The 121,896-nt window shown below is 48.4% G+C and overlaps 1 protein-coding gene across 1 annotated transcript; it reads right to left on the reverse strand.

Annotated features, from left to right (window-relative positions):
• Positions 1-54,780: 54,780 nt before the first annotated feature.
• On the reverse strand, positions 54,781-120,795 carry LOC127487200 (uncharacterized). Its single transcript, XM_051831843.2, has 3 exons — positions 120,253-120,795; positions 115,670-115,746; positions 54,781-57,257 (listed from the first exon to the last, which is right to left on the reverse strand). The coding sequence occupies exons 1-3, from the start codon at positions 120,793-120,795 to the stop codon at positions 57,002-57,004; spliced, it is 876 nt and encodes a 291-aa protein (XP_051687803.2). The 3' UTR covers positions 54,781-57,001.
• Positions 120,796-121,896: the final 1,101 nt, after the last annotated feature.

Raw genomic sequence — 121,896 nt, forward strand, 5'->3', positions numbered from 1 at the left:
ACAGACAAAAATGGTTATAAACTGAATTAATCAACTCACCGTACCAAGATGAACAAGCTGTTGAACAAGTCAATATGCAAGGTTATGACAACAACCCCAGGCCTTACTTTGAATCACTTTACGTATGGTTTAAATGTGATGGAGATGCAATCAACTTTTGGATGTTACATTTTCTCACAATTGTAGTAATGCCCACACACACACACACACACACACACTGTTCCCCTGCCCTTCCAAGCCCTACTCCTGCCTGTCCTACTTAGTATCTCCTCAGCAGGCCCAGGGTGCCTGGTACAGAGGGCCAGGGGCAGGGGCAGGCCACGGGCTGCGCTTCCTGTTCTGGGCTCGGAGTTTCTCGTTAGTGGCTGCTGCTCCCTTCCTGGCTTCCTCGTCTCAGCGGTGTCTGACAGCCTCGGTTCTCCTCCAGCAGTTCAATAATAAAGAGAAATTCAACCTTTGGCAACCACAGACCCTCATTTCCCCTCCCACCAATGTCACAGAAACAGCCTGAGATAATGGGGATGCATCTGGGCCCTGCAATAACTGTCACTAATATATCTACATAGAAAAAAAATCTATACAGTATGTTCACTCTTATTTTAAAAAGGAATAAAAATGATGACATCAAAAAATTCATTTTATCTTGTGTGGCTTGTCCAAGATAAAATGTGTCGATTCTTTTGGCATATCCAGGGTTGGGGAAGCCATGGTGAAGATTTGACACCCTGCTCTGGACTGATTTAGCTGCTCCAAGTTTGACCATCTACCAGGGTGGTTAATATACGTTCTCCCTCCAGGCTGACCAGGAAAGCCCAGAGATGTTCCATGGATGTTCCACCCACCATGATTCTCACGCCATGCCTTGATACAAGCCAGGGTAGGCAATGCATTCCCTCCACAGGTGACCTGGAAACCATAAATATAGAAAGCTCTAGAATTAAACAAAAAGAAAATGCTTTGGAGAGATGTCTATATATCTTTGCTCTAGGAACGTCCAAGTCCCATGCATCCAAAATGTGCACATAAAGTACGTGAGGACCATGTCAGACCAGAAATAGTAATGAGCAGGTCTGTGGTGGTTCTAGGCCAACTTCTGAGAAGCACCCATGAAGTGCTGAGTCTGTGATGCAAGACCCAAACATGGACTTCTAAGATCTTCCCAGGCTGTCCCTGGAAGTAACACTACCGGCCAGAATTTAAAATGAGCCATTATTCACCTTAAGTAAAGCTTTCACGCTATGATCTATTTTCTCATTGGTGGGATGGTGAGGGTGGAAACAAGAATCACAATAATGCACTGCCTTTGTGAATAAAATTAGAAATAAGTGGAACTTACATAAGAAAAGTTTGAGGGGCCAGCATTGCGGCATAACGGGCAAAGCTGCAACCTGCAATGCCGGCATCCAATAGAGGAGCCTGTTTGCGACTCGCTGCTCAACTTCCTATCCAGCTCCCTAATATATGTGTGGGAAAGAAGTGGAGGATGGCCCAAGTGTTTGAGTCCTTGCACCCATGTGGGAGCTCTGGAAGAAGCTACTGACTCCTGGTTTCTGCCTGGCCCAGCCCCAGCGGCTGCAGCCATTTGGGGAGGGTCCAGTGGATGGAAGTGTGTCCTCCCTCCTTCCCTCCCTCCCTCTTTTGTGTAACTTTGACTTTCAAATAAATAAATAAATCCTTTTTAAGACATTTCTCATTGTGCCAGTGGGTACTGAACCTGTCACTGAGACACTTCACAAGTGAACCGGGAAGAGGACTCGGTGTGTGCGTGCATGCTGGAGAGGAGCAGCAGGAACCCTGGCTCCGCACATGCACTGACAGCGCATGTTGTATTGCGAGAGCAGCAGAAGGAAGTGGAGAAGCTAATTTCTATTCAGTAGCAGCCTGTTTAGCTTTTGTGTTGTACTTGTGCAGTTGACAACTGTTTTTGCACTGGGCATATACATTAACCTCAGACAGATCAGACAGTTAGTCTTGTCTCTGTTTTGTAAATCCAGCTCTGTGCCCAGTCAAAAGAGATGGCAGTGGATAGAAATGCAAGGCACAGCCATGTCCACAGGGTGTGACCTGGGGTAGGGGAAATGTCAGACCACAGGCACAGCTGGAGTCTGCGAAGTCCCCTCCAAGTTCCTAGCAGGTGACCACAACCCTTCCAGTGCATCTGTAGAGTCAGCTCAAAGAAAACATGCATCGTGCATGCAGCAGCAAGTCTCCAACGTGATTTCTAGAAATGGGATCATCACAGAGCCATCTGCGTTGATCATCAGAAGAGCACACGCTCTTTAAGGGTCAGCTTGGAGTCAATGAAACAGGATCATTACATACTTGGCCCCTTGTCAGATCTCAGGAGGAAGCAAGAAAAATGAAATTCCTCAGGGTTTTTAAAAATCTAGTGACCCTTTCTAGGTAATTTCATTGCTTACCACAGCAAAATACTGGCACTCAGATGCAGACTGATCATGGCATATCTCTGCTGGCTGAGGATTTACAAACTTGTGAAGGAGACAGGACCCTGATCTATGAAAATGGTCACAGAGGACAAAAATGCATTCGATTAGTTTCAAAAGCTTTACCAAAGCTCTGTCTGTCATGGACATTTCACGAATGATCAATCACAGCAGGACTGATTGCCAAGGAGTCACAGGGTAAGAAGGCAGCTGCAGGTCCACCAGCCTGACCCATCACTCACCCACTCCCGTCTGGGTAACAGGCATGCACAGCAGTAGCCACCACATGACCTCCTAGGCAGTCTGTCTGGGAAGCAGTGAGATCAACACTCTAGTAGAGAATGTCAGGATCAGGGTTCTGCCTTGAAGAATACATAGAATTCAATAGCAAGATTATTCTGGTGAGGGGAGATCAAGAAAGAGATGTAGAAAGAACGAGGTTTGAGGGTGGACGCAGGAGTGAGAAGAGTGGGTTAAGACTGAACTCTCCGCTGAGGGATGAGTTCAGGCTCAGTGGAACTGTGGAGTTCACAGGGTCCAGAGAAGGCATGTGCGGCAGAGACGGTAGCTCTGAGAAGTCTGGACTGAACAGAGCACACAAAGGGCCAACAAAATGGTAACTGTCAAAGGTGAAAGAGAAGAGCCTGGGCTCTCCTGCACACCTGCGTGCCCTGTCCAGAGTCTCCCGGGAGGCCCCTACCCCACAACTCCTGTGGGAAAGCCAGCACCACCCGCTCCAGTCCTGAACTGACCCCAAGTCATGACCAGCAGACAGGATAATCCAGATGTGGTTTGCACATCACCTCTGAGACATCCCTATGGAGTTACTCAGTTGCCAACCAAGGCTTTGTGACCCCTGCTTCCCACCTGCCCTTCCTGCCCCGACTTGTGCATCCCCTGTTTGCTCCTTGTACCTGCTAGTAAACTGCTTTAGAATCAGAGTCCAAATTGCCCGATTATTCACTTAGGAGCATAGGCTCTAAGGGCACCCTTTCATCAAATGAAGAGAAACATTTTCATTTATATTTTTAGTACTTCACCAAGGACATTCTGTATATAATTTTTATTAACTGATTTATTCAAGAGATAGAAAAAGCTTCCATCTTCTATCTCCTGTTTTGCTCCTTAAATATCCAAATAATGGGCTGAGACAGGCCAAAATCAAGAACCAGGGACTGAATCTAGGTCCTGTGTGAGTGGCAGGGACCCAAACACTTGAGTTATGAGGATTGCCTCCCAGGGTACGCAGGAGCAGGAAGCTGGAGTGAGGAGTCCATGCCAGGCACGCAGCAGGTGCTATGATTTGGGCTGCAGGAATCTTACTTGGTACCTCAGTCTCTGGGCCAAACACCCCTCCCAACTGAAAACACAATTGATGACTGCACTCAGAACATAGTCACAGCATTTTACGAAGTTTTGAAGAGTATGAGGTCAAGGTATTGATCCACATATTCATGCAGCACCTATTAAGTACCTAATTTGTGCTAAAAACGCTGTTAAAGACCATAAATTATGATTCAACCCCGCCCCAAAAATCCTCCCTTCATGATGCTAATGTAGCAAGGGTCTATCTCATAGGATAAACAGATGTGAGCATCGCAAGAGAGACAAGTGCTGCTCTGTGGAGGTGCGTGGTCGGACACACAACAGCATGCCCAACATGGGAGCTTGGCTCTCAGAGGATGAGCAAGAACTAGAGGAAGAAATCAGAGCTGTGCTGAGATCTGAAAGGTCATCATAGCAAAGAGGAAAAGCCCATGCAGGACTCTGTGTGGCAAGGAGACCTGTGAGTTCTAGGACAGAAAGGATGTCAGGATGAGAACAGCTGTGTGCTTGATACGGCTAGAAAGATGGAATTTCAGGAGTGCGGGATGGGTGGCAGAGACAGCCACTCACAAAACCTGCATCTGTCACTTGTAGAGGCAAACGGTCCCCTAGGAACTGGAAGGAACAGACCCCAGACTCAGTCCACAGAGAGGCAGCCGTCAGACTAGTTCTACGAATCTGACAATTGGAACCAAAGTATACTTCTAGGGTGCTCTGTCCAGGAATTAACGTTGTTTCTTCACCTGTTCTTTGTGCATCATTCATGGGGGGAACCTGGGTCCTTGAATCAAAATCAGGCAGCATATCACATACGAGAAATATCTGGTGTGTACACAGTATGAATAAAAGGCCCATAACCTTGAGCTAGGCCTATGTTGAGCCTATAAAACTTCGAGTTGGCTTGTTACATTCTGCACTAAAGGAAATCCAGAGTCATTGAGTGGTTCTGCTATGGAGAGGACAACACAGTTGCTTTAGGAAAACCTTCCTCTGGTGCCACACTGAAGACAGAGTTTGAGACCAGACAGAGCGGGAGTGGGTTTGCTAACACTGCAGTAAGAGTCAACAACAGCTTAGGACTTGAGCAAGAGGATCCCGGTCAGCAATGCCTGTACCTAAGCTTTGTTTGCAATAGGAAAAAAGTAATCCATGCCTTGCTGCTTGTTCCTTCTGTTGCTCTGAAGTGTACAATGCAGCTAATGGGAATAGTGTTAATTAATGAAATCTGTAGGCAAGGATGGCTCATGAATCTGCCTCCCACAACTTGTAAGACATAAAACATGCATTCACTTATTTGTTCCACAAATAAGTAACCATAGAATTGCAAACTGTCAACTAAATCAGTGTTCCTGAAAACTATTAATTTAATGAAATGGCGTATGTGCTAGAACTGATAAAATGTGTCTATTAAGATAATTAAGCAAAGCAGCACATTCTTTAAGCCTAAAATACACTTTAATTAGTCACTGATGTAGCAGTTCATAAAAATGACATCAATATTATACAGAATTCCTGTGGACGATACTGAATTTGAGAACTGAAAGCAAACAGAAAGTTCCAAATAGTCACTGCTTTATTTAGCAGGTATTTCAAGGCCCTTTCCCACTCTCCTCTTTTATCTGTCTCTGCTCTGGGGGTTCCACAGGGATGAGGATAAGCATGATGCACCTGCATGGCCTGGCAGACTAATGCATCCGATGATGGTGTGCACTGGACAGCATCTGAGAAGAGCACCGTGGGTCCCAGGACCCAGTATCACTGCTGCTGCGATGGTGTGCACTGGGCTGTACACTCCATGCCGCCTCCCCACCCCTCACCAGAGGCCTTAGCTTCCTTCCAGCAAAGATAAATCTCAGGGTGCCCAGTCATGTGAATTGCCAGAACTCATCCAATGCTGTTTCTGTCTAATCGGATACATCTAGACGCTTACTGACAGAAGTGGTGATTGCATGGGGGCTTGTCAGTGCCACATTTTTAAACTGTCATCTCTAAAAGCATAAGACTAACCAACAGTTTGAGGGGGACCTTATTAAAAAAAGTCTTCAAAAAACCCATGAAAAATGTGCCTTCTATGAAAAAACCTCTAAGGGGATGGCAAAAAGTTTTTCCATCAAAATAAACATATTTAACTTAATTTTCCCACAGGAACCTGCACAACTCAATGCTATGTGTATGCATGTCATGGATGCCAAGCCATGCCTGGAGATCTGGAGTTGGTCGCTTTGCCTAATTCCTCTATGCACGTATGCATTTGTCCATAGGTGGGCAGTTATGTTTAATTAATGAATCCATGCTTTTGTTCCATGGACAGGAAGGATTACGTCTAGACTCTGTGTTTTGGTAGTTGTGTGATGTGTTTTTAAATATTATTTATTTTGTTTGAGTTACAGAGAGGAAAAGGAAAGGCAGAGAGAGAGAGAGAGAGAGAGAGAGAAAGAAAGAGAGAGAGAGAGAGAGAGAGAGAGAGAGAGAGAGAAATCTTCCATCCACTGCCCCAAATGGATGGACAACCAGAGCTGAGCCAGGTTGAAGCCAAGAGCCAGACTTCTGGGCCTCCCATGTGGGTACAGGGACCCAAGGACTTAGGCCATCCTCTGCTGCTTTCCTGGGCACTTCAGCAAGGAGCTGGGTGGGAAGTGAAGCAGCCAGGCCTTGAACCGGCGTCTCTATAGGATGCCAGCACTTCGTGGAGAGGCTTCGGCAGCTACGCCACAGCGCCGGCCCTGAATATGAGATCCTGATAGAGTACCTAACCTTTCTTCTGTTAGGATTCCCTCTGCCCACTCACAAGGCTTTTGCTAGGACCAGCCGAAGCTCTGTCAACTGATTTTTCAAAACACAAAGATTATCATCACACCTGTATCTTAAATCCTTCTGTAGAGCAATAGGACTTTCTGGAATGCTCTCTGATAGGCAGCCTAGCCATGCAAGGGAAAGCTCAGAGGGAGTCCACTGTGGACCTTGACAGGCTGACAATGCAGGAACAGCTGAAGATGCAAATGCCATTCAGTGTCTTCTCTGTCATCCTCACCAGGATAGCCCACGACCTGGGGCATTCCGAGTTCTGTGTTGGTAGTTACCAAGCATATCTTCCCCAAATCCCAGTGACACAGCAAGGGCTGAGCTGCTCTGGTCACACTGTCCTCTTGAACTCAACAATGCATTGGGATCCCTCACCATCTACTTGTCACACTGAGACACAGGATCCACAGAGCACCTACTTCAATCACATCATGCAGAAGAACAAAGGGTGTGATGGTGAGATGAACAGGATTTGACAATGTAAATTAGCTGCTGGGTGGACCCTGCTAGCGGGAGGCAGCCACAGCAACACTTTAACATGGTAAATGGAGTTGCTGCCTCTCCCTTCATCCTCATTTTGCCAGCTACAGAAAAAGATATCATTCCCCTAGTTAAACATAAATTGACTTCTTAGAAGGAGGGTCTCCTTGTAAATGCTGAGCATTCAAGGGTGTAATGAGATTGATCCCATGATCACATGACATTTGGATGCGGCTACTTCAAGGACACGCGATGATTAAAATGAGCATGAGTGCTGAAGAAGCAAGTTAAACGGGAGATCATTAAAAGAAATGCCAACATGTCAAACAAGGGAACACCGTTCAGCGATCTGGGGCTTAGCGTGTAGGTTTCACTTCCAATTTATGCTCTGCGGCTGGCAAGGCCAAGTTCAGGGTTAGCAAGAGGCCTCCAGTGACTGCCCTGAGGACACATGCCTCACTGTATGATGGTGTATTTAAAATAAAACCAGTGACAACATGGCTGGATTACATTTCTCACATATATCAGCAACTGAGTTCTCACAAGCTAGCAAGGGTGCTGTTTTGTCCATCTACAAATTTTGAAAACTTGAGCAGTCAAGATTTTTAATAATCCACATACACAATTAAAACAAACATTCCTCAAGTGTGCTTGATTTCCTTCATAGCTGCCATGAATGCTTGTATTTCTGCGTCTAGCCTACTTCATGTAGCACAATGTCCCCCAGATTACCCCACATCATCACAAACGGCAGGATCCTCTGCTTGTCTTAAGACTAAATCTTGGCTACTGTGAGCAGCACTGGAGTGAAATCTGGCATAGGCATCTCTGTGAGACCCGACTTCATCTCCTTTGAACACACCCCACAGGTGAGGGCACCGGACCGTAAGGCAGTTCATCATCTTTCTCAATGGCTATACCAAGTGACGTGTGCAAAGGCAGTGCACAGGGTTTTACTCTCAACATCACCAGCAAGAAATCACCTCTTGCTGACAACAGCCATGCTAACATGCATGAGATGATTTCTTACTGTGGTTTTAATTTATATCTCTCTGATGGTGATGTGGAGTATATTTCATATGCCTATTGGCCAGAGAAATATCTTTTTGGGTCCTCTGCCCATTTTTACTTATATTTCCATTTTTTTATTTGCTTAAGAGGACACACACACACACACACACAGAGAGAGAGAGAGAGAGAGGCATGCAGACACACAGAGAGATCTCCCATTGGTTAGTTCATTCTCCAAACACCCACCAGGGCCAGGATGGGCTGGGGCCAGAACTGGAAACCAGAAAGACAATCCAGGTGTCCCAGGTGGGTGACAGAGACCTAATGACTTGAGCCCTCACTGCTGCCTCCCGAGGTCTCCATCGACACGAAGGTGGAGCCACCAGACAAGGCTGGGCATCAAACCCAGCAATGCAGCATGAGAACTGGTGTCTTATCAACCAGGCTGAACACATGCCTTATCTGTCCAGCTTTATATCATGTTTTGTTTTTATGAACTGTTTTAAATCACTGTATATTTGGGTAGTAACCAATTAACAGATGGTGGTTTACAAATATTTCCTCCTGTTTTGTAGGTTGTCTCTTTACTCTGATGACTGTTCCCTTTGACGTGTAGGTTTTTAATTTAGGCGGTTCCTCTGGACTACTTTTGCACTACTGCCAATCCTTTGGGATGCATATAAAAATATCTTGCTCCAGAACCATGTCAGTCAGTTTTTCCCCTATGTTTTCTCACAACCCTGTCGTACTTTCAAGTCCTGTGTATAAGTATTTCATGCATTTGTCTTGCTTTTTATATGTGAAATGAAACAAGGTTTCATGTTCATTCTTCTGCAGGTAGATGTCCACTTTCCCCCCACATCACTTGATGAGGAGAATGCCATTCCCCAGTGTGTATATTGCCACCTTTGTCAAAATCGGGGCTGTCAAAACGTGGGCTGTTTCCAGTCTGGGCCTCTTGCTAATAAAACAGCCTAATGCAAATCAACAGATTCACTTCTGAGCTTCTGAGCTCTCCTTCTTGTGCATTGGTCCACAAGTCTGTGTGCCCTCACCATGCTGTTTTGATTACAAAAGCTTTGTAGTATATTTTAAGATCAAGGAGTGTGATGTCTTCAGCTTTGTTCTTTTTGCTCAAGATTGCTTTAGCTATTTGGGCTCTTTTGTGATTCCATAAGAATTTTACAGTTTTCTTTCTATCTCTGTGAAAAATATCATTGGAAGTTTGATATGGATTGTACTGAATTTGTAGATCATTCCGAGTGGTGTGGGCATTTTAACAATTGTAAGTCTTTCAATCCCTTAATACAGGATATGTTTTTATACACTTTTGCCTTTTAAATGTATTTCATCAATGTTCAATAGTTTTTAGTTTTACCTCTTAGGTTAAATCTATCCCTAAGAATTTTTATACTATTGTAAAAAGGACTGCTCACTTGATTTCTTTTTCAGATAGTTCGTTATTATTGTATAAAAATGCTACTGCATATTTCTGCATATTGATTTTTTTAAAGATTTATTTATTTGAAAGACAGAGTTACAAAGAGAGGTAGAGAGAGAGAGAGAGAGAGAGAGAGAGAGAGAGGTCTTCCATCCGCTGGTTCACTCTCCAGATGGTCGCAACGGCTGGAGCTGCACTGATCCAAAGCCAGGAGATTCTTTCAGGTCTCCCACGTGGGTGTAGGGACCCAAGGACTTGGCCATCTTCTACTGCTATCCCAGGCCATAGCAGAGAGCTGGATTGGAAGAGGAGCAACCGGGACTAGAACCGGTGCCCATATGGGGTGTCGGCACTTCAGGCCAGGGCGTTAACCCACTGCAGCACAGCGCCATCCCCTCTGCATGTTGATTTTTTAAGCTGCAATTGTACTTAATATATTTATAAGTTCTAACAGTGATTTGGTGCAGTCTTTAGGGTTTTCTATATACAAAACCATGTCAACTGCAAAAAGATATGCAAATAAAATTTAAATAATAAATTTATTTTTAGATAATTGTAAAAATGCGTGCAGTTATAAGAAATATCACATGGGCTAGCGCTGTAATACAGCAGGCTAAGCTGTTGCTTGTGATGCCAACATCCCATAGAGGATTGCCAGTTCCAGTCCTGGCTGCTGTGCTTCTGACTGGCTTCCTGATCCTGCACCTGCAAGACAGTGGAGGAGGCCCACATCCTTGGATCCCTGCCACCCATGTGGGAGACCAAGACAGAGTTCCTGGTTCCTGACTTCAGCCTGGCCAGGTCTGGCTGTACGGGCCATTTGGGGAGTTGATCTGTGGATGGAATGTCTGTCTGTCTGTCTCCCTCTCTCTGTGTCACTCTGCTATCACACAAATAATTCAATTTTTTAAAAAAATTCACTGGTAAGTCAAACAAGTTGTTCCATGCATCAAAAGTTTCTTGCTGTTGGTTATGAAGTGCTCCTCCATGGCAGGTGGATGAACCACAGTTGCTTTATCTGCATACCAACTGAAGATCATCTGGGCTGTTTCCAGCTTGGGGCTCTTACTAATAAAGCTGACATGAACATTTGTGTACACACTTTTATGTCAATACGCATTAGTCAATATCAACTTCTCTAGGATAAATGCCCATGAGTTCAACTGCCAGGATGTACTGTGCTGTACCCAGCTCTTTTCTAAAGCTGCTATCGGGTTTTACATTCCCAGAAGCCCTGCGCAATGATCTGACTCCCTTGCCTCCTTGTCTTCATCTGGTTATGTCATCATTTCTTCTTTTAGCCAGTTTGACGAATGTGCAGTAAGGTTTCACTGTGTGTTTGGTCTGCTTCTGTCTGCTGCCTAGTGATGTTGAGCATCTTCTCACACAGCTATTTTTCATCTGCACACTCTCATCAGGGAAATTCATCTTCATATCGTTTGCCCACTTTCTAATTGAACTGTTCATTTTGTTTGCTTTCGAATTTGAGAATTCTATATTCTCTAGAAGTCAGTCTCACTTAGGTGTGTGGTTTGTAAGTATTTTCCTCAGCGTGTACTTACTCTCTGCATTGTTTTTACAGCGTCTTTTACAGAGCTTCAGTTTTTAATTTTCAAAAGGTCCAGTGTATTAGTCATTCTTCTTAGGGTCCATGTTTTGATGTTAGCCTAAAAATGTTTTAGCTAGCTCTAGACCTAAAGATTTGGCCTAGTTTTTTTTTTTTAACTTTTATATTTTTGCCTTTTATCTTTAAGATTGTGGTCTGTTTTGAGTTACTTTTTGCATCAGATATGAGGTGAGGTTAAAGTCCACCCTTTGTGACCCATGTCTAAATGTTCTATCACAATTTGTTGAGAAAACTATTTTTTCCTCCACTAAATTACTTTGCTGCCTTTGTCAAAAAACAGTTGGAGTGGTGTCCTTCTGAGAATTACAGATTATTGGTCTATTGTATTATGGCTACTAATCTGAGCACTGCAGATTATTGCCTCTGTCAATGCCACAATATCTGGAGTATTTTACTTATTATGAAGCCTTGTAATCAGATAGAGTGATTCATCATACAGTTAGTTTTCAAGATTGGTATGCATGCTCCAAGTCCTATGTGTCCCTCATAAATTTTAGAGTAAGCTTGGCTGTGTTTACAACGAAACATGCTGGGATTTTGAAGAGAATTATAGCAAATCTTCCCGATATACACATAATTAACTGAAGACATAAAATATCCAAATAGTTAAATTAATTTGGAAAAATTGACTTCTTTGCCTGTTGGCTCATCCAGTCAGTGAACACATTATATAGTCCACAAAGATGGTGAATCTCTCCAATTACTTAGAGCTTCTTTGATTTCTTTCATTATCTTCTGAATTTCATCATATTTCTCTTGTAAATGTTTTGCTATGCTTACACCTCAATATTTCAGTTTTGATGAGTTATAAATGGTAAAGTGTATTCCATTTTAGTCTCTACATGCTCATTGCTACTATATAATAGATATATAACTCACTTTGTATGTATTGATCTGTCCTGCCACCATGCTGAACTCACATCATGGTTATAAGAGTTCATTTTATACAATTCTCCTATGGTCTACATCAATCATATCATCTAGAAATCAAGGTTGTTTTATAGGCCTTTTATTTATTTTATTTTTATAGTGAATAGAACTTCCATTACCATGTTGAGTAAAAATGTTTTCTTGTTCCCAGGATTTGGGTTGGAAGCAGGCAATCTTATATCATCACGTGTAACATTAGTTTTATATTTCTTATTGTTACTCTTCATTAAGTTGGGAAGTTCCCCTTTATTCTTAGTTTCCTAAAATTTTTTCTTATAAATTTATTAGATTTTGTCCAACTTTCAATGTGCTGATTGATAAAATCCTGATTTTTTTCTGTGTGTTGATTCAGCAAATTATATTTATTCATTTTTCAAATGTTACACAAGTCTTGCCTACCTGGAATAAGTCTTATATATTATTATTGTGTATAATTTTTGCATTACATATATATGTTGTAGTAGTTTTGCATTATATATATATATATATATATATATATATATAGCTGTATTTGATTTGCTACCAACATTTTTAACAGAGTTGTGTGTACCAACTACGCATTAATACCCAGTATGAGGGACTATCCTCATTCACTGCGTGTATTTCTACACTAATTTCTCATTGTCGCGGGCCGATTATAAAGATCTTAGACAAACAAGTATCACCCCATTTGTGGCAGACATTAATCTTAACGCCACGGTTGGACTCACTGAGCTTCTCTCTTACACCAGCGGATGTTGTCATGGGGATGCTGTCCCGTGTGCAGATGGGTCTGTTCACATATGTATGGAAAAGAGGGATTAACCATCCCTTTGTTGACCATAAGGAAAAATTTAGGTGGTCAACAGAGGTGCTCACAGATATCCCACTCACTGCAGGCTCGTTCCTGGTCAGCCTTCCGGAAGTTAGACCTGGCCTTGCCCTGCAATGCGAGTTTCAATTACGTGTACCATTTTCTAGCAGACAAGTGTGGGCGAGCATCGGTCAATCCCATCAGCAGGACTGTGGAAGGGAAAACATCTCCAACACTGAGTCATTGGGTGACCACGATGAAAATGGACTACTTACCAACTCTCATTGGACCATGAGCTATGGAAAAAAGAACTTTGGGGCTTCAAAAGGGAAATCTCGGATTATTGGTTTTTGCAACATTTTTCAGGATATTCAGCAGACTGATACATGATATTTTAATCAAGTTCCTTCTTTATCTTTAAACAATATTAAAAAGAAAATGTTTAAGCATTGAATTAAAGTCTATACAAGTACATTTAGAAGAAATTTGATAAACACCAGCTGGCAATCTTTGCACATACCAGCTGTAGTTTAAGATTATTTTTAAGCACTGAGAAAAATCGACCAAATCTGAGACAGCCAAATTTTCACTGAAATGGACAAAATAACACCTCATTGTAGTAAACCATCTAACTGATAGGTGTGGCAAAGGTTGCTTATGAAACATGAGAACACATACCAGGAATCTCACTCTACTCACTCATTTCCAGTCATTCAGAGGATCAGCCTCAACTGTATAAAAGTCTTAATTACTGAACTCAGATAGCAAAGGTACTTTTATTACATTTAAGAACAGAAAGCAACTGAAAGTGGTGGCCAGGGTGGTGAGCACAGGACAGTCATTTTTGTGAACTTATAAAAATGTTAGCCACAGAAAATATCAGAGTAGGCAGAATCATTATCTGCATCAATGGTAAGATATGATCTAGGAGTCCATATAAACTGCTTATTATTTTAACAGGACCAAACTTGCACTCAAAATTTGCAATAATTTCACTAAGTCATGTTTTGCTGTTAAAAACACCGTACTTGCAGTTCCTGATCAAATCTGCACATATTTAAAATTCGTGCACCAATTTAAACCAATGGAGCAAAGATGCAATTGCACACAAGTGTAATAAAAGAAAAAAAAAATGTAGTCAGAAGGCAAAAGCAGACAAGAGTACGTACTAACTTTAAAACAGTTAGTGTTTTGAGTAATATTGCTATTCATTCAACTGGAGATATTTTGGAACCTGGCTAATGAATTTTAATATTTTCTGGAAACAATAAAAATCCAATTAAATTCATAATGGCATTTATGTTTTTGTATTTACTATACATTTTACCAAATTGTCACTACTTATGTGACCTTGCACTAATTGAGTTACACTCCCATTAAATACTTTTTTCCATTAAGCCAAACTCTAAAGGTTTGAGAAATATTATGGGCAATTACAGCAGTGCCTAATTCTTTCTAGCTGTTTGTGATCTGACTTTTCATTGTTCCATTATTAATTCCCTACGTTACCAAATGACTCCAGAATCATGCCCAACAGCACTGCTTTACCATGGCTCCTTGAATGCCACAGCACAGCCAGCGTTTGGTGATGGGCACTGGGGACAGATCGGTACATGCAGAGAAAACAGAGCATTACCCAGCAGGCTGCAGGGAGCTACCGTATGCGTGCCCAGGATCCTAGGCCTCCAGCCGGGCAAGGCTAGAGCTCCTCCACCATCGGAACCCAGAATCCACCACCAAAGTGAAGTTCAGTAACTCACACAGCATCGCTCCTGAGGAGCAGGTCCAGTTTTTGCAGCAGTGCGACGTTTTATTTTACAACTGAAAGTACATCACTCAATAAGGAAGAGTTCCAAACCTTTCTTACGCATACCCATTTCCGCATTTATCCTTAAAAAGTCCCTGGAAATTTTCAAAACCAAAAGAGTAAATGGCAAAAAAAAGTAAATGGCAATCTTCTGACCACGAAGGGAAGGGAGAATGGCACAGATCAACGAAGACAGAGTCAGAAAGTTCTCAATTTCCACAGATCAAGAACGGGCTCAGATTCGAGCATGCTGGCTTCAGGCGTGTGACACTATCTATTTAAACTGCTAAATGTGTATTAGCAGCTTGGATCAATAGGAGTGAAAATTATGTATAACTGCTGCTTAGTGACAGTCATATAGAAGTCCTTTTTCTTAAAATCAGACAGGAGGTAAAGCAGCCTAGACCATTATTATCATTATATATTAAGCAAAAATTTTGTTTCAACAATATCTAACATTAACTTATCATTGAGTATGTGCAAGACACTGCAATTATATACACGTAGAACAAGTTAATAGAAAGTGTCAGCATTCCCTGGGCATAAAATGTCAGAGAACTGAGGCACAAAGAGGCTAAGTCACTCACCCTTGGTCACAGAGCTAAACACCAGCATATCTGCGAGTTCAGCCAGGTGGGGTGGCTCTCCCCCAAGGCGCTGATGAGCACACTCTGGGGGATTCAGAATGAGGAAAGATTGTCAAAGCACCCAGGACACTGCTCCCGCCCTCCGAAAAACCTCATCAAACTCTAAAAGGATAAGGGTACTTGAGATGCGCGTATGAAAGATGATGGAGGTTGGCGTCTGGGAGAGAGGATGGATGAAGAAACAGGAGGGGAGAGAAAAAGGAAGGCATGGCTGTGTGCAGGTGAGGGTGTTAGGGAGAGGTGAGCACCAGCTTGATGGCATCCTGAGGAGGATTTCACGTGTCAGAGCCAGGCACCACCCACTCCGCCTAGCACACCATGGAAGGCTGCAGATCTACCGTGAACGGGCAGCATCTCACCAGAAATAAGCTGGGGGCATTCATTTGCCTGCTTTGGGTAGAACTGGCAGATGGTGGTCAGGTTTCACCACCCTGAGTCTTGATTTCAAATATAGGATAAAAACTCTGTGCATCCCATACAGTGAAGGATAGGGACACAGCGTGATTAAAACTCGTTCTCTTTTCATGGAATGATCTGGAAAACAATTTTTAAACTTTATTACTGGTAACAGCTCGCATTTTATCAACTGTCATAAAAATAAAACACCCTAAAATATACTGGAGTTATCACTTTCTTTTACAAATCATGCTTTTGATGTGATCTAAGTAGACTTTCCCTAACCCAAAGTCATGAAGGTTTCCTCTGAAAGGCTCTCTCCCTTCGCTTTAATCTCAAATGGCTCCAACTCAGATTGACAGGGTCACTGTATAAAATATTCAAAATACAACTGCCAAATTAACTGCAGAAACATGGAGAGCCAACTCAACAGCAAACATGCATTGTGTCATCTATATATTAACAGCCACTCATTCTTCAAACAAAATAAGCCCAGCTGCAGAAGGCAGCTCTAAGTAAGCACTGAAATAATAACGTGCTGTAGAATCACTTAATAAAGAATAGCACAGTGTAGAGGTCAGTCCACAGTGCTGGGAACCGTGGTACATGCCAGCATTTTCATGTAGATCAACACTCAACACACATCAACGCAATGTGCCTCTAACAGTGGAATCTCCAAGCAAAGCAACCACTCCATTTTACAAAGCTGGCTACAGCGTCCTGTGCATATTTGATAGCTAGCAGGTATTTTCCCAGTGTGAATTACGTGTTCCCGTGTAAGCAGCAGCTTGTAGCAGCTGTTGGATGGTTCTCTGAATTAGAGTTCTTCAACTTTGTGATGTGTAGAATCTGATAAAATATAACCACAATAAAAAGTCTGAAAATAGCTGTGTCCTCAAAACCAGCTCTGAGTGCGCCAGTATCTGACAACTGTAATAGAAAGCTGATATTACATAAAGTCTTCCAGTGGTGTTTGTGCACATTCCTTTATAGAATAATCAGGGAGAAAATCATGTGGCTTCCAAATCACCACTGTTGCAAATGCCTGTGAGGGAGGAATTGGCTTAACTCGTTTATGATTCTGTCCATTTCAGAACATTCTGTGAATGAAGTGCAAGGCCACAGAGATGACAGTCTACAGCCTGAGTTTCGCCTGCTGCCACCGCGGGGAACAAGTCACTACACCTCTGGGTCTCTGCTTCCTTGTTTGCACAAAAGAGGATTAAATTAGTCTTTACATCAACCATCACAGCTCTAAACTCCTCTAATCCTGTGGATGAGGCCTTGTATTTTCTTACATGGGAGACGTTTCTGCTTTCTTTTACCACCTGGTGTAGGCCTGGCCAGAGATTCGAGGCTACACCTGTCAAAAGCAGGCACTGTGGAATTTCAGCTTTCTGTTACTTGGAATCTGTAAAAGACTTTCTTACTCAGGAGAAAACCAAAGCACGTGGCATCACCACATTTTTATAGTTGCTTCATCTGTGAGATGTTAGTTATTTTATTGTCCACCTGTTTCCCTGTCTGCTCAGCAAAAGCCTACAATTCTTTGTTACCATCTCCTACCAAATGTTCAACTCACAGTAACTTTCAGAAAAACAGAGGGTGACTGATATCCCATTAAACTTCAACCTGAAGGAGGAGAGAGCGGAGGCAGGAAGCTCAGCACGGCGCGCTCGCGCTCTCTGTTCAGAATGATGAACCGCTGTCATGTGTGCAAACGCTGTACCAAGGACAAAGCACGCCTGTGATTGTGCAGTCAGGAGCCCGAGACTTTCAAGAAGGCACCAAAATAAAGCAAAGCTCTAACAGTCACCTTGACTGTGCTGCACAAGGACACATTTCTGTCACTCACTTCCTCTGCTAAATATAGCAACGCAGATTCCCACCTGAGCTTGCTCTGCGAGTCAGGATGGCGTCCCGGTTTTATGCACCTACAGCTCTCTGACTGTTTCGGTTGTGAGAGGACGTTCTCAAAGCTCCAACACGATGCGTGAATACTAATGTTGTATAATTGAAGATCTTATTTACAATTTAAATGAACAAACAGGCAATGGTGGTTGTCTGAGGGAAACATGGAGCAAAGGCTGCTTTTTAAAAAGACATGGAAGACAAACACGTCCTTAGCTGGGGCTTTAAATTTGAACAAACCAGGTCACTTCCGTGAATCAACAAGCCATGTGCCACAGGAACAACTGAACCAGAGCAAGAACGGCGAGCAGGGACCCACACGTGACCACTCCTCCCCTTCTAAGCACACCGCCCTTTGCTAACTGACTGTGATATTCGCCCCACGGAGACCTGGATTTCCCTGCGCCACTCCAAGCAGATGGGAGACAGTGTAGCAGTCAGCATCCACTTGCTGCTTTTCTCGATGCTCTTCCAAGTTGCAACACCTCCCATCTGCACAGGTACCCTGGCTGGCTTTGTGCTGCACAGGACCATTTAGCCTGCACTGTTGGGTCTCCTGTTAGGTCTGTCCCCCTGTCCCAGCCAGCTTTCCCTCATCTGTCCCCTACACCTGGCTTCCTCAGGTCCCTGTGGGGCCTCCATACTTCTCTAGTGGTTGTAGAAATTTACATTCACATCAACAGCGTACAAGGCATCACTTTCTCCACATCCTCACCAACACTCACTACTGCACATTTTTTGGTAATGTCCACTCCAAGAGGTGAGAGTGGACAGGTGGCTGCAGTGCTGACATGCATTTCCCTGAGGGTCAGTGATGTCGAGACCTACCCATGTGCTGCTGGCCCTCTGCAGGTCTTCATCGTGATCCCAGATGGACAAAGAGGATCACATCCCATGTAGGACCTTGTGCACAGCAAGGGGGAGAACCAACAGACCAAACAGTCTTGCAAATGAAAGAAAATACCTGCAACCAAACAAAGATAAAAGGTTAATATCCATACTATGTAAGGAGTTGGAACAAGTCAATACCAATGAAAGAAACAACCCAATTAGCAAATACTTGTTTTCATATATTTTGAGCTTAACAAAAGCTTACGCAGCATCTAGCATGTGGCAGACCAAATTACAAGTACTATGCAGGCATGAGCTTTTCATCAAAATGCTGTGTGGCATGTTCTCTTAGTTAGACCATTTCACAGAAGAGGAGACTGAAGAAGAGTGGTTATGTAACTTCCTTGTGGCTGCAAACCTAGAACCCAATGACTTGAACCAGAGTCAGTGCTTACAAAACACGTTACATCATCAAGATGATGGATCCTTACATTAACATTATAAAACGCAAGTGTGTGTCTATGTGTTTGCATGTGTGTTTATATGTATCTGTGTTTATGTCCATGTGTGCACATCAACATGTGTTGTGTATGTATGTATGTATATATGTGCATATGTATGAGTGTGGTCATTAGTTTGCGTGCTGTGTGTTGTATATTGTGTATCTGTACACCTACAAGTACATGTGTACCTGTGTATGTGTTTCTATGTGAGAATATGTACTTGTGTGTATGTATATTTGTACCTGTATGTGTGTATGTTTTGCTTGTGTGTCATGTACTATATATGTGTTTGTGTGCGTTGTATATGCATACATGTTTAGAGGTGTGTTTTGTGTGGGGGTGTTTGTATCTATGTGTAACAACCAGAACTGAGGTCAGACACTGATGGCAGAATTTCCAGAGCTGGAGGGAAAAAAATTCTGGACAAGGTGAAGGATTTCCATTTGAAGCGAGTTGTTGTGGACACACAAACTTACATGCATGACATGTTTGTCAGCTTTCCAGTAAAATTCAGTTACTATCATATAAGTATGTGGGAAGACTGAATGGTATGTGGGGCACTTAGAATTCCGAACGTGACTCAGTATTCAATCCAAGCAAGATCTCATACCCTACATTTCCAATGAATAAAACTCAAAGTGGTCATCATTTTTGAAACCTTTATTTTTAACGTACAAATTACAAGGCACATAAAATGGTGATAAAATCCATCTTTTAAACGCTGGTAATAAAGAAATGCTGTGCTAGATGAAAAACCAAACATACCATTTTGTTACCTTTATTTACTCAACTGATTGGTGGGAATGAGCTTGGCAGATGTTTGCTTTATAATCTGCATTTAATTAGGCAGAAATCAACAAATAACACAGATCTCCATGAAATAATACAGTTTTCAATTGTTTATTCTAAGAAAAAATTTCCCTTCACTGCTATGCTTAGCAATTTACTATCCCAACTGTTTTTTCATTGCTAATAAATGGTAAACATTTTGGAATGTATTTTCAGTATATCTAGAAAATTCACCCTGATTACTGTAGCTATTTGTTACACATGGATCCAAATAATTAGAAAATTGTAAGAGAGCAAAATATTTTAGTTCTGCTTTATGTCAGTGAATATTTTCTGAGCTCAGTTGGTGTTGAAGGGTGTACCACGGGGAATGATATCCAGGCGTTCCTCTTTATGGCACACACATGAGTGCACACAACTTGCGATTGTGAATATGTGAGTGTAGACAGACACACTCGTGCCCACGTTCATTCACATTCTCATATTCCCTGTCACAACACTCTTGTAAACTCACACTTAATTCCACCTACTCGCCCAGACTCTCACTCACACACACTCTAGCTCACACTCATGGTCACGGTCACTGTAACACACACACACACACACACACACACTCACCACCCCCTTCTGTCAGTGAGGTGGCTGGCCCGGCCAGATGTACTGGACTTGTCTGGCACTTGTTCTTTGCCGCCGCTGTTTCTGACTGACACTTCAGGGACTCAGTGAGAGCTAACACCTGAGCCCACCGTGAAATCCGCGTGTCTTCTTACCAAATCCCCATCGTTTCTTGCAGGTCCTCGGTTGCTTCAGCGAGCCCAGGATTTCCTTATTGTTCTTAAACTTCCGCATCCAGATCTGCGTTTCCCTAAGGAGCTGGGTAGAAATGTTGATTTGCCAGTTCCTCACCCAACTCATCCCCAGATCTTAAGTGAGAAGAAACACTTGAGTATCTCCAAATCAGTATTTGCTGAGTTACTAGGCTTTTTAGAATTTTATGTTTTCCAGAAAGGTGTGAGAAATTCGATGTTCCTTCTTAAAGTTGAAGAGTAAAAATAATCACCACGTTCTCTCGGTGCCCGGCTGCAGCCCTCTCAGCATTCTGAAGGCTTTTGATGTTTTCCACTGAAGGTCATCACGCAGAAGTCTTCCTTGTCGATGCATTCACAGTCATTTGGCTCGTTTGGAGCTATCAGTAACCCCATACAATCTCATCTGCGCATGCACATGTCAAAACACCATCACCAAAACATTAACATAGGATTCTCTCCTTGATAAAGAGGAAACCAACAGGAAGGCAACGATGAATCCAAGGAGAAGGGTTGGGACGTGGGTTGCAGAGGCTCTGGGAAAATCAAGAGGGCACAGGATGGTTGGGTTAGACAGGAAACCAGCAATTCCACACAACAGTGCACAGACAAGAGTGATTTGTGGCCCTGTCTACCTACCACTTCACAGAAGCGAGGCCTTAACTTATCGTAAAAATCAAGTCACAAAATGCTGCATTCCCCAAGTGTAGGTGATGGAGCTATCCTTGTCAGCCTCTCGGAAATGCTGCATCGGATGCAGCTTTGGCAAGCACACCGCCCTGCCTCTGTCCGACTTGCACGGTTTTCTCAAGTAGGGCCTGACCATGCACCAGTACAAAGTGACACTCAGAAGGACAGTAAGAGGTGCTTGTTTATCAGCCAGGTCAGCCTTGAGGCCAGCACAGAAATCCCTACCTCAAGTTTAGGGGGAATTGATGGGAAGTTTAAGGGCAGCTCGAACAGGCAACACTGCAGACTGAGTCCAGGAACTGGACAGGACGAGGTGTCTCTGGAGATGAAGGCAGAGGTAGCACAGGCAGGTGCCGCTGGCTCCCCGAGCGGCTGCAGCTGCCACAGCAGGGGGCTCTGAATGGGAACTCTGCTTCCCACAGTCCCCGAGAGCCCTGCTCACCAGTCAGTCCACGTTCTCGGAGCCAGGCCCCAGCCCTCACACATCACGATGGCCTCTGCAGGGCGCCAGGGAATCAGAGCCGTGTACACCAAACATGGCAGCATCCAGGGCTCATAATCCTGAAAGGAAAGCCCAGATGGCCACACGTGGACCCCAAGGTCCAGAATATTCCTCAAACCCCAGGGGTCACGTGTGAGAGCCCATGGGAAGAGTCAGCATTGTCATTGCAAAATGATGACAGCGTCCCTGTCCTGTAACAAAGCATCAGCGTTGTCCCCTCTGCCCCAACCCACTCAGCTTCCCAGACATGACCTTATCTTCATTTGCCGACAGCCGACCCTGTAGAGGCCTGAGAAATCGTGGTAGAAGCGAGTCCTTTTCCCTAGTGTGTTCCATTGTGCCAGAAGGCACAGTCCTCTGCCGTGGAACTGCCCTGCCAGCACAGACGCTCAGAGGGGCCGGGGGCAGCCGGTGGTGCTCAGTGTTTGACTTCATCTTTGCCGACAGGCAAGGAAGTTCTAAATGGTGGCAGAAAGTGGCTTCAGTGTGCATGCACTTGCCAACACACAGCTGAACTGCACCATGCGGATCCCTTTAATCTGGTTTATTTCAGAAGGAAACAAAGACCTGCTGGGAGGGTGGCAGCAGTGCCATCAGCAGAAACGGGCGTCACCCTGCACGGGTGGTGAAGACGGGGGCGGTCTGACAAGAGCAGATGCTGTGCTTGGAACCGGCCGACAGGGAAGCCCACACACGTTTGTTCTGGCTGGAGTTACAACCCTGTGAAGCTAACAGTATTTTCCTTGGAATGGATTCGGGTTATTGAATTGCTTTATTTGCAACTCCTAATAAAGAGTAGAACTAATTTCCTGAATGGAAAGTACTCTCGGCTATACTACATTAAGCGCCTTCTTAATTAGCTCCTCACAGTGTAATTATAGACACATTTGAATGGAGGCGGGGTGAGGGCGCGAGGTGGCAACATTCGTAACAGGGCGGCATGTCTACAGTGAGTGACAGCCCTGAGGTCTATCATCCTTTCTAAGAGGTGAGTTAAGCAGAAGAAACATGACACCGACACCCGCAAAGGAGAACTTGCTCAATTTTTTCAAGACGTTGAGATATAGCGCCCCTGAATTCAGTCCCGGTAAGGTCTAAGGAGAGGGGAAGCTGGCTTCTAGGGCTGGCATCCCTGGTCTACAGCTCAGAGAAAGGCCAGCGTGCCTGCAGGGCTGCTCCATCGGAACGTAGACCAGGGTAGGTCAGAGGCCACAGAACCAGGGACACTGGTGGTGGAACTCAGCGCGGGTCTACAGCTGCTGGTGCAACCCCTGGGGTGCAAAGGCAAAGACCTTTGCTGGTGTGAGCCGCCGGGTCCAAACCCGAGGGTCTGAGGCTGTGATGTGCAAGCCAGAGGGAGCTTCCGCACTCGGCCTCCCAGGCCAGCCCACTGAGCAGTGCAGCCACACTGACAGGAATCCGTGGGGGCTTGGGCAGTAGGACCAGCGCTGGACCCCTCGGCACACGGCAGGCGCTGAGTGATTTCTGTTTGCTATTCCATTTAATCTGCAACTTGCTGCTCACAAAGGAGGAAGTCAAAGCTTAAGAAGGTGAACAGTCTGCATCCAGATTTCAAGTTTCAAAGGAGGGATTTCAATTCTTACCTCATTTTCCCCAAAGCCCAGATTTTTGACTACAGCAGGTGTTAAGGAGGATGTAGGGGAAGGTGCATGAGATGAATTTTGTTTCATTGCAAAAAAGAAAAAAAAAAAAGAATATTCAACCTGAGTCAGGCTACAGTTATGAGCTCTTATCTATGATACTAAAAGACATAAATGCCTCTCGTTGGGGTCCTGTTTAAGCCCATGATGCCCAACTCTCCAGCTCCCCACAACCCAGGGTGATTTTGTCAACTGCCTCCCTGGGCCCTGCCAGGATGGGAAGTGCTTCCTCTGCCCCCAGAAGTGGGGGAGGAAAGAAGGCCCCTGGTGGGGAGGGTTGGATGGACATCAGTGCCCAGGGCCCTGACCCTCACCCCTGTTATCTCGGGGACATGTGATAAGAGCAGGCTCACAAGGCTCCACCTGAGACACTCACAGAGGCACAAAGGACGTTTAGAGGCAGGCAGCCAAGTAAGCCTGGGGGAGAGGCAAACACGTGCTGACCGACAGGCTGAGCAATGAGCGCCTGAGACGTGCAGGAACAAGACCCCCGTGTTCTGCCCACTGTGGGCAGGAGTGAGACTTCATGTCCTGCCTGGTATGGGCAGGCATTCCATAAACTGTTGTTAGTTATTCGTATTTATTGGGAAGAAAACTATCCTGACTTAGAATAATGCAAAATACTTTAAGATGGTCTCAAGGAAGCAGAGGTAAGTGCCCTGTGATGACAGAACAAGGCACTGAGTGACAGGCTGACAGCTCTGGAACCCAATACTGACGGCTGTCACAGTAAGTTAGGAAGAGTCAAGAAAACGCCATCCCACACGTTTCAGTGGGAACATGGCCCTGCCCACACCTGACCTTGGACCCCAGCTACCAGAACTGTGAGACGAAGGATCTCTGTTGTTTTATGCCACCTGGTTTGTTTTCTGAGTACAGCAAGCCCAGGAGAGCGGGTGATGACGATCAGTAATGTTACAGCTGTACTCCTGGTGTACGACTGCATAACTGGTCTTCAACCCATGGAACACTTCTGCACTTCTCTGTGACTATGCATGTAACGCATCCTCACTAAAGATTGCCCAGTAAGACACAATGATAAAATAGAGGATTTAGAAATCCTAAAACCCAGAGCTGATGGTAACATCATGTAAAATATTCTTTTTAACTTTTTATCACGGAAAATTCCAAGCATAGGCGATTAGAGAAAATGTGACGTGAAACACCCTGTACTCCTCAGCTCAGCTCAGCCATCAACAGCCGGCCATGACCACCTCCACCTCCCACCACTGCACTCCTCACTCAGCTCAGCCATCAACAGCCGGTCGTCACTCAGCTCAGCCATCAATAGCCGGCCGTGACCACCTCCACCTCCCACCACTGCACTCCTCACTCAGCTCAACCATCAACAGCCGGCCGTGACCCTCCTCCACCACCCACCACATCCTCACTCCACCGAGACACTGTGTTATGTGTCCATCAGCAGTTTGTTTTTAACACAATGATTCTTTGAGCGAGCTCTAATTTGCTTATTGGTCCACTCCCCAACTGCCCATCAAGGGCACTGGGCAAGGGCCACAGACAGGAGCCAGGAATCCAGTCCAGGTCTCAGGAATCCAACTCCTTGATCGTCACTGCTGCCTCCCAGGGTCAGTGTCGGTGGCTGGAGTCAGGAGCTGCAGCTGCTCATCACGCCCAGGGCTCTGATGTGGGAGCCGACACCTGACCTGCCATTCTGAATATCCACCCTCCTGACACCGCTTTATAACCCAACAAGGACAATACAATCACACCCAACGCATGTAAAAGTCCCTATGGCACTAGACAGTCAAAGTTAAGTTTTCTCCAACTGTGTTTAAAAAGCATGTTTTTATTTTGTTTTGCTCATATTAAGATTTAAAAACATATTCAACATGTATAATTTGGCTGAGGCATCTTTTAAGCCTCCATCTGCCCATAACTGCCTCCCATCATGAATGACTTGAAGAAACCAGGCGTTTTTCTGAGTAGATTCATAGATTCCCAGATTCCCAGTCATGCTGCTTTATCACCGTTGTGTGGCTGTAATGCACTACTCTAACCTGTGCGTGTCCTGGAAACCAGGGGGCAGGTGTCAAGGTGGAGTCAGATTCAGGCTCAGTATTCTGCTGTGGATAATTCACGGTGTGGATGACAGTAATTCCTACTGTCTCACAGTTTTTCTGACCTCTGTTGTGTGTGTTTTCAAGAGCAAACAGTGTTGACAACCTGATGCATCCATACACCTTCCAAATAACTTTCCCAAATCTGGTTCTGATTATAGCAGCTATGAATTATATATTATATTACTGGGCACAATCGGGTAAGGGCTAATTCTATCAGATGTTCTTCATTATCTGAAATATTTTTAACTATTTATTTGAAAGGCAGAGAATGAGGAGAGAGAGAGAGAATTTTCCATCCACTGTTTCACTCCCCAAATTGCCACAATGGTTGGCGCTGAGCCAGGCCAAAGCCAGGAGCCTGGAGCTCTATCCAGGTCTCCCATGTGGTTACAGGGGCCCAAGCACTTGGACCATTCTACTCTGCTTTCACAGGCACATTAGCAGGGAGCTGGATCAGAAGTGGAGCAGCCGGGACTTGAACAGGTGCTGCAGGGGTGGCTTAACCCTCGGTGCCACTGCACCAGTCCCTGGCTGAAATGCTCTGTATTAAGAAATATTAGCCACTGTGTGGTAAGATTTACCTACAAAACATCTTGATTACCCCTAATAGTGTTTATCACTTTTGTATCATTACCTTGTGCTGCACTCCGGCGCACTGAGTTGTTCTCATGCTCACAATTCTGTCTTTCCTGGGATGGCTCCATGCTCTGAGAGGGCTGCGATGCCCCTCCGCTGCTTCTCCCAGGCAGTGTGCTCCCTGCTGCTGATGTCACAAAGACGTCCCTGGATCATCCCTCAGTCTCCAAGTCTGAGGAACACCACCGTTTCACAATTTCAGCCTGTAACACCAAGGCTGGAAGCCTGGGTCTTGTATCTCACAGATTTCCATCTCAGTGTTCTGGATGCAAAATACACCCCAGTGAGCTGCAGGTGCAAGGTGTAGGCTGTGGAGGAAGCACAGTTCCTGCAATGGAACCCACTGTGTGGTCCCAGAGGATGGGAGCATGGCTGTGCCTCCTAGGACCCCATGTGCTGTGGTGGCTCCAGCCCTGCGGGTCAGGGGCACTGGCAATCCCTCAGCTCCTCCCTCTCTCTCCCCCTCTCCCTCTTCCTCTCTCTGAATCTCACTGTGGCTCTGTCTTCCCCTCTCCTCCATCTGTGTCTGCATCTCTCTCAGCTTCTCTCTGATGGCCATCATTGCAACACCTCCTGTGTGGTCTCGGGGTACAACCTGCAGACCATCCAGCCTCTCCCTCCGCATCCCTCCCTCCTGCTGCCTTCTCAAAACCTTTGGCAGTGCTAATCCCAAATGTTCAACCCTTTTCTGAGGGAAGTATCTGGAATAACATCTTGCTCTGAAATCTGTAGTACAGTGGTTCTCCCCTTTGTGGCAGAGTTCTCCATTGTAAAGCAGGATTTCCCAGGGAGGAAACTGTGTGTCCTGAGAAACACCAGTGGGTTTTCTGTTTGTGCCAAGTGAGGGTCTGTCTGTGAAGTGTCTGTCTGGGAATGTCTACATGAGGATTCTGCCTTGTGGGAATCGCCCTGCGTGTTACTGGGGGGTCTGAGAGGCCCAGCAGTATGAGGAGAGAGAGAGAGAGAGAGAGAGCAAGAGAGACAGAGAGAGAGAGAAGCCACAAAGCGGCGTCTCCCCCACAAGGAGGATCAGAGGTTTCTTGGCCTCCTTGGAGCATCTTAGGACTGCACCATGGGGAAGGATGTGTGGTCCCGTTTCCTGAAACAGAAAATCCCCATAACAAAGTACGCTTACCCAGTGAAGAAAAATTGGCCACCTGGGCCCCTCCAGGACACACACACCACGAAAGGTAATTTATTTCTACTGTGAGAGCTCGCATGTGGCACCCAGAGACCATTCCTCTCAATGATCCCCTAAGCATTAAATAGCTGAAACAGAGCCTGTAGACTCTCCAGAAGTGTTTCATGAAGGTGGACTCAGTGCAGTGTGGCGACAGGTTCCCCTGGAATAAGATTGCTCCTGTGTTTGGAGCAGGATATTTGTCTGCTCAGCTGTCTGCTCCCAGTCTTGGAGCCTGGAAACCTCAGAACATACTGTGGAGGGGGCCTGGTGCCTGTGGGGGTCTCCTGGAGTGACGTGGCCACTAGCTTCACATGGTCTTTCCGCTGGCCAGGGGGACCGTGGACAGGGGCCCACCTTCTTCAAGGCCACCAGTCCTGCTGGCTTAGGCCCTACCTTCATGACCTCCTTAACCACAGTTAGCTCCTGAGGCCCTTTTTCCAACAGACTCACATTGGAGTTTGGAGCTCCAGCAGGGCCTCTGGGAAGCACACAGTGCAGTGCCCAGCAGCTGACAGCAGAGACCCACGGTCCACCAGTGCACACTGTGGCGAGCCAGTGTTTACTCTGAGTATTGAGATATTGGACTTACTGCATCTGTCTCTTGTCTTGTAAGACTTGATGGGATTACAAGATCTTAACATATTGGATGTTTTCCACTGAATCATCAAACTGGAAACTAAGTGACTGCAGGTGTACTGGCCTCAGAGTCTCTTGGCTGTGGTCTCATATCCTAACCATGGCCCTAACCCTAGGCCTGGCCTGTTGTGAGCCTCTCATAAGATGACGCCAAGCAGTCATTCACTGGACACAGTCTAGGTGACAGATGCTGGGTGTGACAGACACCACAGGGCAGACCATGCTTGCTAACTGCCACACAGCCCAGACCACTTTGCCACACAGATGCGACCTTGCAGCTTCAACAAGCCTCGCAGGAAAAGCAGAGCACGTCTGGGCAAGCAAAGGTGGGCAGCGTCGCCAGGGCCTCCGTGGGAGAAAGCTGGTTCCATGGTGAAAGGCAGGGACACCGCTTAGGGCTGGCTGCTTTCTGTTTGCAGGCGTTCAGCCCTCAATTGGGATCTTTCCTGGAAGCTCCCCCACTGCGTACTCGGGCAGAGCTCTGTGGCCAGGTGGGCTTGGCCCGCCTTCCTCAAAACCAAGCCCCACACTCCGTCCTCAGGACACTGAGTGGAGAGCCCTTCTCAACCAAACAACTCCATGAACACGAGCCCAGTCACATGTGAGCACCTGTAGGTCACGAAGAGAGAAAACGAGGGGACCAAGCAGGGCCGTTTCCACACCCTTGGCAGAGTGACTCCTGTCACCTGTGAGACGCGCTGCAGAGTGCTGACACACCTGACATCAGCTGCCAAGAGTGACTGCTTCAGAGGGCTGGGTGCTTCCCTCTCCTCGTGAAGTGGAAGCTGCGGATTCTGACCTAGGGAACGTAGGCTCGTGACAAGCCACCACCGGTGACGTGGCCGCATGGCCTCACTGAGGTCTTGTGTCTCTCCTCACACAGCAGTACTCGGCCCCAGAGCCCTCACAGGCAGCACCAGCCTGGCTTCCTCTCGTGAGTGCTGCCCAGCACTGGCCCTCATGTCCTCTCGTTCCTCTCAGGCTGGAAACCAAATGCTGCCAGGGTGCCTGGGAGGGACGCCAACAGCCTCCAGATGGAGAAAGGAGGCTGAGTCTGTCCCCTCAGAAAGTCCACCTTCATCTCTGCTGTCCTCTGCGGCCAGCTTTTGAGACTGCAGAAGTGGACCCCGATGAGAGGATCTACACTGCCCTCACACCACTCCAGGGGCCAGCACCTCCAGAACCCCCGTTTCCTCACCAGCATCGTTGGGCAGCCACTGTCTTATAAATGATATGAAACACGAGCTGTCAAAGGGACCCTGTTCTATGCTTGCCCCACCCCTGCATGCAAGGTCATTATTTCTGCAGTATCTCCTGGCGCTGTCCAGCTGTCTGTCCCAGCAGCTGCCTCACTCAGCACCCCTCACCTCTGCCCCCACCACGATCTGCCCACGTCCATGCCTCCTTTCCTGCTGGCCTGGTCCTCCTCCAAGCACCTGCAGGGGTCTTCCTGAAGTGCTCAACTTCAACTCCAGCATCTTCTTGACACCTTCAAGACAAAGCCTGAACCCTCACAGCAACAGCAGCTTTTAGATTCAGTCCCCACTCACCCTCCCAGCCTCGCTCCTCCAGGTCAGGCCTGGCCAGGCCTCTGTCACCTGGGCAGCCTCCTCTCTCCCTCGCCTCTGGTCTCTGCAGCTCACTCAGACCCCCAGGTGCCCAGGTAATACTAACTCTTCCTGTTGACCCGGACTCGGAAGTCACTGCTTCCCGGGATCTCCAACCACAGACGCTCCCACGGAGTAGCTCAGTGCCCCCCCCAGGACAACCCACGCTTGGTGCCTGCAGAGCAGCACCACGGCCCTCGGTAGTCCCTGGTTTCCCGTCTTGCCTGCTACGTGTGGTGTTTCTGAAAGCCTCCTATGCTGTTCACACTGGGACCTTTCTACCCAGCGCAGCGTCTATGCACACAGATCTCCGTAACGAGGAGGGTACACTCGCTGCGTCACTGCTGCACAGCAGAGGAACCACAGGGCTAGCAGAGAAGGTGCGTCTCCCAGCTCTGCACACACTGCCCCACCCAATGCCCTACCAAGCACTGACAAAGCCCAGAACACGTGTGTTCCCAATGCACTGTAAAACGCAGGACACCCCCTTTGTCTGCTCTAGCTGGATGTTCAGCCCTGGGATGAGAAGGATGGTGTTCATTTAACTCCAGCCTTCAGAGCACCCGGAGGAAACTGCCATGCCTGCCGATGGCGGTGGCTATACAGCTGAAGCTGAGGGGGCATTCACAAGCCTGGAGGACACTTCCCGTGCCTGAGAACCCTCAGCAACGCGGGGGTGACCCCGTCAGAGCCCCACGCCTCTGGAGTCTGGGACTCCAGGGTTTGACACGCCCCCCACAGCCTTGTGCTCGAGTGCCCTCTGGCTTGCCAGAGGTGCGCACAAGGAGACTGGCTGCAAGAACGCACCCCAGGAGGGCGTCTGCAGGCTTCAGGAGCAAGCTGCATGCTGCCTCCTACCACCTCCTGAACACGGCACAGCTGACATCAGTTAGACCGGGTGGGCGTCTGACAAGCACATCAACCCTGGGAGGGGCCCATGATGCGTCACAGCTTCCCCACAGGGGTTCACCAGAGGAAACCCCTCTGAACAAGAGAGTGTCTTTCATCTGCTGCTTGGTGGTCTCTGTTGAGACAGGTATTATACAGCCTACGTGTGGCTCCAAGTCAGCGAGAAAAGCATCAACCGCATTGGAAGGAGAGATCCTATTAAGCGATTCCAGGCACAGCACCACCGTCGGGCTGATTCACGGAGCAGCTGTGCTGCCCTCGCTGCCTGGGTCTGTCTGCTTCTGCTGTTGAACAGGGTTGTCCAGAACTTCTGGCTCTTTCATTAACCAGAAAGGAAATTCAGTGCAATCTGAATGTCAAGTAACACTTCGATGTGTCCTCTAAAGTCAAGTCAGTCGTTGGAAGCTGGAACCTTTCCCTGAGTTGGGCAGTGCTGCACGGGCTCAGAGGCAGGTGGATGCAGTGCCAGCTCCATGGCCAACGGTGCAATATTAGCTGACTCTAGGGTGGCCATGCCTCCCTCCCTGCCTCACAGGTCTGCTGTGATCGCTGACAGAGAATCCAATGAGGCCACTCCGTGCAGCTGGCGGTGATGAAATGGGTGGATGGACTCTGCAGCGTGGAAATGAGCACTCACAGTGTGATGCTGTCAGCGTAACCGTGACAGTTGACTCCTTTGCACACATGTGTGGAATCGTGTGGTTGAATCAAGGACTGGATCTGTCACTAGGATCACCGCATTATTTCTAAGCAATTGAAGACTTTTTCACTCCACCCTTCATCAATAAATTCTGAGTGACAGGCGCAGAAAGGAAGTCCTCTGGCGCCACCTGGTGGCCGCATCCAGATCCTGCCTCAGTTCCTGGTTTCCAGTCCTTGCACAGTCCGGAGGCTTCAGGGCGCCACGGTGTGAGTGATCCAATCTAAGAGTTTTCATGACGGAAAGGTACGGCTGTGTTCACAGCAACATTTCTCCTTAACTGACTGGGGACGTGGCCTTCCTCTCAGCATGATGCTGGACGATGTTATGTCTGGGTTAGACTAAACTATCAAGTTATACATGACTGTCCACATAATCTAAAACAATTATCCACCGCTGTTAAAGTGTTCAACACAATTTCTTTTCACACCACCTCTGCACCAAACTATGAGTCTGTTATTCCGAAGCCATAGCCAGTAGGTTCCAGGCCTTTCCCTCAGTGCTCAGCATCCCATGTAAGCGAGCGCTCCTCTGCACCTTGTAGCACTTGACCTCTGCACCTTTCAGAACTTAGTCTTTTCACAGGAGCAAAGTCTGCTGAACCACGCGCTCCACAGCCTCCAGATCAGAGGGCAACACGCGGGGCCCCACGGCCATGGCCGCACCCCTCACCAGACGCTTTCCCCAGAGCTCAAGGAGAGCCCAGGACATTTAGGAAAAGTCCGGGCCCATGTGCAGGGCAGGGGCTGTGGTACAGAGGGCAGCACTGCCACTTGGGACATCTGCATCCCGTGATAGAATGCCTGGGTTTGAGTCCCACCTCCACTTCCCATCCAGCTTCCTGCTAAGGCACACCATAGGAAAGCAGCAGGTGATGGCTCGAGTACTTGGGCCTCTGCCACCATGTGGGATAGAGCTCCAGACTCCAGGCTTTGGCCTGGCCCAACCCCCGCCATCGCAGTCATTTGGGAATAAACTAGCAGATGGTAACACACACTATGTGTGTGTGTGTGTGTGTGCACCCCATTCAAATAACTAAATGAATGGGAAATACAAATACAAACAAGGCACGGCCAGTCGATATCAGAATTCATCTTGCCCTGCCCCTCCAGGTGCTGCCAGATGACCACAGGCTCCCAGAGGTCCATGCAGGCAGAAAGGAACCAAAGTGCACTGCAGCCCACAGCTGCGCAAACGTAAAGTCGGGGGGAGCAGGGGCAGAGAAAGAGAGCATGTCAGGCTGGAGTGTTGGGGACTGGAAGCCAGAAGCCATGCCTTAGGGCCAGCACTGTGGTATAGCAGGCAAAGCCTCCACCTGGGGTGCTGGCATCCCATGTGGATGCTTATTCGAGTCCCAGCTGCTCCACTTCTGATCCTGCTCCCTCCTAATGGCCTGGGAAGGCAGCAGAAGATGGCCCAAGTGCTTGGGCCCCTGTACCCACATGGGAGACCTGGAAGAAGCTCCTGGCTTTGGAATAGGCCCAGCTCTGGCTGTTGTGGCCCTTTGGAGAGTGAACCAGTGGATAGAAGATCTCTCTTTTCTGTCTCTCCTTCTCTCTGTAGCCCTGCCTCTCAAATAAATAAACCTTTAAAAAAGACAAAAAGCTCTCTCTCTCCAAGCCCCTGCAGTGGGGTCCTGAGACAGTCCCTCCGAGACCACCTGGAGTGCACTACAACCCCCGAGCAGCCCAGGGACTGGAGTCTCCGTGTTGTGGAATAGCTCTCTTTGGGGTCCTCGGGAAACCTCAGAACAGAGGCCAACTCCAGACTGAGGCCTAAATGAGTGACAACGGGGCCACCATGCCACCCACAACACTCTCTCTCTCTGAGGGGGGACACAGGAGCCACTCACCAGAAGCAGCCAGGGAAGCCAACCAGGCAAACGCCAACAGCCCCTCGGAGGTCTGCCTGGCCCTGGACAGCACGAGGGTCTCCCCGTGAGCTGGCTACACAAGCAGTTTCCAAGGCATTACTGTGGGATCCTACTTGTGCAAAGCTGGGTCAGCCACGGAGCCTCTGTGAAGCAGTATTCTGAAGCTGTGGGTCTCCATCAGGGACCCGGGGAGGCTGCAGCGTGCCCATGAGTGTGAGTGCCACGTGTATACAGACTCTTACACATGCACATTCACACGCGTGCATGTGAATGCTCGTGTGCACACATGTGACGGATAAGTGGTCTGTGCTTTGTTAGCCACTTCTCTGCTTCCTCTATAGAAATGCTGCACAGAGGAGAGTGATGACTGGAAACTGTGCTACGCCATCATCTACACACAGAGAGCAAAACTCTGGGACAGACGACGCTTTCCCCATTCACGCGTGCAAAACTCGGTGAGGGTGACGTGACCCCATGGTGAGTGGGAACAGACCCCCTCAGAGTCAGTGAAGGGTGTTACAGTGAAGTTACAGCTGCAGGCAGCACAAGAAGGAATCAAGATACATCCCAGTGACAACAGCAATGAGAATCCCCCGCTGTGCAGCAAGGTACACACTCGCAGGCTCATCGCAGAACCAGGCAACAGGGGAGACCAGCGGTCACCAGTCACGCTGGATTTACCAGTAGACACATTTCATTCAAAGCCCCCTCAGGGTGCCCTGGATCTCAGCCAAGCACAGGAATGCGAGGTGGGAGTGAGGGGGTGCCCAGCCTCAGCACTGCTGCCGCCCTGGCTGCAGGCTGCCCGCGAGTGTGTGGACTACACACGGACGCCAGCCTCACACACGCAACCCCAAGCCGTGGCCACAGAAGACGTCCCCAGCAAGGTCCTGGGGCACACTGGACATGGAGGCTGCGGGGGGCAGGGGGCAGTGAGGCCAGGGGAACTGTGAAGCTTGTGAAGAATGGATGGTGAGGCACAGACACCCCCTGGGCATGCCGGTAGGAAGTCTGACCGCGGAGGTGCAGAGCAACCCAGAAACCACTCTCCCTACCAGACGGGAGCGCAGAAAGCGGGGCCGTGGCTTGAGGACAGACCAGGGTCCTTGGATGCAAGAAACGGGGTGAGCTGTTTCCAGTGGCTTCGTCAGGCCAGGAATGAGCAGGCAATGGGGACAGAGCACTCGTCAACTCTTCAGTAACGTAGGAGATGAAGAAGTGGCATGGGAGGTCGCTGGACAGATCCTTGAAGAAGAACCATGCTATTCATTTGCATTGGTTTGTGTGGTAAGAGCAACAAGAATGCTCCAGGTCTGGAGGAATCAGCCTGTGGGCTGGGAGACTGAATTTCCAGGCTCTCGGGGATGGTGCTGAGCTAAGTGTTTGGAGTCTCCTTGTACACAGTGACTGCAGCCAGGCATGAAGCGGATGGCTGGGTGCAGCGCGGATTTCACTGTGAACTGACAGCACAGCACGGCAGGCATCCGTATTCAAATTCCAATTTTTAAAAGCAAGAAGGGTGACACGTTTACAAAACAAAGCTGCATTAAGTTAAGGGCAACAGAAAATGTCAGTTCTGTGGATGGGAAGGACAGAGCCAGAGCCACGGGCATGGGCGGATTCTGGGGCCGGGTCAAAGTCAAACCAGCCCAGTCAGCCCCGCTGCAGACACACACAGGCCTCTCCTCCCCAGGTCTGGGTCGTTCTTGCTCTGAGAAGCACAGGCTGCTCATAGCCACGCCCTGTCCTGAGAGAGTAGCAGGATTCTAGAGACCTGTGCTCAAGTCTACGAAGATTCTCTTCTGACACACCATTCTTCATTCTCCAACATAAACGGGAATATTTTGTTTTCTGCAAAAAGGTGAGCATAATTACTTATCCAATTATGCATGCTTTTGGATTTCTGGTAGCTGCCTCTTTCCAAAACACCAGCTCAAAGTCTCTAAGCCAAACATCTCCCCCATAAAGTGAGGACAACTGATAAGAACGGACTCAGTACGACGTCCCATCATGTCCTGGAATCACTAGCATTTCTGCCTAATAGTGAAAGCCAGGGCCTGATGCCGTGGCAAGCCTGTGTGTGCACATGTGTCTATGTGCCTGTGCCCCTGTGTGTGTGTGTGTGTGTGTGTGTAATTAGGTATGTTATTCGCCAAGCCATTTCAGGGTATCAACTCTTTAAACCACAAAACCACCACCAGTGCCCCAGGAAGCTGTTCACTAAGTGGGATTATAAGCAGCCTGGAAATTTCACAGAGCCCTTTGAAAAATGACCAAAAGTTGTGGACAGCAAATCATCCTTAGACTGCCAGCATCGACTTGTGCTGGCACACAGACCACAGTCATTGGCAGTGCAGGGCGGGTAACTGGATGCAGCCACAAGCATTTTGGCAATTCATCCCCAACAAAGCATGGCACTGCCATCCTGGAAATAACCGCACTTCTGCTTTAACTGGCATTTCCCGGAAAATCCCAGCGCAGGCTCAGGAAAGAGGAACATCCCCTGAATTGTCCCCACGTGCCTAAGAAACAGGATGCCTCTTACTGGTCACTTGGGAAAACAGTGCTCGGTGCCAACCCTTCACGAATTGCGTGTGAGTCCACAGAAGAGGCACTGCTTCCGGGAAACACCACCGGGGAGGCAGGGAGGCCAGGACTTCACCCTCTCTGCCACCCCTCAGATGACATTTTTGCCCCCACTTCACCTCCAGTTGCACCCCAGACGCACAGACCCCCAGACCCAGGTGAATGCCCTCTTCGCTGGGACCCAGTGTAGGGTGGGGTCTCCCTAAGATGAATCGATGAGTTCACAACCTCGGAGATTGCTCCAAGTGACCTGGGGACCCATGCATCAGCACACGGTGTTCCATGACCCTTGAGGTCACTCACGAACTGTTCCGAGAACAGAAAGCCCATTCCTTCAGGACTGCCCACCCACAGGTGCCTGGAGCCAGAAAGCCAGCACGGGGAAGCGGTCAGAACACGAGCCCAGCGCCTGGGGAAGGCAGGCCCAACTTCTCCCGGGACTTTCCTTGATGGGAAACTTCCCCAGAGGGGTGACTGGACACAACCTCTTCTCCCAGCACAGAGGAGGCTCACTTTGCTGCCTAACACTCAGACTGCTCGTCTCGCCCAGTGGACTGAACACCTGACAAGGACGTCACCTGGGAGTCACTTCTGACTGCCAAATGAGAAATCCAGCTGTGTCCCGGATGAGGGAGGTGACGCCTTGGCTGTGCTTGGCGGTGGGTGAGTGTGGGTTTTCACACGCAGTTCGCGTGCTCCTGAGACCCCAGGAACGTGGACGGGGACCTGTGTCCTTACTGACGTAGCAGCAAGCACACGTCCAGGAAAGAAGCTGCGGCCTGGCCCAGCAGGGCTGTTGCGGACCCTGGGAGTAAACCAGCCGGCAGACTCTCTCTCTGCCTCCCCCCAACCCTCCCTGTGGCTCTGCCTTTACAGGTGGCTTGGGGTCTCCCACTCCCTTGTTTCCTAAGAGCTTGGCCCTTCTGTGAGTGTGGGGGCCTGTGGCTCGTGCAGCCACCTTCATGAGGGACCTTAGAGGATCTTCCATGGGACTCCCTGCCGCTTTCCCATCAGCCCTTCTGCTGCACCTTGCACTTCCGGGTGAGGAGACAGCTCCTTCCTTAAACTCAGCAACCTCTGCTCGCTTCAGCCCTTTCTCCTGCAGCTTCCCCACCTCGCGCAGCCTCCAGGGTTGGAAAGAGTTTACAGAGAGCCTCTGGACTAGGCTCTGGCACAGGGGATGCTGTGGCTGGTTTGATCTTCTACCCAGGCCACTGAGACTATTCCCAGAACAGCAATAAATCCGTTTCGCTTTCTTATCATTTTGGGCTCACTAGAGCAGCACTTTCAATTTCCTTCTAGAACCTGCCCTTGGCATTCAGGACTCGGCTGACCGTTGGACACAGAGGCCTGGCTCCTGGCCTGGCTCTGCTTTCCGCATTCCTTCCTCACTAAGCCTGACCGTTCCCAGCTCTGATTTAAAGTTGAGACACACGAGGCTTTCCTTTCACGTGAGTACTTAGAGGCCCCTGTCCGGCTATCAGCTGGCCTAATTTCAGTAAATTCCAGTATTTTTGAGCCTCCAGGAGGTCTGAGGAGAGGCAGAGAGATGGGAGTCGGCTGCCTGGCAAGCAGTCAGAGGTCACACAGCCCTGTTGATCAAGTCCACCTTCTCATGAGGATGGGATTCATGGTGCCTCGGTCACGACAGAGCACAGACAGCTGGTGACAGAACCAGAAAACTGAGAGAACTGCAGGACGGACACAGAGGTGAAGGGAGTGTCCAGTGCTGGACGAGGGTGCTGCGAGACCTGCTCCACACAGAGCTGCACAAGCCTGCAGTGTGCACGGCGTGGTGTCTGTGGGATGCAGTGAAGGGCAGCCTGGTCCAACCAGGGCCCCTGTGCTGCCTCGGGTGAAGGGGAAGGTCAGAGAGGAAAAGCAATGTCAGAGCTATAGAGACAAAACCTTGAAATCCACCTTATTTTAAAGCTGCATATTTTACCAGGAACAAGGTAATTCTCCCCTTCTCTCCATCTTCTGCTTTGTAAGTTTTCCATGACTTCCAGCAGTTCTGGCCTTTTTCCTAGCAGGAGAACCTTTGGAAAGTCATTAAGGACTTCCCAGGAGACCCCATGCAGTGTACACCCACCCACTGACTCCATGCAGCTGTCAGGACCCTGAGTCTGAATCCCACCCCTACATCCTCACTGTTGCACTGGGAGCCACAGATCCCCCTCCCCGGAGACTCAGATCTAGAAAGGGAGCAGGGGAAGCTACACGCCTGAGCTCTGGGCAGGGGGCAGAGGCACCGAGACTCCTCCCAGACACCCAGACACAGTGAGACTCCTCCTGCTCTCTGCTACCTTTCAAACATGTCTAAGATGAAGCTGGCATTGCACAATTCATTCCAGATGATTTCCTGCCAGAAGCAAAGAGAAATCAAGATTTATTTCCTCTCCATAAAGGCTAAGAACCTTTTTGAGGAGCAGTTAGGCCACAGAGAGTGGGGCAGGGTCTGGTGCACGCTGAAGACAGGCAGTGTGGAGAGGAGAGCAGGAGACCTGGGATGGGCCCCTCCCAAGGCCACACACAGGCAGGCTGCCAGCCTGGCATGCACCCTCACTCCTGGACGCCTGGCGAATTAACGGCGAGGTAATGACCGAATATGGAGATTAATCGCTGGAAACTACAGTTTTCACATACATATTTCTAAGTGAATTAATGATTTCCCTATATTGCAGTAAATGTGTCAAGACCGTAAAATGTGAGGAATAATTAAAAACGTAAGATTAAATGTGGTTGAAACCTGGCCCAGTCCTCATTAATGCAACGCTGCGTTAAACAGAACCGGGGAAGGAGATAGAACTGCAGGGAGTGGGAAAGCCAGGAATTCTCAAAGATCTAAGAGAAAATGGACTGAGCACAATGGCTTCCAAAGAGAAGTCGGGATCGGGGGCTCAGCCACCCAGCGGTAAACCTGGCCAGAGGTGGGGGGGGGGGGCACAGAGGAATCAAAGAATCCCAGTGGTGAGTGAGAGGCAGATCCACGGGAGGGGGTCTCAGCCTGCGGGTAGCGTTCATGTGCACGGGCCTCTGTGTCCACCCTACTATTGACTTCATAATGTCACAGGAACAGACAAACCAGGAAACGTAGATAAATGGGACTTGTTCTCATTATTGATCATCTTCGTGGTGTGGTTTGAAGACTTCCTTACTAAGGTTAAGTCTTTTTTTCAATTAAAAACAAGTAATTATCATTTTCCACATATATGAAAAAATATAAAAATGGCAATCTTACAGTTTTGAATAATACATGATCCTTGTAGAAAAGTGGACATGAGGAGGAGAAGAAAGGAGGTGGCCAGCTCGAACGAACAGGCGGGTGCTCTCCTGGGAGCCACAGAGGTGAACACAGAAAGGAGCGAGCTGTGGAACCGAAGGGTGAGCTCCCACTTTCAGCGCTCTTCTCTCCCCACTTACTAGGAAATCAGAGATGCTGGTTTGAACACCACGTTTGCTGTTTGGTAGGCGAATTTCAATCTGCCAGTCGTTGCAATTAGACACAGTGATTGGAAAGAAAAGGCTGTCGAATGTGGGGACTCCATGGCCCACACTGTCTGTCTAACCCCTGCTCCCCATTCGTGGAACCCAGGGAGCTCAGGCAAGGAGTCCCTGAGCTGCCTTCTGGCCCTTGAAATGCCTCACAGGTCTGCTGCTCTGCTGTGTGGGGTGAGGGCAGATGGGGCCGTGGTTGGCCAGAGGGGTCTCTGCCCACAGTCGCCCCAGCAGCACAGGTGGGCAAGGGCCTCCCTGGGCAGCCTCTGATAGCTGCACCAAGTGGCCATGAGCCTCAGGGGTGTGGCACTGTGTCTGAGTCTCCCAGCACTGGGCAGAAGGAAAGGAACACGACTGGATTCTTCCTAGCACAGATGTGGTCCTCCACTGATGAGCTGAAAACCATGAAATGGAAGAGATGGAGACCACACAGATGCAGATCACTGGGGCACGGATCGGAAGAGCTGGGCACGTACTGGCCATGCTGATTTCTTTGTTTCCTCTTACTTCATCATCAGCATCTTCCGTGTCTCTGTTTACAGGATGCTCATTTTCAATGGCAAGTCCAGGATTCTTTTCCCTCTAAAGCTTAATATCCTGCTGCCATCCAGGCTCCGTGGAGCATAATCCCCATTCGCTTGACAGGTCACCATCTTGTCAGTTTCAGTAATTTAGGACGAGTATTGGTCCCTGCACCTGTTGTGCAGTCGCTTCTGTCTCATCAGGTTCATGAACGCTGCAGGGCTTGCCAGTCTGTGGGAGGCTGATTAAAGTCATCGGAGCTGAAAGTCTGAGTCCCCCCCACCCCGTCTCAGGGGTTCCATTCTCCACGGCACACAAGCAGACACGCTGGCACAAGGAGCCGTCTGCAGCTCTGTGAGTCACACACACTCCTCCCCAAGTCCAGCTCCCAGTAAGACCGCCTCATCCTGCACTCGCTCGCAGGCCAGCAAGCCCCAGCCCTCTGCCAAAGAGGGGGATGCTCACACGCAGATCTGCACTCAGCAGTAGTGCAGCTACTGCTGCAGACCCTCAGCAAAAGGCTCAGGGCACGAACCCACGCCCTGGCTGTCAGCTCCCCAGGCTGGGCTGACGCTCAGTTCTCCAAATGCTACGTGGACTGTTTTCTGGCTTTAATCTGAGAAAAGAGCAACTGGAACTGAGGGAAGAACGGCCCGCTAAGGAAGTAAGTTCATATGAGGCCCCCAAAGGGACCAGCCACAGCATCTCTGTGATCTGCAAGCAGCATGTCCCCAGTCAGCAGAGACTGGACTGGCAGAACCAACAGCTCAGAGTCAGGCTGCCCGTCCTGCCTGGAGGCGTCACAGAGGCGACGCTGGGAGCAGCCCTGCACCTGCGGCTGGGACCGCGGGACTGAAAGCCCCACACTCCGAGGCAGCAGAAATCTCCTCAGGATTCTAAGTCTAAATATCCACCTGACTGTAGAAATACTTGAACTTATATTTCACATAACTATTTCAGTAAGTGTCTTGAAATAGAGTGCCATCTGTCGTAAAAGGGAAATCCCAATATGATAATAATGGGATGAAATACAAAAGCAATCACTGTTAGTTCGTACACACTTGGAGACACACTGCCTTCCCAGACCATGTTGTTTTGCTGACCCACTTGTGAATTCTGTGTTTGCCGTCATCCCACTTCAGGACTACTGGGGACATCTTCACCTCCCCATCAATGTTAAGGCTTTCCGAAAGTTTAAACACAAAATCCAAGGCTTCCATTTTGAAGCTGTATCTCTTTTACTACACGGTGATTAGCTGTATAATTGACCATGGCAGATATTACAACAATGTAACTTACACAGCTGCAATCTCAGGACTGTGTTGTAAAGGCGCTGGTCACACCCACCTCACAAGACATTTCTATCAACAGCATACACGCTGCCGGTGACCATACCACATGCCCCAAATGTGCAGCACACACAAACACACACAGACATGCTTACATGTGTGTGACACACAAACATACACAAATCCTTTATATGAGATACAGAACTGAGTGGAGAAACTGAGTGAGCATACTGGGGGCTAAAATTACATCAGTGTTTAGTCTGAAGGCAGAAATCTGCCACGTATGTGAACAAACAAAGGTTATTATCCAATATATAAGAGTTCCTACAAACCAATAAGAAAACGGCACACTGCAGAATGTGAGCAAAGTAACAAGCATGTATTTATGTTACTTAAAACACACAATGCGAATGTGCCTGAAGTTTCCAGTGGTGACAGGAAGATTCTCAAACAACAGCTGGGAGATTTCTGGTTTTGCATTAGGCACAGAAGAGACGCCAAGTATACGGTTCAGTGCTAACAAGTGAAAAACCCACACTGCCCTGCCCAGCAGTGCAGCAACCACGGTGGACGACAGGAGCTACAGTCAGCAACCGGAAGGCGGAGCTTTTGAGTGATCCATAAACAACCATCCTAAATCAACTACGAAGACTGCTACAGACATGTAGAAACATGCCCAGATTAAAACCCAGTGACAGCAGAAGCACAGGCATGCTGTGCTGGCATCCGTCCTAAAGGAGGTGTGCGAGCGTAGACTTCAGGGCAGAGAAAGTAACCAGGGACAAAGCAGTTTTATGGACTGAAAAGGGGGTGAATTTTCCAAGAAGACACAACAACCCCTAATGTATCTGTTTCTGAGGACAGAGCAGCACAACCGATGGAAATGCTGGGAGAGGTAGATGGTTCCAGAATTACAGTAGGAGGCCCACCACCTGCCACGAGAAGTGAGCAGGTTCCCAAAACTGTGGAAACACAATCTTCTCAAGCTTACAGGGAATACTGAAGAGATGGCCCATATCTTACATACGTGAAAGAGCAGAGTTATGAGGCATCTTCTCTCAGAACACAATGAAATCCAGAACACGAAGATCTCTGGAATCCCCCGAAATACCTGGAAACTAAACAGCACACTCCCAATAACACACACAACAATAAGTCCCAAGAGAAATACAAATTTCTGAACTAAATGAAAATGAAGTACAACTTAGCAATGTTGTAGAAGGCACAGGAAGAAGTATGCAGAGGGAAACTGATGGCAGTGAATACATGCTTTAGAAAAGGAAAATCTAAAATCAATTATCTAAGCTTGACCTTTAGGAACTAGAAAAAAGAATAAATTAATTCCAAAGTAAACAGAAGAAGGTATAGGAAACAAAAATAGAGCAGGAATCAATGCAGTGGAATAGGAAATCAACAAAGGAAAGTAACAAAACCAAAAATTTGGTCTTTGAAGAGATCAATAAAATTGTTAGCCTCTAGCCAGGTTAACTAAAAAATCAGATCTTTGGTATTATTTATATGCAATAAAAGAACTTCACAGTGTATTTAAAACATAACTGGGGGTTGGTGTTGTGGCGTAGCAGGCAAAGGTGACACCTGTGTTGCCAATATCCCATACGGGTGCCACCTTGAGTTTCCAGCTGCTCCAGTTCCAATCCAGCTTTCTGCTAATATGCCTAGGAAAGCAACAGAAGATGGTCTACATTATTGGGCCCCTGACTTGGAAGGAGGCCTTGGCTCCTGGCTTCAGCCTGGCCTAGCCTCAGCTGTTGCAGCCATTTGGAGAGTAAACCAGTAGATGGAAGATATCTCTCTCTCTCTCTCTCCCTCTCTCTCTCTTTCTTATAATTTGCCTTTCAAATAAATAAATATTTTTTAAAATAACTGCAGGTGCAGAGATACCACAGGTGAAAATGACAATATTTCAAATGTCTTCCAGAACATGCCTGTGTGGCCACTCTCATTGTTCAGAGGATTTCTTATAAGGACCACGGAGGGTCTCTGCCTTACAACGTTTTATTATTTCTTTTTTTTTTTTAAAGATTTTTTTATTGGGGCTGGCACTGTGGTACCGTGGCCTGAAACGCCTGCATCCCATATGGGCACGGGGTTCTAGTCCTGGCTGCTCCTCTACCAATCCAGCTTTCTGCTATGGCCTGGGAAAGTAGTAGAAGATGGCCCAGGTGGCCAGGCCCCTGAGCCTGCATGGGAGACCCAGAAGAAGCTCCTGGCTCCTGGCTTCGGATTGGCACAACTCCGGCCATTGCAGACATCTGGGGAGTGAACCAGGGGATAGAATACTCTCTGTCTCTACCTCTCTCTGTAACTCTTTCAAATAAATAAAATAAAATAATTTCAAAAAGATTTTTATTTATTTATTTGAGAGGCAGAGTCACAAACAGTGAGAGGGAGAGACAGTGAGAAAGGTCTCCCATCCGCTGGTTCACTCCCCAAAATGCCGCAACAGCTGGAGCTGCACCAATCCGAAGTCAGGAGCCAGGAGTTTCTTCCTGGTCTCCCAAGCAGGTACAGGGGCCCAAGGACTTGGGCCATCTTCTACTGCTTTTCCAGGCTATAGCAGAGAGCTGGATTGGAAGAGAAGCAGCCAGGACTAGAACCGGTGCCCTTATGGGATGCGCCGCAGGCGGAGGATTAACCTACTGCACCACGTTACCGGCCCCTTATTTAGTATTTCACTTTAGCACTGTGCGAGAGTGATATGCGTTTGGTGGAAGACATAGGTTGCATTTTGGATTTGGGTCTTCTCCAAGGGTGGATAAGTACATGGCAGCCTGGCCTTGGGGTCACCAAGGACTTCACCCACACCCTACCAGGTGCTGTGCTGCTGGGTATTTTAGGGGTGTTCAATGCACTTATGCTCACAGTGTAAACACAAGGGCACCCATAAGCTAAATCCTCTTCCTGCTCTCAAACCTGCTCCTCCTTCAGGCAAAATTCCACACTCCAGTGACATCATCATGGGCCCACCGGGCTCGCCCTGTGCCCTCTTCACAGTCCCTTTACCTGGGCGCCTTCGGTGCATCTGTGTAGACAACTAGCTTCCACACACTGCATATTATCAGTGCCTAATAACGAGAACACCAACACCACCTCTGCTCCTCTGAGACTTTCCCGCCATGGTGTTAGCTATGTACAGTCAGCTTACTTGTTTTATTCATAGTCGGCCCTCCCCCAGCCCCACCAAAGCAGGGGCCCCATTCGCTCAGGGATTTTTACCAAAGGCCCTCAGTAAGTAGCTGTTGAATGAACAAAGATGTGAACACCGTGACTGAGGGAGCAACACTAGTGGATATTCAAGATTCATAAAATGAGCATTATCAGCCGTCTGGGGTGACGCACGTGCTCCCCAGAAATGAAGCAAGGCCTTGCGAGTGCAGACGATGCCGATCTGGTATTGATTCACTGCTCCCCAGGACGGACGATGGCTGAAGATTTCGATGCCAGCATCACTGTGAGCTCATTCACTTCTGTCACAGGGGGGAGAAAATCGCTCCAGGCCTCAGACATGAATATTCCTATGCCTCACCTCCATCTGGTCTGTTTGAATTCATCCATCACTTCGGGAATACAACCTGAAGACTGCACACATTCTCGATGAGGCGAACAGTCTAATCTAGAGGACAGTTTCTTCTGTCCCTGGATGTCCAGAGTAAAATGAAGCCAGGAGTCGAGCGGAAATAAGAATTCAAGTGTCCATCATTTATCATTTAAGAGTGTGTAATTTAGGACCAGGGCAAAACTAAGTCCAGAAATCAACTCAGTACTTTCCTAAGTATGGGTCCTTAGGAAAATTCCCTTATGTTTTGGATCCTCACAGTTTTTCCTCACTAGGAAAACAGACAATAACATAATCACATGCAATATGGGGAGAGTCAGATGCAACCGGAAATGCGATACGGGTGCTATGTTTAGAAATGCTCTGACAGAGCTGTGCTGGATAGTGGTAAGCAGACTGTGGCCTCTTATCTATTTCCAGTGCTAATGACCACAGAGACTGACATCCGTAACTTAATGGAAAACCTTAAGGAACTAAATCCAGCAGAACATCCTCTCTGGAATGAAGTCCATTAAAAGCGGACAAGTATCTATTAAGCATGAGTTTCACAGAAAGCAGTGACAGACAGCAAAACTAGTGAGGTGAAACACAGACCAGGAAATGTATCTGCCTCCCTACACCATCCACGTGAGTAAGAAATTCTTCAGCGGACGTCAGGTCAGAAGATAAGGAAATCGAAGGAAACTTTTCAAGCAGTCAGCTGGTTACAGATGCAGAGCCTGTGTTGATGTCTTCTGTGCTGGCTTCATGCTTCTCTTCATAAAAGTCTCTGCCATGACAGAAACAGTGCCAGAAGCCGGTGCCACAGCTCACTAGGCTAATCCTCTGCCTGCGGCACTGGCACACCGGGTTCTAGTCCTGGTCGGGGCGCCGGATTCTGTCCCAGTTGCCCCTCTTCCAGGCCAGCTCTCTGCTGTGGCCAGGGAGTGCAGTGGAGGATGGCCCAAGTACTTGGGCCCTGCACCCCATGGGAGACCAGGAGAAGTACCTGGCTCCTGCCATCGGATCAGCGCGGTGCGCCGGCCGCAGCGGCCATTGGAGGGTGAACCAACGGCAAAGGAAGACCTTTCTCTCTGTCTCTCTCTCTCTCACTGTCCACTCTGCCTGTAAAAAAAAAAAGAAAGAAAGAAAGAAACAGTGCCAGAGGTCATGAACTCTGAAACAAAAGCCACTTGGTTCTCAGTGACATAGGAACCCACTCACGGGGGTTACTTCAGTTCAATCATTTCCCGAGTCGCAATTTTTGTCGGATACCAAGGGAGGCTCTGGGGGTAAAACACCGCAGGAATGAGCCTGTCCTTCCTCAGGGCCAGTGGTCTGCAGACCACCTCTGCGGGACAATCACACACGCATGGGTATCCCTGCGGCTCGGGAAGCAATGCCGTTGTACCTCCATGTCACTGAGGCTCTTCCTGACACGTGGCAACCACGTGCTGCTCAACACTTTCAGGTCCAGGTCCACTCGTTTCTCCTCACTTGAATCTTCATAACCTTAAAACTTCTTAAATTGCCACATCTATTTAATAATGACTTTTAGGACTCGATATCAGCCAATCTTGTGGGAAAAGGAGACGAAAGAGGAATGAAACCAAACTTGCATGTTTCCTCTTTGGCATCGCCAGCAACACCATGGCTTCTACAGTGTTATCTTCAGGTTCTTGCCACAGCAGACAGCACGCGTGAAGGACGCAGAGCCGCTCTGACGGGAGCTCCGTGAAGCAGCCCGAGGGTGCACTTCTGAGGAAGCAGCCATCTACAGGACGGGCTTCTCGGCACACACGACTTTGAGAAGCGCAAGCACGCGGCATCTGCTCCGGTTCCCAGGGCTGGGTGAGGGGGCAGACGATGAGCATAGGGTCCCATGGCTGGAGGGCAGTGAATCTGGAAGTCGGTGCATTGATGAAGCCATCTGGGTACGGCACATTGAATTGAAAGGCCATTTATTCCATTTTTTAAATACTTTTCAAAAGTGTTGAAGACTTACATTTATATCCCCCATGAGAAAATAAAGAAAGCAAATTTGCACTGGAATTACAAAAACTAAAGAGTTAAAATCATGTTCCAGTGCTTTAAAAGTCGTGTTTCCAGTCTGCTCATTGTCACACAAACCATTCAACTGAAATGCAGATTATGTCACCCAGCGGTCAGCGGTCAGCGGTCAGTGGAAGGCAGACTACCCAGAGGCTTCTGTTAGCAGTTGCCATGCGATCCAAGGACACTTGCCTTGATTAGGAAACTTCTGGCCACGGTTTCCATCAGCAAGAAGAATGATGAGGGGTTTGGTAGGAGGCAATGTTGTCCTTTTTTGAGGTTGAAATGTCAAGGAAGAACCTTAAATATTTCCATCTCCCACACACTATTTAGGGACTACCACTGACGCCTGGGCTCAGGGCCAGGGCTCTCCTGCTACAATCTGGTGCCTCATCACCACTTGAGATGACCCTCTTGGGCGGTCTCCTCAAGCCAAAGCAACATAGAGAATCCCTGGGAGAACTCTTACCCCATCATCGCACCCGACACGTGGAGAGTTGCCATTATGTTACCAACAGATGGGTCAAGCACTGAACCTGGCTGTCAGGACAGCCATGCACCACATCTGAGGATCTGGAATCCACTTCTGGCTCCCGATTCCAGCTTTCTGCTAACACACCCTCCAGGTGGCACCTATGGTGGCTCTGAAGTTGGGTCCCTGCCACCTACATGGGAGACCCAAACTGAGTTTGTGGCTCCTGGTTTCAGCCCCACTTAGCCACAGCTGTTGCAGGTGTTTGAGCTCAGGTTTAAAAATTATAACAATTAAATGCAAAACGATACATATAAAATATATAGTGATGGCAACAATTGCACATCAAGAGTACACCAAGCTGGCGCCGTGGCTCAATAGGCTAATCCTCCACCTTGCGGCGCCGGCACACCGGGTTCTAGTCCCGGTTGGGCGCCGGATTCTGTCCCGGTTGCCCCTCTTCCAGGCCAGCTCTCTGCTATGGCCAGGGAGTGCAGTGGAGGATGGCCCAGGTGCTTGGGCCCTGCACCCCATGGGAGACCAGGAAAAGCACCTGGCTCCTGGCTCCTGCCAGGATCAGCGCGGTGCGCCGGCTGCAGCGGCGGCCATTGGAGAGTGAACTAACGGCAAAAGGAAGACCTTTCTCTCTCTGTCTCTCTCTCTTTCACTGTCCACTCTGCCTGTCAAAAAAAAAAAAAAAAAAAAAAGAGTACACCAGATATCATGTGCCTGGGTAGAAGGTGTGTCCCTTCCTTTGTGTCCCAGCTTGTCCATTTTTCTGTCCTGCTAACGGTAATACTTTATCAAGAACTTTTGAGTGTTCACTTCTCCATCTCTCATATGACAAAAGGAGTTCCTCCTGGGTAGGCATTCCACCTTTTGTTTCTATAAATTTAACTGTACCCCAAAAAATGTCTGTATGAGACTTAGTGAAGACAAGTACATTAATCACTGGACCACATTTTTTAAGTTATTTTTTAATCCATCCTCAATGAAGAGCCTGCGCTAGTCAGAGCTGTGCTTACAGACCAGGGCCCGGCTGGGGTCCTCACACATGGGTACCTTGGGTGGCCCCTCTCTCCCCTTGAGCAAGTTCTTCAAGCAAGAGCAGAGCGGCAGCCATGTGAAGTGTGCACCTGCTCCTCGCACGATGTTGCTCTGACTACACCCCACGCCTCAGCACCCACAGGCTCAGGCGCAAGGGATCAGCTCCACCTTTCTAGGCAGAAGGTGGAAAAGATGCTGCCCCAACACTCGTCTCCCACAGCCAGCCGGCCCGAACCCCAATGACAGGATTTCCAATTGACTATCTCATCTGGTGTGTACTCAAAACAGAAGAAACAGCACAGAACACTGCAGTCATGATGACACTTGCATTTGCATTCCAACCCTGGATTGCAGTACATGTGAGAAGCAATATGTCACAGAAATAAACGTCCCTGTCACTGTTTCCTGAGGTGAGAATCGTGAGCTACCTTTAGCTATGGGCTACACCAGCTTGTTTTCTCACGATGGTTAAACACCATTTGTGGGGGAGAGAACCGCACACAGCCGGTAAGGGTCGGTGATGACACAGAGCAGAAGCCTCTGCCCCAGCACTTCTGCTAAGGGCAAGGAAACAGCTGGGCTACGGCCAGGCCCTCAGCCTGCCCTGCAGAACACCTGCCCAGAGCCAGCAACCCAAAGAGGAACCTGCAGCAAACACTCGGACAGGGAATGTACCCTGACAGCAGACACGTTCCACAGTCTCTGCTTTCTACCGAGAGGAAAATCCTAAGAGCTTTGCCTTCCGCGTGACAGACAGAGAGATGGCTGTTAGCCCTTGTTTGTACTCCTGTTTACATGTCATGTTTCCAGCCCACCAGGGTCCAGCGAGCCCTGTCCTGAGTCCCTAGCAAGGTTTGCTCCCACGAGGGAGGGAGCTCATGCGCAGCCTGTCTTTCTGGGTTGGGGTCTACTTCAGACACGTTGGCTGCTGCCACGTCACTTACCAGGCTCACACATCCCTTTGGGAAAATGTAATAGGACTACAATGAAGAGCAGCATTTTACACTCCTTTTGTTAATTAACAAACTTCCAGGAGTGAGTTGCAGCTTCCATAATCCAAGTGAATGTTCTGCGCACTTCTTGATCTTAATGTCAAGGTATGCTCATTTTGATGGAAATAAGTAAATAAAAAGCTAGCAGAAAAAAATACAGTCAAGAAAAGAGTAACAAAATCACATGTAGTTCTTTACTACAATGGGTCACTTGACAACTCTCAGTGCGCAGCTCTGCGGGAAGAGCAGGTGAGGACTCGGGCTTCAGGACCGCTGTCCCCCGCGGACATGGAGCTCCTGTCCCACATCTAGAGGAGCGAAAGGAACTTCTGCACATCGTAGGGTTAAAATTATCTTTCTAGGACTCACATTTTAATGAAATGAAGATTATTGCTATGCTTCATGTTAATAACATATTCTTTAATTGAGAAAATTGAGCTAAAATATTGCATTTCTATTACTAGCTTAACAGCTTAAAGAAGTATCAAACATTTAATTATTAACTCTGACATGAAAGAATTGGGGAGATTTCTTAGATGATTTGAGGATTTCAAGTTCTGTCTTCTGAGTGCGGATCATGTGCTGGCTGACAGCACAGCTCTGCCCAGCTGTCTTGAGACGAGGACTTCGCTTCAGTGGAGAGAGGCAGATGCCACAGCACAGGCACGTGAGGAGACATGACTCATAGGAAATGCCCACTAATGGACGGGGATGGTCAGCGAGGCAATCAGTGCTCAGCAGACATCGGCCTGTGGGTCACTCACTCAGTAAACACTCAGTGCACGCCTGCCCTGGGGTAGACAGGGTTCACGGACTGTAGGAAGCACATGAGGCAATGCCTGGGCCCTAGGTGAACAGCAGGGTGGAATCTGTCACTAGAATGAGCATGCCAACATGTTGTCATTAACAATGGCATCTAATCTAACACATAATTCATTTCATAGGAAATGCATTCTTCTGTCTCGCTTGCTGTAGCCAATCACCTGGCTGCCATGCAGTCACTGCTGACATTTTCAGAAAGCGATTCCGTCACATAAAACCAACATAATCTAAAATGATTTCCTGAGATCTTGAGCTAAGAGCTTATCTATAAAACAAATGTTTTCTAAATTGTGGCTCTGATAGCACATAAGAGCGAGTATTAGATGACACAAACATAATATCTGGCAAATAAAATGTTATGGACTCCGAGGGAGCTGTAGATGTTTCTAACTCTATTCAGCATGCCCTGAACTCTAGACAATTCCCAGGGCCGCAGAGAAGCACAGATGGCCTTGGCACTCATCAGGCCCATGAAGGCTGCCTTTAAAAATGTATCTGAAAGGCACTGAGGTTCTGCTTCAATGTGGCCAGGAGGCAGGGTCAGAAACACAGTGCAAAGGAGACAACCACCTGCGAGGAAGGAACAAAAACATGTCCACTAACAAAGCAAAGCGGAGCGAGCAGCTCAAAAACACAGGAAAACTAACTGATCCTGGGCTAAGGTGTGAATCAGGGTACAGACTGGGAACGCTCTAGCCTAATTTTCTGAGTCACACTGCACCAAGCCTGGAGCAGCAGGTGCTGGCCATGTCCAGAGTTCATGGTCTACGAGAGACAGGCAGACAGAGGACAGAGGGAACAAAAGCACCATTGCCTGACAGGACCCGAAGGAGACTCAGATCCAGAGATTTCAAGGAAGAGGAGTCCGCCCCTGCACACAAGAGGAGAGACATGACAGTGACGGGGGAGAGGCCCCAGCCTCTGTGTGGGTGTCGGGTGTGGAAAGTGAGCAACCATGAAGAGCTGCAGGGAGTTAAAACAAAAACACAAACAAACAAAAAACAAAACAACAACAACAAAAAAAACACAACCTGGATTCGCACCAGTGCCTTGGCAAAAGCTTGCATCGCATCCGTCCTGACCTGCACAGTCATAGACGTCTTCCATTGTTTCCCGAGATTTATTTATTTGTTTGAAAGGCAGAGTTACAGAGAAAAAAAGAAGAGACAGAGAAAGAGATTTTTCCATCCGCTGGATTATTCACCAAATGGCCACAACAGCCGGTGCTGGGCTGGGCCAAAACCAGGACCCAGGAGCTTCTTCCAGGTCACCCACGTGGGCACAGGGGCCCAAGCACTTGGGCCATCCTCCACTGCTTTTCCCAGGTGCATTGACAGAGAGCTGAAGCAGAAGCGGAGCAAATGGGTTATGAACAAGCACCCATATGGGATGCCAGCATTGTAGGCTTTGGTTTAACCTGCTACTCCATAACACTGGCTCTTCGTGTTCCTTCTAAACAACATTTGAACCAGTTTAAGTCACTGTTTTTAAAGTAGTACCGAGGAGCCAGCGCCGTGGCTCACTTGGTTAATCCTCTGCCTACAGTGCTGGCATCCCATCTGAGTGCCAGGTTCTGGTCCCGGTTGCCTCTCTTCCAGTCCAACTCCCTGCTGTGGCCCAGGAGGGCGGTGGAGGATGACGCAGGTGCTTGGGTCCTGCACCCACATGGGAGACCAGGAAGAAGCACCTGGCTCCTGGCTTCAGATCGGCACAGCACCAGCCTTAGCAGCCATTTGGGGAGTGAACCAACGGAATTAAGACCTTTCTCTCTCTCTCTCTCTCTCTCTCTCTCACTGTCTGTAACTCTACCTGTCAAATAAAAAAATTTTTTTTAATTTAAAAAAGAATAAAGTAGTACCGAGGCCCCCACACACCTGTGTGACCAGAGGACACCATCAATGCCGGAGAACTACACTGCACAGTGTGGGAGTTGGGACCCAGCCTCACTCTGATGTCTTCAGCTTCCTGGTCACCTTTCCCACCTCGGTGACTCATTCTATGAAATTCCATCACTCCCGGATTTGTACAAGCATTGGCCCAGTAAGGATAGGGGCTGTGCCATCCCTGTAGAGAAGACTCCTTAGGTCACCCCGACAATCTTGCCCTGTGGACCCCAGGCCCTCACCCCAGCAACCACCAACCCCTTCGCCATCACCGGCGTGGCATCTAGACTCTGATGTAAACAGATACTGAGGCTCCGCAACCTTCTGACATGGCTTCCCTCACTGAGCAGTGATGCCTTGAGACAGATCCCACTTGTGTCTGCCAACACTGTGGCTACCAGGTGTATTCTGTCACAATTACATTCATTCCCACTCTGAAAGGCAGTCCAGGCTGTTGCAAATGAAGCTAAGAAGGTTTTGTATATAGATTTCTGTGGGAAGATAAGTTTTCATTCTGCTAAGACAAATGCCCAAGGATATGACTGTATGTCATGTGAGAAGCACATGCTGAACTTTCCAAGAGACCTCAAACCACTCTGCAGACCGGGTGGACTGACCTGCGCTCTGGCCTCCAGTGTGGGAGAGACCTGGTTGCACCGCGGCCTGGCCGGCTCTGTGCTCACAGGTGTGCTTGCATTTCCCCAACAGCTCACTGTCTTGTACTGGAAGTCTTTCCACGTAGAAAAATGATGCCGACATCGTGACACAGTGGGAGCGTGGCATGGGGTCGGAATGAAATGCCCAGGGGTGGGCACTGGTCAGCAGGTCAGGACAGAGTTCAGGCCATAAAATTTCCATCCAATCACTGACAAGGCAGGGACGAGAGGGATCCATGTTGGGGAACTATTTGAAAGCAGAGTCAAAGGGATCAGTTAATGTGTGAACGGTAATTCTGAAGTTGTCACTTTAAAACGTCAGTGGATGAAGAAGCTACACTTAAGTAATGGAGAGATGAGAGTCTGGGGTGAAGGACAGAGTGAAAATACCTGGGACCATATTAAAATTGAGGCAGTCACACAACACAGTTGGCTGATGACTGGAGGAAATACAGCAGGCATTCGGTGTCACAAAGAACAACAGCCTTTCCAAGGTAGTACAGCATTTTAAGTACCACACAGAACTACTTCCATGTCTCTTAAGGTAATCTCTGACCTCCAGACCAATTCACACCAGGAGCACAGCCATGTCACAGGGTTTTCAGGCCCAGGAGCTGACGTGAATGAGACAGGAGAGGCTCACTGCAGAGGCGTCCTGAGGGCTGCTGGAGGGCTTTGTCAGTTTGTGCAGCCTGGGCTGGGTTTTCCACGGGAAGAGTAGGAAGCATCCACAGCTCTCGCCCCCATGTGTTTCTCCATGTTTGCAGAAATCATTCAAACAACACATTTAGCAAATAATATCTCAAAAACACAGTGGCCACTGCATCCCTGTCTCTTAAATATGCTAATGACTGCACATACAACAAGGATGGCACTAATAGCACACAGCCATGGAGTAAAACCCTAACATGCACCATTCCCTCTGATTATTTCCCACCACACACTCTGAAAGTAGTGACATCTCCACTTTAAAGAGTGCAAAGTGCGCTATTTTGGGGGGATGTTTTTGCTTCCTCTCCTCTGTAACAAGTGAGCGTTGTGGTCCATCCTCGCTCCTGGGAAATCTACTGGAACCGCCAACACACGAGAAACAGGCAATGTCATCCGCATTTGTGCCATTACTGAAAAGATGGAGCTCAATAAGGTGCTAGGGCCAAATTTAGAAAATCCTTCATCAAAGCACTTAGCCAGTCCCTAAATATGCTGCTCATAGCAAAGAAGCAGATGTCGGGCTTCATACCACTGCCAGTGACACAGGAAAGAAAAATTACTAATAAGCATAAATTATACTAAGTTGAAAGATGTGGGATAGTCAAATAAATGAGATTTTATCTTCCCACCCCCCCCCAAACTCAAGAAAACCACATCTAAAGCAATCATGTAACGAAGCAAAATAGTATCAGAGCAAGACTGAAATCACTAACAACGTAAGGCGGTGTCTGATCCAGATAAAAGCCAACACAAAATAGAGGAAAATGAACAAAACCTGTCAAGGATATTCACACTACAGGAACTACTTTTACAAAGAAACATGAAAAAAAATTAAGTAAATAAAAGAAGAAACAATGACCACTAAAAATAAAATGCAAAATAATCAACAAGTCCTGTGGCAAACTGAGAAAAACAAATTGCTGTGGAGGAATAAAAAGGCTTTCAGACAAAGTGCATTTAGGAGACCAAAGTGGAGAAAATGGCTTAATTACCTACATAATTTACCCACGCCAAAGAAACCGAGGACTTAGATATTGGAACGTCACAAGTATAGTTAAGAATGTGTATCGGCAGGGAGTGGGGCAATGCTGTGGCGCAGCCAGTAAAACCACTGCCTGTGACGCCAGCATTCCACACCGGTTCCAGTTTGTGTTCTGGCACTCCATTTCTGATTCATCTCCAGGCTACTGGGCCTGGGGAAGTGGGAGAAGAGGTGCAAGTGCTTTGGCCCCTACACCTGTGTGGGAGACCTGAGAGAATCTCCTGGCTTCAGCCTGGCTCAGCCCTGGTTGCCACAGCCATCTAGGGAGTGAACCAGCAGACGGAACACACTGCTCTCTCTTTGCCTCTCTCTCTCTCTCTCTCTCTCTCTCTCTCTGTAACTGACTTACTTTCTTTTTTTTTTTTTAAGAAAAAAAAGAGTTATTTTATTTATTTGAAAGATAGAGCTACAGAGAGAGGTAGAGCCAGAGAGAGAGAGAGGTCTTCCATCCCACTGGTACACTCCCCAAATGACTGCAACAGCTAGAGCTGAGCTGATTTGAAGCCAGGAGCCAGGAGATGCTTCCAGGTCTCCCACACAGGTGCAGGAGCCCAAGGACCTGGGCCATCTTCCACAGCTTTCCCAAGCTATAGAAGAGAGCTGGATGGGAAGAGGAGGGGCCAGGACTCGAACTGGCGCTCATATGGGATGCCGGCACTGCAAACTGAGGCTTTAACCCGCTGCACCACAGCGCCAGTCCCCGACTTTCACATAAATAAATCTTTTCTAAAAATTTAAAAAGTGCATTGGAACAAACAGGAAATTCCATGCCCTGAGCACCACTCCTGTGTGGAGAAGCAGGCTAGGGAGGCGCCACACACAGGGGAGGCCAGGACTCCTCGATGGCACTACTGTGGGAAGCCAGTGACCCCAGGACAGCCACCATGCCTGATGCCACATTCATGACCCACAGTCACCACACCTGATGCCACATTCATGACCCACAGTCACCACGCCTGATGCCACACATGCAACCTACAGCCACCACACCCGCGACAGCCACCACACCTGACACCACACCCACAACAGCCACCACGCCTGACACCACACCTGCGACAGCCACCGTGCCTGACACCACACCCGCAACCCACAGCCACACCTGATCCTGCACCTGTGACCCACAGCCGCCACGCCTGACACCACACCTGTGACAGCCACCCTGACCCACAGCCACACCTGATGCCAGACCTACAACCCACAGCCACGCCTGATGCCACACCCATCTCAACAGGGGATCCCGATCTGGCAGCACAGAGCTGGGAAAACGAGTTGTTAAGCTGGTTCCACCCTGTCTATCACAAACTTAATCAGTTACATTTTTTATATTCACTGAGCAGTTCAGCTTGTTTATCCACACATGGCCATCGATGTGCTTGTTCACATTTGCTCAAGAAAGTATGGCTAGTGATAGACATGTTTTTAATGAAATAAGCTAAATACTCCACAGACTGTAGGATCCTGTCCTGTGACTATCACGCTGTTCATCTTCAGAATGAGTCAGATTCCTGTGTAAAATCCTAAGACACTGCTGACATGGAGAAAAGCCTGTAAACAAAACTTGCATCAGGGTTTTAATAAAACCTACATATGTGAACCAGCATCCCTACATGAGACGGAGGGGATCCACGTGAAACTGAGGATGTGGCAGGTCAGACGGAGCAGGAATGCTCAGGGGCATCAGCTCGCTGGGCGGAAGCGGCTGCTTTCAATCCATGCCCCGCTCTGTGGGGTCGGCCACGCTAGTGGAATGATTTCTGATAAGAGAGTGGATCTGTGTCTGTTTAGAAAGTGGTTCAGGGCCGGCGCCATGGCTCACTGGCTAATCCTCTGCCTACGGCGCCGGCACCCCGGGGTCCTAGTCCTGGTTGGGGTACCAGGTACTAGTCTTTGTTGCTCCTCTTCCAGTCCAGCTCTCTGCTGTGGCCCAGGAGGGCAGCGGAGGATGGCCCAAGTGCTTGGGTCCCTGCACCCCATGGGAGACCAGGGGGAATTACCCGGCTCCTGGCTTCGGATCGGCACAGCGCCAGCTGTAGCAGCCAGTAGGGGAGTGAACCAACGGAAGGAAGACCTTTCTCTCTGTCTCTGTCTCTCTCTCTGTCACTGTCCATGACTCTCTCTCTGTCTCTCTCTGTCTATGACTCTCTCTCTCTGTCTCTCTCTCTCAATGACTAACTCTGCCTGGCAAAAAAAAAAATAAAAATAAAAAAAAAAAAGAAAGTGGTTCAGGATGGAAAGTGCTGCATGAATGTGAACAGTGTCCACAACTGCTGTGCAGCATCCACATGCTCCTGCCAGTGGGCACCACCAGAAATTCTCGCCCACCCAGGAAAATGAGCAGGTGCACTTTGCATATTCCTAAGAAGATTCCACAGATAAAGCAAATATGATAGGGCTAAGCCAATATTACAAAGATTAAACCCAAGTCAGCACTCTTGGGATGCTTGCTTTTATCTGCCCCTCTCCCTCACACTTCAGGCGCCCTCCCCAACCGCTGAGTGTGAATTCACTGCTTTCGATGGAAGCGGAGCACAAATGGGCGTTTCCACCACGCAGCAGCAGACGCCGCGTGTGCAGGGGCCCGTCCGTGTGCTCAGGTTGTCCTGGGAAGGCAGAGCTTGATCTGCTGCTCCACTGGCTCCAGGTCCCGTTGCCAAACTACCCCAGGCATCCAAGCCATCTGCTTCTCAGTTTCTGGCTTTATCTGAACATCTTAACAAAGAGCCCATCTGTTCCTTTCTTTTAGATGTCTATTTACGGTACTTTTTAATCTATTTTACAACTTTTTTGCATATGTCAAAAATTCAATTACTTAGTCACATTCCAGTGTCTCACATACTCAGGAGGAGACTTACACAAGCCCAGCACCTTGGTGCCCGGTGGTACCGAGACACCTGGAAGCACCTGGGACGAGGGCCACATGTTGGAATGAGAGTATCACGATGCAGGAAACCACTGATAAGCCCAGAGCCCCCGAAGAGCCCTGTGCACCCCATGTCCAGAAACTGTGACTCCTGTGCAGGAGGACAAGGTGGAGCCCCGGACTCTCACTTCCTCCTTCGGTGACACATTCCCACGGCGACAGTGCACTCAGAGGAAACGTTCGTCTAGTTGGAAACAAAAGAAAAAGGAAAGTCACAGGTGATATTTTAATGGCATTTATATAATTTTGGGTCATGTTTTAGGACAACTTTACCAAAGAAATTTCTGGGGATAAATAGGAAACAGACCTTTGTGTGTATGTGTGTGTGTGTGTGTGCGTGTGTGTGTTGGGGGTGCTGCCTAAAACAGAGGCTGTGATGAACATAAAAGGCAGAGATATTAAAAGCAGGGAACCCTGTATTTTCTCTACTTCCCTGGGAGCAAAACACCAGCAGAATAATTCTGTAGACAAATGATGCTTCCCACCGTGTCGGAGCTTAGAGTGGTGGAAATGGAACACACACAGGTGCCATCATTACCAGCTCTTTTGTTCACATTTATAAGCAAAAAGAAATTCACTGAAATCCCTGTAAGTGTGTATATGTGCATATGATTAAAAGCTCACATGTTTATATAATATGTAACTTTCATCCATAAGTTTTTTATTTCTAAGTTGTATTAAAATCAAGTGAATAAATTAAGAATAAATGAAATGTATACAACAAAACTTATTAAACTTATTTAGACATCAGCGCAATCAAGATAATTTGGTATAATAAAATTAAGATAAATAGGTGGATAGATGATAGATAAATGGATAAACAGATATAAAGATAGAAGACAGATATAGACAGACACAGACAATTAGCACAAAATGTGGGCAAAGTGTTGCATATAAAAAAGGGACACGTGACCATCACAGCAGCTTTACACAAGAAAGCGTAAAGCGAGTCTGGACAAAAACTCCCTGCAGCCAGAAAGGGGATTCTGTGAAACCTGAAAGAAATATGGTTGGGGTGGGGGGGTTTTTGCCCAGCACTCATTTCAGGTGAGCTTTTTCTGACACAGCTATGCACGGAGAAGAAATATCCTTCTTCCTCTGAGAAGACGGTGCCGGCTCTTCACTGACCCCCCCCAAGGACATCACCAGAAGCACCGTCACAAGTGGGCGTTCAGCTTTTGGCTCTGGTGGAGGCATCAGCTTACGCCAGGAGTCTCCTTGCTCATGTGCGCAATCCCGGATCCTGCTAGGCAGCACACCTGAGGGCAGCATTCTGCTCTACAGCACCCTCTGCCCGCGTGTGCCCACAGCAGATGTTTTATTTTCAGTCGTTTTGGGTGAAAAACACAAACAAAAGTGCAGGGTGATTGCTACGTAACACAGTCCTGTCATTAGCTCCTCACCTTCTTCTCAGAGTCCCCTGCACCTACTCCTGGCCTCTGGCCTCTTGTCTCCTGGCCTTGTTTCTTTGTGGGTCAGTCCTTAGCATCAAACCCAAGGTGCCTGCTGCAGCATCAGCTGGCAGGTGGGAAGCTCCCGTAACTTGCCACAGCAATGAGACGTGGCTGCCTCGGGCATCCCTGGGTCCCGGGGCCTCTACCTCCTGCCCTCTGCCCAGGGCCATCCGGAACAGGCCCAGGGACCCTTCACATGGAAGCCAGGAGCCAAGATCCTGCTGCTGAGAAGCTGAGGCCGACCGAGCTCCGGCCACTGTCCAGTCAGCTCAAGACAGGTCAGCTGTAAGACTCAGCCTGTGTTACTCCTGGGCCAGGGCACTGGTTGTGTCCTCACAAGGCCCAGCCACCCGCTCGCATCATCCAAAGTATGCAGAAGTGTCAAGATCCAGGGCTGAAGAAGAAAATGATGACCCCAATTCTAAGCACCTGCTGGGCACTGCCCGCCTGGAGGCATCGGCAAAGCCCCGGAGGAATGCCTGTGCATCCAATCCCATCTGCCCTTGGAGATGGCGCCATCATCATCCCAGATGAGAGACAGAGTCACCTGCCCAGAATCACAGAGAGCTGGACCCGGGTAAATCCCTGACTGAATGAGCTCAGAGGCGGGGCTTTCAGCAGCCAAGGAGTTGAAGGGTCCCCAGGGAGAGTAAGAAGCCAGAGATCCACTCACTGCTCACCAGCATGAGCCTATGTTATTGAAACAGGTGTACACATATGTACCAGCACACACATGCCACAGGTACATATGCACCTGTGTATTCTATGTAACTGTGAGAACATGCGTTTAATCTTTAAAGCATTCAGAACCGAAAACTCACAGCTGGCGCTGTGCTTTTGCTCCTTTCCAAGCATGGAGAAGCCGCCTGCTGGTGCCTCTCGGCGTGTCAGAGACTGGTCAGGGCTGAGGACCCCACAGTCAAAACATCTCCCCCAAGCCCTTCCTCGCTGGCTGAGCCCATCCTGCAGTGTGTTTGGTTTCCTGGCTGCCTTATTTGTTTACAACAATGCTCCGAAAATCACTGCACCATCTGTGTGAGCTCCAGCTTCGTGAATGAGAATGAGATATTAAAATGCTATCCAGATGTCTAAATGTATATCTGCATTAACATATTATGCAAATAGTCAACAGGAATGTGTTTACTTCTTAAACAAAAAAATACTTTTAGACGGAGTATAAGAAAGTACATCCGTGGAGGCCAGAGGAAAAAAAAGGTAAAGAAAATGAGATACATCAGATTTGCATTTCTTATCTTTTTATAATCATATCTTATGGAACCTTGATTTACTAACAGTTGTGTGTGTATCACTTTGCAAAGGAAAGATGGATGCAGAGAAAAAGCAAAATTCAACTCTAAAGAGGAAAAAATATGAATTCAGGGTGCATTCTCTTTCGAAGAGAAATTGTGTACTAGGCAGGTGAGTGAAAGAACTGAGAAAGCTCCTCGATTCCAAGCTCCCAATTTGTAAATTATGTGTGTCACAGCAAACAGGAAGTCAAGCTTCACTTTGGATCTTACCTTAAAATCCTAAATAACGACAGTCAGAAATGGTTCCACAAGGATGGGCTTATTGTAGGAGGTATGGAAGCATCTTGAAAATGTCTCAAGAATCCCCATTACTAGCACGGCACGTCGACATCAGCCATCTTGACCAAGAAATACTTGCGATTTGTGAAGGAAAGTTAGCTGACTTACTCTCTAATTAACCTGGACTTGACCTGAAACTGCTGCTGATCTTCTGCGCCGTTGATAAAATCCAAATGTTTTCTTAAGGGCTGCAGCATAACGGCTTTAGCTCTCTGTGTCTTTAAAGGTAAACTCAAAGATGTTTTTTCCCTGCCCAAAGAGAACCAGTAACAGCATATTCCACAGAGCATTTTCTTCCGTCTCAAACCATCATTTCCTAGTCAGGACTTCAACTGCAGCCGGATCTGCTTACACAGAGCTCCCAGGCCGGTCCCCAAGAGACCACTCCGTCACTGTGATGGAGGGGCTTGACTCTGGGTGGGCAGTTTGCAACAAAAGTGGGTAAAATCTGTCCAGGGCCACGTGACCACCGACCTGGCCCTGAGGAGAGGTGTCCAGTTTTCCTCACTGGTGTGCAAGGAGTGAGCACAGAGGAGTAAGGAGCAGCCAGGGCGGGAACCGCTCTCTGCCCTGCGGGAGCCCCAGAAGTTCCATCCCCTTCGTCCACGCTGCGTGAGGGAGCAGCAGGAGGAGCGCACTCACCCTCTCTGGACTCTCTCAGCAAACAGGGCTGAGAAGAGCCAGGGACCCAGCACCTCCCCGCCCTCCCTGGTGCTGATGCTGAGTCTCCCTTCCCCTCTGCCTCCCAGACTGGCTCCATTTGGCAGCAGGACCCCAACTTGGCCCAGGTAGAAATCCCAAGTCCGAATTCTAAGGAGAAACCCAGAACTGGCACTTAGTGACCTCATCTCTCAGAATGCTGGAGATGCTGGCTGTGAGCTGACAGCTGCTGAAGACCTGCCAATGCTTCCTCACGAGGTCACCCAGGACTATACTGCACCTGCTGACCTCCCGCCCTTGGCTGGGTTGCAACTCACATCCTAGTGCATTTTGAGGGAATTAGCAAGACAATGCAGTCCAGCGGCTGGCGCACTCTGGGTTCCCAAATCCTTAAGATTCCAGGATCTGAATATCAGCTATGGATGTGAAAGAATTTATCCTGTGCCCTAATCCCGATTTCAGCTGGCCTTGCCTCACAAAAGAATCACAGATGAAACACTGAAAAGTCAAGCTCACATCTCAAGAACACCAACTGACAGAGACTAGTGCAAAATCTTGGTTTCTCATCTACCGATTCACACTGTTCTTCATCCAGGATTGAGCACTGTCCCAAGGCCAGTGGCCTCTGCAGAACCTCAGAGGAAGAGGCTGGTCTCCTCTCAGCTCCGCCCTCCACTGCGGCCCCCATACTCAGAAACACACTCCACAGCCCAGCACCTTCCAGGGCTCCCATCACCCAAAGTGAAACTGGGCGCCTTCTTAGCAACATCCCAAGCTGTCCACCCTCCTGCCGCTGACACGGCGCTGTCCTCCACGTGCCTTTCCAGGCCCAGTTCCTCTCCAAGTAAAACGAGAACCATCAATCACGCGGCTGTTACTGCTCTACACATCAGGTCATCGCCACCTCAGAGAGGCCAACTGGGCCACTGGCAGCGCTGCCCGGGGGCTGGGGCTGTAATCCTCAAAGGCACGCCATCGAGTCAAGACAGAAACAGCATATGGCAGAGCATAAGCAAGTGAACAGGGGCACAAGGAAGACAATGCAAGGCCTCCCAGACACAAAGCCCCCGGGTTTGCCTGTGGGGAGTGGCTCTCCCAGTCAACGGTGCAAAACTCACTGCTACCAAGATTTGTGCCTCTCTCCACAGCTCAAGGGACTCCAGAGAGAAACTGTACATTTTTCCACTGGCAAAACAAGAAATGGGCAATGAATATTCTTAGTTTTAACATCAGATGCACACACGCTCTAAAAATGTTCAAGGGCAGCCAGCCCTTATTTATAGAAAGTCGGTCCTCACACCAAAACTAAGCGCCCAAGTCCTAAATTTCCACCTAGAAACACATTTCTGTGGCCGCCCTTCAGCTCTGCTGCCCTGAATGGGTGCTGAGCAGCCCAGGCAAGTCCACCGTGGGGCACCCACCCAGTCTCCTCGCACCGCCTGTACAACCGAGGGAAGCCACCTGAGCTCCTTCGAGCACCATGGCACACACACAGCTGTCTGCACTCAAACCCAAGTCCTGCCACCCACTCTTGCCCAAACGAGGCCCCCTGACCCACTGCCAGGACCAATCCCACTACACCTGGGGCTAGGGAGCCACTCAGTAAAAGACGGATTCAGCGCAGCTCCCAACCCTGTCCGGGCTGCCCCTAGGACTGCATCTCCTGACCCCAGGATCCGCACCATGGGGGGGCACTGCCCTCGCGGCTGCCGCCCCGTGCACGCCCGCAGCAGAGCGTTGGGCCCCTGCCCACACATCCGCTTCCCGCTTCAAAAAGCCAGGCCCAGCCTTTCCTTGCCCAGGACCTATAGGGCTCACACCGGGAGCTCCCAAGGCCTGGCCTGGCCCTAATCAGGATCTCCTGCTCTTAGTGGGGGAAGATTATTTAACCTTCTCTGCCTTGATGCTTCCTTTACAAAAGACTGGCCATAAAATAGCATCTGCCTCAGGATGGTTGCTAGGAACCCAGGAGATATTTCACCTAAGCTGCTTAATACAGATTGGGAAATTGTGAGAACCCGTGGATCTGAGGTCATCTCTGGGATGACCTGGGATCCAGGATCGCTAGTTCCAGTCAAACCGCAGTGTGATTTCTCCATGGCTGCAGAGCTTGGCTCGGATCAGAGAGGTCCCAGGAAACCACCTGGTTCCAGGACTTCAGCGGCCCTGTCTTTCCCAGTCCACTTGCTTTGGGTCTTCCCTCACCGCTCCCTTGTCCCCTTTCTCCTCCTCCCAGTCCCTGCAGGTCCACACGCCTGCCTCCAGTACTGCTGGTGTGAATTCTCTCGAGGGCTCAGGTGCTCCTTGGTGACATTTGGTCTGCAGCACAGCCCTCGTGAATCACTGCACGCTGGCTTTGAACTATCAGGGCTCACAGACACTACAATGTCTTCACGGGCGGTCAGCTGAGGCTGTCTATCAAACACGGGTCAAGCCTCGCAGCTTATTCCTCCCATGTACCTTCTATCCGCCCCCAGAACATGGCCCCTGCTTCTTCAGAGAAGCCTGCATCTCCCAGCAGTACCTCCTGCACAGAGCAGTGATGCTCAGAGGCACTCAGGCCGCTCTGCGACGCACACAGTGCTTCGTGGCCTTCTGCCTCACGGCTCAGACCTCAATCATTTCTGTATAGCTGCTGCCACAGAAAAAATTAAATAGGAAAGAAATCTGAATGTTCCACTTTGGGAACCTTCTCCACGCAGACATTCTCTCTTGTCACTGTCATCTCAACAAACATCATAAGCAGCAATTAAGGGTTTAAGAACTGGACCTGACCACATTTAAAGAATCGCCTTACTCTGTCTGTACATACTCCCCAGCTGGCCACAACGGTCAGCGCTGGGCCAGGCCAGAGCCAGGAGGCAGGCGCTTCCTCCAGGTCACCCACATGGGTGGCAGGATCCCAGGTACTCGAGCCATCTTTCAATGCTTTCCCAGGCCCTCAGCAAGGAGCTGGATTGGAAGTACAGCAGCAGGACTAGAACCAGCGCCCAAATGGGATGCCAGCATTGCAAGCAGCGGTTTAACCTGCTGCACTACAAGGTCGGCCCCACTCTGAACACGTTTGTACCTTGAATCCTGTTGCAAAGCAAAAAGTTACAACACAAAGCAATTAGTGTGATTCACAATGCCTGACACTGCAGTTATAAATATGTTCTGCAGATTATTTAGGCATCACAATGTATCTTTTTAGATTAGATAATAATTTATCTTTTGAATGTATATAATGAAGACATTTAAAGTCAAGAGGAATGAATCCACTGACTCACCTTAAATCATCTTCTTTTTAAATATTAGAAGCAAAGTAAAATATTGGCTTATACAAGTAATTTGCAGGTTAGAAAAGAAATAAGTGCATGTTTTTATCCTGAGGAAAGCATTTATCATTACCTTAGATGCTACCTAGATTATAAAATAATGAATCTGCAAGTCCCCTGCTTGAATTGATTGGAAGGCTTCTACCAACGTGAACAGTATTTTCAAAACGTAATTGATCTTCCCTTTGACTAAAATAAATTATAAAAGGTGGAAACACGTTCAGTGATTCTAATAACTGTCTCCACTTTTTAACAGAAGGGTGCACAGCTCCAGCCAGGTGTATGCAGGACACGATCAGAGAATGAGCAAGAAAATTAACCACATAACTCAGGAGAAAGCAACACTTGGACCTGAAGAACAGAGTGTTGCAGAGTCTACATTTAAATTAACCACTTTTCATTTCAAGACAAACCAGCTGGATCTTAAGAATATATACGAAGTTGCTTTTCCCAGAGTCAAGGGAAAAAAGATAGGAGTCAGCTCACTCATGTGCACCTCAGGTCAGCTCACCTGGAACCTCCCCAAGTCAGCTCACGATCAGTGATCTCTGCAGTTTTAACCCATGGAGTTCAAGGGGGTGGCTGCACGGCATGACCGACGGGTACAATGGGGGAGAAAATGCATCTTCCAGCTCCAGTTACCTAAACCTCAGCCCCCTTCTACTCCTAGGAGCGGCACAGGCAGATCTGGTTACCCACTGGCATTCACCGTGCACCTGCCTAGTGCCAGGCCCCAGACGGTGGTGTGTTTACAGCTCCCCTCTCGAAAGGCCAGGCCATGATGGGTCACTGCAGGCAGTGCACTCACATTCCCACCATGGCAGCAGCACTGCCAGCCATTGCAGCCATAGCTGGATGGAAGAAAGCAAAGGAGCAGAAGCCCTCCCTGTGGCATGGAAACATGAATCTTCGAATGCTGCCTTTTTTTTTTTTTTTTTTTTTTTTGACAGGCAGAGTGGACAGTGAGAGAGAGAGAGACAGAGAGAAAGGTCTTCCTTTTCGCCGTTGGTTCACCCTCCAATGGCCGCCGCGGCCGGCGCGCTGCGGCCGGCGCACCGCGCTGATCCGATGGCAGGAGCCAGGAGCCAGGTGCTTTTCCTGGTCTCCCATGGGGTGCAGGGCCCAAGCACCTGGGCCATCCTCCACTGCACTCCCTGGCCACAGCAGAGGGCTGGCCTGGAAGAGGGGCAACCGGGACAGAATCCGGTGCCCCAACCGGGACTAGAACCCGGTGTGCCGGCACCGCAAGGCGGAGGATTAGCCTAGTGAGCCGCGGCGCCGGCCTCGAATGCTGCTTACAGCTTACAGGCTTACTGCTTACAGGCAGTGCCCCAGAGTCCAAGGGAGAGCAGAGAGCAGCTGACCCTCTCATGACCCAGTCTGCGAAGGCACGCGGCGTATTTTCTACCATTCCCCATTCTTTAGGAACAAGTCAAAAAGAACTTGAAGGTTCATAGAGGGACCACAAACACCCACCTCACATCAACACAGGCACACACGCAGACAGATGTGCAAATACACATGCACCAGTTTTTCTTTGTCTTCAGAAAGAAAGACAAGGTTACATGTAGAAAGTGAATAAAGTCTTTTTTGTTGCACAAAAAAAATTTTTTTAAAAATGCAAGTCAGATGAAGTTTTATTTCACCAAAAAAGAAAAACAGCTTCCAGCTCTCCAGAGAATTCTGCATTGGGAAGGAAAGGCCATGGCTTTTTATTATAAAGATTACGGCACACTGTGGCTCAAATCAAATTCCTGGAAACACAGCAACTGCAGCAGCAGGAAGTGGGTATACCAGGGTCAGCACATGGCCAGCGCTGGCCTGCCCTGACTCCAGAGCTAAATGATGTGTGCCTGCAGCAGAAAGCACCCGGCCCTGGAGCTGTGCACTGTGGGGCCTCAGCATCTGCTGCCGGGGAACATTTCTGTGCCTGCAAAATGGTATTTTTAGTTCCCACCCTCTGCCCCTTTAAATGTGGTAATGAGTATGAAGAATCATTGAAAATGAGGAGAACTCTCTGCATACGCTTTTCAGAGCTCTCATTAATGGCAGCAGAGTAGCAATTTCATTTCTTGCAGGCGTGCTTCAGCTTCCTACAGCTGCACACTCTCACTGATTAGGAGTTACACATCACGTCAGAGATGCTGCTGGACACTTGGCGGTTGTGAAAGTGGATCACACGCCGGTGTTCTGATGGTCACTTCAGGCTTCACAAAGCCTCTGAATGTTTTCATGTAACCCCCTGAGGACAAATCTAGCTAGTGCCAGAGTCAAGGATCCAGGGGTCCTCAGAGCTCTCCAAATGATTGACAGTGCACAAGGAGGCTGAGTAGACACAGAGCATAGCCAGGTTCCATGGGCAGAGGGATGAAGCCAGAGTGTGTGGATGCAGGGTGGAGGCCTCTCTTCATCCACCTGATGTTTCAAGTGCTTATTTCACACTGCTCTGTTTAACACCTGCACCTCCCAGCCTTAAAGGTCTGTACTCATATACACTGTATTCAAGAGGTTTCCCTTAGGTGGGTGTCAGGCATCAGCTGGCCTCGCCTTGCACCATCTTCCCTGTGGGTGAAGCTGTGAATGACCAGATGGTGTCAGGGCCTGGGCAGTGAGCGTGTCTCAGTGTTTCAGGCTGGCTGGGCAGGTCCCTGTGTAGTCACTGGGGCCCCTTTGAAGGGGACAGTGGCATTCTGGGGAAACTTCACAGGGACTCAGGCCCAAGAGAGGCACAACTGCCCAAGCCCATTGCAGAAGCACATGGCTAGACTTCGCTTACACCACCTGCCACACCTAACCTGTACATGAAAACAGACAGGAAGTACCTTCATGGCACAAGGGCATGGGAGGAAACAACTGCCAGGTAGCAGTGCAGCCGGCTGCAGGACACAAAGTGGACGCTCATCCATGTTACCTCCAATGGCTCAAAATCTCCCAGCACTGCCAGAACACCTGAGGCTCGCAGATGCTTTCTGCAACTTGATCTGGACTAAGCAATCCCAGGGAAACATAACGGCCTCTGCAATGAGGATCTGGATCATCTGCCGTATCCTTACTTGCATGTCTGATGGTCCAGTGCTGTATGTGCAGGACAGGATGCCCGGGGCTAGTTTCTGAACATGAGTCTCTCTAGGCCACACCTGTGTGCATGGTACCCAGTGATCTCCTTAGAATGTTGCTCTAGGGGCCAGCATTGTGGGGTAGCCAGAAAAGCCATGACATTGGCTGCGACACTGGCATTCCACACGGGTGCTGCTCCATGTCCTGGCTGCTCCGTGAAGCTCCAGGCTCCTGGCTTTGGCCTGGCTGGGCCCTGGCCATTGTGGTCATTTGGAGAATGAATCAGTGGATAGAAGACCCCCGCCTCCCTCTCTCCCTTTCCTCCCTTCCCTCCCTCCCTCTCTGTAACTCTGCCATTCAAATAAAAAAATCTTTAAATAATAAAACCAAAAATAAAAATTGGCCAACAATGGAGAGAAGTCCAGCTACTGCGAAAGCTTCTGCAGGCAGTGACACAAGTCACAGTGTCTTTCAGGCCAAGCAGGCGCCAGCCTGGCTTTGCGACCCCAGATAGAGCCCTGTGACCCAGGTATTGTAGCGCAGAGCGGCACAGACTGAGGGACGAGGGGAACTGCGCGGAGTCCTCCAGAATGCGGGACACTGACGGAAGCCTGTCATCAGCGGGTGGGGTGAAAGACACGCGGCAGGCAGAGGCACAGAGAGAGGAAAAGGAGGATTAGGGTGCGGCAGAAGCTACAGAAGGGAAGCCGGAGAAGGGTGGGTTCAGGGGAGCCCCCGAGTTCCCACCAGCAGCACATGAGCAGGGCGGTGTCCGCCCCGCCCCAGGGCCCTGCAAGGACTCTTGGCCTTGCTTCTGACTTGCGTCGCATTTCCCCTGGGAAGCCATCCTCACCCTGCTTCCCTTGCCAGGGCCATCAGCTGCCACAGAAGGGCCCTTACTTCCTCCTCCTGGGTCCCCATAACAGTACCGAGTGCAGCTCAAAACCTGAGCTCACCTGACTGCCCTCTACAAGTAGCAGGGCTATTAAGAGGCCCCAAGAAGAGATCTAACTTTTATTTAAAATTTAATTAATCGATTAATTAAAGTGAAAGGCAGAGAAAGAGGGAGATCTTACATGCGCAAATGCCGTTGGCAGCTGGCACCGAGCCGGGGCAAAGCAAGGAGCTTGGAATTCCACCCAAGTTTCCCATGTGGACAGCAGGGACTCAAGTCCTTGAGACGTCACCTGCCGCTTCCCAGGGTGCCCATGAGCAGGAAGCTGGAATGAGGAGCAGAGCTGGGACAACACGCAGGCACTCTGACACGGGGCTGAACATCCCTAGTGGCATTGTAGCTGCGGCCTCTGAGTGACACTCTAATGTCTGCGACACAGCACCCTGGGACAGTCCAGGAGTCCTGCTGTGTGAGCTGAGATCAGCAGCAGAGTCTTTCTTGCCCCAGAGCCAGGGTGCAAGAGCGGCAGGTGTCACGGAGGGGTGGGGAGGCCAGCAGGTGTCACGGGGAGAAGAGAGGAGGGGGAGAGAGAGGAGGGCCATGGAGGCTTCTGATCCCACAGCCTCTGTGGGACATGCTCTTGTTGATCTTGGTGTCCCTGGCATTTGGCCAAAGGCCTCACACATAGTGCCCACAGCTAGCATCACCCACAGAGTCACCAGGGAAAAGAGACACCCATTTCTTTCTGGAAGGCACACTTTGCTGACCCAACTACAGCATCTCCATGCTTTGAGATATTTTTCAAAACAAAAGCATGAGTAATAAAATAATTATGAAAATACTTTGAAAAGGGCTTCATATTTTATGGCTCCAACTGATGTTTCAAATCATTATCCCAGTGGGGAAGATTCCTCTAGCACTAGAGAGAGCCACAAAAATAACAAATAACAGTTCCCTCTCAGTTTACAGTTGTTCCACTGCTCGTAATGGCTGCTCTGCTGCTCTTCTCAATCATTATGGATGTAAAATGCGTCTAATAGCTATCACTGAACCAAATACACTCCTCAACCATGTAACAAGTATCCAAATTTATAGTTTTAATGGCAGTTTGCTTTCCTGTTAATCTATGCCTCTCTTAAAAAGTTTATTACTTCTCAGGCACTGGAAAAGTCAGGACTGAGTGAAGTCTGACGTAAGAACAGATGGGTGGCAACAAACACATGGACGGATCGCGGTGCCAGAGCTGAGTGCAGGCAGCAGCAATGGCCGTGAATTCTCCACTGTGATCCAGGGGCCACAGCAGCTCCAGGGCAGGGCGTTTGCCTCATGTGAACACTGGTGTTGGCCAGCAGGGGTACTACTTGTCTTTGAAAGGGTTAGGTAGAAGCAGGCAGAGTCCAACAAATATTTGGTGATATTACTGACATTACATTTGAAGAAGATCTGTTTAAAACATGACATCTGAAGATCTGGTTAAAAACACTGGCAGAATAAGCAATGAAGTGACTACAATAACCAGCAAAGCTGCCGCGTGCACTTGGTTAGCCGCTGAATTCTGGAGAATTTGGGGAGAGGATGGTACCACTCAGAAATCATTTGCTGGATTAGATTTATGTTGCTTTCTCAAGAATGCTAAGAATTACAGTGTATAATTGCACATCACAAGAATTTCAAGAATCATTTTACAATTATATATTTCAAGAATTTGGAGGGCAATGCCATCTTTGGCTGTCTACCCAGCATTACTCACTGGGACCATGGATGTCACAGTCAAGCCGCAACATGAGACCAACTCTAAGCCCTGGACTGTCTCAGACCTTCCAGCTATCTGTGACCCAGTGGCAATGACCTGGTCTCCCAGCCGTGGAGACGGCGAGCGTGTGAGCAGCCTCCAGCCACAGTGAGGTTTTCCCTGGGGGAAACTCCCCAAGGATTCCTTCAACAGCTCGGATGCCCTCTGATGGCCTCTTGGGTGGGACACTGTCCAATCAAAAACAGTGAAGGACAGTGTGGATGGCACGCGGCAGCTTGCATGTATCCCCTGAAGCTTCATGTAACAAGCGTGTGCTACCGACAGATGGCAAGCATCGCCATCGATACAGACACTTGAGAGCAACGTGTCTGTAAACAGCTCGAGTGCACCGACGGCCTGACTTCCTGACACTCTGTTTCTTTTTGTTCATTGCTCTGCATGTTTGACTAAAGCACCTCCAACTCTCCATGGAAATGTACAGTTGGTAAAGAGACTGTTGTGGTCAGAAAGAGACGTCCTCCAGGTCCACACCAGCTCCACATTAATAGATCTGTCTCAGTAAATGCGGCCATGAAGGTTATGCTATCGGTTGAGCTGCTGGAAGCTCCCACGGAGCCTGAACAGTTATGATCATTAATTGACAGAAACTGCAGGCCAGCAACACTCAACAGACTTGCCTTCTTCATGTCCTTCCTTTTTTTCAAGAAAGTTACCTAAATCCCACCCCTCTGAAACAAAAACCATTCATACTTGGCCGATGACCTTGTTATACTTTCTGGTACCTGAAAATATGGAACAAAAAGTAACAAACTGAAGGCACTTTCATTCCAAGCATCCCTGAGGGGTCCATGATTCTGAATGCACAATAAGACGCGTGGCTTCTGAGGAGAGACTCTGTCCCAGACCCAGAGACAGCCACAGTCCTCCAGGACTCCCAGAGATCCCTGTGACACCCACAGTGCACTGTGATATTCTCTGTCCCCGTGACACCCCTGATCCGCTGTGACACCTGCTCTCCTCTGGTGCTTTGTTTCTTCTTGGTGTCCTATCTGCCACAGGCACTTATTCCAGCCAAGCGCCGCACCAACCATGAGCAGATGGTGTTACCAAGCTGTCAAAAGGTCTTAGCAAATACTCCCTGCGATGGCCGAGCTTCAGTGCTGTGATCTGCAGAGCTTACAGGACGTAACCTGTGTGCTCACTCCCCAGGCAGCCCCTGCAACGCTTTACACATGCTTTGTCCTCACCACAGCTTCTGGTGAAATCCAACTGCCAATGTCATGGTACTGACAGGCAGCTGGGGCTTTCAAAGGTCTCGGGTCACGGGGGCTCAGCCCTCAGCAAGGGCCTCGGGTAGTGTCCCCAGAGAGGCTTAAACAGCTAGGAGCAGAGCATTGCAGGGCCACTGGGCTGTGTCCCCTCCTCTCTGAACCAACCCCTGGCCCCTCCACCCTGAGAAACCAAGCAGGTAACAGCGTTGTGCTTTGTGCTCCTGCCTGTCCAGAGCCATGGGTCACAATGAGCTCTTTCCGTCACATGTTATTTGGCTCCAGGTGTTCAGTTATAGGGCAGAAAACAAGTGGGGCCACTTCTCTCAGGATCACACGCATCACAGACCTCGGGGATTCCACTGACCGCATGTGGTTCCTGGCCAGGCATCATGCAGGTCTCCCTGCAGAGGACACTGTCAAGTCCTTGCTAGCTCCTGTGGCAGCCCCTGGCCTTTTTGATGTGTGTGAATGTGTAAGCACATGAGTACATGTGTGTGTACATACGTGAATTTATGTGTATGCAGGGATGGTTCAGCATTCACAAATCAATCAATGTGATACATCACATAACAAACTGAGGAACAAAAACCCTATGATTACCTCAATAGATGCAGACAAAGCATTTGATAAAGTACAACAACACCCTTTCACGATGAAAATGTTAAGCAAATTGGGCATAGAAGGAATGTTCTTCAACATGATCAAGGCAATGTATGACCAGCTCACAAGCAACATCCTACTGAAATAAGGGAAAACTCGGAAGCATTCCCATTGAGATCCTGAACTAGACACAGATGCGCACTCTCACCTTCACTATTCAGTACAGTTCTGGAAGTTTTAGCCAGAGCCATTAGGCAAGAAAAAGAAATCAAAGGGATACAAATTGAGAAGGAGGAAGTCAAACCATCCCTATTTGCAGATGACATGATTCTATATAGAGAGGATCTAAAAGACTCCGCTAAGTGACTATTGGAACTCATAGAAGACTTTGGTAAAGTGGCTGGATATCAAATCAACACAAAAAATTTAACAGCCTTTGTATACACAGACAATACCATGGCTAAGAAAGAGCTTCTAAGATTAATCCCATTCACAACAGCTACCAAAAAATCAAATATCTTGGAATAAATTTAACCAAGGATGTCAAAGATCTCTACAATGAGAATTGCAAAACAAAGAAACAGAAGACACCAAAAAAATGGAAAAATCTTCCGTGTTCATAGATTAGAAAAATCAGTATCACCAAAATGTGTCCTTACTACCAAAAACAATTCACAGATTCAATGTGATACCAATCAAAATACCAAGGACATTCTTCTCAGATTTAGAAAAAATGATGCTGAAATTCACATAGAAACACAGGAAACCCTGAATAGCTAAAGCAATCTTATACAACAAAAACAAAGCTAGAGGCATCACAATACTAGATTTCAAGACACACTACAGGGCAGTTATAATCAAAACAGCCTGGTAGTGATACAAAAACTTATAGATAAACCATTTCTGTTCTGCAACAGAACAGACATTCCAGAAGTCAACCCACACACCTACAACCAACTTATCTTTGACAAAGGAACTAAAATCAGTCCCTGGAACAGGGACAGTCTCTTCAACAAATAGTGCTGAGAAAACTGGATCCCCACATGCAGAAGTATGAAGCAAGACCCCTACCTTACACCTTACATGAAAAATCACTCAACATGGATTACAGACCTAAATCTATAACCTGATACCATCAAATTATTAGAGAACATTGGGGGTACACTGCAAAAACACTGGCACAGGCAAAGATTTCTTGGAAAAGACTCCAGAGGCACAGGCAATCAAAGTCAAGATTGATAATGGGACTATGTCAAATTGAGAAACTTCTACACTGCAAAAGAAAGACTCAAGAAAGTGGAGAGGCAACTGAAAGAATGGGAGAAATTATTTGCAAACTATGCAACTGATAAACGATTGATGACAATATATAAAGAGATTAAGAAACTCAACAACAACAAAACAGACAATCCAGTTAAGAAATGGGCAAAGCACTTAAACGGGTATTTTTCAAAAGAGGAAATCCAAATGGCCAAGAGACACATGAAAAAATCTTCAGAATCACTAGCCATCAGGGAAATGCAAATCAAAACCACAATGAGGTTTCATCTCACCCCCATTTGAATGGCTTTCATACAAAAATAAACTAACAACAAATGCTGGTGAGGATGTGGGGAAAAAGGTACCCTAATCCACTTTTGGTGGGAATGTAAACTGGTAAAACCACTATGGAAACCAGTTTAGAGATAACTCAGAAATCTGAATATCGTCCTACCATAAGACCCAGCCATCCCACTCCTGGGAATTTACCCCAGGGAAATGAAATCAACTTATGAAAGAGTTATCTGTACACCATGTTTAATGTAGCTCAATTCACAATAGCTAAGATACACAATCAATCCAAATGAAATCAACTGAAGACCAGATAAAGAAATTATGGGATACATACTTCATGGAATACTACACAGCAGTAAAAAAAAATTCTATCATTTGCAACAAAATGGATGAAACTGGAAAACATCATACTTAATGAAACAAGCCAGTCCCAAAGGGACAAATACCATATATTCTCCATGATCCTTGATAACTAACATAGCACCTAAAAGGTAATCTATGGAAGTGGAATTAATACTTTGACTTTTAGCAGCCCTTGTCTTGACTGTTGAGGAACAGGTTTTTTTTTTTTTTCATACAAATTGTTAAACTCTTCACTTAGTATAGAGTTAATCATATGTGTATAAATTTAATTGAAAATAGATCTTAGTAAAAAATAAGAATGGGAATAGAGAGGGAGGAAGGGCGGTGGGAGTGTGTGTGGAAGGGCAGGTTTGGTGGGAAGAATCACTATACTACTGTTACCGGAGAATGGAGGGTTCTTGTCTCCATGCAAGAAAGAATTCAGGCATGAGACAGAGTAGTGGAAAGTAAAAAGTAGCAAAGTTTATTAGGGTAGGGACATCCGCAAGAACAGATGGGCTCAATTTCTCCTGCAGCACTTTGTGTGCTGTGTGGGTGCAAACTGATGAAATCTTTACTTAATATATACTAAATCAATCTTCTGTATATAAAGATAATTGAAAATGAATCTTGATGTGAATGGAATGGGAGAGGGAGCGGGAGATGGGAGGGTTGCGGGTGGGAGGGAAGTTATGGGGGGGGGGAAGCCATTGTGATCCACAAACTGTACTTCGGAAATTTACATCTACTAAATAAAAGTTAAAAAAAAAATGGATGGGCACCTCTCCAGACATGACCTGAGAGAGAGTGCAGTCGCTAGGACGGGGGGAAGGAGCAAGGTTACATGGTTGAATGGAGACAGTACACCTGGGCAGGCAGGCGGGCAACTCAGCATAGAGGCAGAGGGCTGAGCGTGCAGTCCGGTTGAGGCCGGGGGTTTTTAAGGAGATGGGTCTCTGTCTTCACACATCTCCTCCTGAAACAAAGGATTTTATGGATGTACATATTAAGAAGCTCCTATCTGAGTTTTCCCTTGAAGGTATCAGACAGAAGGAAGCCTCGCTGGCGCCATCCAGGGTTCAGAGGAAGGGTGAGCAAGACCCCCTAGAGAATCGGGATCCGGAGCAGGGTGTTTGAAATGCAGATATTGGGCTCATTTGGGAGATTGTGGAAGATTTGTCAGGCAGAAGGGGCAAGGACCCCCACCTGGCAGGTTATCGGGTAGAAGGAGGCAGGGCAGGATGCCCCTGAAACATTATCAGGATGACTTTGAGATGCAGATGCATATGCTGGACATAGAAGTCTTCTCTTTAGGCCTGTTACACACACATAAGCTCATCTCTAACTTCCTACCTAACACTACTAAATTTGTATTTATGAAATTCATGAAGACTGTATTCCCTAAATAAAAGGTTTCTGGGGAAAAAGAAGAATTGTCTAATGTATTACTCAGGAATCAAGGCAAAATAACTGTTATGAGAACAAAAATAAAATATGCATTGCATTTATTATAAATCAACTCATTTATTCTTATATACTTTTCAGGAATGAACAGTCTCCCAGAATACAAAGCAAATGCATCCTAACAAACAACTTATAGAAAAAATGCTTTAAAAGCCTTACTGTGACTTCATTTTCCAATGAAATGGAATATCTGATTTTGGAAAGTCATTTTGAAACCACAATGTGGTCTCAATCAGCTGCAGATTACAGGTTTTTACGACCTATACAGATGATGGAGAGTCCACTAACCACATAAGCCCCCACTAATTGGCACGGTTCAGCCCCAGAGGGTCTCTTCCTCCCTGACAAGTTCTGTATCACCTGGAGCCACCAGGTGGTGCAACATCTGCTTTAAAAGTTGATGTGCCATACCAGGCAAAGGACTCTGAATTTTTCCTTTAAAGGCACTGTATTCAAACCAATTGTATTAGAAAATTGATAGCAATAGGCAGTCCACAGAAAAAGAAATACAAATAAAAAATAAATCAACAAAAAGTTTTTTAACCCCAAAATTAAATCCGTAAGTCAAAAAAGGGATACTAGTCATTTTTTTTTATTTTAAAATGCAGTAAAACACACGTAACATGGAATTTGCCACCTTGCCCATCTTGAACACCTCAGCCCAGTGGTGTTACCTGCATTCATGCTGCTATGCAGGCATCATCACCATCCATCCAGAAAATTGATGCTCTCTACCCAGTAAACAGTAACTTCCCATGCCTGTCCCTACCCCAGCTCCTGTCCATCATGAGTCATGCAGTTTCTACATTTTTGCAACTGGTCTTTTTCATGTAACAGAATGTCCTCAGGACAGTTGATAAGCATCTGAGTTGTTTCCGTATCGTAGCCATTGTGAATTATGCTGTAATATACATGGGATACAGATCACTCTTTCATATGCTGATTTCATTTCCTTTTGGTAAATGCCCAGGAGTGGGATGGCTGGGTCCTGTGGTAGATCCATTTTCAGATTTCTGAGGTATCTCTATACTGTCTCCCACAATGGCTGTACTAGTTTGCATTCCCACCAACAGTGGATTAGGAAATCCTTTCCCCACATCCTCACCAGCATTTATTTTTTATTTCTGTAGTATTTCTTTGTTCCCTGAGGTCTGGAAAGGCTTAAAGGAGGTCATCATTTGCCAAATTTCAGCCAATGAGTAGGCCTTCAGGCATTTGGGCTAATCCAAAATCCAAAATCATTATAAGACTCATTTCTGGAACTGTCAGATGTGCAGCTGCCCTGTGGTGGGTGTGAGCCCTTCCGTCTGCCACTGTCTCCCTCGCTGTACAGACTGCCAGGTGAGGTTCATCACGGTACGATGTGGTTTTCTCCCCACACTCATAGGAAAATGAAGCATTCCTGAGCCCACAACGCTCCCAAACACGGGACGGGGGCAGCTAGACTGGAAAGACTCAGAATTTTGAAAAGCAGGCGAGAGCAGATCTCAGTGAAATGGAGGCTGTCGTATGAGACCTGCACACAAGGCGTGGGGGTCTGGATCACATCAGCTCATCACCCTCCCTCCAGGGGTGGAGGCTCCGGCTTCCGGCCGATGCCCAGACAGAGCTCCCTGCCGAAAGGATGGCATCTTTGCAGCGCTTCTCCTCTGGGAGGCAGCGTGCTGGGTGCACTGAGCGCTGAGAAGGAAGACAAGGCAGGTGACTGCGGCCGGGCTGAGGAGAACGGTCATTCTGCTTGGGATGACGAGATGGAAACACGGACGAAGAATAGTCTCAGCTTTTACCAAGACTGTGACAAATACCCATGGCCACCACTGTTTCCATACATTAAACTCCCTTCTTATTCATTCCTGTAAAGGAGGCACCATCATCTAACCTGAAGACAGAAGAGTCTGACCTCAGGAGGCTGAAAAACTTGCCCAGTTACAGAAGCGGGGTCAGTGCTGCAGTCGGAACGAGCAGTCTCTGTGGAGTGGGGCCCAGTGCTGCATCTGAGGCACCGCTGTTTCCAAACTTAAAACATATTTTTCTGGTAAAAAAAAAAATGCTTCCGTTGATGTTTATATCCTTTGATACCTCAAAAATGTTTGGCCTCTCATCAAAATGAAATATACTGCGAAATGAGATAAAATGCTTGCACTAAATTGCTCTGAGACCTCCCAGGCTGTGGAAATCAGTTTGCACAATGCAAATGTCGCAACTGGAGAGGCTCCTTCCTGTCCATGGAGGACTCCTGTTTGTCTTTGTGCGGTTCATCCATGGCAAATCTCTTAATTTCCTATGTGAGGTTTGCTTAAATACTTAGTCTCCCAAACAAAGCGACACTTCTAAAACATAAAACACTCCCATAAACACACAAGCACTCACACGCATGCACCTATGCTTACAATCCTACTGGAGGCTTCTGCTGCAGTATTACCAAGGAAAATCCTCATGCATATCTAGTTTTAATGCCATCTCACTGTTTGATTTCATAGCCCTTTCTCTGCTATAAAGGGTCTGAATTCATTTGCTTCAGAGATTCTGCTTTAGATTTGCAACGCATCATTTGTGATCATTTGAAACACTCTTAAGCGAAATCAATAGGAATACAATTCTTTGTCATTAAGAGAAATAACCTGATTTTCCCATAATGAAAGATATTATGTACAGAATGCTCATCACAGGGATTTATCTATTCTTTATAATTATTTATTCTAATCACAGTTTTGAGTTGCAGGTATTTTCTGCTTTGCACATGAGGGATAACTGAAGTAATCTGGCCAACTAAGAAGTGACGTCACCTGTGTTCACAGTCAGATCAGGCTTCCTCAAGCGAAACCTCTAAACATGAGTAAGGAAATAGACCTGCTCATGAGTGGATGAGCATTCATTGATCCACTCGGCTGTGCGCTGGCTGAGCAAGAGAAACTCCTCCAAGCTGCAGTCACTGCCGAGCCCTCAGCCAGCAGTGCTGTGGCAGGATCAGCAATCGTCTGCGTCCAGAGAACACCAGCTGGAACTGCAATCAGAGTTGACACCACCTTAAAAGGTGACCTCATTCCATTCCTGGTGAAGATGGCGTCCACCCCAGCCCTGTGAGTATGCAGGGAGGCACAGGCTGGCTCCTGCTCTGAAGGTTGGCTGGAGCGGGGCTCAGGACAGAGTGGGAGGAGTAGAGAACACAGAGTGTGACTGCCTGGGAGCCCAGTGTGATCCGGAAGCTTGGATGTCCCTTGCGCACAGGGACGACAGAAAGAGGAATGTAGGGGGCACTGGAGAGCTGGTAGAAACGTGCACCGCCCACTGGGTCTGCAGAGCAGGACAAGGGCTGCCTCTGGCTTCCTAGAAAGGACAAAACAGGGACAACGGTGTGAGCTGGCCTGCCACGTCCACAGGTTTGATTGTCTCCCTCAGTGGGAGTCTGGTTGATGAAAGCCAGGGGCAGGGACCAAAGGCCACTGTCTCTTCCATGGGGGTTCAGACCAGGAGATTTCAGAGTATCTGCAGCTGCCTCGGCCCCTTTAATTTAAAATACCGACTCTCCAGGGAGCTGTGGTTTGGGCGACAGCCCTAACTTCTTGCTGAGGTCCTTTGGGCACGCCAGGCTCCCCCTTGTTCTCAGTATCTGACAACAGGGAGCTCTGCCTGCCCATCGTTTGAGGAATTCTCTTTAGATGATCAGAATGTTTTAGCGTGTTTGTCTCCCAAAGGGATACGGGCTAGGCAGGGAGCCAGCTAGCGGACCAAGGAGCGGGGAGGCTGCCAGCGGTCTCTGTGCCTCAGCCTTGCTCCTCTAAAACCCTATCCTTGCATGCTGATTGAGCACACCAGTACCCTTGATGCACCTCTCCCATCATATAGAGACCTCACAATGAGCACCTGTGTGGCGAGCTGCACGTGCAGATGCCATGCGCGTTCCAGGAGGTCACCATGCACACGGAACTCCACCCAAACCCCAACCCATTTGAACGTGCAGCTAGGACACCACTGACAAAAAGGATCACAGGAGTTGGATGAGGTGGGGACAGTTCCCTCTCATGGGGCTGCCAGCATTCCTGTCTCTGTGCTGTCCTTAATCTCTTTAAGTAAATCCTGCTCTCTGTCTTTATCTACATCTCTGCTTTGAATTCATTTCTCATGCCGAGACAAGAACATGTGACAGATCTAGCTGAGACACCACCCCACTCCACAACAGAATCTCCTATACTATGAATGGCAGTTTGACCAATCTCAAGGGACAATCAATCATGCTCTCAATTTTTTATAAGTTGCTTTACTGACATGTCCTTTCTTGAACTAAACAGCTCTTCTGTCAAATGCACACAAAACCAGTGTGCCTGGTGACTTGCAATTATGTGTCTCTGGAATTTATTGGCTAAGCTGGTACCTGCACAAACATGGTCACCAGCACAAGGTTGGGTTAAGCCTTTCAAATGCAGAGAAGCACAGGAATAAAACATAACGTGAGAGTGTGAACACAGGCACGCATAACTGAGTGGCAGGGACAGATGTAAGTGTGAGGAGGAATATGTTAACAGAAAAATAACTTGCTGCGCTCAAGACAGGAATGTATTATCGTGGAGACACATTACAGCAGCTGACTGGAACAGTTGTTTATTTTGAAGATGAGAATGAGCTCACACTATCAGTTGGATTTGCTGTCCGATGCAGCGCTGCCTGCTTCTCCCTGGGATCTTAACGTCACAGAATCACCAAGCAAAGCAGTTCTCGGATTGTTTGTTCCTGAACATCTTGCAAACCAAGTTACATAAAATATCCATGAAGACTGTTAGGCAATGAATCCCGTGTCGTTCACTGAGGTCGCGAGGGCGACTCATAGTGCTGCTGGCCACACAGGAGTGAACACATTTTCTGCCAAGAGACGCTCCTCACAGCCCTGCTGTTCTAAGTCAAGGAGAGAGATCTCTAAATTAGAGATGCCGTTTTAGGAAACACGTGGTGGAATTGTCAGACTTGTCAGCTTTGCAGATAGAAACATCCCAGTGGACTTGGAAGGTCACTTTGTCCCCCAGCTCACACATCTGTAGACTGAAGGGCACAAGAGAAATACAAGAGAGAGCAGTGCAGCAAGGAGTGCAGAGATGGTTTTTTAAGTGTTAACTCTCCTTTTTGGTAATCAGGAAGGGAGCCTTCCGAAATTAAATATGTGACCCTGAGCTACACAGAGAGAAAACATCATCATCTGTCAATGAAACCCCATTCTCAGAGGGACTCAGAAAAAGCAAGTGGGAACGACACATGTGTGCTTCTGTTCCAAGAGGAGGGCAGACTTGGACAAATAACTGAAAAGCAGAAGAAAACGTGCTTACCCCTAAAACGTCTCCATGACACATGGCTGCTCATGGATACTTAGAGAAGCTTAGTCGAGGCGAGAGACACACACGGCAGGTGTGTGCACGCACAAACACACACAGGCAATTGGGAGTCATGCTTGATCTGGTTCTGGGTGTTGGAAGAACAAAGGTTAATGAAACAGCCACTGCCCTACGACGGTTCACAATCTGACATGTGACATTATCACTCACCCTGCAAATGGGGTGACACCCACTTAGGAAGAGCCCATCTCATTCCCTCACAGTCAAAAAGTGTGGACTGTGCGAAAACTACACAAATCACAGGGCAGCGAGATCTTGATCTGTCCCTCCTCTCCAGGAGCCTACAGTCCATTAGGAAGAAGACCTTGCATCCCAGGGAGTGAGCACTCCAAGTCTGTGACCGAGAGTAACAGCCAGCATGTTAGAGACAGAACATAAGGCATTACTTCAAGCATTCCTTTATTTCATTGGGAGGGCAGAGTGCTGTTACAACACACATTTTATTGATGAAGAAAGAGGTTTAGCAACGTGGAGGAAAGTCCCAAGGTGAAGCAGCCCATGAGTCTCACAGTTAGAATTCAATGCAAATCCCTGACTGGAGAACCAAAGTGTGTAAGTCATCCCATCAGGGAACAGTCAAAGCAACTTGCTGAGCTCAATCTTCTAGGCAATTCTATTGCTTTAAGTGTAGAGAATGTCAAATAAAGCAAAAAGGCAGCAAAGCTTACACACACAGAGATGATCTTCACTATTTGTGGAGTGCAATCTTCCCACGTGTCCTACTCACCACACGGTATTTGTGCCCCCAAATCAACGCTCACGGTTGTTTTACGGATGTGCACACGGGGCTAGAAATTTGAGTCACCTCCCACGCTCACCTCAGCTGAGGTCATGCGAGGCACCGCTCTGCAAGTGTCTTCTCAGAGACTACCTAGTGTCACGGTCGGCTGCTGGTTCTGGTTCTGGTTTTGTTGTTTTAGCGTTCCGTGCTGTTTGCAGTTGACTTCATTGCTTAACACGGCCCCCAAGCATAGTGCTCAAGTGCTGTATGGTATCCTGATGTCCAAGGAGGAGAGAATGTGTAAGGTGAGCCTTGCTCCTCATGAAAGTGGTGTGCTACTGTCCATGAGTTAAATGCTAATGAATCAGTGACATCGATTAATCAGTGTCTTTAAGCAGAAACCTGCACTGAAAGGGCTGAGGACTGACTGACGAGAACGCCCCAGGAACCCAGCCCTGCATTCTCCGTGGAGCAGGGGTTCAGTGCTCACTGATTCAGCATTTGCAGTGACTTGACAGAACATGCTTACAATAAATCACGAGAACTAACTGTAGCTCCATTCAGAAACATGAACGTCCCAGTAGACTCTAGTCAGAGGAAACACAGAAAAGGGGTGGGCATTTGGCACAGCAGTGAAGGTGCCACTTGGCACACCCACTTCAGTAGCATAATGCCTTGGTCCAAGTTCCAGCTCTGCTTTGGATCCCAGCTTCCTGCTGATGCAAACCATGGGTGACAGCAGGTGATGGCCTAACTATGGAGTCTTGTCACCCACCTGACCTTAGAGACCTAGATGAAGTTTTGGTCTCCTGGTTTTGGCCTGGCCTAGCCCCCGCTGTTGCAGGCATTTTGGTTATGAGCCCAAGGACTCAGACCATCTTCTGCTGTTTTCCCAGGCCAAGAGCAGGGAGCTGGATCAGAAGTGCAGTAGCTGGAACTCAAACAGGTACCCACAGGAGATGCCGATGCTGCAGGAGTGACTTAACCCACTATGTCTCAATGCTGGCCCCTCTCTTGACATTTCAGGTGCATCTTTCCACATGTTCCCATTGGTCAAATAACCCTACAATACAGATCATGGACATGTTATTATAGCAGGCATTCACACCTACCTAGGTCATGAGGCACTTCACTGTTTTACAAAAATGAAGTAAAATTATATATAATTTTCCTACATGTTGTTTTCCCAGTGTACCATCTTTCATGGACATTGCTCTAATTCAGGGCTTCTTGACCTTAGCAATACTGATATGCAGGCTGCAGAATTATGTGCTGGGGGCTGGCAGCCAGAAGGCTGTCCTGTGGACTCGGGAGGTTTTTTGTGTCCCCTGGTCTCTGCCTGTCAGACACCGCCAAAGGCCCCTGGCCATCCAGCCCAGCTGCAGTCCACTGCTCCAGGCTGGCTGGCATCAGCAGGCTTCACGTGGGAAGCTTGGGCTGTCCTGGCTTCTCCAACACAGAGACACTCATGTTGTTCCAGGGGTGTTTACACCATAAACAGTACAGCAACAAACCTTGACACCCAGCTCCTTACACAGAAAAATGAATTCTCAGGAGTAGAATCACTGTGTCAAAGGACGTCTATCTTTTAAATTTTAACACATGTTACCAGGTTGCTTTTCAATAAAGGGAATCACACTATGCATTTCTTTCAGTAATAAAACTGCCCCAGCTGTAAAACTTACAGAAGGAAAACTCTGGTAGGATGTTTCGGAATAGGATAAAGTTATAACTCCAGGTAATAATAAAAGTTAAAGGGAACAAAATGTGCAATGGGAAGATGAAAGTTTAAAGCACATGTTCTCAACTGGGACAACTTACTTCCAGTGAGGAGAAAATGGGTTTTTCTTAGCAAGACAACAAAATAACTCCCTCTTTTCAGTGTGTACAGGACAGACCTACAACGGTATATACGGAGATATTCCTGTAAGTATGGCAGGGGATGCCTGAGAAAGAAAAGCCTAAAAAAGCTCCTTGGCTGGAGGCAGGACAATGAGAAACATCACCCTATGTCAAGCTAAATTCCTGTGTTTGGAAGGGTGAAGGGAATACCGAGCGACTTCAGAAACAATCAGAATAGGGGCTGCCACTGTGGCATAGCAGGTAAAGCTGCCACCTGCAATACCAGCATCCCAAATGGGCACCAGTTCATGTCCTGGCCGCTCCATTCCAATCCAGCTCCCTGGTAATAGCCTGGGGAAAGCACTAGAAGATGACTCAAGTGCTTGGGCCCCTGCACCCACATGGGAGATCTGGATGAAGCTCCTGGATCCTGGCTTCAGCCTGGGCCAGCCCTGGTCATTGAAGGGATCTAGGGAGTGAATCAGCAGATAGAAGATCTGTCTCTCTCTTTCCCTCTCTCTCTGTAACTCTGACTTCTAAACAAAAAATCTTTCTAAAAAGGAAATAAATTAGAATAACGCATAATTAATTACCTATATTATATATTTCAGTATAACCACAAGAATTAATCTATTGCCTACAAATCATCAAAAAGCAGAAAAAAGACTATAATAAATTCTTTTATTGATTGATTTATTTATTTTTTGACAGGCAGAGTGGACAGTGAGAGAGAGAGACAGAGGGAAAGGTCTTTCTTTGCCGTTGGTTCACCCTCCAATGGCCACCGCGGCCGGCGCACCACGCTGATCCGAAGGCAGGAGCCAGGTACTTATCCTGGTCTCCCACGGGGTGCAGGGCCCAAGTATTTGGGCCATCCTCCACTGCACTCCCTGGCCACAGCAGAGAGCTGGCCTGGAAGAGGGGCAACCGGGACAGAATCCGGCGCCCTGACTGGGACTAGAACCCGGTGTGCCGGCGCCGCAAGGCGGAGGATTAGCCTAGTGAGCCGCGGCGCCGGCCGACTATAATAAATTCTATAAAATCAAGAAAAGGTAGGAATGGGAGGAGAAAAAGCCAAGAAAGGAAAACACAGAATAAGAAGACAGAAAAGTGTCCACATTTGTAAGTACCCTCATGGAAAACCAAAAAAAAAAAAAAAAAAAAAAAAAAAAAAGTTTAAAATGCAGCAATAGGTTAGGAATTAAGAGACGAGAAATACAATAGTCAGATTTCAGCCTCTGTTAATGTCACAGGAGCAATACTAAATAGAAAGTAAGGCAGAAGGAATAGGACATTCCACGATAATAAGGATAAAAGTCACCAAATATGTAACTAGCATAGACTATCATGAGTGCAGCAAGGGGCAAACACTTGCAAAGCCAAGGGACAGGATTTAAACGAGATCCTGATAAAGCTGGGAGACAGTATATCACACCCTGCTGTGAACCAGTCGGACAGTAGCACTCATCTATAGGAACTACTAATATGGACAGCTCACTGCCAACTACAGTCGCCCCACTATGTTGAGGACACCAGACCTTATTACAGGAACTCATTGATACCTTCTTGTGAACTAGAGCCACACACTAGAACTTACCACAGCAAGCAACAGACGGTGCGTGACACCTTGCTGTGAACTAGTCACCCGACACTGGAACTTACTACTTGTATCTGTGTTTTAGCGCCTGCCATGCAACCTCCTCCTGTGCCCCCTGCTCCCATGTCCCCAGCCTGCAGCAATCACCACTCGGAATTCACACTGACTTTCAATATTCTGTAGAGAGAACTGAAGACAAGAGCTGGTAGGCTCCAAACACAAGGACAGAGAAATGGAGATGCTGACTACCTGACTTGATCAGTTCATGCAGTGTACATGAGCAGACATACTGCACTGTACACCATAAAAATTAACAAGTGTTACTCAAAAACTTTAAAAAATAAAAACAAGAAGCTAATAAAGCAAACAAAAAACGAATGTTATAGAAGCTTTCCATGTCAAAACAAAAATCTAACAAATGAAAGATAATAGATTGACTAAGAGAGGACATATCTTTTGTACACATATTAATGTTTTTCATTAAAGTTGATTATTATTGTAACAAAATGAATGTAACCTACTTCTAAAATCACTTTTAGAAGAATTTTTATAAAATCAGTTAAAGATACAAATCAACTAGCAATTCAACCTACTGGCACATAATCTACAATACAGTTTCCCAAGGAGCTAGAAATGTGTCTGGGATGTTGACGTCCTGGTACTCAGAGTGGCTAGGCAGCATCTGAGCCAGCCCAAACACTCGAGGCACAGCTCAGTGCAGTGAGCTAGGTCCGCTTACATCAAAGTAGGTCAAAAGTCCTACTTATTAAAGCATGTCATGGCATAGACAAGTTATATGATAAACAGAAGTACTACCCAGAAAAATCTTGTCTCTTATAAGCACACAAGAAATAAACAAAAAAAAAGGAGTTGCTGTTTTAAAAAGTGAAAAATTGATATACTGGTGGAAAGGAAAAAACACAATAGAAACAAAGCAAAGAACTAGACTTCTGTTTCTGAACTGGGCAAATCTAAAATATAATGAATAAGAAATAAGGAAAGTTATCAGAATATATATATATACATACACTTATATGTATATATATAATGAACTCATACATTAAAAGTCTAAAAACTCAAAAAAATTTTTTTAAATATTTATTTATTTATTTGAAAGGCAGAGTTATAGAGAGAGAGAGAAGGAGAGGCAGAGAGACAAAGAGGTCTTCCATCTGCTGGATCACTCCCCAACTGGCCACAATGGCTGGAGCTATGCAGATCTGAAACCAGGAGCAAGGAGCCCCCTCTGGGTTTTCCCACGCAGGTGCAGGGGCCCAAGGACTTGGGCCACCTTCTACTGCTTTCACAGGCCATAGCAGAGAGCTGGATTGGAAAGGAAACAGCCAGGACTTGAATTGACACCCATATGGGATGCTGGTACTGCAGGTGGCGGCTTTACCCGCAATGCCACAGTACTGGCCTCCCAAAAAGCAATTTTACATGTTACTTATGGACATATGGTGAAACACACAGGGGCCAGCACCATAGCACAGTTCGTTAATCCTCTCCCTGCAGTGCCAGCATCCCATATGGGCGCCGGTTCTAGTTCTTGCTGCTCCTCTTCCAATCCAGCTCTCTGCTGTGGCCTGGGAAAGCAGTGGAGGATGGTCCAAGTGCTTGGGCCCCAGCACCCACATGGGATACCAGGAGGAGGCACCCAGCTCCTGGCTTCGGATCGGCACAGCTCCAGCCGTTGCGGCCATTTGGGGAATGAACCAAAGGATGGAAGACCTTTCTCTCTGTCTCCCTCTCACTGTCTGTAGCTCTACCTCTTAAATACATAAATAAAATCTTAAAAAAAAAAGAAACATAGATAAGAATGCTGAATACTAAATCCCATGTATTTTGTTGTCACTGGAATAAAAAGAGGGAAAGGAAGGAAAGAGTGGAGAGAGTGAAGAAGGGAGGAAGGAAGGAAGAGTATGAAAGAGAAAGATGGGCCAATGATCACCGTTTATGTATTTATTCAGGTACAGAAATTATTTGGCTCCATTAGTATCATGATATATAACATTGACTTATAAAGATATTTTAAAAGAAGCCAAAAATTCTTAATGATAAATGGGATATTTAAACACATCTGGATATTCATTTTATAACAGCATTTGTTTTATGATTGATGCAAACTAAATTATTTCACATATCTTGAATAAAAGATAGTTGAAATTTCCCAAGTATTTTAAATACAGGATGAAAGTGATTACCTTGACACCTAAAATCAAGGAACACCCCTAGAACCGCGGGGCTGAAATCCGAGTATGAAGTGAAGACTCTCAGACCAAGGTGTGTGATGCAGCTGAGGCTCGGAGAAAGACCCACAGGTCCAAGTACCTGCATTCCCAACAGAGACGGGGCTGGGAGTCGGGAGAAGACGGCATGGGGAGGCGCAAAGTCACAGCTGGGAGCACAGCCGCATGCCACAGGAAAGGACCACGTACTGCAGCTGTCGCGAAAGCTAGGAGCAAGGGTCTTGGGTGTCTTCACCACAAAGAAACAATGACTGAAGAGAAAGATGCTTCCTCTGATTTGAACATCACACAAGGATTTCAAGGAGTCTTCAAAAAGTTCATTGAATGCATGTTATGAGAAAGCTATGCAAGGATTCCCCAAATTTTTGTTTCTCTCTCTGCTTCTCAAAGAAAAAAAGTACTTTAAAAAAAAAGGTAACTACTAAATAATTAAACTATTCATTACACTGATTGTTCAATGACTGTGAAACAATGGTATAAACTCTTGTGTCTTTCCTCTGAAATTTTAAAGGTGTGTTTAAATAAATTAAAGTATCCAAGTTCCAGTTGCCATATGAAGACCTCCCTGTACTGAGGCTACACTTTCTTGTGGCAAAGAGGTGGCAAGGGGCACAGTAAGCAACTGCCACTTTTTTCTGACAATAAAATTACTGTTTATGTGCTTGACCATTGAGAAGGTAAAACATGAACCGATTTTAAAATTCTTACTGCACTTATGATTGCTTTTTACACCCACTGATTGGACATAATTGGTTGGGCTGATCCCCCCAACATTAGCTCACCCCCACCTGACACACAGAGGGTTTGCATGGTCATTAGACCACCAGAGATGACATTCGAGAACACTCTGGGTCATGGTCTGAATTTGGAAAATGAAGCATTAAGTTCTGTACCTCTACCTCTACCTTGTTTAACAAAGAAGACAGCATGCATATAGAGGCTTTGGTTCCACAATCACCCTGGACCATGTCCAGGCAGTGGTCGTTCACTGAGCAGGGGTCCCAACAGTCACAGAGTGAGACCCCCATCCGGGGTTCACAGTGAGACCTCCTCCATCCGGGGGTCACAGAGTGAGACCTCCTCCATCCGGGGTTCACAGAGTGAGACGCCCTCCATCCGGGGGTCACAGAATGAGACGGCCTCCATCCGGGGGTCACAGAGTGAGACGCCCTCCAACCAGGGGTCACAGAGTGAGATGCCCTCCATCCGGGGGTCACAGAGTGAGACGCCCTCCATCCGGGGGTCACAGAGTGAGACGCCCTCCAACCAGGGGTCACAGAGTGAGACTCCCTCCATCCAAGATAACAGAGTGACATGCCCTCCATCTGGGGTCACAGAGTGAGACGCCCTCCACCCAAGATAACAGAGTGACACACTCTGCATGAGCAGGTGCTCCCCACTCCTTTGTCCCCCAGCTCCAGGGGGCGGAGCTTCCTGAAGAGCCCTGGCTTTCCTCAGACAAGGAGCGTTCTCCTGGGCTTACTGGAAGATCTTGCTTGCTGATTCTGCTTTATATTTTAGGTATTTATTTTCTCTGAAAATCTACTTTTGATGCTTCACATTATCATGAAAAAATTTCTAACTCAGCTAGAAATTAAAAATAGGTAGATCTAAAATGTGAATTTAGTGAGAAATGCAAATTAATTCCAAGATTAGTCAGCACATCTGAAAGCAAGTGAATCATTAAAAGTCAGGTTTTTAATCTGAGATGACACACACATCTTTAAGAACAGATTTCAAAATATCAGTATTAAAGGTCATTCTGGAATACATTATCACACTCTGTAACATAGCAGTTGTCAGAGCACCCATAAATAGCAGTGTGCAAAACACCTACAAGGTACTTCTAGCCCAGGCACAAAACTGTAATTCCAGATGTTAGAAAAATTATCTCCCGAAACGCCTGTCTGAACAGCTTTGCAGCCTACAGGATACAGCAACGGGGAGCTGGAAAGTCTCTGTGTCCGGCTTCCCCTGAACACCAGGGCAGGAAGGATCTGGCCTTCGCTCTCCTCGTTCTGTGTCGGAAGATGCACCTGCTAGGCTCACCATGCCCAAAGCCTTGGCACCCCAGCCCTGTGGTCCTTCCCCACTCCCAGGGCCTGAAGCGAACTTTGCCCAGACACACACTTCCAGTTCCCTAGAATGAGTTTTTGAAGCTACCCTTATTTTACCAAATCACTTGCCATCTAAGTGGAGCAGAGCTGCTGAGGTGAGCAGCATGGTCACAAGACCCCGTCCCACAGGGCACGGTCCACGCACAGCCACAGGTGCGGGAAACATCACAGCTGACAAAGGCCTCTCAGGCTAAGGAGAAGGAGCATCACCCAGCAAATCCTGCTTGGCTCTAAGTAAGAGTATCCAAGTCTCTTGTGCTCAAAGACAGAGAGGCAGGGTCCTTCTGGGCTTAAAAATAAAATAAAAGAAATAAATGTAACAGAGCAGCCAGCAGCCCCTAAAGACACTGAACAGGTAGGATGTGGCTACTATGACGGAGACCCTGGTTTTCACATTTTCTTTCTTTCTAGTTTATTTAACCATCCACACGTGGCTGGTGACGACAGCTTTGAATGGCACTGTTCTGGATCGCAGGAAGCTATTCAAGTGCCGAACAGAAGAGTCCTTGGGGAAACAGCTTTGGGACAGCCAGAATGGGAACCTGTTTAGATCTGTTTCTCCTGTAGCCACGTTGCTCATGTCAGTTACAGTCAGCCTGCCACACCTCATCAGGCAGTAACCCAGAGAACAGCTCCAGTCACTCCTGTGTGATTTTAGTATCTTTGCTTTTCTGCAGCATTCACACTCCAGTGTCTGAGGACCTCTGAACTTTACACCCGCATTCAACTGCAAACCTGATGGGAACTGACGTGCCCTGCAAACGCGATCACAGGGCTGCACAGGGCGAAGCGTGCTTCAGACGGCCCATTCTTTGCAGCAACAGGACACACAAGGACTCGGGACGGTGACAAACTTCCCCTCTTACAGTGAGCCAGAACATCGCACTGGGCAGCTGGGACCACGGTGGTGGGTGTGTGCAGACTCTGGCCTTGACTGTCAGCTCTGCTGGGCTCTCCAGTGAGCCCCTGACAAGGACGCCGGAGACTGTGCCACATCCAAGCAGCTCCTCTCAAGATGAGGCCAGGCCAGTTCCTGCTGTTCATCCAGCAACGGGTCGGTCTGTGTGCATCTGAAGTGCTGAGAATCACAGAGGGCGGGGCAATGGCGGCAAAGCTGGCTTCTCCACAGGGGAGCAGCGGAGTGAGCTGCCAAAGAGAGAGACAAGCCAACCAGTCCTGAGGCAGAGCCTGTGTCCTCAGGGAAGCCCAGCCAGGAGCTCGTGGGACCGTTATCTGCTGCTCCATCACCAGTGTGACCAAGGTCCAGGAGACCCACACCCTGGACACATGTGCCTGGCTCCACCTTATGGTCAGGTCTGGGACGGCTGGTCCCAAGGGTCAGGCTCCTGACACCAGGCGTGCTTGGTCCCCCCTTCGTCTCCGGTGGTTATGCACTGATGGCATCTGAGTAGGCCCCATCTGTGCAGGGACCGTGTTTTGGACTGTGCTTATCTTTGAGGCAGGCTGGTTCTTCGGGGTCCCTACTGCTCTGAGTGCTGGCCACGCTTTCACAGGCTGAAACAGAACCTCATGTAAAAGCCTCTGGCTGGGGGAAGGGCTCAGCGTAATTTTTTGGTCATAAAACTGAGAATTCAACCAAGAACAGCATTTCTTACTGTCCTTGACTGCTTCCCTTGCCACACACAGCTAGGTCAGGAGAGCCCTCCTTTCTCTGAGCCCCAGAGAGCACAGGCGGGTCCTGATGACCACAGAACATCTGGGCCACCTGGCTCTCAGAGTCTTCTCAGTAACAGTGAATGGAAGCAAAACTATAGAACTGAACAAGTGTGGCTGGGAGGGGCCTCCTGATGCTGAGGCAGAGGTTTCAGACGCGTGCTGCAGTGTGTCCTGAGCAAACCCGGGGAAGGCTCAGAGTTTCTAGTCGCCACATTAGAAAAGTGGGAACAAACATCTAGAATTCACTTTAATGGTAAGCATTATCTAAATCATGGTATCTAAAATAACTTCAACGTGGGATCAGTAGAGACAAGTCACTGAGACATTTTGTGTTGATTTTTAGTGCTGAGTCTTTGCAGACCAGCGTGTACTTCTCACTTCTCACCAGGGCATCTAGGTTAAACCAGCCGGCTTCATGTGCTTGGCTGTGGCACCAGACACGCCCGTGTGAAGAACACAGGCTGCGGTTGTGTTGAAAATTATTTTTTTTTTTTTCTGACAGGCAGAGTGGACAGTGAGAGAGAGACAGAGAGAAAGGTCTTCCTTTGCCGTTGGTTCACCCTCCAATGGCCGCCGCGGCCGGCGCGCTGCGGCCAGCGCACCGCACCGATCCGATGGCAGGAGCCAGGAGCCAGGTGCTTTTCCTGGTCTCCCATGGGGTGCAGGGCCCAAGCACCTGGGCCATCCTCCACTGCACTCCCGGGCCACAGCAGAGGGCTGGCCTGGAAGAGGGGCAACCGGGACAGAATCCGGCGCCCCGACCGGGACTAGAACCCGGTGTGCCGGCGCCGCTAGGCGGAGGATTAGCCTAGTGAGCCGCGGCGCCGGCTGAAAATTATTTTAAATCCATAAACCATTTACCAAGGCCGGTGCACAAATCACTTTCAAAAGTTTGCCTCCAATTAGAAAATGGAGAGAAAACCGCCTGATCGTCAGGGTGGACTGTTCAGTGAGCAAGGCCGTGAATCTACTAATGTCTGATCAGCACCCTCTGCTGTCCAGGGATGGGATTAAATCATCCGTTGGGCTACCACTGACAGGGGTCTAGACTCCAGCATGGCTCACACGCCTGCCGTATTTAAATCAACAGCGAGGTGGGCGTCTGCCGTACGTGAACTACCACCTGAGGTTCCCACCGGGTGCACTATCGGGGCGTCAGCCCCACTCTCCTAGGTGAGCTTTCTCTTGTCTGGAGCTCATCTGTGATTAAACAACAGTCGAATGATTCCTCATCTGGCAGGCACAGAAGGCCGCTAGGGCAGTGGGTACACAAACAGGAAGCGTAAACACAGACAGGGACTTTCAGACCGTTTTCTTCAGGAGGTGGGAGGCTGTGGCTGCCTAGTGAGACATGTAGGCTCAAAGGCCCCATTTCAGATGAGGGCTTAAAAACAGCAGCACTGCAGATGCCCTGTCAGGGGCGGGAGGGGCTGGAGAGGAGGCTCCTGGGCGTCACCATAGCCCCTGTGCCGAGGGAGGGGATGAGTCAGCAACCTGCCAGGTCTGGGACCATCTCGTGCGGCTTTCTCAAGAAAGGCTGCAGACCTTTGGTTACCTGGCTCAGATCTGTGAGCATCACATAGGACACTAACAAGAGCAAGCAAGGGAATTTACCTTGAAGTCTTGCAAACGCACAACTGGATTTATCTACTCTTGAGGACCCCCTTGGCTTCCTCAAATCCCCACCTCCCCCAGAGAGGCAAACCCCTGCTTTCTCCAGGCAGCTGACTTCCTGTCTGCCCAAGCTCCCGATCCCACACGTCGAACTTGCTGGGATCCTCAGATGGTGGAGACTGTCCTGTAGCTGCCATCACACAGTCCCGGGCTGACCTTGCAGCTGCAATGACGATATCCCATGCTGAACAGGAACGTGCCCGTGGGGAGGGCTCTGCTGACAAGGAAGGGAGCAGTGCCAGCTTTCCTCCATGGTCACAAAGATCAAAAGAAGACACCCATCCCACAGCAAGCACTGGTTCAGAGCACTGGGTCGTGAAAGCAAAGCCTTGGGGGACAGCGCTCAGACGGCATCCCAGCTCCACCATGCACCAGCTCCAGGATGCAGCTGAGCACCTCATTCTGATAACCAAGCCCCCTCCTCTGGAAGGGGACGGTACTGTGACTCACTCTGCGCTCTTGTCGTGAGGTTAAATGAGCTAAAGCTTGCAAGCAGCCCATGCAAGGCAGTAGTTTCCAAAGCATAGACATAAAGGTCCCCAGCCATGTGAAGAAGTGCCCAAGCACAAACTCTGTTATTGGTCAGTATGACTTGCTATCCCAGGGCAGAAACAATGATTTATTATTTCTAATGATTCTGCTGCTGGTGTTGCCTGGGTCTGTTGGAGATACTGGGCTTGGCTGGACACTGGGGGAGCTAGCATCTTCCTCCTTAAGGTCTGGGCTCTCTTTCCTCGGGGCTGGCCCGAGCTTCATGCCTGGTGGTGAGTTCCAGGAGGCAGTCCCCACTGCAGCAGCTTTTGTCAGGGTGCCACAGGCATCATGTTTGCTAAAGACTTCTTGGCCAAGCCCTGAGTATGCAGAAGAGGGAATGACACATGGTGTGAACACCAGGAGGTGCAGTTCATGTGACCATCGACAGGGATCATCCAGCCCAAGATGTACAATGTCAGGCTGGCAGCCCGTTCCCCAAGACAGACGCACCCCAGGTAAATGAAGCTGGACTTGATCCCGTGACTCAGTGAGTTATTTCTGGCAGAGAAAGGCAGCTAGGCAAACAGCAGGTGCAACTGAGTGATGGACACTCTGAAGCACAAGAGTATTGTGGGTCTGAGGTAAAAACATCAGTTCTCACTGAGGCAAGATGGGGCGGGCAGTAGAGGAGAAGGTGGGGGAGAGAACAGTGTAAGGCAAAGCTGGTGACAGATTCCACCTTTTGTTCAGCACAGCCATGGGACACCCCATGGACTGAGAAACTAGAGATGCAGGCCAAGGGCGAACCATCGTAGGTGTTGTGGCTCGGAGCACCAGGGCACCCCGTGTCTGCCCTTCAGTTCCCAGCCCATGCCAGACCACACAACCTGACAGCACTGGGACTCTGGCATCCGCTCATGTGAAGAGCTCTTGCTGATTTGATCTCAGATCTGGAGACCCAGAAGGGGGTCAGCCTGGAGCATCGATTCCCACAATGCTACAAACCACTGAGCTAATGGAACTAAGGTATCAACTAGAAATCGAAGGAGAACGTGGAGGGGGTGGTGAGAGGCAGAGACGAATGGGCAGGCCTCCTGCGGCCTGGCCTCCCTGTCTGATGGCACAGCCAGGTCTCAGGATTCATGGTTTGGGTCAGCTCGGACCCACGGGGCTGAGATCCCTCTGCCCCCACTGCTGAGTCCGTGCAGCACTCGACTGTTTCCTGGGTCAGGGGTGCAGTCTGCTTGTCTACTGTGAGTTGTGGTGATGGACAGGATGGGCCGAGGGAGCGAGTGAGAGAGTGCTCTCGGGTGGGGACAGCAGTGAGGAGTGGGCTGCACGGGAGGAGGCAGAGAGGAGCACTGAGCAGGCAGCCAGACCCACCTTCCCTTCGAAGGTATCCTTTGTGCAGGTACCAGAATCTGAATGTCCTCCACAGCCCCTCAACTGCCACTGGCAGGAGGCCAGGCCACCCGGGTCCTGCACATGTGCTTTCTGGCTGCAGCACCCCGTGTCCTGACACTAGCCCTGCCCGCTTCTGGGACTCGCACCCTCCAGCCTCAGACCTCACCTTCCTTCTCTGCATCTTCCTCGTCCTCCCACTGAGCTCCCAAGAGCAGCTAACACTCAGCCGAGGGGCGTCCTCCCCACCACTCCCAGCACTTGGTGCAGTTCCTCGTGCAGAATGGCGTTCCTAGGAAGGAGTGCACAGAGTTCCTGAAGCCAGGGACGGTGGACCAGCCTGCTTGGTTCACAGCTGGCTCCCTGGGCCACTGGACAGTGAGTTCCTCCTGAGAAGGGACCCTGCCCTCTTCTCATGGGCATCACCAGCAGCCTACCCAACTCCTGCCTATGTACATCATTTCATGCATGGAGACAGGTGTGTGGTGCAGTAGTTAAAGACACCCCCTGAAGCCCTCACGTCCCACATGGGAGTGCCTGGTTTGAGCCCTGGCTCCTCTTCTGATCCAGCTTCCTCTTAAACCATATCCTGGGAGACAGCAGGTGATGCCTCAAGAACCTGGGTCCCGGCCATCCATATGGGATACCTAGATTGATTTCTGGGCTTCTGGCTTCAACCTGGCCCAGCCTTGGCTGCTGTGTGCATTTGGAGAGTGAACCCAGCAGATGGGACATGTTTCCCTGTCTGTCTCTCTGCCTTTCAAATAAAGTGAAAATAAATGAAAATTAAAAACTAAAAAAGTTTCCATTTCCTTTTTTTTCTATTATTTTCTTTATATCCCTAATAGCATTGCCTATTTCACCCATTATTGTAAAATACTGCAAAAGGATTGTAGGTATAATATTTTACAGGAATATTTATAACCAAGATATAAATGCCTCAAGTTTTTAATGATTTTAAAATTTATAGTGGATATTAAATCCAAACCACTAGGACTTTTAATTAATTTTAATTGTTAACAAAAATAATGGCTTTCTTGTAGACTTCTGGAAACAAAAGAACAATTTGTTGAGGATAAATGTTTTCTGTCTGTGGACCCTCTATAGGCTTCCAGAAAATTCTGTGTCTGGCAGCGAGATGACTGCTTCCTCAAGGCGCTCGGCATGCCCTGGGCCCACTGATAAAAATCCCTGGTTGGCGCAGGGCTCCCCAGCTCAACTTCTGAGAGCAAAACAGGGTAAGTTTCCCCATGGACACCTGACTCAGCACGGGCGCAACTCTGACAAGCCTGCCAAGTGCCAGGGCAAAGGAGGCTTTGCTGATAACCACATTTTTTTATCTGGTTTCTGAGGGATGTCAGGATTTGGATTCAGAGTGGCCAGTGTCAACACTTCCTGGCCGACTGCATTCATTCACGATGTGTTCCTGCTGCAAACGGTCCAGGGAGCCCCCATGACCTGCCTGTATGTTTTCTCAACACACCTTGCCTGCTGTGTAGCCTACTGCTGCAAGACGGAATTGGCACACCTGCCATCAACCTCTCCCATGCCGCTGCCAGCTATAAGACAACAGCTGTGGCATTTAAGCTCCTGGTGCCTCAGCCTCCCGTCTGCAAGATGGGGATGTAACACTGCACACCACAGAAGACTGGTCACAAATAAGGGAGTTCAAAGGCAGAGATTCATCAAGGGTTAGCACACATTCTCTTTCCAGTTCCATGGGCCATGTGGTCTGTCACAGGGCTCACCTGTGTTGTTACAGCCAGGGCTGACCACACATGTGAACAGGCGTGATGGTGGCCAATAAAGACTTATGAGCATTGAGAGGGGCAGCCCAGTGGGGCCACAGGCAGTTTCCAACCCTGGAGAAAAAGGTCTAGAACTGAATTTTCTCCAGTTTCGCCATTACTATTGTGGCCAGTGCTTGGACCACCACTCACCTGAGCACCCTACACGTGGCCCCTCGGAGGTTTCTGAACCCTGAACAGTGGTAATTCAGCCTGAAAGTCTGTGTCACCAAGAGCTGGTGACCCCAAGTCTCAGGGGAGTGCTCTTCCTTTCCTCCATCCTGTGCAACGTTCCTTGACCATCTCTGCATGGCTGTGTCCTTCCTCATTTACCTGGCACTGAAGATCCACATCTCTGGTGTCCCACTTTCTGCACGGATTTCCCATTAGAGTTTTGTCTTGGGGACCTTTCCTGTGATTACTGCACTAAAAATAACAGTGCATTTTATAACCGAGGAGTCCTGAATTGGCTCAGAACACTGGTGTTCCCATGCAGGGTGCTTTCAGCAACAGACCTGGAGTACCTCCTAGGCTCCTTCCCCCAGCATCGGTCTGGCTCCCCTGCTCACAGTGTGTTCACAGACCCCCTCTTCTTCATACCCCTCTGATGCATGGGACAGACTGGCTGTGTCCAGCACACACGCTCACAGGGAAGCCCTAAAACCAAAATCTCAGAATGGGACTGTGCTTCAGGACTGGGCCTTTAAAAGCAGGGTGTTATTACAAAGAAGCCATGAGGGTGGGCCCTGACGCAGTCCCTCTCCTGTCCTCCCAAGAGGAAACTGCACACAAGACATGGCTGTAGAGGGCAGCTGCCTGCAAGTCCAGAGAGTAAGCCCAGGTCCTTCCCCTTGGACCTCAGAGGATTCAATGGGGCACCGGCCATGGACTTCAGCCTCCAGGCTGTGTGGCCATGTAGCCCCAGCACACAGCTTCATTGGGGTACAAAGTGCTGAGTGTCTTGCTTCAAAGCAGACCCCACTTTGCTGGGCCCCATGCCCTTTCACCCTGTTTCCTGTTTGCCTTTCCTTGACCACACCCTCAAGCTGTCAGGTCTCCCAGGCCCATCTCCGGCCCTGCCTCTAGAGAGTCGGGCCTAAAATGACATTTAAACCTCCAAATACACCGTGTTCCAGAAGCCCGTGGGCCCAGGAGGCAGGTCAGGGGGGTTGTCCCTGCTGCTGTCAGAGGAGACTGGACTGCATTCTCCCAGCATGAGAGAACTGCTCTACATCGCTGCTGACAGTGGCAGCAAACCAGTGTGTTCCAGGGATGCCACAACAGTGTTGAAGTTGCCTGCATGGAAAACAGGCTCAATCCCAGTCTCTGTGCTGGGAAAAGGAGTCAGGACACACTCAGCCTGCCCAGCACAGGTCAACTCCCATGTCAGTCTAAATACAGGAAAGCAGGGGAAACAGCAATATCTTGGCCTCACAAAAAATCTGAACTATCTTTTGCAATACATTGTGATTCTGCATGTTACAAAACATTCCTATTTTCAGAAATTTTTTTTTTATTAGAAATTTTTTTTTTTTATTTTTTTTTGACAGGCAGAGTGGACAGTGAGAGAGAGACAGAGAGAAAGGTCTTCCTTTGCCGTTGGTTCACCCTCCAATGGCCGCCGCTGCAGCCGGCGCACCGCGCTGATCCGATGGCAGGAGCCAGGAGCCAGGTGCTTTTCCTGGTCTCCCATGGGGTGCAGGGCCCAAGCACCTGGGCCATCCTCCACTGCACTCCCTGGCCATAGCAGAGAGCTGGCCTGGAAGAGGGGCAACCGGGACAGAATCCGGCGCCCCAACCGGGACTAGAACCCGGTGTGCCGGCGCCGCAAGGTGGAGGATTAGCCTATTGAGCCACGGCGCCGGCTTCCTATTTTCAAGTGCTAGATCATGATGCATCTTGAGAAACTTTAATTTCTGGAGACTATCTCAAAGTTTTCCTTTATTAAAATACTTTCATAAAAATAACAAGGGAGAGGATGGGAAGAGAGAGAAAATCTAATTGTAGGATATGCAAATATACAAAAAAATCTCAGCTCATCAGGTACGTACTCCTTATTTACAAGATGCTGCAGTGTGGGATGGAATTCTGTGTAGCAGAAGAGAACAGGGCACAAATCACTCAACCAGAAATTAATGATATTACATCTCCACAGTATGACTGGAGTGGAAACTTGAAACAATTGTCAAGTAATCCAATTAATTTCCAAATAATTGCTATAATTCTCTACCTCCACTGAGATCTAAGCTGGCTGTGTGTCTGAGGTAGGTGAACCATTCTAACTCGTAATATAAATGACGGAGAGCCAACAGAGACCAAAGACCCCAATGGAGACCACTCTTCTTTCTCCCTCTTATTTTCAAGACAAGTCTGTGTCTGCTCCCAAACACTGTCCTCAGAGTAATGAAATTCTCACACAGAAGCATTTCAAAGTCCTTTGGAAGTCTTTCACTTCCATCACAAAACAGAAACTAATTTCACATACCACCTTCCACTACCCACAGTGGACACCACCACCACCCTCCAATGCCCACACTGGATCCCACCACCACCTTCCACTGCACACACTGGATCCCACCACCACCCTCCACTGTACACATTGGATCCATCACCACCCTCCACTGCACACATTGGATCCCCTCACCACCCTCCACTACACACATTGGATCCATCACCACCCTCCACTACACACATTGGATCCATCACCACCCTCCACTGCACACATTGGATCGCACCACCACCCTCCACTGCCCATACTGGATCCCCTCACCACCCTCCACTGCACACATTGGATCCCCTCACCACCCTCCACTGCACACATTGGATCCCCTCACCACCCTCCACTGCACACAGTGGATCCCCTCACCACCCTCCACTGTACACATTGGAACCGTCACCACCCTCTACTGCATACAATGGATCCCACCACCACCCTCCACTGCACACACTGGATTCCACCACCACCCTCCACTGCACACACTGGATCCCTTCACCACCCTCCACTGCACACATTGGATCCCCTCACCACCCTCCACTGCACACACTGGATCCCCTCACCACCCTCCACTGCCCATACTGGATCCCCTCATCTTCCCCTTTCCACACCAGATCCCACCACCACCCTTGAATGCCCACACTGGATTTCCCTATCACCCTCACTGCCCACACTGGATCCTCCTACCACTTTCCACTGCCCACTCTGGATCCTCCCAAATAACCCTCTACTGGACACACTTGCTTACTGCTCATCTGTCCTCTGAACTGAGAATTCAGTCTGGTCCCCAGGCTGTGGCTCCCAAACTTGGTTTCTCATCATAAGAATCTAGGGAACGTTTTGAAAGTTTGCATTCCCCAACCCAGGCCCTGACAGTGCTAACCCCAAACATACAGGAAACATTTCCTGAAAGTGCAGTAGCTACAGAGTAGGAAACTAGTCAGCCCTACTCTTTGACCTCACATAGACCAAGAATGCAACACATCTCAGCTGTGCTGCCACCTCCTCTCCGTTCACAGCAAGAAGCAACAAGTCTCCAAATCCTCACCACAGCACTGCTAGTGGCTACAAATGTACACACACACACACACACACACAGAGAGAGAGTTTTTCCTGAAAGAAAAGAAGGCAGAGTGAAGTCAGTTGCTATGAAAACAGCCAAAACATGGGAAGCTGGAAAACACCAAGAGGCTTACCTGGAGACAACTGAAGCCACAGCCTACACCGCGATGGGGCCATGTGAAACCCTGACCCCAGGTTCCTGACCCACAGACAGTGCGTGCCCCTGGATTTCTGACCCACAAATCAAGGAAATACGAGTTTGGACTTTTTTGTTAATCATTGAGTTTGGGGTACTTATTATGCAACAAGAAATGTGGACAATGATTTTTATAAGGAATGCTTTTTTCAGGTGTAAAGCTGTTGCCGAGACCTGCTCAGCCTTGTGGTGCCCAGTATGTCTCTGCAAACCGCATTCCTGGGTCACCACCTTGCTGCTGGCTCCTCCAGCAGGGCTGACAACAAACCTGTTTGCTCCTGTGTGCAGCCCGTGCGCCTCCTGCTCCAGTGAGCACCTCACAGCACTTCTGCAGCCTTGAAGCCACACTGCTTCTGCCACAAGACAAGGCCAAATTTCCAAGATCTAACAAAAAGTACTTGTGTCAATACACAAATCCTGCAATTAAGAATTGTGTCCCTGACAGTGACCCTGGTTGAAGTACTGACCTTTGTTACTGGGTCACAGTGGACACCAGCACAGGAGGCAGAGGCATGGTGCCAAGTGCATGGGGTTTCCAGCACATTCCTTCTTTCACTGCACTCTGGCCTTCTGGGACAGGGCTCCAGGAACTCAGAGCTACACGCTGGGTTGTCTGGAAGAACCTATTAAACACTGCCTCCTAAGCCCTCCCCCAGGCTTTGCAGAGTCAGTAGGGCACTCAAGTGAATTATTCATGCAAGACTCTAGGAGGTGGGCACACTGCTTGCCAAGGCAGGCATAGCAGGGGCTGTCACAAAGCCCAAATCGCTGTGTTGGAGGGCTGAGGGTGGAGAAGTTCTTGAAAGAGGGCCTCGTTGCTGGGGAGAATCATCCAGACCCGGGAACCTTGCTCTCACAGCGGAGAGGCTTCTGAGACCTCTGTTCATGGTCTTCATCCAGGAGCCCGAGAGGCTAACGCAGACTCCCCCTGGCTGAGCTGGCTTCCTCGGGGCCAGTCAGTTCTGAGAGCACAAGCTGGCGCCCGTCACAGGACTCGGTGCCCGCCCTGCTGATGGAAGGGGCCTGGCTGGTGCAGCACCGGGCTGGCGGAGGACTCCATCTTCACGAAGCAGGTGCACAGCGCAGGTTTTCCTTCCGGTGCTCAGATGGGAAATCTGACTTCAGCACTGACAGCAACAGCCCGAGGATTGCACGTCTGGATCTTTCTGACATTTGCAGGATTTAATGCTTTGATGATGCAGTGCTCTGCATCAGTGAATGAATGAGGTTTTTGTCACTGACTGTGTATCCCGCCGAGCAGCAGTAAACAAGCTCAAGACAGAGATAAAAGAAACCATCCGGAGAAAGCAGTCGTAAGAATAAATACAAAGTGCAGATTCTGCTTATCTGGTCATGCCGCACAATTTCTGGGCAAGCAAAGCATTCAGCATCGAATATGCCTGATAATGACGTTATGAATAATGCAAGCTGTCCCAGGGCAAGGCAGGCCGTCATTAAGGCAAAGCTATTCTGTGCCTTGGAAAATGCTCTTTTTATTTTAATTTATATCTGAGGGAATGTCAAATACACACCATTCACAATTAGGCTGGAGAGCTTAACAATCGTTTATTCTAATTCGGTCTCAATTAGGGATTTGCTGGCAACCCAATCTCCCCTTTCAGCAGAGCACACTGTGATTGTCTCCAGGTTATTATCCCAATTCTGACAACCTGAGAAACAGCGGCAGGGAAGTAATGAGACTGACGCGTGTGAGTCTCAGGGCCCTGCCCTTTCCAAAATGCCGCTGAAGACCGCGTACACAACCTGGGGAGAGAGACAAAGACGTCCCTCTGCCGAGCTACAGAACACCTAAGTACATCCTGGACCCAGCACCACTCACTCTCAATACTCTAGCTCTGGCAAAACACGACTGCATGTGGACGTCGGCGTGAGGTAGCCTGGGCAGTGGATTCTGCACGAGGCGTGGAACCAGAAGTCTGTGCTGGGCAGTGGATTCTGCACAAGGCGTGGAACCAGAAGTCTGTGCTGAGTGGACTCGCAACGCTCTCCTCAACCTCCCACCAGAAGTCTCTGCGGGTTCTATACAGCTGGCTCAATCCCATGCAGCCTCGTGAGCCCAGGGGTTCCTTCCATGGAGGGTGTTTCCACCCCACACCTGCTCACCTCCAGGCTCCGGGAGTTGAGAACTCAGCTGAGTTTCTGATGCCCCAGGCTGGCAGAGCAACTGGAGCACGAGTTGTGAAGAGGCCTGAGCTCTGGCTTGGGGTGCTTTATCTAGCATGTTCAGTATTTGTACAATGTTGTTAAGAATAAAACTTAGATATTGAGCACCTGAGCAATCCTGACTTAAAGACACAAACTGTTAAACTGCAATGCACTGTATTTCTATAGAATCACTAAGATAATTGGTTATCTGAGCAGGAAAAACAACATTCTCTGAATTAACTCAATGAGTATGTAGACACTATCCAAAACTGATCTCCACATATCTTAAGGAAAGCTATAAATATCAGATATTTTTAAAAAGATTAGGTCAGGCAATTTTCAATAGTAACTGGTAGAACACTACAGAATATGGGAAATAAGTAAAAAACACATCAAACACAGAGCGCTGTAACTTATTCTGTAAGCCACAATTGCATCTCATCCCCTGGAAACCTCATTTTTGAGGTTCCTATGGATTTGATGTGGTCACATCCAAGACATGGGTCCATGACACTGCAGGCAATTAACCCTGCCAGCACAGGCCCAAGGCCATCAGGAAGTAGGATCCTGGCACCAACCATTTGAGGATCACGTACACTCTCAGATTAGATCAAGAAGTGCACATCTGGGGGCTGGCGCTATGGCATAGTAGGCTAAGCCTCCACCCGCAGCGCTGGCATGCCATATGGGTGCCGGTTCCCATCCTGACCGCTTCTTTTCCTATCCCACTCTCTGCTAATGGCCTGGGAAAGCAGTGGAGGATGACCCAAGTGCTTGGGCTCCTGTTCCCATGTGGGAGACCTGGAAGAAGCTCCTGGCTCCTGGCTTTGGATCGGCCCAGCTCCGGCCATTGTGGCCTACTAAGGACTGAATCAGCAGATGGAAGATCTTTCTCTCTGTCTCTCCCTCACTCTGTCTGTAACTCTGCCTCTCAAATAAATAAATAAATAAATCTTAAAAAACAGTACACATCTTAAATAAGAGTAGAATATAGCTGGCGAACTTGAGCAATTGATACAAGTTTGATATAAAATTTGATATAATTTTGTATACACTATGTCTGCTCAAATACAACAAACTGGATTAGAAATAAATATAGAATGTTCCATCCAGCTTGTGTCTATCTAACAGAGTTTATTATTGTCCATAAAACCAGAATTTTAATGAATATATCCTTTAAATCTTTAATTTGTTTTCAGCAAAATGATCTATATCTAAGAAAAGTTGGAAGCCGGCGCCGTGGCTCAATAGGCTAATCCTCCACCTTGCGGCGCCGGCACACCGGGTTCTAGTCCCGGTTGGGGCGCCGGATTCTGTCCCGGTTGCCCCTCTTCCAGGCCAGCTCTCTGCTATGGCCAGGGAGTGCAGTGGAGGATGGCCCAGGTGCTTGGGCCCTGCACCCCATGGGAGACCAGGAAAAGCACCTGGCTCCTGGCTCCTGCCAGGATCAGCGCGGTGCGCCGGCTGCAGCGGCGGCCATTGGAGAGTGAACCAACGGCAAAAGGAAGACCTTTCTCTCTGTCTCTCTCTCACTGTCCACTCTGCCTGTCAAAAAAAAAAAAAAAAAAAAAAAAAAAAAAAAAAAAAAAAGAAAAGTTGGTAAAAGAAGCTCCAGAAAAATGATTGTGCATCACCAACTCTGAGGTGTAATATGCTATATTTTCACTTTGATGGAGTTCCCTAACACAGATGAAAAATGTATGTAATTTTACATACACGGAACAGCAACTGGTTGAAATACGAATGCATATCAACCCCATCCACACACTATCTGTCACTGTAACATTTAGCCAATATACAAAGTTGCCGAGCATACCTACTTGAGGCATCCGAATTCTTCACAATGAAACAGAATCAATAAACACTTAGAAGGATTTTGTCATCTGATTATTCTGAGGACCTGACCACATTAAACATCATTCCTGTCTCAACTGCCAGAGTGGCCACTGTCCTTAACAGCGGGGGTAAGTAGGCCTGCCCCTGCTGGCCCCTTGGAGTGTTACAGGCATCCTTGTAGGCTCAGGTTCCACGTGGAAAACCCAGCCACAAACATCTCACAGTGAAATCTTCCAAAATGGTTCATGTTGAAGAGCATGCTAGAGACTTGGAATTTTGAAAATTATGCCCTACATCAGCACTTTTTTTTTTTTTTTGCCTATCTATCACATCTTTTCACTCCTTCATTCAAAAAGTGTTTAATGCCTACTGTGATGCAGGCATCGGTCTAGACGTAAGGAACCCAAAATTGGATGAAACCATCTGTGGTTGTGGAGTTCAGGGTCCAGCTGGATGATGAGATAAGAGCAAAGTAAAAAAGGGCAGGTGCTGCTGGCTACCTGGCCACCTGGCCACCTGGCAGGAGGTCCCCAGTGTCCTTCCGAACCACAGGGCCCATGTTCAACCTCAAGAGAAAAGCTGCAAAGGGAACAGGTCTGCAGCCTGTGGGTGCAGTCATAGGGAAGCACGCGCAGAGAAAAGGCAGCGAGAACGACAGCAAACCCGGACACCTCAGCGAGCAGCACCCTGAGGTGCAGCAGCAGGTCTCCTGCACAGGGGCTCTGCTGAAACCCGAGAGCCAGGGTCAGAATCACAAGCAACAAACACAAGGGTGCTCTGGTTAGCCCAGAAAGCACTCTACATGTAAACTGCACTGTTATGATGCAGCTTCAGAGGAATGCTAGCAAAGCTACCGTCAGGAAGAGAAACTCCAACCGTGAAACAGTAGCAGAAACAGCAATGCTGGTCACATCTCTCAGTCATTCCTGAGATGGCTGCTTTCACTGTCAAGCCACAAAAGAGGAAACAGTACAGAGACTTCATGGAGGTGCACTACACTGCACAAGGACTTTTCTGACCCTGCAAGGGTGCTACCAAAGAGGGACAGCTAAGCCTTCCTGAGGGAAGCCCCCTGTAGTCAGTAGAGAATGGAATTCTTCATCAGCCCCAAGTTCAACTGGGGCTGGAATACAAATACACAAATGCCATTGAGAGACTCCTAGCCGTTAGGATCTGCATTAACATCACCAGACTTCCTTGTAAGATCCTGGCTTTTGCTGGTTGGACTTGAACAACCTTGAGGATACCAGAGTCCACAACATGCACTTGGAGACAGGCCCTGGTGTTTCTATTACACTCACTGAAGCACAACTTCCAGTAATGCCACCCAAAACCTGTGCAGACCCACAGAGCACTGCAAGGATTACACAAGTGAGTTCCTGTACTATTCAGTTACCCTGGACTTTACAGTATCTGAAATTTTTTCCAGGCCCTGTTTGGTTTTGTCTGTATATTATATGCTAGGCAATCTGACCTAGGGGGGAAATAGAATTTGAAATAAAGGCATCTCACGGGCAGAAATTTGAATTATTGAGACATAAATTTGAGCGGAGCTTCTGGTGAGCACACAGACCAGGCACTGTGTGTTCTGTCATCGTGGCTCTCTGAGGAATTACAGCATCCCATAACTCAGGCTTGTTTAATCCAAGGTTAACGGCATGGAAAGTGAACATCTTTTTATGCTTAGAATGCATGGGTGCATACTGAAAGTACTGGGGATGCACATTCTTGCACCCAGACAGGCAGAAAGGCCCTCAGGTGGGTTTTTCTCACTGAAATGCTTCCTGCGTGACACGTGGGCACAGCACAGCTGATGCCATGGGAGCACCACACTGAGTCCTGCTGAGAGGGAGTGGCCCACGTGGACACAGGCAAGCATTCACCTCAGAAACAGGAAGTGTAAACAGCTTGCGGGTGGGCGCTGTGGCACAGTGGGCTGAGCTGCTCTTGAGCTGCCGCACAGTATCCTGGCTCTTCTGCTTCCAATCCAGTCCCTGACAGTATGCACTCTGGGAAGCAGTGGATAATGAGAAACCGGGATCAAGCCCTTAGCTGCAGACTGGCCCAGCCCTGGCTGTTGTGTACATGTGGGGAACAAACCAGTGATTAGAAACTTTCATTCTCATTCTCATTTTCTCTTTCTCTCTCTCTCTCTCTCTCTCTCTCTCTCTCTCTCTCACACACACACACACACACACACACACATACTCACACACACCTACCTCTACCTCCATTTCTTCTTCTTCCCCCACTTTCTCTCTGTCACTCTACCTTTCAAATAGACCAATAAAGGGCCAGCGCTGTGGCACAGCAGGTTAACACCCTGGCCTGAAGTGCCGGCATCCCATATGGGCGCCAGTTCCGGCTGTTCTTCTTCGGATCCAGCTCTCTGCTGTGGCCTGGGATAGCAGTGGAAGATGGCCCAAGTCCTTGGGCCCTGCACCCATGTGGGAGACCCAGAAGTTCTTGGCTCCTGGCTTCGGATTGGTGCAGCTCCTACTGTTGCGGCCATCTGGAGAGTGAACCAGTGGATGGAAGACCTCCCTCTTTGTCTCTACCTCTCTCTGTAACTCTGTCTTTCAACTAAATAAGATAAATCTTTTAAAAAAATAGACTAACAAATGAAACTTAAAAAAATACCAGCCTGCAAATGAAATTATAAATACTTAATAAAAATGTCAATATGAGAAACAAAGATGGGTAGACTTTGGGAAAAACTAGCCTTAATACAGGTATCAACTTCTGCCAGCACAAGTTTATGGTGGAACTTCCCAAAGGGCACAGAGGCATCTCATGGCACCCACAGGCAGGTGTGTGGTGGCCTCACACAGGAGACAGCAGGAATGGAGAGCCCTCAGGAAAAGCTCTGCCAACTCTGCCTCTTGCCTTCTCTTCTGCAGCAACCTGGCCCTGGTTCCCATGCTGGCAACCTAACTCTGGGTGACAGCTGCTTGCCTCAGTTGCTCTCATACCCTGGACACATTAATTAACCATCACAGCCTCACTGTTTCCACCACGGTCAAGGGTCATGAGGAAGGCACCACCCCAAATGGTTTCCCTGAGCACAACATGACAGCTCCCACTAATGCTTACTCTCTGGGGTTTTCCATACCAGGATTTTTCCAGGATATGATGCTACATTACACAAAATGTGTTGTGATGCGAAAAAATTACATCAGGTGGACCAAGGGCCAAGCCTGCTCAACCCAGCATCTCAACTCAAGAGTGCTGACTCTAACTCTGGACCAGGGTGAGCCTAGTGAGGCACCTGCCTTGGCAGAGCTTAAACAAGCACCTGGGGCCTCAGTAATCAAGACAAATATTTTATGAAATACTGTTTTTTAAAAACTCAAATGGGTAAACAATGGAGAGCTATCATCCACCGAATCACTCCCCAAATGCCAGAAACAACCAAAGACAGGTGCCAGGAACTCAGTCTGGATCTCCCACATGGGCGGCAGGGGCCCAATCACTTGAGCCATCATCTCTGCCTCCCAGAGCTTGCACGAGCAGGAAGCTGGAGCCAGGAGCCAGAGCTGGAACTAAAATCCAGGTACTCGGATGTGGGACATGAGTATCTTAACTGCTGGGCTAAATGCCAACCCCTAAATTATATTTTAATTAATATTCCATTAAATATTTTATTTTGGTTACAGCACTTTTTGGCACCCAATTAAGGTGGGCCCTCTTTGCCAGACCCTGGTCCTGGCCTGCAATGCTCACTGAGTCAGCAAGCTGGCAGCATTTCACTTGCTGGGTTCAGAACCTCTAAGTGCCTCAGCACCAATCCCTGCGCCTCTGACCTAAGGGTCTCCAGTTCCAAAGAAAAGCCAAAGAGATTTTTAGTAAGTGATCAGGCTGATGTACCTGAATGTTCCCTGAAATCCACCCTTAATTAGCGGGCAGCCTGGACAGAGCCAGTGAGGGCTGCTTGGCCCTCGCAGGGTGCAGATAGCCTGGTTCTGATCCGAGATCATCTCCAGACTCCTGCAAGGCTTGATTCTATCTATCAGGTGACTGGGAATGGCGAGGCCGCTCCTAGCCAAATCAGGAGCGAGGGTTCCAGTGCCAACATCTGTGTGCATTTAGGACTACACAGCAGAAAGGCTGGCTAATACAGAGAACTAACATAGAAACATCTGGCAGAACTCAGGCAAAAGAACAGAATCTCAGACATCTTCCCCTGCACTCCCAGAATGATGCCCTCTTTTTTCACCTGAACCCCACAGGCTCCCCACGTTTTGCAGGAAGGCACGGCTCATCTTGACTTTACATTGTTCACCAGGAGACTTGAGCTTAGGATCTCCCCGCTTTGCATAGCTGTGTCTCCTTAAGCAAGCCTGTAGCCTGGATTTCTCAAATATGAGCTCTTTAACAGTATCTAGGTCCTCCACTTTGCCATAACGGAAAGTGGATATGGTTTGTGCTTTGGGACAGAGAAAAGGGGTATCAGAGAGAGTCCTTAAACTCTCGCAGTTTCCACAGAAAATTGATGACCATGTGAACCTCAATATTTTCAGGGCTGTCAATGTGGCATAGCAGGTAAGCCACCACATGTGATGCTGGCATCCCATATGGGCACCAGTTCCTGTCCCTGCTGTTCCACTTCAGATCCAACTTCCTGCTAATGGCCTGGGAAAAGTAGAAGGGGATGGCCCAACGTTTGGGCCCCTATCACCGACACTGGAAACCTGAAGCTCCTGGCTCCTGCCTGGCACAATGCTGGCCATTGTATCTATCTGGGGAGTGACCCAGTGGATGGAAGATCTCTGTCTCCCTCTCTTCTCTGTAACTTTCAAAGAAACCTTAAAAAAAAAAAAAAACACCTCAACCTTTTCAATGATCCCTTAGATCAGAGGTTCTAGTACTCAGCAGATTACAGCAGCAGAGTGTGGCTAACAGTCAGGCAGCACTTGGGGGCTGGCAGTACAGAGCCTTTTTGCTGTGGCCCCACTGCCTTCAGCAGCCAGTCAAGGTGGCACTACTGTTACTCCAGATTTGGAGTGGAGAAGGAGCTAATCTACCACGTGGTTGGAAGGTGGTTTTACTTTGATGCAATTTCCTTGTCACACTAAAAGGTTTCATGCCATTGTAACACTCCCCAGGTTGCACATCCTCTACCCTGGGGAGCAGCCAGGATCAATCTGCTTGCCTCACACAAAATGTCAGAGGTCCTAAGTCTCGACTGGCACCCATCAGCATTTCCCTAAGCTTATAAAGTTCCCTATTTCCTCCTCTTGTTCCCTATGCTTCTAGAACAATCTGTCCCCTGAAGCACTGAGGACAACTTTTCCAGAACACTTCATCACCAATTGAGCAACAGAAATAGCGGCATCTCAAGACCCTGTGCCTTCAACACCCCACACAATGCAGGGTTAGCCTTGAGACGTCAGAATTAACCTATTAACCAATCCTAAATTAACACAGGCTTCTTAAAAAAAAAGTATAGCATTTAAAGAGGAAAAAGTTGCAGTCCTAGACTGCCAAGGACCCGTGTAAGAGAACACCCTTGGATAGATGAAGAAGGTGAGACAAGGATGTTTTCCTAAACAAAAGACCCTCATGAGGGGAGGATGGGCCTGGAGAGACCTCTGGGCATGAGAATAAGTCTACATCCCTGATCCCTGGCTAAGACAGGGGGAAGAGAGGATGGACTTAGAAACCCACAGTCAAGGGAGAACCACCGAGCACTGGTTTGTAAATGAGGGCAAACCAACCCTGGAAGGCTCCAGTCTTACATTTATTAGGGCTGGGTCCATGGGTAAGGACAAGGCCCAGCATCCCAGAGTCGGGAGTTCACCTCCAGGCAGAGGAGAGGCGATGTGGGAGTGTTGAGTATGCACGTCTGCAAAGCAGTGTGTGTCACAACGGATGGTGTGGACTCTGGAGGACACAGTTCAAACTGCGCTTCCCAGCTGTGTGACCACAGGCAGGTCACTAATCCCTCCAGGCCTGCTTCCCTTCCCTGTAAAAAGGAAACAGAAGTGCTAGAACTCACCTCATAGGATTCTGAGGCGGCTGAAATGACTCAATGGACAAGAACAGTGCCTCACACAAAGGTGGCAGTATGCGGTGTTTACTGCAGTTGATGTATCAGTAGCATGACAAAGAGTGGCTGGTGTTACTGAATACACAGGCACACATGAGGTGTGCACACAGCGCTGGGCTTGAAGGCAAGCGTGGATCACCGGAGTCACCCACAAATATGGAAATCACTTCCTGAAGCAGCCAGAGGATGCAGCTGCCACGCAGGGGCCCTGGCTGTGGCAGGGCTGCCCATTTGGCGCTGAGACCACTGTAAACCAGCTCCCTAGGGGAACCGATGGTTCTGCCTGGTGACTGACCCTGCACAAAGGGGATATGAGCCATCACACTCACTCTCTTCACCTGTACTGTAAGGTATGGAGATGAAGGCAGATGGACCTTTGACAGGCCCAATACGTGGAATCTGCGTAGAGCACATGTAAGATCAATACACACTGCATGTGTAGAAAGACAGGCATCATGGGATCTGCATGTCACATGTGTGAAGGTCAGTGCATACTGCACATCTACAAAGACAGGTCAGTGACACACTGCACATGGACAAAGATGGGCTTAGATTTTCCTTCCCTTAGTGGCTCTTGAAATGGCCCACAGCAGTACTGCTTTGGGGGCCTTTTCAAAGTCCATGTGATGCCTGTCTTTGCACATGTGAGTGTATGCTGATCTTAACATATGCTACATGAAGATTCCATGATGCCTTTGCACATGTGCTGGTGTATGCTGATCTTCACATGCACTGTATTCCATGATGCCTGTCTTTGTCCGTGTGCAGTGTGCACTGATCTTCACATGCACTACATGCAGATTCCATGATGCCCATCTTTGTCCGTGTGCAGTGTACATGGGTCTTCACACATGCTATAAGCAAGTTCCATTCGATGTTTGTCTTTGTCCATGTGCAGTGTGCACTGATATTCACATATGCTATATGCAAATTTTAATGAAGAGAGGTTAATAAAAAGTGTGGGGCAGAGAATCAACAGAAACACAGGCTTTGTTCAATCACTTTCAAAGAAGGAAGAGACAGAAGACACCGGAGCCTGAAGCACCTCCGGCCCTCCTCACAGCACGTGCACTCCACCCTCAGCAGTCTGGGCCCAGTCTACCAGCCTTTCTTGTTTGCTTACACTTCACCATCCCCTGCTGACTCCACGGTGCTGACTTCCATCTCCAGACAACATATTCCCTGCCTTCATCTTTTCTTACAATCACACATCCATTCTTTCCCAGGTAGCTTCTCTTACCAATTTCGTCTCTTCTGCTATAATTCTTTCTGCTTTATTTTTCCCCTAGAACACAGAGCCTATCAGGTAATTCTGGCTTCAAGCAGCAGACTTTCTCAGGGGTGCCAAGGACGGGGAGGCTTCAAAAGATGTACATATACGAGAACTTGGGCATTTCTACAGCTGCTGGGAGCAGGTGCACAGGCGGCTCCCAGCCCAGGGTGTGCCTGTCCCTGCCATGGAGACACTGTGTGTCTGCCCTTCTCCAGACACTTTCTCAGCTTCCTCTTTCTCTTCCTTATGTTCTTCTCATCTAGTCTTTTCATGATCACAGCCACGCCCACCGTTCCCAAAACTGGCATCCCTGACACCTGCAATGAAAGTATCAGTCACGTTCACTGTCAGCCGTGCTCCGAGAAGCCAGTCAGGTCTCCAGAGAAAGAGCTCAGCCACCTGTCCCTGAAGGCAGGCTACACCTGCTCACACTGGGCAGTGATGCACACGGGTCAGAACTGGCTCTTTCCTTTGTCTAGTAACAAGTGAGCTTCCAAACCTGCCACAGCGCTTGGAACTCTCTTTTATATGGGTAAAGCCTTAGGTTTTTGGTTCCTTCTCAAAAACCACCATTCCATGCTTTCTTCTTCTTTCACCAAATTTGGTGGACATTAGGTCCCAGAACAAAAATATGTGTAAAGAAAACAGGTACAGTATGGCTTTGGCTAGCAGAGTAGAAGCAGAATAATAAAAGTACTGCATTGCAGCCTCAACAAAAGAGATATCACGAGTAAAAGTTCAGGCAAATACACTGGAAAGTCAGATTCCATAAAAAGCATTAGCTTGATGGAAATAATCTCTTCCACATCGAAAACTTATCACAATGCAATACTTTCCCTTTGTGTCAAAGCTCACGTTTGCTACACCACCAACGTATCAGTGCAAGTCTGAAGCGGCCAGAGGCACAGGACACTTCCACAGAGGCACACGGTCCAGTAGAACACAACACCAAACCGATGAAACAGCAGCTCAACATCTCACAACACGGTGGAGGCCAAGAAACACCATGGGTGCCCAAAAGATCAGAAACGTAGACGAGAACTCAACATCCGTTGAGAGCAGTGCCCGCTGGTCAAGCACACGAGATATTGAATGACAGCAGAAATGTCGAGAAATGATTTCTGCCTCTCTCTCTCTGAATGTTCAAGGAAAGTGTGTATGTACTAGACAGCTCTGGGCTTCTGTGGAAAGGAATGCAGCAGATGACGCCAACCCTTTGGGCCAGCATGAAGCAGATGTCCAGGCAAATGTCCTTGGGACAGAAAGACGGACATGGGGCTTGAAATCATTGGACAATCTGCCTTCCAGAGCCAAATTCAACAGTGCGCAAGGTGAGGTGCCAGCTAAGGGAACAGCCAACAACATCTGCGATACCATCACTCAGGCTTTAAGAGTCCACTTCAACGGCACAGTGGTTGGGAGCCAGGAGTGCCCACAGAGCACTCTTTGTTCATCTGGGATGTGAATTTAACAAAACTGTTGACATTAAACTAAACTACAAGGCACCAGCTGAGGCATTAGGAGATTCACACATGGCTTGGGCATGCAGCTCTCCCTGAGTGTGAGCCATCCCTTGCACAACTGGCAGCTGCTGTTCACACAGCCTCCCAGAGCTCAGCAGGTCCACCTCCCAGTTCACAGGTGTCAGTGCTCCTCGACCCACAGGTCCACGTTGTTGCAGGCTTCTTGGTGACGGATCGTCTACACTCAGGCAGAAGGAGACTGTGTCCCTTACATAGCTGCACTGCCTGGAAGCTTGCCTGGGGATGCAACATACAAGAAGGAGCCTCGGCTGGCTCAGGGGCTGAGGATGGCTGCATAATTCTGTAAGGCTTTTTCACACGGGAAAAGGATCCCAAAAGGGCCCACCCAAACCTTCAAGTCACCTAAGTACCTAGGCCCAAAGCCTCACAGCCCCACAGAGGCCAAGCAAGTCCTGGGTGAAGCATGGAATCCAGGGGACAGGAAATACGCTCAGCCTCTGGGTGCAGGAGTGGCTGCGCTTGGAGGAGAGAGACGTTGGCCACAGCCTCCGCGGGGAATCCAGCACAGTACGTAGCAAACTACACCACTATGCATGCACAATACTAGACATGGAGACAAGGAAAAACAAACCAGAAGCTGCTCGGATTTACTGAGCAGGTACAGTTCCCAAAGGGTCTACAAGAAAATGTATTTTATGAATCCTAGAAAACAAGATCACGGAGAAATGACCAGGGTTTGCAGACGAAGCCATGGTCATTACAGAAATGAAAAGTTTAAGGTGTGAGTAGACAGGGAGAGGAAGAGGAAAGTACTGCAAGCTGAGGGAAGCGCGGGACCTTAGCTAATTTCAGGGATTTAGGAGGCAGCTTGGAGGAGAGGGGTCTGGGGTGGGGGCTGTTTGAGAGGTGGGACTAAGCCTCAAGGAGATGTCATGAAGTCAGTCCTGGAGGCGTGGCCAGGACAGGGAAGTGGACAGCTACCGAGAACGCTACACGGGACAGCCACGCTTCTGCGGGGGAGCGTCAAGTCACTCCTCAGACCTCTTCCTCCTCCTCCTGAGGGTCGGGGTCACGCTGGCATTTTCAGGACTGTCTCATCAGCACCACGGTTTGGTCTGACTTACTAGATCAAGACAAAAGTACACTCAGACACTTAGTGCTCGGTGCACACAGGCGCCACAGGTGTGTGCAAGGACGGTCCCTGCCTCATCACAGGCTTGGCCTCCAAACCTGCTCGCCCTGGCTGGGGGTCAGGTGATAAAGCTCCAGACGCGTCCTGCAAGCACCTGCTGGTCAGCTGGGAGGCGACACCCTTCCACATTCCGCACTCCACTGCCAGAGTCTGCGGTGGGCACGTCATCTCCAGGCAAAGTGATCCAGGGTGTCTGAGACCTCTGTCGGCGCTGGCAGGGCGCAGATCCCACCATCATTTCCACATCGCAGCTTGCAAACGTCCCTGCAACGCTCTGCTGTGGTGAGCAGATGGCATTTGGAACTTGTCTCTCTTGCCTGGAAGTAGTGAGTGACCGGCAGGCCTCTACAGGGTTCTCTCAGATGTCTGAATGCTGTCGGTAAGCAGACATGCGCACACGTCAGCTACTTACAACATCATTCGCTTCTGTCTTCCAGCAAGGTATTTCCTGGGCTGCAGAGAAATGAAGAGACGGCAGCACGCATGCCTGCTTGCACAGAGTGGGACGAGACATCCCTACCCTGGCAGGGACAATTTATCCATACACAGGAGGTAACTGCGCATCCTACAGGACAGCACTTTGCTCCTGAAGTAAAAAGCACATTTCATCTCCCTACCTAGATGGTCACCACAGAAGCAATTCTGAAAAAGGTATTTTTATTCTGATCCCTGACTGCTCCAGGTTTCAGAGCTCCTCTCAGAACTCAAAAGAGATTCTGTGAGACATTCTCCACTCATTTCGTTTTTGTGGCATGTCAGCTTCCAGCTTACATAAACTCATTTTAACAGAATCAGTTATATGTTAAAATGGAAATATATGGCAATATTTGGGAAAATCAGAGAACATTATTTTGGTGTGACTCAAAAATACTGCTTTCCTTATCATTTTTACAAAGCTCTGTGTATGTTTGGAGAAAAGGAAGACAGAAAGAGGAACAGAAAATTTCAGAAGGGCTGTTTATTAGAGGTTAGACTGCATCTCCAGGCATAAATATGCATGTTTTCATTTTAAACATTTGTATCGCATTTCTACCAAGCTTAAATTTAACCAGTGCATCAAAAAGGGTGCCATCAGCTACAAGTTACAGAAAAACCCAAGTCATACGTCTTAAGTAGTAGGAAATGCATTGCATCACATAACAGGAAGTGATATGAAGTTTGGGTCATTCTGAGGCCTAATGATATTGGTTTTCCATGTCAGCTGTCATTCTCTTCATGACATCTCCTGGAGGCTTAGTCTCACCTCTCAATGCCAGAGCTCCAGGCATCGCATTATCACAGAACAATAGTAAAGGCAAGATATGGCATGTTTTCACCTGTGTCTCTTTTCAAGAAAGAGGCAAGTTTTCCAGAAGGCTCTTCAGTGACTTGCTTATCAGCATTGTACCTGCAGCCCACCGTCAGTTCAGTAAGTGACGTGCTGTGGTCAACTGCTATCAGTCAACGTTTCTCCACTTGGCACCTGAGAGCTTCATGAAACTGTCTGCTCTGGGGGAAGCCTACTCCAGGGAGATCTCTCTGTTCCATGCACTCCCTTGCCCTCCAGCAGGCCGGCCTGCACCTGTCCACGTGACCAAAGAAAGGTTTCCAGAGCCACAAGGAAATCCCCAAGGTACAGTGCCCTGCAGAGACCACCTGTAGCATGTTTACTAATGTCTCCCTGGCAAAAAATAAATCAATAAAAAAAGCATGTGGCTAGCCCTGACGCCAGGGGTGTAAATAGACTCCACTTTTACTGAACAGACACGCAGGGCCACAGTGCAGAGGTGTGTATGCAGGAGAGTAACAGCAGCATACTCCTATTTGTGTGCCCTACATCTAAACATCTCACACATTAAAGAGGACTTCATAAAACTTGAAGACTGCAGTGGAAGTCACCACACCATCATGGGAAGAATGTGAGGCCTGTCACCCTGGGTCCTCGAGAAACCAGGTGCCAGTGGGGGGCTAACTATGAAAGGGCCTTACCGGGGAGAACCACTGAAGATAATTGGAGATGGAGATTCACAGTAGACAGGGCTTCCAGCTGCAGCGAGGACTGGCGCCTGCGAAAGAGAAAGAAGAGGAAGAGCTTAGGCCACGACACAGCTCCAGCAAGTCATACGGCTGATGGGGACTCCCTGACCTGAATCTGCCCTTTAGAAGACTGGCAGAGGGAAGAAATGGGTGCATCTGCAGCAGCCACATCTACTAAATGGAGCGCAGGCTAGGCAGACAGCTGACCCGAGACACGCCATGGAAAAACGGACGAGGTGGTTCCTCTGTTCTCCAGCTAGGGGCAAGCACAGGGAAGGTCAGGCTCTCAGAGGTGCTGTGTCTGCAACACGGAGCCTGGGAAGCAGCACCAGGAAGGAGAGTGAGGAAGACTCAAGAGAAAGAGCAGACACAAAGGGCGAGGTGAGCGCCCTCCCACCAGTTCAGTTCATTCCAGAACTGTGCTGCCGTCTCTCTTTATCTAGCAGGCATGAGCACACCTGCTCTGCCTCCCCTGCTTTCCCTGTGCTGGTTCAGGTGCCACGGCAGCACACGCACATGTGTACTCCGGCTGCAGCAGAGGACAAGAGTAGCTTCTTTCTTTAGTACTCCATTTGGAAGCTAAAAAAAAAAAAACACCGAGATGTAAGAAGAATGCAAAGAAGCCATCTCCACAGCAGTCCTGCTTTTGAACAACTTCAAAAATTTCCCAAACATGACTCCTTGGTGTCCTCAAATTTAGAACAGGAATATTAAGCACCCTCGCTGGAAGCACACCGAAACATGTATTTAAACTGCAAGGAGAAAACAAATTGCTTGAAAAAGCCTACCAGCATGTGATTATGAAAATAAGGAAAGGGATTACGACATAGAAACGCTTTTTGGGACTATTCTTTAGAGTTTATAATTCTTCACTATTAAAAGACATTCACAAGAAACTGGTAAAAAGTATTTAATTGGAAACAAATAGAAGGTGGCTGATGGTTCTCCTGTGGTTATGACAAACGAACTCCATTGGAACAAGACACAACCATATTACAACTGAGCCCATATATTCTATTTCAAAAATACCTTCATAAATAACAACCGTGCATGGGGGCATTCAAAGAACTGAAACAATTCCAACTGATGTAGAAAAAGATGTTCATCTCCCTAAAAGTAATAGAAATGTCTACCAAAGAGTTTAACAAGAACATGAGAAAAGCAGACAATTCCACAATATTAAGTGTTGGCAAGAATAGGGAGAAAGAGGGACTCACTCCACAGGTAGAAGTAGTATGGGAATTTCATTATAATATGAAGTGTGGCTAACCATAAGTTAATTGATAAAGTGCATACACTCCACTCTAGTCATTCTATTTCTAGGCTGAAAACTGGAACTGCACAACATGACATTGTACAAGAGTAGATCAAAAAGTGTGTTGAAGCTGGGGCTGTGGCACAGCAAGTTAAGCCACTGGCTGCAATGCCAGCATTCCATGTAAGCACTGCCTCAGTTGCTCTACTTCCAATCCAACTCCATGCTACCATGCCTGGCAAAGCAGTAGATAGCCCAAGTGCTTGGCCCCTGCCACACATGTGGGAGACCAGCACGCAGTTCCAGCCTCCTGGCTTCAGACTGGCCCATCCCTGGCTCTTTTGGCCATATGGGGAGTGAACCAATGGATGGAAGTACTTTCTTTATCTCTCTCTCTGTCTCTGTCTCTGTCTCTTTCTTTATCTGTAACTCTGCCTTTCAAATAAATAAATTCATAAATCTTTAAAAAAAGAAGTTTGTGGAAATACAGAATTAAAATGTTTATTTTGGTGCAAAAAGACAAAGACTTAATAATTTGGTGGCAAGGATAGACTATGCCTTTGCCAGTCATTGAGCACCTGTTGCTGGTATCATATAGCCACGTACTCATGCTTATGGTGTTTATCATAATATGTATTTCCATGAACTTTTTGTAGCACCCTTGTATGTTCACTGAAGTATTTTATAATCGCAAGAAAAACCAAACAATATACCCGCGAATGAAACAATAAGCAAAATGTAACATTTTCATAAAACTGAATCCTATAAATCAGTTAAAAAGAATGAAGCAGATCTATGTAAAAATGGTGAGAGCAAAAGCACAATACTAAATCCTGTGAGCTGGAGTGAGAGTCACATCTCATGAGATCATCTCTGTGTGCCCTGGCTCTGCAAGCCTCTATCCCTAAAGCAGATGATGGAACATCTAAGATTTTATTAGGGGAAATGAACACATGAAGGGAACAGAGAGCTGGGACATGCTGGGAAGGCATGACAGCTGCCACCTGCCCAGCACTGGTGGACAGGGAAGGACAGAAGGACATTTAGGTGGAAGCACCCACCTGCCTGGCTGTCGAAAAAGAGGCTCAACAGAGCCGACAATGGCCTTCAGTCACGGCCAGCAGACCCACCTCAGGAGCAGGCTGCCATAGGACCCTTCAGCAGCCATGGCAGCAGGAAGCGCCCTGCAAAGATGTGGCCCCTGCACTTTCAGAAGGAAGCACGAGGACCCCGTGGGCTCACACCTGCTGTGGCAATCAAACAGCACTGTTAAGGCAGTCAAATGCCAGAATGTTCATGAGGACACTTACTTATGTGAAATATCCAATAGAAACAGGGGGAAATGGAATTCAGCATAAAACACTAAAGAGAACCCAAGGCGGGTGGCACTGTGCCGTGCAGCAGGTGAAGTAACCGCCTGCAGTGCCAGCATCTCATATGGGTGCCGGTTCCAATCCCAGCTGCTCCACTTCCAATCCAGCTCTCTGCTATGGCCTAGGAAAGCAGTAGAAAATGGCCCAAGCCCTTGGGCCCCTGCACCTGTGTGGGAGACCCGGAAGAACCTCAAAGCTCCTGGCTCTCGGCTCCTGGCTTCAGACAGGCCCAGCTGTGCAACTTGTAGCCATTCCATGAATGGGCCAGCAGGAAGACCACTCTCTGTCTGCCTCTCTGTAACTCTGCCTTTCAAATAAATAAAATAAATCTTAAAAAAAAAAAAAAAGCGAGAGCCCAAGAGCATAGCTGCCATGTTTCATTCCTCTGATTTAAAGACAAGACAAAGAAACTACCAATCAATGAGAAACGGCATATGCAATGATGTGTAATAATATTCTATTGACTGGTTATCATATAAACATACTTTAACTTGGTATTTGTTAATGAGAATGAGTATCTGCAACAGAGCTGCACCAATTCCCAATACCTCTCACACTACCCCATGATTTGATCTGGGGCAAGTAGTGCTGACTTAGAGTCTGCACTGTGACATTATTGCAGGGACTGTATTGTGGTATAGTGGGTTAAGGTGCAGCTTGTGTGGCCAGCTTCCCACATGGGAGTGCTCAGCTTCTGATCCAGCTTCCTGGTAATATGCACCCTGGGAGGTGGAAGGTGATGGCTCAACTATCTGGGCCCATGCCACCCATGTGGGAGAACTGGCTTCCACCTGGCCCACTCCTGGCTGTTGCAACCATTTGGGGAATGAACCAGCAATGGAGATTCTCTCTCTCTCTCTCCTTCAAAAATAAATAAGTAATTTTTTTAAAAAAAGATTTATTTATTTATCTGAAAGGCAGAATTACAGAGGCACAGGCAGAGAGAGGAGAGAGAGAGGAAGAGAGGTCTTCCATCCACTGGTTCACTCCCCAGATAGCCACAGCAGCTGGAGCTGCACCAATTCGAGGCTAGGAGCCAGGAGCTCCTTCCGGGTGCAGGGGCCCAAGCAGTTAGACCACCTTCTACTGCTTTCCCAGGCCATAGCAGAGAGCTGGATGGAAGCAGAGCAGCTGGGACTCAAACCAGCACCCATAGGGGATGTTGCCACGCCACAAGCTCCAGCCCCTAAATAATAAATCTTAACAAAACAAACCAAACAGAGGAAGGGAGAAAAAATCAGCACACAGTGCACTGCAGACACAAACACAAACACAAACACCAGTCCAGGGAGCAGTGCCAAAGCTGAAGTGCTCTGTGCACCTGGCTGGTCTAACCGGAAATGCCGTCTGGAGATCAGTCCTGACCGGAAGTCGGCCTCTGCAGCTTTCTCCAGGGTCTGTTGAAGAAATGCATAGCCCTGGGGCCGGCGCGGTGGCCAACAGGTTAATCCACCACCTGCGGCACCAGCATCCCCTATGGGCACCCGGTTCTAGTCCTGGCTGCTCTACTTCTGATCCAGCCCTCTGCTTGGGCCCCTGCACCCGTGTGGGAGACCCGGAAGAAGCTCCTGGCTCCTGGCTCCGGATCGGCGCAGCTCCGGCCACTGTGGCCATCTGGGGAGTGAACCAGCGGATGGAAGACCTCCCTCTCCCTCCCTCCCTCCCTCCCTTCCTCTCTCTCTCTCTCTCTCTCTCACTCTGTCTGAAACTCTGCCTGTCAGATAAATAAATAAAAGCTTTAAAAAAGAAAAAAAGAAATGCACAGCCCTGGAATCGAAGGATGCGGTTTAACTCTTGGATTCCGGTTCCTACAGACGCGGTCTGGTAACCCTTCGGATCTTCTCGAACACAAGGTCCTGAAGACTTCACGCCGGGGGAAGGGAGCCGGCCCGCCTGCAGGAACTCACCGCGTTCCTCCCCTCAAGGAACTCGGGGATGAGGGGCCTCGCCCCGTGCCTCCTCGGCTCCTCCAGGCACCGGGCACCGCTGCGGCCGGGGCGCTCCTCAGGCGCCGCTTTCCTCAGAGCGCCAGCGGCCTCACTCCGACCAGGGAGGTAGGAGCCCTTGTCTCCGGCCCGGATAGATTCGCACCAGCTTTCCGCGCCCTCTGGGAGTGTCCCCCAGAAGTAAACGCCATCCTCGCAGCGCGTCCCCCCCGGAAGTAACAGCTGTCCGTGCAGGAGCCCTCCCCGGAAGTTACACCTGTCCTCCAGGCCTCCCCGGAAGTAACACCTGTCTGTGCAGGAGCCCTCCCCGGAAGTAACACTTGTCCTCCAGGCCTCCCCGGAAGTAACACCTGTCCTCCAGGCCTCCCCGGAAGTAACACCTGTCCTCCAGGCCTCCCGGAAGTAACAGCTGTCCGTGCAGGAGACCTCCCCGGAAGTAACACCTGTCCCTGCAGGAGACCTCCCCGGAAGTAGCACCTGTCCTCCAGGCCTCCCGGGAAGCATGGCCTTCCTGGCAGTCCACCCTGTCCTCTCAGTGTGGCTCCCGAGGAAGCAACCCCTGCCGAGCCGCGAACCAGGCACTCTGATACAGGATGTGGAGGCCCCTAGCAGTGCTTAACCCCTATGACAAATGCACGCCCTGGTAATAGCTTTAAGAGCCACCCTCTAAACCAGTAATGTGTGTTTTATCGTAGATTATCAGCCTGCCCCTACCAGCATCATGCAGAGATGTTTATGTATGCGTGGTAGTTGTTGACAAGTAAGAAGTGAACGACTGTGAATTTGGTGCTGAACGTGAGGGTGATGCCCAGGGTCTAATATGCAGCTCCAATTATTCAGGTGAGCATAGCCTGTGTCTGATCCAGAGTATAAGCAGCATTTCAGCTGCTGCACCCTCTGGGAGTCCAGCTGTGTGTGCTCCGGTGGCCTCAACCATACCGCGGGGGTTGTGTGAGCCGTTGGTGGCTGTGCCTGTGTCCGCAGAATGCACCACGGCGGCCGGCAGAGAAAGCCAGCTTTTTAAGGGGAAGGAGTACCAACAAGCACATGCTTTCGGCAGTGGGACCGTGAAGACTGCAGCCATCTGCTGAGTCCTGAGGAAAATACAAGGGCCCTGGAATGAATCTGTGCCCATCAGCCCCTGCTTCACTTGAACCTGTAACCTGTGGAAAGTACAGATGTTAGGGTAATTCATAACATTCCTACAGTAAGTTACGAGGGATTTTTATCGTCTATCCAACTCTGGATGGCCCCATTTTTTTTTTTTTTTTGGACAGGCAGAGTTAGTGAGAGAGACAGAGAGAAAGGTCTTCCTTCCGTTGGTTCACCCCCCAAATGGCCGCTACGTCCTGTGTGCACTGTGTCAATCCGAAACCAGGAGCCAGGTGCTTCCTCCTGGTCTCCCATGGGGTGCAGGGCCCAAGCACTTGGGCCATCCTCCACTGCCTTCCTGGGCCACAGCAGAGAGCTGGAATGGAAAAGGAGCAACCGGGACAGAATCCAGCACCCCAACAGGGACAAGAACCTGGGGTGCCAGTGCCGCAGGCAGAGGATTAGGCAAGTGAGCCGCAGCGCCGGCCGATGCCCCCATTTTGAAAACACGTA

Source organism: Oryctolagus cuniculus, chromosome 10 (genome assembly GCF_964237555.1).
Source record: "Oryctolagus cuniculus chromosome 10, mOryCun1.1, whole genome shotgun sequence".
NCBI classification, from domain to species: domain Eukaryota; kingdom Metazoa; phylum Chordata; class Mammalia; order Lagomorpha; family Leporidae; genus Oryctolagus; species Oryctolagus cuniculus.

Coding starts and splice junctions, on each gene's coding strand:
- LOC127487200 (XM_051831843.2), bottom strand. CDS start 120,795: ATGCTTCCCGGGAGGCCTGGAGGACAGGTGCTACTTCCGGGGAGGTCT. Junction 115,747..120,252: donor TCCTTGAGGGGAGGAACGCG/GTGAGTTCCTGC, acceptor TCTCTTTCGCAG/GCGCCAGTCCTCGCTGCAGC. Junction 57,258..115,669: donor ATCTTCAGTGGTTCTCCCCG/GTAAGGCCCTTT, acceptor GTTTCCAACTAG/ACGAACGTTTCCTCTGAGTG.